The sequence below is a fragment of the Drosophila navojoa genome, chromosome X (genome assembly GCF_054131105.1).
Source record: "Drosophila navojoa isolate 15081-1374.11 chromosome X, UAZ_NAV_1.0, whole genome shotgun sequence".
Taxonomy (NCBI): domain Eukaryota; kingdom Metazoa; phylum Arthropoda; class Insecta; order Diptera; family Drosophilidae; genus Drosophila; species Drosophila navojoa.
Window position 1 is genome coordinate 27,741,636 of NC_142895.1, and position 133,311 is coordinate 27,874,946.

Below are 133,311 nucleotides of genomic sequence, written 5' to 3' on the forward strand. Positions count from 1 at the left end.
TTATCGACTAATTAATAAGATATTTGAATTCTCCTTATTAATAAGATATAGCGATATTTAAACCCTGAAGCTCAGCTCATCAACTAATTAGTAAGTCACAGATTGCGAATCCTAGAGCTTAGATCACTGACTAAATAGTAAGTCGAGGGATTTGAGGCATAAAATTTAGATCTCAGAGTAATTAGCAATTCGCTGGATTGAAATCCTCCCAGATGGCTCACCAATGAACTATAAGTAAGCCAATAAGTCAGCTAGTTAGTAAGTCATGGAAGTCGAGTGGCTCAGTTCATCCCACTGATTAGGGAGTAGGTAGCGGTATTCACTAGTTCACTAGTTAGGGAGTCGGGAAATTCGAGTGTAGACCAATTGATGAGTTGAGGAACTCACCGATTGGAAGCTGGGAATTCGAGATTGCGACCAGATAGAGTGAGTCGTGGGATAAAAGCTCAGCTCACTTGACCTTCCTCTATTTCCCAAAGGAATTTCAAAGTCTATTTTAAAATAAGACTATATAGATTATAACATCTAACAGTTTGGGGCATTTCTGTTTTCGTGCTGATATTAAGTTGCTCGAAGCTTTTTGGGCCTGCGTTGGCCATTGGCAATTATTTTGGCAACAAATTGACAATAAATGAAAAAGAACTTTTAGATTACTTTGGCTCTGGCTTTTAACTTGTAGTTGGACCTTCGAACGTCGCTGTCGCTGTCGCTGTCGCCGTCGCCATCGCCATCGGCATCGGCTTCGAGGCGTCATCTCATTTACATAGACAACAAAAAATAGAAGCCATTGTCCGGTCGGACTGTCCGGCGATTCGTTTAGCGCAGTTCAGCAACAGCTGCGTCATGACCGAGCATCCTGGCCACTGTGATTGGCTTTGTTCACATTGTGTCTGTGTCATTAGGAGGCAGCGGCGCAGTTTTTCAGCTGTGCAGCAGCAGCAGCAGCAGCAGCACTTTGTAACCTTTATTGGCCGGCCTGGGCGGGATCGGGATAATTAATTTGATTTACGCTTTATGGTTTTAAGTCGATTTGCAAAGTTTGCTCGCCAAATATATTCAGCCACGCATTCCCTCGCTCGACACTCCCGGCTAATCGCAGATCGCAGATCATCGTCCTGTGCAGCAGGAATCGAATTTGCAGCTAGTAAAAACTTGGTTAAATCTCCCGCTCCTACCCCTCTCACCCTCAGATAACACGCAACAGATGTAGATAGCCATTTGCTCGTAGCCGCCACCTGCCCTGTATGTTACGTGAGTGTAGGCGAGTGTGTGTGCGGGTGCGTCGAGAGTGCGTGTGTGTGCTGCTGCAATCGATTCGCTTATGCAGCAGCATCAGCAGACCCAGAGTCACGTTCGACCAGCTGCGCTATCAGTTCGAGCTGCCACAGGCACACATTTTCGTTCTGCGTTCGCTTTTGTTTTTTACTCTTATCGGTTATTCGAGAGTGCGAGTTGTCCATGTAACCATGCATAGCCTGGCCACACGGCGGCCGCTGGATGTTGTTGACCGCCGTTCGCCCACGCGTCTCATTGCCGTACTCCTAATGCCAAAACTTGAATATTGAGCTTTTAATACGAGCTGCATGGCAGGAGCGATGTGGGCGAGTTCAAGTGAAGTGCCCCGCATTGTCTTCTGACTGACGCGTAATACCCTTAAGAAGCACTTCCCGTCTGATGGAACAAAGGCATTGGGTAAATGGAGAAACAATGATGAGCACCTTTGATCTGGGGAAATCACAATACTTGCCTAGCTGCTATATCTTATCACTTGTCTATCAGCAAAAGCCTCAGCGGGAAATAAAACTCACCTTTAACATTGACTAAAGATGAAACTGAAGTCAGAAGCGCCCAAATTCTGAAGAGTTGCATTTAGCGTGGTATGTGCTAGTCGTTCATTACAGCTAGAGTTAAAAACCGTTTGCTGCTTTCAATGCTTATGTGAAAGAGTATATAGGTATCGCTCGATTTCCATCTTGATCCGACCAAACGGCCTACTATCCATGCGACTATCTCTGTGACCATACCTCCTCCTATCCATTCGTCTGTCCACTCATCCGCTCTGTCGGATGAAGCCGCATATTTTAAATATAGAGCTCAATGCATCCTCAAACCAGACTTCCTTACCTTGCCAAAAATAGACTCAATAGATTTTGGAGCTTGTATGAATAGGTATAATGCCGTCGATAGTACCCGACTGCAATATTCACATTCATTGTTGTTTGTATTCTTTTTTTTTCGAAACTTACAGGCGCAGCGTAAAAGTTCTTGAACAATGACTGCTCAAAGTTATACAAAAGTTGCTGCAGTTGATGCCTATGTGCATGTGTGTGTGTGTGTGAGTGTGTGGGCATTGCCATACGTCAATTTAGGTAATATTGTCGACGTTTATGATGAATTTATATGCTGCGGTTTTGTTTCAGCCAGCCAAAGGCAAACAAAGCCATTAAAAAGGCAGAAAAAAAGACAAAGTTACAGCGTTTTATGTTTACTAAAGCAACAGCAGTACAAACACCAACAACAACAACAACTAAAATAACAGCAGAGTCTGCTTAAACTCAATTTGTACTAAAGTACGCACACAGACACTGACAAAGGCAACTTTTGACAGCGCATTGGCACTTGAACTTGACAGAGAGAGAGAGCGAGAGAGAGAGAGAGAGAGAGAGAGAGAGAGTGAGAGAGCGAGAGAGAGAGAGATGCCAAACATTCAATTTATTTAATTTTTTTTGTCCAGTAGTTAGTTTTATAGAGCTGAGAAATGTCCTTTATAATAACGAAGAATAATATCAGCCTCTGGAACAAATTGTATGCGGAGCAAGAGATGGGAATATGGTCTGGCTGGGAATGGGACAAATTTAGTGATAAAGAAAATGTTTCCTTTAGGTTTGCCAACTTTAATTCAATTGTTCGATGTGCTAAATAGCTAGAGTAAGATTAAATAATATTCGTTGTATATACAATAATACTTTCAATATGTTTAAGATTTATTAAAAATCAAACTAACAATTGAATTAAATTAAAATTACAGTAATCTCTGCTGAAGAGACTATCCCTTCAGACTGTCCAAGGAGCGAAGCCTATTAATTGAATTTTCAGAAAATTGCCTTAATCTACTGCCTTGGGCAGAAAGATTCCTGAACTCAATGCTTTTGACGTTGGGGATGGTCGTTCATTTCACAATGCTCTATAGGATTCTTATTAAATCATTTAATCTGTTTGTTTTTTTAAAATTGCCCAATATGGAAAAATTATATAGCTAAATTGACATGGAATACATAAGATATAAATTATAATAAGAATACTAGCATGTATACAAATTTATATAACTTAAAAGAGTTCTGCTTCCAAAGCATACACGGATTGGAAGGTGTATTGAAGTACTATCACACTAAATTTAAGTATATACATATATACATAATCAATGCTTATTTCTTACAAATGACATTCTCAATATTGTAAATTGAAGTCAGAAAGAATTGTATTTCAGATATACATGTGTATATACATATATGTATATGTATATAAATTATATATTCATTAATACACATCTGTCGCTCGCTAGAAATGTCTACTAAATTGTGTAGAGAATTTAATTTTTTTTACTGTTCTTTGCATCTACCCTCACACAGGGAGAGGGAGAGAGGGCGAGCGAGAATATAAGACATTTTCAATGTAATATGTCAGATTTGTGTCTCATTTGTTTGTCTGCATTTTTGTCGTTTAATGTTGATTGTTGATGCCACAATGCGTTTGGTTTTTATTTGCTGATTGTTGGCTGTAATTATTGTTGTTGTTGTATCTTTAGGTATTTGTTTTTTATAGCCGCTGACGAAATGATAAGAGTATATTAGCATTGGTGTTCAATTGAAGCGAAATTACGATAGATTTACAATGCATTACTAAAGGCATGGGCGACAATAGCTTCATTATAATATCAAAGTCAAGTTCCTGCAGGCTCTCTCTTGAGATGTAGTCCACTAGTGATTTGACATTAATGGAATTAACAGTTTATCTCCTTTATATAAATTATAAATATTATATGATAATATATGTATATTACATTTCTGTCATATTTTATGCTCTTGCTGCTCTCTGAACGGGCATTTCCCAGCCAGTCACGCCCGATTGCACATTTGCACATGATTTTATTTGTATTTATATTTCTTCTTCTTTGTTCTTTGCCCCTTTGCACTGTGCCCCACTTGGCCCAGATATCCCCGAAGCATTATGCGCTTAAACGCTTTCACACCCACACAGACAAAACACAGCAATTAATATCCCATGTCAGCGATGTGAATTTTTTACTTATCTTGCTCCTTCATCTCCTTTTTATTGCAAATTTGTCTAATACCCTACTGCATTGGCGAACCATGATCAGGATGAAGTCCTATGGGTATACATATAAATTATGTTCATTTATCATTATAATTATAGTTAATCATATTATGAATATATAATTATATTATGAATATCATTATAATAATTATTTATTTATTTTAAATTTATTATATTAAAATTGTTAATTCAATAAAACATTTCAATTAATTCATGGCCAAGCCTCGATAAAAGGAGATAAGAGTATTCTGATTGCTCGGGTTCATTCAGCTCGTTTGCGCGTTGCTCTTTTTGCCAATGCGACAGTTAAATTGTGGCGTTGAAATGAAATTCGGTTCTATATATCACGGTAGGCGAGCGGGACCTATTTATTCACTCGGGCATATGGGTCGTATGAGCAATATAATTTCAGGCCCTCCTCGAGTTTGACTCCTGCCTGCATTGCTTAGTCATTTTCATTGGGTGAGAACGACTCCAGCTAGGAATTGTGAGTGCAGCTCCAGCTCCAGCTCGGGCTCGGGCTCGGGTACTCGTCTCATTAATGTGCGCCGTGCGCGATTCAAATTAGGCACACAAAGCGCTGTCATTAAAAACGGCGACAAAAAGGCGGCAAACAAAACAAAATAAAACAAAACCGAAGCGAACTGAAAGAGCGAGAGACAGGCTGAGCTGAGTAAAAGGTACAGGCTACAGTCAGTAGGCTACAGCCTAGAGGCTACCGGGTGCTGGGTGCTGGGAGCTGTTGACTGCGTACTGGGGAGGCGAGAATGGAACTGAAAACGAATCTGTCGCATAATTACAAAAAATGTGTCAGACACGGCCGTGTGAGCAGCTCGGCTTTTATGTGGAAAAGTCTAGACAAGCGCTTGCCGGCCAAAGCCAGGAGCAGCCAGCCGGCTTGCTTGCTTGCCGCCATCTCACCCAACAACCCAGCGTCCTGGCCATATGTCAATGCGAGGCGGACTCTCAGCTGACGCCGATGTCTGCCACCCACACACATGGGCATGTGTGTGCGTGCCTGTTTGGCGGCTTAAAAGCAATTGGTGTCTGCCTGCAATTGTTGATGCTCTGGTATAAAATCAATATTTATCATTGTTGTGCTGGGCCAGGACTAGCATGAGGCCTGAAGCATCAACTTTGGCCCCATCAATGCTCGAGAGCTGCAAGCAGACGTCGCTTTTCACATTTTTCTTCTTTTACATACATATACAGCCATACATACACTTACACATATACATACACACATACATGTGTGTGCCTTGGTATTGTTATACGCACAAGTGTCGTAATTGCCAGCGCTCCCAAGGCAAATCCTAAATTTTGGCAAGATCAAAGCAAATGTTTTTTTTTTTTTTCATACTTAGAGGCAGTTAAGCAAATGATATTGACATTAATATACCCTATAAAATTTAGATTATATATTAAGGATATAGTTTTTAAAATTATATTTAGTTTTCCTCTATCAGCTTCTTTTTAGCTGTTATTTAATCAAATACCATAAAGGCAATATGTTCGACTTATAAACGATTTCACATCTTAAACTAGTAATTTAAGTAATAAATGGATAGCATACAGAATATTAATGTAAAGGTAAATATAATAGCCCTGGCAGATTGACCAGCATCCGATGATTTCAACTCTTAATTCCTAATCATAGATCATTAATCATATGTATATGGATATACTACTTGCTAATATTATTTTACAAGTATGTATAGATTAATATGTTATATACATATGTATGGTAATATTTATTACATAATTATATACAGAATAATTAATTTGATGGGATTACCTCAATAGGATTTCCAGAATAAGTAAATAACATATAAGATATATCGCATTCTAATCTGAGCATTTTATAAGACGAGAGCACGAGTACAATCGAAACTAAAAGTCAAAACCAATATACTTCTTCGATTCGTGAATCAAGTATCCAACTTGAGGATTGATCAAATCAATATACTCTTTCATCCTCGTAGAGAGTATGAAAATGATATCGATGCTCAGGAACGATCGAACCGTAAAATTTAAAGATTTGTTATTCTCTGTCATAACTTTCATGAAGTGGATTTTCTGGCTAAAAATATTAAACAATATAAAATAAAATACATTCCATTTTCAATTTTTCCATCTACATTCATTTCGCTCTTTGTTACAGTACGGTTTTCTTGGTGAACAGTATTTTAAAATAATTTAAGAGTTTAGGCCAAGAAATATATAAAAAGAAAAATAAAATAAATAATAATATATTTAGATTTCCAGCAAAATCAAATCAAATTACATCCAAGTAATGAAATCTCAAAAATATTTGATAAATTTAGTGTTTCTCTGAATAAAACAGAAAACACACAAAGAAAACACAGAAAATTAAGTTAGGCAAATAGTCAGTTGGCCATTTAGTTTTTTGCTGTTTGGCAGGCGCATTGATTTAAATTGGCCATTTCATTGCTTCATTATTTGCTGGCGATGTTCAAGGCGGCCAAGTTGCTCAGATACCATCGCACTGAGGACACGAAGAAGCCCAGCTCCCGAGCTTCGAGCTGCCTAGCTGCCGAGCTGCTGAGCTGCTGAATTGCTGAGTTTCTGAGCGACTGAGATACTTAAGTTGATTGTTTGTTTGGCCCTCGCTATTTATTCGGGCTGTTGGCTGTTGGCTGTTAGCTGTTTTTTCATTTATTTATTTGCCTATTTCTGGCTTTGTCTGACTTTTACTAGTATATATCCCATTGTCAGCTATATTTGGTGCTTTGCTATCTTCTTCATTTCGCACTTTAATGTGCTCAAGTGGATTTGTCGCAGATTTAAAATATCCAATGCGGTCTCGTCCCTGCAGCTCTTGCACGCCAGATGATCTCTAGTTCAATTGAGCAGTTGATTGAAGGATTCACAAAATGAATGGCTCCAGGCTATTTTACTCGGACCAAGAGATAAACTTGGAATATTACATATCACGTGTATTCCATACATTGTAAAAGTGCATAATATATCTCGATAACGCCAATTTCTAACTATCGATAAAAATCGATATTTTGACCTTATTATAGGGCATCACTTGAAGATCTTTCATACGTTGTTTGGTCACGAAAACACAGTTTAAATTTAAGTTCAATAGAGATATGATATGATATGATACTAATAAACTCGGTGCATCAGGCTGGCATTTAGTAGTATGGCTGCAGGGGCTATATCACAGTCGAATACTCCCATAGTGTTCTGATTTGCTTTGTCTCTTTGGTTTCTGTTCTGGTTTCTGTTCTTGTCAGTCTGCTTTCGGGTCTAGATAAATTTAGTAATATGTTTTGAGCACTGGCATGAAAAGATGCAATAACATTGATGGGACTGCATGTCTATTGGCTGTCCGTTAGACAATTGAAGCTTTTCAATTTCATTTAATTAAACAGGCACACGACCACCGAGCATTGTAGATAAACCCAAACGCTTCTCATAGGCAGCCAACCGAATTGGTATAGATTAAAATAAAAGCCAAAGCTAATCGAACCGGCTTTTGCATGCCCTCTCCCACTGAGCATGCCGCATGTAGTAAGAGTATGACTTCAATGAAATATTAGTCGAATGCTTTAGCATTGCGGAATTCTTTTCCTTCATATGCATATGTTAACTAAAGGTAAATTATTTGCTAAGTGAAATGAGAATACTTGAGTTTCTGTTAGTTATGTAATCCAGCCCAGTTCAATTTGAATCGAATAGCTAGAATCGTTGCGCAATACTCTGCTCGTTTCTATTGTCTTAGGCCTGGACTTGTCTGCGATAAAGGCCAGTGAATCGAAATGAATTAAATACACCCACACATGTACATATACTTATATCAAAATATTTGTGTGTGTGTGTGTGTTTGAAGTCCTCTCCAATAGCGACTGTATGTGCATTGATAAGCATTAAAGCGAGAAACCCCCACTTAGCCAGCCCGCCCCACAGCGCCCCCACCACGCCCCATCATTTTTCGCACACTTGAGATGCTGGGCAAATCTGCGTGCCAGCCGACGACTAGCTAATGCCAAGTATGCCCTAATTGTTGCCCTATAAAAAATTTAACTAGCTGCTAATGGCAGCGCCAAGTGCAATAAATAGTCCACAAAAAAGTTCAGCTCACGCAGCAAACATATAGCCACGAGGGTAGACCGAAAAGTTGCATAGCACCTTGTTGGCCAATCTCAATTCGCAGTGAAGAATAGTATTGAAAATGTAAATAGTAGTGTATAAGAATTTAGTAACATTGGTAGTATTTAGAATACTAACAGTAGTGCTCATAAAAATAAATAGTACCATAGCAAAACGTTCAACAACTAAAGAGCAGTGCTCAGGAAAATAATAATGGGCATATTGATTTAAGCTTAAGAAAAGATCGTAAACCAATCGAAAGGGAACTTTTTCCATTGATTAATAATATATTATTCTATTTGAGAATATAATAAACCAAGTGAAAAATAAATGTTTTCGCTGCCTTCTTCTGCTTGTTAGAATACAACTACAAGGTATGTGATTGATATGATATTGCTGAACGAAGGCCAGACTCTGGAGACTCGCATGCTTCAAGAATAGACTTTGCTGGAGGAAAATATGTTTTTGTCGTGAATGCTCAAACGAATATACTCCAGAGCACTAAGATAGAATAGTAAACCGAACATTGAACGAAACGAATAAACTCTTTTTACTTGAACTATTTTATATATCGGTATTTCAGGTGCTCTATAAGTGTTTTCCAATATTAAATTAGCTGGCAAGAGGATATAGGCTTCTAGCCATTAATCGAATCTAAACTTATCTAGCCGCCCTCGTGCACACCTAAATGTCCCATTATGCCATAATTAGGTAGATCGGCATGGGCAGCTGCATTTGCAGTCGAATATCCAGAATTATCTCGATTTGTTGGCGCCAAAACGAATGTAATTAAAAACGCCGAAAAGGCAAACGCGCCCCGGCTGAGCTCCAATTACTTGAATGCCTACCCCGGACAAGCCGAATCGAGCGAAGCGGGTATGCCCATTTTCCATATGATAAATAAATAAATATAGATAAATATGCAGAATAAATAAATAAATATAAATGTGCCTACCGGGAAATCTAGAAATAAGCCCACTCAAAGTCACGTCAACTGAGGGAGTCATGCTGCTTTCTTTTGCATCTCCCTTACAGGGTATCTTGAGTGGGAGCTGAGTGATGGGTGACGCCGTTGGCGCCTCTACTGCATGCACATAATGTTAATGCCATCGCTTTCGTCCTGACCCAAGCCGTTTAGCGTGTGTGAAGGTCATGGTGAGACAGCCGGTCATCAGCTGGGGCGAGGACTCGCCCCAGACCTTGGCTGCGTGCTTAACTTGTCAATTAAAGCCAGAGAAAGTTTTTATTTTCAGGCGACGCACACTCACTCACTCACACTCACACACACGCACACTCACTTATTGATGCAATTAAAGCAAGCCAACGTCACGTCCGTCAATGTCGACTGCCAATGCTGGCAGTGAAGCCTCTCAGCTCTAAGCGCCTGTCGGCCCAGAATTTGAGCCAACAGATGTACATACAGATATATGCATGTACGCACCCATATTGGAGGCAGTGTTAGTGCACAAGTGATTTGCATAATTTGGAGCGCCGTCGATTTGGAGCTGACCCAATCAATCTGCTATGTTAGAATGGCTCTACGAATTTCAGGACCCTGCTCGGGCTTGTAGGTCACACGGCAACACTTGTTATTTATTTTAGAGCATGCTGCTTGGGAGACCTTGTTCCCGATCGAGAGGTAACGTGCGGGATCTTCTGGACCTTTAGCTCATTCGGGAGTGTACCAAAACCAAAAAAAAATGTGAATAGGCGAGGCCTTAGTTGAAGATTGGCACCCGCTTCTCCACCCTACCCTACCATGGTTATTATTAGAAATTTTGTAAAAAAAAACCCCCTATGAGAGAATTAATGGCTTTCTACCCCATTAAATTAACCAACTCCTTGAACTCTTCAATCAATGGTGAACAATTTCGAGTACATTTTTTCAATTTTTTTTTAGAGTGCACAGACTCCGCAAAATAACGTTCTTAGGTCTACTGTACAAAACTTATATAAAGTTTTGCAATGCTAACTTGACTTAATAACTGTTGTCTTCATTACAAAAATAATTTTTTTTTTCTGTATTTATAGATTTACGTTTTGAATTTTAAGTTTCTAGATCACAAACATTTTCTTTAGGCAAGCTTTTGACAATATACATAGGTGATCTTCGTGATGCAACCGGAAAAGAATGAATTTGTGCCATGAGGCTCTTTTTATAGGGCCCCATTCCAGACTTCTCTCTTTCTCTTTTTGGGTGCAATTTGCCAGTGTGTCCCAGAGCTTTTGGGGTTTCTTTCGAAAGCTCGATCGCGAAAGGTTAGCTTTCGAAGGCTCAGCTAGGCATTGCAGTGCAGGCGACAAATTTGTCGGAAATGGTATGCACTGCAATTACACACCCTATATACATATATGCAGCATATCATGGTGAATGAAGGTAGGTCGCTGAGACGTAAGGCGCCAGAGGCCGAGAGATGGAGCGGAGGCTTGGCAATAATGGATACCGACGCGATCTAAGCTATTGAGCACCTGCTGGCCGCCACTAGCTAATGGAGTACATAATTCAATTCGCAAACAATTACCATTCACACACATAAACACTCGCTAAATACATATGTACACAATGTGCATGTGTGTGTGCGTGTGCGTGTGCGTGTGCGATAAGAATTGCCTGCAAATTCGACTGACAAATACACGAATCCAAATTGAGACAGCAAATATGCACTGAAACAAATAGACAAACACCTGCTAGAAGAAAGCTCTTTGATTTTTAAAAACGCCTACAAGTATGGCTAATAATTGAAAACAATTTATTTGCAATAAATTAAAGTTTATAGAATTTAAAAGTCAATTTGAATGCCATGAATTCATTAAGAAAAAAATGAAGTTATCTCTGGTCTTTCATTTTCATCTAATCTGGTGAATATATGGATGCAGGGCCAAAGCCATATCAATTCATCTACAGACATTGGACGTTGGCAAACTGCTTCGAGTCCCTAGGTACACTTCCATATACTTACGTATACATTTACATATACACACATATAATACATATGTATGTACATATCTATTATGTGTGTGCCAGAATGTGAGGGTGTATGCGTACCAGCTTAATAATATTTAGTGTCAATCAGAAAAACTTGGTAAATCTTTTACACTTTGGCAGCCATCATACATATAACCACTAACCAGAGAACACATAGACCGGACACGTAGTGCAAAGCGTTTTGCACACTTATTTTCAAGCATTGGTTCCCAGACCGTTCGTATTTGCTCGGCTCCTCACTTTTTAGGCTTGTGCTACTAAAATATGGGAACACAAAATCATTTCTCTTCATGCGCTCGACCGAGATGGTCGATTGTTAAACAAAAGATCCCTCTATGCTAAATGTTTCCCTTGCTCTCTCTCTCTCTCTCGATGCTCTCTGCTCTCTCAAATGTGTATATGTGTGTATGCATGTGAGCACAAGCAGCAGCTCTGAGCTGCCAGCTCACGAAAATTGAAATTTCTTCGCAGCAAGAACCCATGCCTTCCCTTCTGTGTGAAGAGTATACCGAACTTATCAAACCGTTTGCCAAGCTCGTGCAAAATATGTATATGTGCTTTCGATTTTATTTGTGGAAAGGGTATGAAAGCGTTGGTGCTCATAGTGAAAATGCTTTCGCGACGAGCCTGCACGCACACACTCTCCCTTGCTACATGTACTATGAGCATTTGTATGCCTGTGTGCGAAGCTCTTGCTGCTAGTAGCAATTTTAAATCCCAGCATTTGCATTTGGTTGATCTTGTGAAGTGCTCACATACATATGTATGTATGTATGTATATACATTTGATTGTGTGTGTATGAATGGGATCTGAATCGAACAATTATGGGATATCACTTGTAGAAGCATTTGTATGCCTATGTGCTTTTACATGTGCGTGTGTGTATGTGCCTGTGTGTATGCATGGGACGAGAACATTGGCTGCCTACCTCAACTAAGAATTGTCTGAATGATTTTGGGTTCGAAATGAAGAGGCGTGCTTATACATACATACATATGTATGTATGTATTTATGTAAGTAGCTGATTAACTAAAGTGACAAGTGCATATGCCAATTCTTTGTGGCACTGTGACCGTCGAATAACTCATACTGTATGTGTATGTGTGTAGTATAGTTACTGGCGGGTAACTCGCGCTTATATTTAAGCACCTGGATTTAATTTTAATGATCCTGGGTTGGCTATCAGAAGGAAATAAAAAAAAAAAGTTTAGTACCTTTTTTGGCTCAGTATACAAATGGGATGCGATTTTCGATCCTTTGTACCTGTTCATATAGTTACATACATATACAGGTGCATGCCAATAAAAAAAAAAAAACTTCTAAAAAGAAATGGCATATGCACTTGTCACTTTAGTTATAACTGCGCCTCTTCAATTCGAGCCCAAAATCATTCAGACAATTCTTAGTTGAGGTAGGCAGCCAATGTTCTCGTCCCATGCATACACACAGGCACATACACACACGCACATGTAAAAGCACATAGGCATACAAATGCTTCTACAAGTGATATCCCATAATTGTTCGATTCAGATCCCATTCATACACACACAATCAAATGTATATACATACATACATACATATGTATGTGAGCACTTCACAAGATCAACCAAATGCAAATGCTGGGATTTAAAATTGCTACTAGCAGCAAGAGCTTCGCACACAGGCATACAAATGCTCATAGTACATGTAGCAAGGGAGAGTGTGTGCGTGCAGGCTCGTCGCGAAAGCATTTTCACTATGAGCACCAACGCTTTCATACCCTTTCCACAAATAAAATCGAAAGCACATATACATATTTTGCACGAGCTTGGCAAACGGTTTGATAAGTTCGGTATACTCTTCACACAGAAGGGAAGGCATGGGTTCTTGCTGCGAAGAAATTTCAATTTTCGTGAGCTGGCAGCTCAGAGCTGCTGCTTGTGCTCACATGCATACACACATATACACATTTGAGAGAGCAGAGAGCATCGAGAGAGAGAGAGAGAGCAAGGGAAACATTTAGCATAGAGGGATCTTTTGTTTAACAATCGACCATCTCGGTCGAGCGCATGAAGAGAAATGATTTTGTGTTCCCATATTTTAGTAGCACAAGCCTAAAAAGTGAGGAGCCGAGCAAATACGAACGGTCTGGGAACCAATGCTTGAAAATAAGTGTGCAAAACGCTTTGCACTACGTGTCCGGTCTATGTGTTCTCTGGTTAGTGATATAACGCATAACAATTCAATTTACGATGCCATCAGTATAATTTCAGCATACGTGAAAAGTACACACATATGTACATATATGCTTTATATGTATGTATGTATAGTTGTCAAGCTGCCCGCCAAATCAAGTATCTGTCTGTCCGTCTCAGTTGTTTCATCTGCCCCTCTCTCAGGCACACTCTGTTTATTTCTCAGAATATATCTTTGTCCCTCTCTATTCCGATATATTATAATTTCTCTCTCACCCAATATGTTTCTCTGTCTCTAACTCTATCTCTGTCTCTCTCTATCTCACTCTGTCCCTGCTTGCACCTTTATCTCTCTTCTTCCTCACTTTGAATGTTAATTTCATAGCTATTCTATTTGCCTGTCTTTCTTTCTCAATCTATTTGTCTCTCTCTCTCTCTATCTCTTTTTTTAACCATATTTTTCCTTTTCTTTTCATCATTTCGTTTCTCTCTATCTCTTTTTACCTCTGGATACAACTCCTACTCTCTCAGTCCCTCTCTGTATCCCTTTCTCTAGATTGAATTTTCTCCATCTCTTTCTCTGTCTATTCTCCTGTCTATACATACCTCTTTCTTCCTCTCTGCCTCATTCTTTCTCCAATTCTCTCTCTCTCCCTCTGTTGCAATTATACATGAACATAAAAGCTTAATTTACGAAAACAAAATTTAACTAGTCTATTGCAGAAAAGCTCTCAAAAAATGCCAAACTTAACGAAAAATTCTTAAAAAATTCACCAATGCCTTTTCAACACAGAGAGCTTTACGGATGATAAAGCTTAAATTAAGTTGAATGATGCACCTCTCAAACAGTGCACAGTTGAGTTTGTGTTTCAGTTGGAAAGCTCAAGCTCAACGGAATGCTCAGCTCCAAGCAGAAGCTTTAATTTCTTAGTTGGCTAACAGAAATACAGACAAGCCGAAGGCCCCAGTAGACAGTGACTCATTCTAAGTTGGTTTTAATTTTATATGAATTCTAACATATTATAAACAAATAATTGCCCAGCTTTAAATAGTTGTTGAAGTTCATCAACTATTGTGATGGCCATAGGATTAAAACACATTTATATCACCAATTATTTTTATTAAGCTCATAATATATAACATTTATCTAGCTGCGATATGATGAGTCACTGTCTACTGGGGACTTCGGCTTCATTATGGAGCAAGACAAATATTTTTACATAAGCGATGCGTAGAAGAGCTAAAAGCCTGTCCTAAAAACAGCTGTCTTTCAATTGAAATCTAAAAAAAGCAATAAAATATTTACCTAACTCGCAAAATAAAATTAATTATAGTAAAGCAGATATAGTAAATGAGTATGTATGTACATATATGACCGTCTAGAATTATACAATTTAAATGATTAAATATAAGAAGATTCGAAGGATTCGATATTTCTTATTCCCTCAATTTATAAGTGTCTCGGGCAACTCATCCTCAAACTAGGTTTTGCACAGTTTCGGCTTGAAAGATTGGGAAATGAAGACCCATTTAAATTGACAAACGAATTTTTGGTTTTTTTTTTAATATGTATTTGCTCACAAACATATAGAATTCATAAGTTTTTATTTGTTTTTATTTTGTTTTATTTTATTTTTGCTAATTGATTTACTTATTGATAATATTTTTCGTAAATACTGCAATTGCAATAGCCTTAAACAAAAAAGTTTTACTAAACTTAAAACAAGTACGGAAATATATGATGCAAAAGTTGAAATATATTTAAAATTAGGAAAGATAAAAGCGAATTATTCATATATCTAAGCCTATGTATATATAGTAGATACTCGGCGTTGTCGTGTTTGTAGTTCCGTTTCTCATATACATATACGCATTTATTGTGTCACACGTTATATATCTCTTAGGGATTTGTGTTTTTGGAAATAGCAGTTCGATATACAAGATACATTCACTATAACTAAGGAGAAACCTAGAGAAATAATAATAATAATATATATGTATGTATACATGCAGGTTTCCATAAATATGTGTGAAAAGCAACCCAAATCGACGCAATGGATGGGATGCTTTCGTATTTCTCTGCTTTTTGGTAAAATAAATCTATTTCAGCTGTTGCAACATCCGTATCGATTCATCTGCGTGCGAGTCTTACGCCGTCTTCTTCTTCTTGAACTTGTTCTTGAGCAGTCCCGGCAGCAGCGAAGCGCACGCGCACAACGTCAGCACGCCCATCGAGGTCCAGGAGAAGGCTTCACTTGAGCTGCTCATCTTCTGCAGCGTTTTGCCCGCTTGAATAGCGATGACGGACGGCGGAGCCACGCCGCAGAAGGTGCCCAGGGCGAAGATGTGGAGCGGCACGCCAATGACCGGCGAGGCCAAATTGATGAACCAGTTGGGCAGGATCGGTGTCATCCGCAGAAAGAGCATGTAGTTGAACAGGCTGTCACGGTACTCCTCGACGTGGCGGGACCATTCGCTCGTCTTCTTTGGCCAAAAGTGTCGGATGAGACGGCGTCCGACCAGATTGGAGAGGGTATAGCAAAGCGTGGCGCCCAGCGCCGAGCAAAAGCAAATGAGAAACAACGCAATGGGGAATTTGTACAAGAATCCAAGTAAGATCGACAGGAATAACGACCCCGGAATGGCAAATGTTTGTAGGCTAGAGAACGCATTCAGTTAAGGCAACCAATTCAAGTAAGATGTGTATGTATGTAGAATAAAGTGTGTGAATGGCATGTGTTCATATTGCCTAGGGTCTAGATAATCGAGTCTAAAAACAGATCATCAGATATATTGCCAACTGACTGGGCTGATGGCCAACTAACTATTAATAGCCAAGTAACACACGAGTTGACAATGGCAATCGCGATCGCACCGGTAATCGGCATTCGCCCGCCCATTCGCCTTTGTCCCAGAAGCTAAGACGTGCCCGAGCCAAGCAAATGAACGATAACATAAAATGGCAAATGAAACGTTTACATTTCGCTATGCGATAAAAAACCAAAAGCGTGCTGCGAGAATACAATAAATTTTGATCAAATGCTGCTGACTCAAATTTTGCACTGTCTGCTTAACGCCCATTTAGTACATTGGATTAGAGCTTAGATTTTAGATTAATTAAATAACCAAGGTAGTTTCATGCTATGTTTCAAAACCTGATAACTGATATACATATATGTAATTCAAATCTCATGTTCCCACATTTGTACATACATATGTGTATATATATACATATGCATATGTATTTAAGTACATACATACATATATCACCGAGTTTTATCCAATGGAATCTGACACGTGGAATAAATATTTTCGTATTGAATGCGCTATACAAAAACGTCTTTAACAGTCCGCGTGAAAGATTAGTCATAATAAAAATATAAATAAAAAATAAAAACTTTTGTCAGCTTGAATTTAAATATCACATATGTACATATGTATGTATGTAGGTAACTACACAAATATTGTAAATCAAGATTACAAGCCTTGGGCAAAATTTGTATCGTTCTGTAGCAAAATTGAGGGCAATATTTACATACATACATATATGCAAACATATGTATGTATGTATGTATGCACGTAGTGTACAGATGAATATACATGCGCACATTCACGATTACCAAATGCTTTACTAATACATTCGCGCGATCACAGCAACACACACACATATATACATAAGCATGTACATATGTATGTATATTAACAACAAAACCAGCTTACAATCATTCGATCGCTACGTAAAATCGCAATTGCGTCGCCAACTACTTTGACGAATTGTAAAAAATAAAAAATAAATATACAAACACACGTATGCCAACAGAAGCTGAGTGTTTGCATATATGTACATATGTATGTATACACATATACTTATATTTATATTTACGTGCAGATGTAGATCGTGCTTCTTAATGAGCAAAGACAATGCAAATTAAAGAGTGACCAGCTCTCAGCTGTTTTGATATATTAGACATAACACACATACCAACGCACAAGCGCGTGTGTGCGTTTGCTTATGTTTTGTTTTATACCCTTGATCAAAGTTGTTGAGAAATGTAAAATACGCAGCAATTTGGCATTTTGAAAATAATGAAAAATAATCTGTATGTTGCCGTTTTCTGTCTATTTCAAGTCGTTCTAATCTCGCAACTATTCGAACATTCCTTTATCTTAACTCTTATACACACACATGCATACATACATACAATCGGTATGTACATCACAAATAGAATTGTTTTCAGCATTCCAAGAGTATTTCGAATTCGCCATTCGTATTATCTTGCTTTATTTATAAACGTGCCTGAGAACGCAAATCAGAGTGCGATAGCAAGAGAGTTTCCAGGTATGCGTCATCATGCGATTCCTCTCTTGCTACTGCAGAGAGTGCAAAGTGCACTCGTTCTATACCAGCAGCGTCAAACAGCTGATCAATTTGAGACATGTCCGCTCTTTTCGTTCTTTACGTTTTTTCATTGAATTTTTTATATGTATGTACATATGTAGATACTTATGTATGTATGTGTGTGTTTGTAAATTTTACTTCCTACATGCATCCAAAGCAACGACTACGTCGTCGTCTTCAATGCTAATTATGCGTGCCCGTGCATAATATTATAGAAATTTACGCGGGTGTATCGACGCACGTGTTGTGCGATTGTTGACCATGAATATTATTGCTGTTGTCGCACACACTTTTTTGGTCTAAGCTGACCATTTGTAGAGTATTTAAAAAAAGGGGTCAAGGTTAAATATAAGTATGCGACGAACGTGAAACTTATTGCGCAAGTGCCGTTATCTAGACACACACACACATGCATATATGTATGTCCATGTATGTATGTGCGTGTGATAGTTAATCAGATTAGTTAAATATTTGTTTTGGAAAAGGATACAATACATAGGCGACAACAACGCCGAACATCACTTCAAAATAATACATGTCCTTGTAGCGATCCAGGACCTTTGCTAGCATCTTCGCATCTTGAATATCACGTGGTATTTTCAAATGTTCCTTCTCAGAGCTAAAACGAAACACATATAAAAAAATAAACAAAACAAAAAGCGTTACTTACGAATGTAATAAATGCACAAGCTTCGTCTGCTGCGTATATGTATGTGTATGCGTATGTATGTGTGTCTGTGCTTCTGTGCGAGTGTAAAGTGGCGTGACTTTTAGTGAGCGCAAGCTCCCGTGCAAAGCTCGATATAATGTCAGGGGGAATTGACACAAGCACAGGTGACAGCGACTGTTCGAGCCGTGAATGCCCGACTAGAGCGGTTAGCCCTATTTAATGCTTTATAATAAAAGCTGATGTGCTAATTGACCGACTTTGAGTAAACTAGGAAATCTACCTGTACATATATATACATATATACATATATGCTCAAGATTAGAATAAATAAATGATTATATAAAAAGTATATAAATCTTTTGTTAATTTAAAGTGCGGAAACATCTTTAATAAACTTGGCTCTCATATCTAGAATAATCTTCTTGTTGGCATTATATCTCGTCACTTTGGGGGAGCCCTCAGAGAGATTTCTATTAGAGATACATAAATCTATATACATACGTATGTATATAGATATAACGTATAGATCACATACCTTATATAGTATTTTTCCTGATGGCATTAGATGAACTCCGAAGAATTTAGAGGGCGATAGAGTTTTCTCTTACATCAAATTTACAATTTACAATTAATATGGATATATGGGTAACTAGTAGAACAAAGCTGTTAGCTTAACTAATTATAGTTTGCGTCTATTACTATTAGACACATAGCGTAATATGGAAATCTGCTCCACTTTTTATGCACGTTTTTTGCACATGTTAACAACTCATTAAACCTTAGTTAATCCCATTTGTACGCACAGACTTGCAGTTTTTGTATGCAATGGAAAAAGAAAATGTTTGATCAACACTCACGCATTCAATTCGGGAAATATTGCATATACGTAGAACATGGTCATCAAACTGGCCACAAATATTGCAACCACGATGACTAGAGATTTCTTGGTGGCTTTTCGCTCGTCCGCAGACATTGCCTGTTTTTGGGGCGTCACTGGTGGCGGCTGCTGCGGCTGTTGTAGTTGTTGTTGCTCCTGCTGTTGTTGTTCCTGCTGATGCTGCTGCTGTAGCTGTGGTTGGAGTTGATTCGGTGGTTTTGGCTTGCCATTTGCGGGAATCCGCGAACGCACATTTGACATCTTATCAGTAATATCTGTGTTAACGTGAAAACAAACAGGTCAGCAAAGAAACACGTCATGTGCAATAGAGTGCGACAGAGATAGAGCGAGTGCGAAATAGAATTCGCAGGCGTGGGGGTAGTTGGGAAGGAGGCGCAGTATAGCTAAATTGATTTACTACTTACCGCTGTTCCGACTGCTGTTACTGATAAGTGTTACGCCGCTGTCGCCGTAGCTGTTGCTATTGCTGTTGCTCTCCGTTTTGCAAGACATCTTTAAAATCGTTAAAAGCACTGGCGATGCGAGTGAATTCTCGATTTGGATTAACACAGCGCTTGAGAGCACTTTGCCAGTTTCCGCGTTTGGCTTTGCTTGCGAGCTTTTCAGGGTGCTCCGCTTCTAAATGTATCAACTGCTTTTTTTTTTTTTTTTTTTTTTTTTTTTTTTTTTTTTTTGTTATTGTTGGTGCTGTTGCTGCATGTGTATGAGTATGTGTGTTTGCGCGCCAGCACTAGTCGCAACTATCCATTCGTACATATACAATTTAATCGATAAAAACGACGCACGTAAAAACAGAAGCTGTCCGCGACGACAATCAATGACAATTTTATATATTAGTTTGTCTTAGATGTGGCCCATCTCTTATACCCATGATATCATGCAATCAGGTTGCATTATTTAAAAACTCATGTTTTCTTTCTTTATTAATTAGACGACGGAGCTCACCCCACTCTTCTGTTTCGCGTAACACTCTTTTCGGTGTGGCCAGAGATTACTAACAGCTAAAATACAGCATGCGTCATTGATTTCAGAGAAAAATACTACTGCTGTAAATTACAGCTGGAAATAATAATACTAGCAAATGTCGGTTTTGAAAAACTGAACCATATGTTAGCATCAGCATTAAAATTTGACAGATAATTTTCCGTTATGTGAATAGAAATATTTTAAACTTTTTATTTAAAATATATTAACCTTTTCATTATTCAAATAAACTTAGTTACATTTTTTCATTTCATTTCGCCCTTCTTTTGTAGATAAAAGGCATTATGTGCCTGAGCAAATGATACATGTTTAAATTTTTCATCGGATCTTACAAATCATAAGAGCTGTTGTTTGAGTCAGTCATATTTATAAAGAAATCGTTGTCAGCATATTCTGATTCGTTTGCAAAATTCAAAGGTGCGAAATTTATCATATTTACGTTATTGGAATTATTAGAAATATTATTCAAATTATTACTTGAATTCATAGTTTCTGTTTCGTTTTTATCCTCATCCATGTCCTCTTCGGGCATGGACTCATTGCATTGAAAAACATGATCATAATTTTTGTTATCACATCCAGGAATTTCGAGTGACAATGTCGGCAAAATTTCCACATGTTCGACTACAGCTTTATCAGGAAAATTTTTCGTATCGGGCGTATTTTCTACCTCTAGCTGCGATGACTCTGAGGTTACGTCAGATATGTCAACCATATCAGTAGGAAGATCAACGGTCTCGATGCCGCTGGCGTGAGATGGCGAGGGCGAAGGGGCAAAATGTACCTGCTTATTGGGATTTGCTGTAGCATCAAGCTCATTAGAACTGTCCATTGAGCGATTGAGAACTAATATGGAGCGCAACGGTGGATCCATTGATGTGTCCATGGCAATAGCTTTATCAACGACTTTGTTTACCTCAGCATACTTGTTGATGAAATCCAATGCCGGCTGCAGCACGAGCGGTTCAACTTTCTTGGGCAGAGCCATAGCCTTGGTCTCGCAAGCCTTGACCTTGATGCCGGGTGGAAATGGAATCTTCCGCTGTTGAAAGAGTCGGCAGTATGAGAGCGAAAATGTAAGGCAAGTGCATTTCCCTTATGTTTACCTCAGCGATTTGCTTCCTCAGCTGCACCAAGGAAACAATCTTTTTGTTTCGCTGCTGAGTGGCCCGAGCCAATTTCTCGTTCCAGTAGCGCTCCATTTCAGCTGATTCTAAGACAATCCTCGAATTTTCTTCCTGTGCCTCCTTCAATTGTAGCTGCCATTTACGAAAGTCCTGAACTACACGCACACATAATTTGTTGTGTTTTAAATTCTAGTATACATACATATGTATTTAAGAATTAAGGGTACAAACCAATTGAGCGCGCTTCCATAGCGACTTTTCCCTCCAGCTGGAGTTTCTGCTCCATTTCGATGGCCCTGATTTTCTGCTGCACCTCCCGTTCCTTCCGCATAACCTCGAAGCTCAGCATATTCTTGATTTTCTCATCGTCGAACAAGTTGGCCATTGCCAGTAGATATTCGTATGAGCTTTGTATAGTTTTGGTAACGGTCTCCATCTGTTTAATTTCTTCTTGACGCACATCGGTCGCTTCACGCGCCAACACCATGTCGATACGCAAATTCGGTGTTTCCTTATGAAGGTCTGAAAATTGCGTAAATTACCTGGTATGCACTTAAAACTTTTTTGTAATGGCGGCTAAACGTACTTTTCTTTATTTTCTTGAGCTCTTCTTTGTCCTTAAGCGCATTTTCAAGTCGAGTTAATACACTACGCAAATCTTCATTTGATGTTGCCAAATGCATAATACTTTGGAACACTTGGGGAAAATATTCATAAGCCATTTCGCTTAATTTTTCTAGCTGCATATAGGCGCGAAGTGACTCTGCAAGTCAAAGCGTTAACAGTTATAAATTGCATATATCGATGATTTCGAATCTTTGAACACGACCATTAATCGGAACTGGAACTCATTTGGGAATTTCCTTCTTACAACTTTAAGTATTTTTTTCTATTTGCTGTAGCCTTCTTTTTATTATAGGGTAGTTAAAACTACGTGTTTTTTCCTTGGTGTTTAATTTTTTTTTTCTTTGTCAAATTGGTGTTAGGTGGGAAATGATATATGTATGTAATTGCTTTCGATAAGAAAGCGCCGCTATTTAAGCAATGCACTCGATTGCTGCCAATTGTATGTATGCAAAGTCAAATATCGATGTTTCAATTTCATCTTACAGCACTATTATAAATGGTATCACTCATGCGCGAAATCTGGCAATATTTATCGTGACGCACACTAACACACACAGGCAATCAAGCTAAGCAATCACTTTCCGAAATTGTCTGCGCTACCCTGAAGATGATGTGAAGAAGTTAATAACACAATCGAAACGCGATATTCAACGCGACTCATTGCGCTTTGGCAGCAATCTTTAAAATTAATTAGTTTACGTGACGCTATTTGCATGCCAAGCTGGCTCTGGGAATTTTGTTCATATCTAGCTAACTAGTCCACCATCTCCCTTTTCGGGATGTCACATTTCGAGCGTGAACGGGGCTCAGGCCCGCTGCCGAACCGTTGGCTTTACTGTCCACGAAAAAGCGACTCAATCATAGCAGACCGGTTCCTGGCCTTCAAAACCCCGCTAAGCCAGTCCTTCCAGGACAAGATGCCCATCGAGTGCACTTTTCGTCCCGAGATGCTCTTTGACTACTGCAAGACGCTTAAGGTAAGAGTTGTTAGAGGTGGCAATTTGGCCTAAAAAGGTGTTAATGTCTGTCTTACCTAGCAGCTAAAACTGGGCCTTTGGATTGACCTGACGAACACAAAACGATTTTATGATCGCAGCGTTGTTGAGGAGCGGGGCGCCCAGTATATTAAGTTGCAGTGTCTAGGTCATGGCGAAACTCCATCGCCGGAGCAGACTCGCAGCTTCATTGAACTGGTTGACAACTTCATCAATGAGCACCCGTTGGACGTTATTGCTGTACACTGCACACACGGCTTTAATCGCACGGGCTTTCTTATCATCTCGTATATGGTGGAAAGGATGGATTGCTCTGTGGAGGGCGCACTTGCCGTGTTTGCTAAGTCTCGTCCGCCGGGCATATACAAACAGGATTATATCAATGAGCTGTTCCGCCGATATGACGACGAGGAGGACGCTCCTCAGGCCCCAGAGCAGCCCAGTTGGTGTCTGGAATATGATGATAGCAATGGCAACGACGATATCGGTAGCAACAATAGAAAGCGTCGCTATGATGATAACTGTTCTTCGACCTCCCAGCAGGCTGCAGCGGCTGCAGCGGGATCTGGCACTGGAGGGGCTGAGGATGACGATGAGGAGGACGACTCAAATGCAAATTGTGATGGTGATGGGCAACAAAAGAAGAAGCGACGTCGCGAGCTGGTCGTCAAGAATGCGGCATTCATGGCCGGTGTACCCGGCGTGCGGCAGGTGACAGATCAGCCGCGTGTCGGTGAATTGCAGCGTCGGGTGCAAGACTGGTGCCACTGGCAGAAGAATGGCTTTCCTGGAGCGCAACCCGTATCGATGGACCGGCGCAACATCAAGAGGCTCAGTGAGATACCGTATAGGGTTTCGTGGAAGGCAGATGGCACACGATACATGATGCTAATCGATGGACGCAAGGAGATATACTTCTTCGATCGCAATAACTCCTGTTTCCAGGTGGAGAACATGTCCTTTGTCAGTAGCAAAAATCTACATGACCATCTCGATGGCACACTGCTGGATGGCGTAAGTGATTTAGACAGCATCTAGATGACGTCTCAAAGCCATGCTAATATAATTTTATATTTGTTGTACATTTGCAGGAAATGGTGCTGGACAAGATTGGTGACACTGTGACGCCACGGTATCTTGTCTATGACATTGTTCGCCTGGCGGGCCGGGATGTGCGGGAGGAACCATTCTTTCCAAATCGGCTGGAGTATATTAAAAATGAAGTTATAGGTGTGCGGGAATGAACCGAATCATCAATATATTTTGTATTTATGTTTTACAAACTCTTTGCTCCAAGGTCCACGCATCCTTGCCATGAAGCACGGCATTATTAACCGTGCCCTGGAACCCTTTAGCGTACGAAATAAGGACTTTTGGGATATAAGCACCTCGGCCCGTCTATTGGGCGAGAAGTTTTCACGTGCACTAGCTCATGAGCCTGACGGGCTTATCTTCCAGCCTTCACAGCAGCCGTATACCGCTGGCATGTGCTACGACGTTTTTAAATGGAAACCGCATGAGCTCAACTCCGTCGACTTCCGACTAAAGATAAAGACAGAGCGCGGCGAGGGGTAAGGCCAATTCAATATATTCTTGTATCCTGTTGACTATGAACTATTTGCTAATGTTTTCTCTAGGCTGTTGACCAAGAAAGTTGGCTTTCTTTATGTTGGCGGCCACGATGCCCCCTTCGGCCGCTTGCAGAAGCTGACAAAGGAGGTTCGTGAGCTAGATAACAAGATTGTGGAATGCACCATGAATCAATATGGTAACTGGGATTTTATGCGTGAGCGAACTGACAAAAAGTTGCCCAACAGCTACAACACCGCCGTCTGTAAGTGTTTCACTCTATACGACATTGCCACAGATATTAATCGAACGTTTCATTGCAGCCGTCCTGGAGAGCATCAAGCATCCTATTACCAAGGATTATCTACTAAGTTTCATTCAAAATTTCGGCTTCCGTGATGATCATACAATGATGCCGCCTCCAGCCGCACAGCGACGTTAGCCATGCTAAGAGCAGCTATCTCGTCTCCTATGCAAGACCACAGCCATCCCATAGATACCCTTGACATACACTCACTAGGAAATTATTAAACCATAATAAAGATTGGAATTCTGTTTTTCCGCAATTGCATACAAATTGTAAAATGTTTAAATTTAACGTGGATCGGGGTAAAGGCGCTAATAGTATTTATTTTTAGATTGATTTTAAATTAATTGGATTCAAGATCATCTGATATCCAGAGAGAGCTCATAGAAATAATCATTTCTAATTAAAGAAGAAAAATTGTTTTTTTTTTTTTCTAAATTTGTGTTTTATTTGTAATCGTCTTAAAGCAAACTAGATGCAAATAGATTAGCAACTATAAATTAACAGGATGGTTTGTGAACTAAGCTCCTGCTGGTCTTAGTTTAGACGCACTGGTACTTTCCTTAATATTTGCTTTATAACTGTTATTTTTATTCACTTCAACTAATTAACTTTTTTTAAGGAAAGGAACTTTATTTCAAGTTTATTCTTAATTTTTGTACAAATTAAAAAAATAAAATAATTTTAATAATGAGTGCTGTCTCCTTTGTTCAAAATAACCTCAAAGATCCGGTCTTTCATGGAGTGATACAATGAGTTTATGAAGCTCAGCGAAATCTTGCTCCAAGTCAGTTTAATTGCAGCTAGTTAGTGATTTTTTGTTTTCGTATTGTTTACCCCCATTCATTGAAAGCCATTCCCAAACACAACTCGGGCATTATGGACCGGAATATTATCTTGTTGGAAAATCCATGGCGATGGTCCGAGCAGATCCTTGATCTTGGGGAACTCGGACTGCAACAAGGTTTTGAAGCGCGCACCGGTCATCTTCTAATCTATGAAAACTAAATCTATTGCTCCATAAAATGTGATGGCACCCCACACCATTACTCCGCCTCCACGGCTGTGATCATATGTTCGTAAATCATCAGGGCCATCCCAAATAAAAACGTTTTTCATCAGTAAAAACAACCGAACGCCAATCATTGAGTCGAGTGTCGGATTGAACTGTCCATGTCATGTGTTCTCTCGCATATTGCAGCCGGTTTTCCTTACGTATAGCATTTAGAGGTGGTTTTTCCTTAACCTTCAGGAGCTTAAGATGTTTGCCTTTCTAATTGTACGCTGAACAGTTGAAAGGCTGGCGTTTACACCGGCTGACTCATTAATTTTAGCTGCAGACTTGGTTGAATCGCAGGCAAGTTGCGCAATTTTGCGCTCATCTCGGGAATTAAGTGCTCGTTTTCGCCCTTTAAATGCTTTCCATATGCCTCTGGATCTTTCAAATCTATCAATCAATCAGTTCTTGAGCTGCGTTTCATCTCTGGAAATATTTCTGTTAGTGGAACAAGTCTACTTTTTGACGTTCCAATAAGCTTAATATAGTAGCTTATCCCATTTTTGCTTAATTTAATTCTTAGTTTTTATTTAATGAACATAAAACCTAGAAAATCGATGTGCGCGTAATTCTATGACCATGTGACTGCAAATTTCGCATGTCTTCTAATGCACAGTTATCGTTTCGAATATCAATAAACTATGAACAGATGTTTTTCGAACTACACTCAACCTATGATAAAAAAAAAAACGGTTTTGGCAATAAATAATAAATAAATACCGTTTTTTATTTTATCAAAAAAAATATATAAAAAGGGTGCGTCTAACCGTTAGCCATAGTGGTTTATGGTCTAACCCAAGGCCAGAAGTCTGAGATCGTCATATACGAAACACTTTCCCATTTTGTCTCAATTCAATTTATTAATTTGAATGATATAACTTATAACAAAATAGATTCAACATAAGAATTAAAACGACATTAGTCAATAGCACTTTACCAACTACATAATTACACCTTAACACAAACTGATCATTTCATAAGTGGCTTCAAGGGATAAAATGAGTTTCCTAGATACCTAGATACAAGGCACAAGGCAAACACATAATAGTGATTAAAGAAAACGATTTCTTTTTACTCTAATCAGGTTCTAGCTGATTAGACTGCCGTTCTCGAGGAGGGTCTTCTCATTCAGGTGTCCGAGTTGCAAGAGCGCCACCAATGCGGCGCCCTGCTCGGCTTGCTTCTTGTTCTTTTCCCAGAAGCTGCTGCTAAAGCGCTGTCCATCATAGCTGCAGATGGATCGGAAGAGCTTGTCACACTGATGCGTCTCGTAGCTAGGCGCCTGCTTGCCCAGTTTGCCCGCCAGCACATAGAGCACCATCTTTGGCAGCTGGGTGTCTGCAAGGGGACAGAGAGATAGACTCGGATGTTCCGTTGAAATGGTAGTGGGAATACTCACCACTTGGGTAGGTGGAACGGAGGAACGCCATGTTGCGGCAAATGACGCCCTCGTACTCGTCCGCTAAATCCTCGGACCGCTCTAGTTTTTGCCTCTTAGCCAGACATTCTGTTAGTATCACATTGGCTCTTCCGCCATTGCCGTGCTCCTTAAGCTCCTGCTGCTTGCGCCTGCAGTAATCACCCAGGCCCCATATCTCGCATATCTGTTGCAGCGTCTGGCATTGCAGGAATCTCTTGCCGCGCGGCGTTTCCTGCAGCTCTTTGAGGATGCTTTGCACGCAATACTTTGAATTGTGCGGTGCATTATCATAATCAACGCATAACTTCAGATATTTACAGATCACCTCATCAATTGGCAAAATGCCCTGCTTCCGAAATATGGACACATTGAGCTGGGCAGCGCGGGCTACCATGACGCTATCGGCGCCGCACTCCTCCTGGAATTTTAGCAGATCCTCGTACGTGTGCATACTCCGGGACCCACCATTGGCTATAATAGGAATGTCTACGGCACTTGCAACAGCTCGCAAAACATCGGGATGCGGATGATGCTGCGGTCGCTCGTCTCGCGTTCGTGCATGGATGCCGATAGCGGCTATGCCCGTCGCTGCCAGCTCTTGCACCAGTTTGATGGTCTCCAAGGTATCCGGCAGTATCCGAATTTTGCAGGTGATGGGTATGTCCAAGTGCGTTGTGAGCGTTCGCAGAATATGAGCAGCTTTCTCTGGATCAGAAAGCAGTGCTGCTCCCATGCCTCCCTTAATGGAAAACTCCTTGGGGCAGCCCATATTAATGTCGAGGCCAGCAATATCATTCTGTACCAGTTTGCCTACGGCGAGGGCTCGTGCTGCATCGCTAGTGCCTAACTGAAGCACTACTCTAGATGTTTCTCGGGAACACGTGCGAAACACGATTGTGCCGTCAGAGGGATCCACGAAATCAATCGTATTTAAGGCGGCTAAGAGATTGGGCAATTTCTGTTATTATTTATATTCTGTTTAATAAATAAAGCAACTTACGATTTGGGCGACGTAAACTTTTGATCAACTTCAGATCGACGAGCTCCTCCGTGTAAACGATGTCGGCGCCCATTTCGAGGGCTAGTAGCCGCATGGGTAGCGTGCCCACTCGCACCATTGGTGCCATAATTATTTTGTTTCTGTAGTCGAGGCGCGGCTGTTTCCTCATTTTAGGTCTTGGAAAATTGCTGAGAAACGATAACCATTTAAAGCGAGACATCCAGACGGCACAGAAACGCAATATGCAATCGATACGTGCTAGACCCCCATATGTTTTCAGAGTTGCATTGGCAGCTATAAAAGTAAAGAAGTGACAAAACAAAACAAAGCAATCGATATTGAGACCTTTGCCTATTTGCAGCCCTGTTACTGTTTTTGTTGTATCAGTTGTATATATAGGATCCAAACCGTGTCTCGGTATTGTTGTCAAAATTCAATAGTAAATTAACAGATTAAACGCGTAAAGGAAATTTCTTATATTGATCAGAAATCTTACCAAATTTAATGCCAGCACGCTTAAAATATTCATCAACTAATTGGCGCTACGGCAGCACGAAAACCACCTCGTCCAGCAGATACCAAAGAGGAATCAGCGTTAGCCTTTAATTGAATTAGCGCCGTTCAGTGGTGCGCCTTTTAATTTTCCCACACACAGGTCAGTACCAACTTTAGCCCTGAAAACGTGATCAACTTGACCATCTTATTTGTATATATTAATTTCCACTCAACAGGACTAGTTAAAGAACGACTTACGGCGCAATAGCGGTCAAGGCAACATCTGCTTGGCTCCAGCTACTCCAGCACTCGAGTACTGAAGCCAATATAGGGTGTGTGATCCATTTGCATTGTCTGCTGAGCAAGGCCCAAGTTGTCTTTTAGCGCCAGCGCGCGCTATGCCAAAGATTCGTCTGGATACGATAAAGCGCTTCCACGGTGACTTAGACGAACCAACGATACGGTGAGAGATTAAAGTACAGCACCACACGATTGAGGAACATCATGTCCCTGCTGGCCCTCGGCGGCGGAGGCGGCGGCACCGAAGACGGCAGCTCCAGCGATACCGAACCCGATGCACTCATTGATTTTACGACTATGCTAATGGAGCGGAAACATGAGTGCACTGGGGGTTGGTTTAGCTGCGGAAGCAAGCTGCAGTCCCAGGCCCACGAGGACCACGGCTACTACCTTGGACAGTATGTGCTGGGCGTACTCGATTTTAGCTCGCAATATGGTATTGATTACAGCATATCCTACACGGCGTCTAATGTGATTGGCAGGCCAGCCAAATTTCCTGCCTACGGTGACTACCCAGAGACCTTTACAATGGTGAGCTGAGATTGTTGATTGGCATGTTAATTCTTCTGTTTCGCATTCGTTTTTACGAATCAAAATTGACATGAAAACATTTCCTGGGCAGGCTACAAATATTAGTTAAAATGCTTAAATATGTTTGAAAGAATAGAAAATATCTTCAAAAGCAATTTTATATGTAATTATGATGCGATATGTAAGTATGATATAAGTACAGGTTTCTGTCCGTATTAAGAAAATTCTTTCGTAAGATCTTTAGTATATTCCACTCAATGTGTAGCCTATATTCGTTCAACAGAAATAAATAGATTAGCGCCTATTCAGTTGATGGGAAATAAAATTACGAGAAGGAAGAAAATGCATTCTATAGTAGCTCCGGTATTGTTCGAGAAGTCTACATATATCGACTTTAATTTCCATTAATTCATTGTACTTGCTCTTTGTCTTACTTCCGTGTGCAGCGTACCTACGGTGATTGGTGGCAGCAAGCGCCATCGGCCACCCAAGAGATTCAGGCACAGAATTTGCCAGCTCTGCCCACACATGATTTTATTGGTAAGTATAGCACTTGCAGTTAACCTGACGAGCTGACGAGTTTGATCGAGTGGTTGCACGGCTTGCCATGCAGTTGTTTATTTTGAAAAGTTTGTGGTGCCAACGGAGGTCGCCATCTTCGAGACATTCAATCCGGGCGGCGTCGTGCGAATCTGGGCCTACAGCATCACCAAGCGTTGGAGCTGTCTGTGGGAGGCCACAGGGAGCGATTTGAATCATGTACCACGCGATTCGCGCCGCTTTGCACCGCCTCTAAGAAAAACTAATATAATTACCAAGTAAGCTTGCGTCAGTCACAGCTGTGTATATGCTCTGCTAACAATCATTTGCTTCTTTCAATGCAGAACGTTGCGCATTGAGTTTAATCACAGTCGACTAAATTACTACACCGAGATAGATGCCATTATGCTGTGCGGTAGAACGGTTCCAATGCGCTGCATGCACCAGCTGCTTTCGCCCGCTGGCAAGCGGCTCGCTAACACTAGAGAGGAGAGTGGAAATGGGCCCATCAGTTGCAAGTTGCGCACGCTGAAGTTCCAGCCCAGCTGCCAGGGGAACGATGCTGTCAAGCTTCACGAGTTTATTAACAACGACCTGAGCAAGTTCTTGATGGACAGCCGCGTGGAGTCTGAGCAACAAAAGAACAACAGCACGACACGAATCTGTCTAACGGATCTGCCGGTTGGCCAACCAATTTGTTTTACCAGCTCCGCACTTCATCTCATGTGTAAAGTCTTTCTCGTAGTGTGAAATCCTGTTGAAAATACTCAGCTACCTGGACCTAAAGTCGCTCTTTCGCATGGGTCAAGTGTCGCGCTTGTTCTACGATATTTCCACCCAACCGCTGCTCTATTGTGACCTCAGCCTAAAGGCCTATTGGCAACTGGCTGACTCCGAGCTGCTGTGTACGCTGGCGCGACGGGCGACGATGTTACGAAAACTGGACTTGTCATGGTGCGGCGGGTTCGGAGAAATTTCGCCCACAGAGTTCAAAAAGTGATTAGGCTTCAACACCTAAATGACTTGCCAATGATTACTTACAAAGCACTTTCCCTTGCATTTCCTCAACAGATTTCTAACCCAACGTGGTGACAATCTCACCCATTTGCGCCTTAACTCGTGCAAGTTTCTCAATGCCACCTGCATTGAGACAGTTGGTATAGTCTGTGATAATCTGATAGGCAAGTCAGCTGCATTTGCTCTTCTTCTTGCTCTACTAAACATTTATTTTGGTCCCTCTTATTCACAGAATTGAGCCTACGAAACTGCACGACGAACCCGCCGCTACTCAATTTTTCCTGCTTGGCCAATCTGAAGAATCTGGAGCGGCTCGATCTCTTTCAAACTGCCTTTGAGTCGGAGCTATTATTAAGCATGCTAGAAAGCAATCGAAAATTAAAGCATTTGAATCTTGGTGGGCTTTCATTCATCGCATTGTCATGAAAAGACTGTAGTTGTACTCAAACCTGTTCCTTTCGACAGCCTTCTGTGGTGTTTCGGTAAACATGGACAATGTCGCAACCCATCTGGGCACATACAACACCCAACTCGTGTCACTGGACATGTGGAAAGCACACTTTTTGTCCGCGCGGGGACTGCAATCGCTGTCTCGCTGCCAACAGCTAGAGGAATTGGATCTGGGCTGGTGGTAAGTAGTCACAAAGTCTCACTGATGCTGTCGGTATTCATAATCGAATTCCGTCTGTTGCAGCATGCGAGAAGCCACTTTGGGCGATAGCCTATACCAGCTGCTCTATAACTGCCCCAAACTGAAGAAACTCTTTCTGTCGGCAATGCGAGGCATCACAGAGCGTGATCTCATGCATATCGCAACACTGGGCAAAAATCTAGAGCAGTTGGATTTGATGGGCATACTTAACATAACCCACGAGCGCGTTTATGAGTAAGTCTCCCAGAATCTGCTGTAGAACTGTAGAACTTTGTTAGTTGTCTCTGCTAACAATTAATAATTCGGCTTTCAGCATTCTGGTGCATTGTTCCAAGCTAAAACTGTTGGATTTGTGCTTTTGTGACAACTTCATGGATAGTGATGTAGGTCAGCGTTTGATACTTCATTGAGCTCATCTAATCATTTTGGCTCTATTGCAGTTCGATTTAATTGCGGATTGGTCAAGACTCTTTAATGTGGATATTAAAAATAGCCGCATCTACAACTCCAGCTAGTTTTAATTGAATGGCATACCGCATGCTATATAGAGTAAGCGACAGTGTAGCTAATTTATATTATCTATGTGTAAAGCGTTTGCGCCAGCCTGTTTATAGTAACAGATGACGATTGTTGTTGTTGGGACGTAGTAATAAATTTGATAAAAAAAGACATTTCAGCTGATTGTCAATACGATCCATCTGGGCTTGTCTCAAGTTGTATTCCATCTGATCTAGCTAGATACAACAGGGATCCTGGTAGTCATCGGCACGGAATGCAGCTGCTTCGGTTGTCATCGGATCTGCATGGCACAAGGAAGAAGCAACGCATGTTGCACGTGTACTACGTTAAATTTGAATTTTATTCAAGTTGCCAATTAGCCCTGCCAACGCCGGGTAATGTCTTCCACTTATATTATTATAAATAACAATATATACAAAAAAATATATTTTCATTCTTAACAAAATCTGAGTTAGCGAGTTTACAATTAGGCCTTTGATGGATCCTCAGCTCTGCTGGCTATGGGCTCAACTTCTGGCACTTGCTCAACCCCATTCGTTGCTGGAGCTATGTCGGCGGATTGTTCGATGATGGGGGCCGTCTTCTCGCTTTCGACGGCGGCTGGCTTCTTGGGCGCCGGCTTGGCGTCGCCGCGTCCGAATATGGCCTTCTCAATGCCCAGAATGGGGGCCTCGAAGGCGAGCGTCGCAAAGATGGAGAGTGTGAGTGTGATGCCGAAGTCGTGCCACCAACGCAAAATCTGCAAGCATACGGACATTAGACATCAAGAGACCAAAATGCAATGTGAGCTTACCGCATCGTAGTCCGAGAAGTGGGTATCCGTTTGGAGCCGGGCGGCGTTCACGAGCTGCACGATTCTGTGTATCACGTACATGCAGTAGCAGAGCCGACTGAAGCCCGTGAAGAAGCCCCACGAGAGGAAGTCGTTGATGAGCCCGCCATGACCATTGTAGCAGGCCCACACGATCCAGCCGATGGCCAAGGCCCAGGAGCTGCGGCTGAGCGGCTCGAACAGGGCGCCCTCAATGAGCGGGGAGTCGGGCGTGTCGGGCAGGATTCGCCAGAAGGGACCCCACATATCCGCCAGCATCGTGCCAAAGGCCAGCACCCAGCCAGTGATCACCCAGTGCCTGGCCAGCGGGATCTGTCGTCCGCGATTGCGCGTGAACAGGAAGTAGCCGAAGATGACGCCGATCAGCCAAGTCGGAATGCGCGTATGCGTCGGATAGTAGGTCAAGCGCTGCCGCAGATCCACATGATCGTCCTGCACGCGGAACAGCGTGAAGTCGTTGTGCAGGAATGTCGCCACCGTGCAGCCCAGACAGAGTATGCCGAATATTCCAATGGGTATCAGCGCCTTCTTGCCCCACTTATAGAGCGGTATAAGGAACAGCGGCGAGAGGAAGTACAACTGGGTGTCTACAGCCAGGTACCACGACTGCGAGACGCACTGTAGTCAAAAAGTGGAAAGTTTTACCTCTAAATACTAATTCGAACAAGTAAGCTTGCTCTAGTCGAGACTGCCCAACTAGGAGGAGGTAATCTAAACCTACAATGTAACACTATATATTTATATAGACTCTCATAATCAAACTTCTAAATTGTGATAACTACATTTCCAGCTGTATATTTGCAAAGAACAGGCCTCGAATATTAGAATTCCTATTTCTGGGAATTCTCGGAAAGGCAAGGTGTTTTTAAAAATTACGAAGTCTTTGAAATTTTTACACGGACCCATGTACATAGTAGATTTGAAATCCTTAGCTCTTATGGCATACCAATCCCGCTTAAAAAACCTACTGAAATTGTAGATTTTTACGATAGTAAGCAAATGGGAGCAGCTATCAAGTAAATGAAGTGGACTCGCATTGCGTAAGGCATAGGCGAGTATACGTGTACAATTTGACGTCTCTGTCTAGTGGGGTTTACGAGATATTTGCGTTTATGCCGCAGGACAGGCAGACATGGATAGATAGATTCGGCTTGTCTATATATAGAATCTGCCACGCCTCCTCCTGCCTGTTACATGCACTTTCATACGCACAATATTTTCAATGGGTATAAAAAGAAAATGCTTGCACTTACGATGCTGTACGGGAAGGCATAGTTCTGCACGTAGAGCAGTGTGGCCCACCAGGTATCCGCACAGCGCTGATCCTGGGTACCCAGCTTGAACCACATGGGTCCGGCGCCGGAGTAGCGATATAGCGACATGATATAGAGGACGACCACAGCGACGACCGGCGTCAGGCGGATGTAGCGATGGAAGTACATCATCGGAATATTCAGCTTGCCCTTGGTGCGCTCCATCTCCCGGAAGGCGCCCCAGCACATCAGCAGGCCGGACATGAAGAAGAACGTGTCCACGCAGAGCGAGCCGTTCTGCACGAGCATCGAGTAGGGCGTCTGAACCCACGTGTAGAACTTGTTGCGGTTGATGTGCGGCAGGTCGTAGAACGTCATGTAGCCGTGGCCGAACACCACCCACATCATGCTGAAGCAGCGCAGTCCGTTCAGGCAGTGGATCACATTCGGATTGTTCACCTTCTTGACCGTGAAAATCTTTGGGGCATTGTGCAGCACCGAGAAAGCCAAGAAGAGCGGTCTCTTGGGCGCTGCAAACATGAAAGGAATTCGTTTCTTTTAGACTCTACAGCATTTCGGATCGGATGCCAGACCTACCGCCCTTTCGGGTCTGCACAAAGTCGTAAACGCTGCTGGCCAGCAGGAAGAATATGATCAGCGAGAAGAAAACGCTGCGCAAACAGAAATAACAAATTATTTGTAAAGTTTGAGATCTGGATCCCTAAGCCATTGGCCTCACTCACATGGCAAATATGTCCACCCCGCGGAGCTCGACGGGCGCATTGTATTTGCACCACTTCTGCTGGACCATCGGAAAGCTAAGATCGATGACATCGTTGCCATAGAGGTGTGCAATCGCGTACTTCAGCAGGGCGTCGGTTTTCTCCGCGCTGCAGGTGCTCGGCACACAGACGCCCAGCTCAAAAATCTCCGGATCCGTTTGCTTGTAGTTGATGCGGGAGAACTCCTCATGCCGGCGCTTCACCTTGCTGTAGAACTGGGTGATGTTCAGCCGTGCCAGGCAGTACTGCCCATTGAGCTCACTGCCGTAGGTGGCTGTGGCTGCGACGCACTCCTCGTACTGGCCCATGCTGATCAGATGGCCCCAGAAGAAGCCCATGGGCAGGCGACCCCAAGTGTCCGGAACTGCAAGTGTCGCAAAGGCAAATAATATAATCAGCTAAAGTGCCAAAGGGTTCGCTTATTATAAATTAATATTCATTTACTATTGCATTGCAAAGGCCATTGAATGAGAATTACTTTGAAGCTGATAAAATAGATAATACTCATAACTGGATAATTTTAGAAAAAACAAGAAAGCTCCACTCGAGATTGATCCCATTGACCCTTTGAGGAGCTGATATTACAATAACCCTGATTCCATTTGCCAAAGCAGAAGTCTCTACCTAAAGACCTAAATATCTTTTAATAAATATCTTTTAATAATTTAGTATGAGGGGGTGGATTATATAAAAAATCAAAATTTTTAAAATACATATGGAATTCATATTTGAAATTTGTAGAATCTACCTTAAAAGATGTAGGGAATATAATTTTATTACCGATTTTTGATAAGGCGATAATGGATAATCAAATAACAGGAGCAGTTACCGATCTTAGGATATCCGTATGTGTGCGTGTATACACAAGCCTACTGAAAATATCAATCTCTAGCTCTCATATCTTCTGAGATCTACGCGTTAATACATACAGACCGACGGACAATGCTAAATCGCTATCTGCCACGCCTCCTTCTGCCTGTTATACGCTGATTTCCTATTTTCTATGTGTCCAAGGTATAAAAAAAAAAAAAAATCGCGTTCCACAAATATAAATGGAAAGGTATTTAATCTACGGCGGGGCAAAAGATAACATTTTTCCCCACTTTCTTGCTAGATCTACACCAGTAATTAATGGCACTTCTGATAGGCTTCTGTATGTGGCGCATTGGTGAAAGGGCATGTTATTTTTAGATCAGGCTATTCTCGAAGTGTGGGGGGGGCGCAAAAAACTCCGACGTTACTGGAGAAGCGCTTATCAGATGCGATTGGCTGTGTACAGGGTGTCCACTTAAATAGCGCTCTGATATCTATCGATCGTTGATCATCAATTGACGAACTGCTCGCCCTGAGCATTGCCATTCACATTACTGCTCGCTTAATCATGATTTATGATTGTTTGTCGCTTTGTAGTGGCAGCTGAAATCTTGCATCATAATAGAATTACCGCAATCTAATCGTCTATCAGAATGTACACGAGTGCATATGGCCAATCAATTTAGATTCCAAATTTGATTTACGATAGAGCATAAATCGTTTGCACTGACTTATGAATGGAAAAATATATTACAAAATACAAAATACTTGCGAAAAGCCAAGCAGGAAGTTATTCTCAATCGATCTCTCGATTGCTCCAGTAATTATTTGCATTGACAACTGAGTGGATAATGGGACTGAATGAATAATGTGTATACCTATATAACTAATTAAGTAGCGCCCTGAATGTGTACTATCCACTTTATTGAAAGTTCAAGAAAGAACAGATTATAAATAAAGAAAATGAGAAAAAAATATGTGTTTAAAAAAAATTTTAAAATTTCATTTACATACAACATCTTGAATTATTGACAATATTACTGCCCCAGTTTCAGCTAGCCTAGTCTTAAACTCAACCTACGGATATTAAATAATACTATTTATATATTTAGGAACATCATGTTAAATATTATATTTATCATCATGCATACTACATAGGGAATTTGAACTTAATATTACGGGAACATTCACTTTTGTTTCATTTTTTCACTTTAGATCTCTCATTATACCCTGTCTATACCTTGAACCTATCAGAATGGAAATCGGACAGCAAAGGTGCGCCCCTAGCTAGAAGGGCTAAATAGGTTTCTTTTAGTGGCGTGCTGTATGAATGAGGATTGCAAGCCTTTAATGGGCAACACTTAAACAAAAAAATTCGTTTACAACACACAATAAAATACATATAAAGTGTATGTATATACATCTAAATAAACTTGTTGAATAAGTCATAAATCACTCTTAGTTCCACTTTATTCAAGTTTTAAAAACTTTAAACATTTCGAGTCGTAATATTTCACGAGGAGCGCGACTTGATAAACACATTCGAAGATCGTAAATTTGTTTCTTTTTGAATGTATAGGAAATCGATATTCATACATACATGTATAACTCATCACATTTTTAAGCTTGAAATCACTTCACAAAAATTTAATGCAAAATAAAAAATAAAAAACTAAATAAATGAATGTTTCATTCAAATCATGAGCAGACTCAAGATCTGTCCTTCGATTGTATCCATTGCGTGGCACTAGAGTAGAGTAAATTTGTGTATCGCTTACATTCGAGTGCCCACTCCTCCATGTTGTGGATGGCGTCCCGTATGCGCGCCACATCCCTGTCGCACAGGGCGTCGTCGTAGGTGCCCCGCGGCTCGCTACTCCGGGCGAGCTGAATGCCCGTGCTATTGGCTACGGCCGCCTGTTGCGAGGCCAAGTCGAAGAACTGAAAGGCCAGGCTGCTCTCCATGGGCGTCGAGTGTCCGGTCAGCAAGTTTTTCTCACTGTTCGCGTAAGCTGCGTTCGCATTGGCCAGCAGCAGCAACGCCGCCGCCAGCAGACCCAGCTTATGGGGCTGCGCCATAATTCATGTGCCTGCGGCTCCTTCTTTTGTTAATCCTGATGCGCGTAAGACCGAGCTGCTCGCCAGCTAATTAAGGATGCGTACGATTTTGAGCGTGCGGCTAACTAATTCTATTGCCAATCGATAGAATCGCTTTTATAGCCCAAAGTGTCCACTTCAGGCGACGTGAACGTCGTCGTCGTCGTCGTCGTCGTCTTCACCGTCGTCGGGGGTAGTAGGAGTTGGCGCGATGACTAAACGCTTTCGCCCCTGAAATTTATAAATACTTTTTCAAATATGTACACAGATACAGTTGCTGGCTAAAACGAAAGCTGATAAGCAACTCTATAATCAATTGCTTATCTCTCCGGCAAGCTGAGCGCTCGCTTGGTAGCCAGAGCAGCGCGGATTTGGCTGGGATTTGTCGCTTGTGCTCGCCCTCGCACTCGCACGCTCCACAGGTGTAAATTATGTCAAAGCAGCCTTTAAAACTGTACAGATAACCCGTTTAGGATTTATAGCCGAACATGGCTAACTTGCTGGAAAGCCCGAAAAAAAGAAACAAAAACAGACTAAGCCAAACAATTGAACTTTGATTGCCGTGTGAGGTGGGCAAGGCGTGAGTAAACCTCTCTTAGCTCCTGCCTCTAGTGCCAGTTACCCTTTGATCACAGCATTATCAATATTGTCCGCGAAATGCGTGGGCAATTCAGTAATCTCCTCACATTGAGGGCCAAATACTACACACATGACATTACTAAATCAAACACTTCACATATGAAATGTGGGCCTGGCCATAACTATGTACATAACTCTCGACACCTACCCTGAGCTGAACTAGTATTTCGAAGTTCAGAAACCAAATCAGTATGGAAGTGAACTCAGCTCGGACTACAAAGCATACTTAGTATGTATCTAAAGTAATAATCGGGATTTTATCTAAAATACGGTTAGCGCGATTTTAATTCTATGCCCCTCAAATATAAAATGCTTGGGTATATCGGTTTCCTCTATAGTATATGGCAAACCACATAAAGTACATAAATACATATGTTCTTAATCAGGGCAACGAGTCCTAGTCCCAGCCGTATGCATCCGTCTGTCCAAGGATGCAGAGAATGTATCAATTCTTAATATGTATGTATGTATGTAGTTATTTCAGTATGTATTTTATAAATATATCTTTTAGAGAGAAATATATTTAATTTCTATATATGTAAAAATAAATATAAATAAAATAAATTTATACTTATAACAAATATTTAGATTTAATATATTTCAGATTGTACGTAAATACATTATTATATTAAGTCTTGACCTAAGCTACGCTTTGCATGAAAATGGAGAAATTGAAATACAATACTGCATAGCGGGTGGGAAGCTTCCTAAAATCTGACAAACGTTTTGGTATATAAACTCTCTTTAACACATATAATAATTTATTATCATATCTATAAAGTGACTCAGATGAAGCGAGCAAAATCTAGAAACGCGTAAATGAGCTAAGCAGCGCGGACGGGCGGAAACTGTATTAAAAGCGATTTTATGTTGATATCCATCAGAAGTATAAATACTTTATAGATTGTTTATTATTTACCTTTATAGTTATATTACTATTTGCCCTGACAACTGCAATTGGGTCAAAGTATAATCAAAACGCATTCATATCTTGGATTAATTCTAAATTCCTTAGATATGTAACATAATAATCGGGAGCAGACTCTGACTTTATATGTAGATCTTTTGAAATAACTAAGCTAAGAATTAACTAGTTCAACCATATGCATAGCGACTGTTGACCTTATCACTAATAGGGTTTTACGATCCACAAACGGAAACTTTTGTCGAAGAGAAATACGCTTTATTGTTTCGCTGGCGTAATAAATTAATAAAACGAAAATAACAGATTAAATATAGTGCGGCCATATGACATATGACATACAAATGAATCTATAGCAGAGCTTTTTCAACAAGATTATTGTAAATTCGAACGGCTTGAAAATGTCTATGTACATATACATATTCGATTTGGCAGATATGAGAATATAAATTTATTTTTGAGCAGATTCGTGAGCTGCTCTGATGTAACCGCAGCAAATTGTTTCAGAAATACGGACCTATCTCAAACTTTGTGATCCGCCGGCATAGAAACAGCGAAAGTGAGGGCCGACTGCCATGTGGATAGACTCAGAGATACCACGCAAATGGCAATCAATTGAGAAGGGGTAGAGTTATTAACGTATTTCTTGTACTTTAAGCGTTGTAGATAGCGAACCGTCTAGACTGGAATGTTTTTTTTTAGAAGAGAAATATTAGACCCGTTCCAAATAATTAGAGGGTATGATAACTTATCAATAATTCGCTTGCATCATTTCATCGTAGACGAACAGTCGTCTTTTAAAATTTATGATGACAAGAACTATAAAAGAGTATGATAGCCAAAATGGGTTATTAAAAAAATAAACATCATTCTCTCAGCTGAGCTTTACAATCCGATTATCTAGCTAATATAATATATTGAAATAGAAATTCAGGTTATACCTATACAAGAGCTATAGCTTTCACCTATAATTTTATCCTAGTTCCGTCTTGGGCTTGAATCATTAATATAAGACTACATGCTCGATCCGCTGCGAATTTTTACTATTTAGATGTTTGCAATGTTCAGGCCAATCCCTAGTCGGGCACTACGTCGTTTTGAATTATTAGTGTTTACAAGATTTCCTCATAGGGTTGGACTATGCATAGTAATACCAAGGTGGGGTATACACTTCAGGCTGACGGCTTATTGCCAATTTACTTCAGATTTAGGGGCACGTCCGCAATCGATTGCCATAAATAGTCAATACATGGCGTGGGAACGATGAAAGCCTATTTCTGGCCTACAGAGGGTTTCGTGTGCTTTAATCTTTAGCCCTAATCTTATCAATGCCATTGCTCCCGCACGAGTCTAACAGTCGATCCCGAAGTTTAGAGAGTATATTGGTTACTGGCATGTCCGTAGATCTCCCACATGAAGTTCTTAGGATTCCGATGACTTCCCGGTTCCGGAAACTCCACATTCTGTCACTTCAATGTGTCAGCGTAACTGCAACTGTGTTGGAATAGCTGGTGAGGCGGGGGTACGGGTGCGGGTGCGGGTGATTGTAATAGCTGGCTGCATACACCATATGACGCTCCATCTGCAGACTAGCTAACCAATCTCTAGAAGTATATTATGTGTGTGTGTATGCGTATATGTATGCGTGTGTGAGTACCTAGGCCACACTGATCTGGCCAGCTCTGCTCTGTATTGCTCCGTGCTGCTCTGCTCTGGCTCTCTGCAAATCTGCACTGCGCTGCTGCACTCTACTCTCTGCTCTCTGCTCTGCTCTGCTCTCTACTGTTATGTTCTTTCTCTACTGCTCTGCTCTAAAGCTGAAACAGATTTAGCTTTTCCCAATTCTATTTACCATGTCCTGAGTAAGTAGGGATACATATGTTTTTTTTTTTTTTTTTTGGTCAATCCTCTAAAAGGATCCTAATTTAAGAGCTTAGCCCCAGAGACTAACTGTGGAATTTTCTACTTCAATTTTCAATCATATGCATGTGCATGCATTTACATGTATTTAGACGCTTTCTTATCAAAAACTGTATTTATCCAACAGCTACTGGCGTCAATATATATTGAATATATGTATGTAGATTGAGAATGAGTAAGAATTCTATTTTATATACATACATACATATGTACATATGTATATGTAATAAATTAAAACGCATTTTCTGGACAAATTAAATTTTATAATTTTTATTTAAATTAAATTATTTTACACTTTTTAGCAAAGGATTTTGTTAATTACAATGTGTGTGTGAGTGTGTGGGTGTTGCTTTTGTTTTTGTTGTTGGTGTGATTTATGTTTACTTTTGTTACAGTTTAATTATGTTTAATATATTTATATTAAGGTATAAAGTACAAAACATTAATCAATATATATATATATATATATATATATATATATATATATATATATATATATATATATATATATATATATATGCATATATATATATATATTTGAAAAAAAAAACATGTTTGGTAAAACAATGAAGAAAAATAAATTGTAATTTATAAAATTAATTGATAAGTGACAAAATCGCAATGGTTTTGTTTTTGTTTTTGTTGTTTTTTTTTTGTTTTTTTTTTTTTTTTTTTTTGTCTTATATGCAGAAATACATTTCGAGCTATTTTACAAGTAAATATTATAATATATTGTAACCATTGTATAGATTATAAGTTATAGTATTTCTTTGCAGTTTGTTGTTGTTGTTGTTGTTGTAATTATAACTAGTTTTACTAAGGCTTGGCTTACACTTGACTTAACTATGTTTTCGTGGTTTTCTTGTTGTTGTTGTTGTTGTTGTTTTTTACTTCACTTTTCTTTACGCTATTCGCAGCAGTTTAAGAACTTGCATTTTGTATGCATAATAATAATAATAATAATGATAATCATAATCAATAATAATAATATTAAACGTTGTTAGCAATGCGGATATACCGTCTTCATTTGTCATTCGATTAAATTATGATTTCCTTTTTGTTTTTCACTTTAAATTTACATTCGTACTTAACTAGTCCGCTGCTTGTGTATGCATACATACATATGTATATACATAAGTAATTATATTAATTAGAGATGTCGCTTGTTTTTAAGCTAAGACTTAGATACTATATTATTACTCTCATTTCGCGATATACACAGTTAATGTATGTGTTTTGTGTTTTCCTTCCTCTCTTCATTTATAATTGTAATCACAAATAGTTTTGGAATATGCTCTCCCTTTCTCTCTGTCCCACTCTCGCCTCCATCTTGCGCTCTTACATAGGTGCTGCTGTCTTTAGAAATTAGAGTTGTTCTTATTCTTAAACTTATCCCATGCACAAATCAACACACGCAAACACACATACACATACATGGACACACGCACACGCACAACTCATTAAAACTTTGTTCATTGCTGCCGACGGCATGCCATATAACAAAACAGTTAGATAGCCAACACATCGGATCTAACATTTCCATTTTATATTTTTGCTTCTCCACTCTTATGATTTTTTTTTTTTTTTTGGTTATTCAATTATTATTATTTTTTTTATTTAATTTTTTTGTTATTATTATTAAATTAATTGTTGACTGTGCCTGCGCGCGTGCCGCCTAGCGCGCCACATGGCGACCGCTGTTTAAAGGCAGCGTCATGTTTCCGTTTCTTTTTACTTGTATCAATATATTTTTACAAGGGCCCAAGGAGCTGGGCGGCAACTCCTCCTTAAGCCACTAATTGTGTTTATTTTCATTATTATTAGTATTCTTTTCATTTGTTTTTGTTTTTGTTTTTCTTTTTCTTTTTGTTTTGATTGTGCGGCGCATATGGACGCTTGGCGGCAGTGGCACAGGCACGGGCACTACTTTCTTTTGGCTAAATTTGTTTTGCTTGTTGCTTTTGCTTTCGATCGGTTTCAATTATTATTTAGTTAACAAACTATGGGGCTTAAAAACACAAACTTTGTATGTACATACATGTATGTCTATAGATTTATATATATGTATGAATGCTTTTATGGTTATACATATGGTATGGTAGATATATGCGATACTAAGAACTAGGCCATTGAATGTGACTTACAATTGTTTTATACGTACCATATAGCAATGTACATACGAGGCTTAAGCGCCAGTATGCTTATTTACAATAAATGTTCAATTTGTTTTGTTAACGCATTTATGAAGGCATTTGTTATGCGCCGTTACATTTCGACTTAAACGAATGTTATAATATACTCTGTATCTATTATTATACATATACATAGATGTATGCACGTAAGTATGTATGTATATATATTTGTGTGTATATTATGAATACATGTTTGCCTATGTATATATGTATGTATGTATGTAATTTACAAAATGTTTAACGCTCTATCTCCCTTACACACTCCATTTTCCATTAGAATTTACATAATTTTTTATTTATTATTATTATTATTTTATTTTATTTTATTTATTTTTTTTTTTTTTTTGCTTTGTTATTCTCTGTCTATACACGATTCTTGGGCGGCGGCAACTCTTGTAAAAAATATGGGCGTATTCCAAAGCTTATAAAAAATGTCGTAGACTACAATCTAAATGCTAATCACCTAGTAAATAGTGTACGCCTTACGACTAGCTCCTAAGTCTAAAATATATATGCCTAGCGTTAATAAATAGCAATTATTAAAATTTCAATATTTCATTAAATTAACATGGTATATTCTGCCTTGGTTGTATCTTCTTCTTATGTTTTTGAGACAAATATTTTCAAAGGAAAATAAATACAGGAATACAGGAAACAAACAAACAAAATTATATTTATAACATTAAGACCAATGTTTTCAATTCTATTATTGGGTTTTGTTTTGTTTTCTACTTCTCCTTTTGTTTTTTGTTTTTTGTTTTCAGCTATCACAAAATGAAATACTAAATAAATTACGTTAGGTATTTACACATGGTGGCAAAACGTGTGTTGTTGTTGTTATCATCTTCCCTATATAGCAAAACAGCAAAAGAAATCAAATGGTGTCAACGAACTCATGTTGTCATCTATACATATATATATATATATATATATATAGTATATGTATGTAAGGCTTTACTATTTCGAATAAGTTGTACAATTCTAATTGGTTAATGAAAGCATTTGACTATTGCTTTAATTGCTTCAAGTGAGTGTTATTTGGTCGTTGGTGTTATCGGGTTGCAAGTTGCACTTCTACTAATCTTATTGTTGTATGTCAATTGGAAGTTGATATAAAATGGAGCGTTTGTCGATTTTGGTGTATTTCTCAACACACATTCGGACATGTGAATGCACATACGTATATACGTGCATATAATCAGATGTGTATACATGTATATATATATACAGTCATATATTTACATATAATCGTGCATATCTTGCATGCATACACATGTACTCATATGCACATATATGCATGCACACATGTTCATGCATATGCTGGTATCTAAATAAAAATATCTCTAAGCGTGTTCCCAATTCAAGCTCCTATAAGGAGCAGTTCATAAACTGACGATCGCCAACAACTAAGCTTTAGAATTGATAGCCATAAAACACTATTACGCATGCGTTTTATATATAGTCTATATTCTTTCGATAGGTTTGATAGTCCTAACACATGGTTTCTTCTTATTTTTGTTTTAATTAATAATTAATAACTATATTAGTTTTGTTTTGTTTTGTTTTGTTGCGTGTCTCTTGATTTAGAATGATATTTTGTTGTTTGCGCTTAAAGTTAGGTAAAAAAATTAATCATTTAAAATAAGAATAAATTAGCTTCAAAACTATTTGCATCGTTGAAATGTTCGATTTAAGACATATAGATAAAATCGCATTTACGTAGAATAGACGACTTAAATAAATAAAGTGTATAATAAAATTGTGTATGTACTACTCTTCATACATGTATAAGAATATATGTTATTATAATATGATGTACTATTTTTCAATATTTATTCTTTTACATTTTGTTTTGCTTTTTTCTTGCTTATTTGCTTATTTACTTTCAGCATCTCCAGAGATATATAAACATATATATATATACATATATATATATATCTGCATTGTGTTGTATATATTTTGCATACTAAAGAGAAAACACAACTTAACGTTTTACGTTTACAAAATATATATTACCCATTTGCCAAGTTTGCGAGCGTCTCCTAATCGATTGCACTAAACATTGATAGAAAAGATTTTGAATACGTAGATTTTACGAAAAAAAAAAAGTATTTTATAAGTAAATATAACTATGTATATATATACATATATGTATATATATATGGGTTACGCTCCTGCGATAATAAGCATATGGTACATAAAAATTAGAATCGTACTGAAAATTATTGCATTCGCAGTTGCAGATGCTGTCTGTGCTTTTTGCGAAAACTATATTTATAATTAAGGGTGTGTATATTGGTATATAAACGCGTGACTGCAATCCTCCTGCCGATGCATATTAATGTGCCAATAGCACCACCTGAGGCGCACATCCGAAAATAAACTAAATTACTTAATAGTTGACAGCCGATTGCTGATAGTAAACATATTTCTACATAAGAAAGTACATAACGATTATAACACACAATTTTTTTCTTTTTTTTTTTCTTTTTCTTTTTTCCCTTTTTTTCAAGCATTTTTTGTATAGCCTACAGCAGAATCAACATAGGAGAAACGCAAACGCCAAGGGCAAACATCAAAAATAGAGGGATGACTGCGGCGGCTGTTGCTGCTGTTGCTTCTGTTCATTGCATATATATATGTTGTTGTTGTTGTTCTTGTTGTTGTTTTTGTTGTTACTGCTACTGTTGTTGCTACCGTTGTTATTATGGTTGGTAGTTATTTGGATGTTGTTATTATGGTTGTTGCTAGTTATTTGGATGTTGTTGTTGCTGTTGAGGTCGTTGCCGATGACATTGGCATTGTTGCTGCACTAGAGCCTCTCCACAAACTTGCTCAGCTGGTCAGAGGCATCGGGCAGAGAGCCACCAGCACTGCCCACATTGCCCACATTGCCCACATTGCCGGCGTTGACGCCAACGCCGACCCCAACACCGACACCCACTCCACTCACGCCCACATCCTGGGGCACACCCGGCAGCGGCGACTGATGGTGCATGCCATGGTTGTGCAGGCCGTCGTGTGGTCCTTGGGGCGCCGGGGAATGACTGCTCATGACATGGTGCGGCGAGGGCTGCGCTCTGGGCGACGCTGAGGGCCCGCGCGGCGATGGGGCCGAACGCGGCGAGGGCGTTGGCTGTGGCGAGCGTATGGGTGGAGAGGAGCGTGCCGATTGCATAAGCTGTTGCTGCAGCGTGTGCGGCGTAGGCGGACCCATCACGTTAGCGCCGGGTCCACTGGGCAACGTGTTCTGCGGATTTGTGCTGCTCATGCCGCCACCTCCAGCGGCGACCACCTGCATCATTTGCTGCTGTTGTTGCTGCTGCTGCATGGGCTGCTGCTGCTGCATGCCCGGCGGCATGACGCCCATCTGCTGTTGCTGCTGCTGCTGTTGCTGCTGCGGGCCGGGCTTGACACCCGCGCCGCCGCCGCCTTGCTGCTGCTGCAGCATGTTGGACGCAGCTGCATTCGCCATGGAGTATTGGTCAGAGCCGGGCCCGGACGCTCCGCTGCCCACAGCTGCACCCGCTACTGGTATTCCGGTGACATTTCCTCCGCCTCCGGCGTTAAAGTTCCCAGCTGTGCCGCCCGGAAACGGCGGCTGCCCTGCAACGCCCATGTGTGGGCCGCGCTGGCGTTGTGGATACGGCGGCGGATATTGGTTCATTTGTATATAGCGCATTTTGTAGCAGTTCTGATTGGGCACCTGTGCGAAAGAAGCGGGCATTTAATCAGAAAACCAAATATCGGATGAGGCGGGAGCACCTTGAACTGCGCCAAGGACAAGTAACTTATATACGCACATATAAATTTTGACTAACGGAATTAAGTATAAACTCATAGAAATGCTTGACATGTGTCTGCGTCATTGGAGCTTGCATTTACTGCCATTAGCGCCATCTAGCGACTAAACTAGTCCCAATTGTGAGGCATAGAATATGACAGAACGCAAGCACTTGAATGTACATATAGGACGAGTCTTGGCCAAATGTTTTCTCTAGTAACTTCTGTCTGACTCAACGGATTTTAATGAAACGTTCAGCACTTAATCTAGATGTACTGCTGCACATTTGCTGATTTTAGAAAATGTGCCACCTAATTGACTACACTTGTGACAAACGCTCAATCGAAAGAAATTCGCAAATATGTTGAGCCGGTATTCAGCATATAACAAAAATTAAAGTTAAGAGATGTAGATTGCATATCGCACATAATTTGAAAAATACATTTCAACTAAGTATTTAACATATAGTATTAAGACGAGAGAAGTTAGATTTGTTTTTAAACAAACTCGAGCTGCACATGCTATGATAATTTCAAGTCTCTAGATCTCGTAAGTTCTGATATCGACTCTATGGACTCTGCCCCGCCTTCATCTACCTGTTACAGACATTTTAAGGAAACCAATTCCCAGCTTTAGCCGGTGCATCACTTACCATGCCTCCTTGTGAGCCTGGGGGCAAATTCGGCAACATCATGGCCGTGTTCTGCATGTTGGCCATGCGCTGATGCGGAGGTCCCTGCTGCTGCTGCTGCTGTGCGGCCTGCATTAGGCTCACTTGCTGCTGCTGGCCGGGGCCCATCTGCTGCGGCCCGGGACCGGGCCCCTGCTGCTGTTGGTTCATCATATGCTGCATCTGCTGCTGCTGCATCACCTGTTGCTGTTGTTGCTGCTGCTGCGGGGTCTGCGGTCCGTTGCCCGCCTGCAGGGCGCCGCCTGGGCCACCAGCTCCGCCGGCGGCAGCGTTTATTTGGCTCTGCTGGCGCTGTTTTATGATGGCCGCCATAATCTGCGGATTCTGCTTCAGTATGCTGAGTATGTGCTGGTTGCTCTCGTTGGTCGGGTTGTTCTTAATCTTCTGCATGATTTGAGCCAGAGTTTGCGTGTTGAGTGGCGGCCCATTGCCCATGTTGGGTCCCGCACCGCCAGCTCCACCTCCGCCCACGCCTTGAGCTCCGGGCGGTCGTACTCCGCCGCCAGAGGCCGTGGCGCCAATTTGCGCTCCCAGCCCAATGCTATGGGGCGCTCCACCGCCGCCCATGTTCACACCACTGCCCACCACGGGCATCTGTCCGGCTCCAACTCCAACTCCTACTCCGACGCCCAGCTGATTGGGCGGCATGCCCATCATCTGCTGCTGTTGCTGCATGTTCTGCTGCATCAGCTGGTTGGGCTGGCGCATGCCGGGCTGGTTGGGCGCGTTGTTCGCGTAGCGCTGCTGGCCGGGACCGCCGCTGCCGCCCCACTGATCCAGGGGCAGCAGATTGTTGGCGTTCAGAATATTGTTGCAGTTCGCGCCGCTGGGCAGTTGTCCACCACCTGGCACCACGCCGACATTACCAGCAAGCTGATTGCCGCCCACATTGCTCACCATGCCGCCCATGCCGCCTTGGTTCGACACGCCCACGCCCATTGGCCGTTGCATGACGGGCGGCGCCATGGGCACACCCTTGCCAAAGCTTCCGCCGTGCGGCACCTGCTGACGGGCTGCCTCCTCCTGCACCTGCTTCACCACTTGCAGCACATTCGGCGACGGCGAGTGCCCACCGGGCTTCATGCCAATGCCCGGCTGGTGCGGATGTGGCGAGGTCATGCCGGCCATTACGGCCCCCGACACTGGCGACGGCACCGTCACCGTGGACGGACTCATGCCGCCGCCACCGGCTGGCATGATGGCTGCTTGCCCCGACATCACCTGCTGGCTGACTGCCACGCCGGACATGCCCACGACCGGGCCACCGACACCAACGGCGCCACTCGCCACCACTGGCCCGCTAACCGCTGGACCGGGCAGCGCGGCGGGCGCTGCGGTTCTCGACATAAGAGCGACGCGGCGACGCAGCAACTGTTGCTGTTGCAACCTGGAAAGAACAAGGAGTACACGAATTATTTAATGCAAAGTCTCAAATCAATTAAAAGTTACATAATATACATATATGTATGTATGCATCTTTCTTTCTTTCTTTCTTTCTTTCTTTCTTTCTTTCTTCTTTCTCTCTCTCTCTCTCTCTCTTTCTTTCTTTCTTTCTTCTTACTTTTGCTGGAGCTGCTGCTGTTTGAGCTTGTGCTTGATGTTGGGACAGAAAGGCACTGGACACTTCTGCTCCTGACAGTGCTTGGCGTGGTAGCAGCAGAGGGCGATGAGCTGCTTGCATATGGGACAGCCACCGTTGGTCTTTCGCTTGCAGTTCTTGGTGTGCTGGACGACGCGCTTCATCTTCTGGCAGGAAGGCAAACGGCAGTTGGCATCGCGACACTGGCACGCGTGCACCAGGGATTGGATGCATCGCTGAATGGACTGCTTGCGCGCTTCCTGCGGATTTGCCTGCTTGAGATCGGCCGGCGCCGAGCCATCGTCCAAATCGAAGCCCAGTTTCTCCATCTTGTGCGGATGTCCGACCTTCTCCTTGCACACCGTGCAGAGATCAAAGTCCTGCAAATCGGAAAACAAACAGAATCGAAATGAGTAAGCGCGTTGACTTCACTCAAAGTGGAAACCGGAGACTGGAAAATAACCAATTGCAAATTGAACTTACATCACAGACGGTGCAGTGGTAGCGCGTCTCGACCGCCGTCTTGCAGTTGTTGCACGTGTAAACGAACTTGTCCTGGCCCTGATTGTGCAGCTCGTACAACATGGATAGCGTGGAGAACTGTGCGCGTCGCAGCGATGAGAACTCGTAGTGCTTGTCGCGGGCAAGTGTAAGGAATGCATCGCGTCCGTCCATCAGATCACAGGTCAGCAACGGATCCGGATCTTGAATTGGCTGCAACACAAAGGCGACGAATGAAGGAGTGAATGAATGAATGAATGAATGAGGCAGTGAATCATCGAGTATTAGATAATATGACTTACCGCCAGACTTGCTGCTGATTGGGCAGAGTGTAAGCGTATGACAAAGAAGACCTCTTTGTGCTTCTCCATGGTCGCATAGATCTTGGCGGACAAATCGTTGCCCGACTGATGCTCGTTCGACTTTTTGCTATTCTTACGCTGCGCTGCTTTGGACTTGTTTGACTTTTTGGCCTTCTTTTGGCCTTTCTTTTTGCCGTCGCCACTAACCTCGTTATCCTCAATAGAAAAGAGCTGCAGATCATTTGAAAAAAGCTGTTAAGTTACACAAATTATTTTGTTAAGAACTATGTTGAAAAAAAAAACGAAACGTACGTTAGCTGCGGCAGCTGCTTCGGCTGCCTCCGCCTGTTTGCGCTTCTCCTCCTCCTCTTGGTCGAGCTCCTTGATGCTCTCCTCCAGCACGTTGGGCCAAAAGTCGCCCTCAAAGTAGGGCAGCTCCGCGGCCGAGCCGAGCTTATCTTCCATGGCCTGCTTAAGTATGTCCTTATAGTCCTGTATGATGCGCTCAATCATGCCCTTGTCCAGCATCTTCTTGTACCACTCCTGCAGGCGCTTCGGCTTGGGAATTTTCTGATCCGTCGGGTGACAGTGAAATATGTAGTCATCGCCCTCAGACGGCGGGCACGCCCAAATGTGCGCCATCGTGTAGCCCAGCTGCTTCACATAGTCCATATAGCCCAGCAGGATCTCGTGGTAGACTGCCGTGCGATACTGGCGTGGCCGAAAGAAGTGCACCGAATCGAGGTAGGCGATGTAGACGCGCCGCGTGTTTGGCGCCGGGCACTCGGACCCATACTCCTGGACGTGCATGCCGAAGAAGCAGACGTCGATGCCATCCACTTCTTCAAAGGCAAACAAGGCTTTCGCGCGATATGGGAACTCCTGCATCATCTCGCCGCCCTCCACAAACCGCCGTCGCATGCCCGGCTTCACCTCGACGCACTTGTCCGAGGAGGACACCACGCGTATGTGCACCTCGCCGGCGCTGGCTTCCTTCTTCTTGAGGAAGTTGTTCACGCGCGTCTCGATGTAGACGCCCAGCTTGGTGGTGGGCAGGCGCTTGGCATTGAACTTGTTCTCCTTCCGCTTGGAATTCTTCTTCTTCAGACAGTTATCACATACAAAGCCGCCCGGCCATATCGAATCGAGCCAAAGCACGCAGATCTGATGCTGTTTGCGTCCGCACTCCTGGCAGTCCACGAATGGCTCCAGCTCCAAGTGGTCGTTCTTCATCTCCTTGAATTGGTCCTTTTTGATTTGGCTGGATGTGGATAAGAAAGTGCGATGTTAGCAGAAGTTGTACTTGACCTTGATCTCGATCACGATCGCGATCTCGATCTTGATTTTGACTTACGTTTGCGACTGCTGCGGATCCTCGCCCAGAGTAACAGTATCTCCTTGTATGTCATTAAAGCACTTTTGGCAGAACGTGTATCTATTTGAGGCGACACCGTATTCCTTTAGACTGTGGTGATTGATTGATTTGCATGGCAACAATTTACGAATTGATGGCGATGAGCAATGGCGATAGGCGATGAGCAATTGGACAATTGGACAATTGATATAACACGTACGATATACGAAATGATTGCCAAAGGCAGCATAGGTAAAACAAAAAATGTCACACGAACAGCAACAACAAATACATAGGTGTACATAATATCCATGTATTTCATGTAGATGCATATGAGCAATTTCATTTTGAATATTATAATATTTTTGTTGTACGTTATTGTTGTTGTTGTTGTTGTTGTTGAGGCCAAACACGTAAATGCATTAACAATTTGGTTATGTTTTGTTTTTAATAATTGCAGTGTGAGATTCGTCAAAGTCGTGTCGATTGATTGATTACATGTGGAATTAATACGGGAATGGAAATAAACGAAAAAATAAAAATAAAGAAAATATTTCAAATTAGAACTATATAATACACAATCATTAAACTATTTTCAATAAATATATTAAGATATTGAAAAGAAGAAGAAGAAAAAAAACAAATGATGTGAAGGGGAATAAACTAACAATATTCACTCCGCATGAGATGGGTTTTCATTGTGCCAATGAGCATTGTTAACTGATTTCTGCAGAATTGTACACATCGATACACATTTATACATATATAACAAATGATTTATCAAGTATAGAATAGATATTAACACAGATGTATAGAAAGCGGGCCAAATCGAAAGCAAATGATGAGAAAGCTAGGGTGTTACACACATAGAAAATGGATTCAGATAGCTCTCAAATCCCAATCATAATAAGAAGCTTGCGCTCTAAAGGCAGTCACTCAACTGTTCCTTTGTTTCTATTCACTTTTAATTTTAATTTATTTTTTTGTCGGCGCTTCTCTTAACCAATCAAAATACTGAATCAGAAAGTAGTGTCTCATTCATTGAAATAAAGCAAGTCACATCTAGATGCATATTATGTAGGTGTTGTACACATTATTTTTGATTTATTCAGACAACAACATGCACCAGGCAGACTCGCAGGACAACAAATTTGCGTGTGTGTGTATGTGTGTGTGTGTATGTGTGTGTGGTTTCTTGAATAATTGTATTTATTTATTTTATTTTATTTTTTTTTTTTGCTTGTGTGTGAGCTGGCGAATTGTTGTGGATTGTATATAGAGACATATACAACTGAGACGATGCAACACAAATAAGAAGAAAAGCACACGCACACACACACTCACTCTCGCGCACACACACACACACACAGATAGAGAGAGAGTGAGACACACACATATGCATCATCGCATCGAAGTTAATTTCAGCTAATTTTCTTACTTAATCATAGTGTGCCGAAGAAGCAACTTAATGGAGAATGAGGGCCGTGTTATGTGCTGTTGTCATCGCTCGATGTGGAAAGCCGTTTTCAGAGCTCAGAGCAGCGTGTCGGTATATGAAACATATTTCCATGTTTTAACTACTACATTCGGTTGTTGTTGTTGTATATTCAATAAATGTATGTTATGTGTGCTCGATATGCAATCGAAATGCATGTTTAGCTTTACTAGATGCCTATATATCGATCGCCGTTGTTTCAGTGCACAACTTTGACAATATATGCATATATAAAAGATGTACTCATTTGGCTTAGACATCGCTTGTTATATATGGATACTTGTGTATCTGAGTCTATCTGTACCTGTAGTTGCTTACAGCTCTTGGCAACTTGGCTAAGAGACAAATGCTCATCATGGCTGTGATTTTGTTAGTTATTCAATATCTAAGGATCACCAAATGTGCCAACAAATCAGAATATATGCATATTGAACATATACAGCAATGAAATTGCATATCAAAGACCAGTTTGCCTCGAAACTCTTTCAAATCGAAATCAAAGTTGTCTTTGTATCAATCAAATTGAATATATTTCTCAGAGAGTTGTATATATGTACATATTTCAGTTTATTGGCACACTTCCGGAGTGGACGACTAAGGATAGTAACAACAGCTGTATGTGAAAGCGTTTGGGTGTGTGTTTTTATTATTTATGTATGCATTTACAGTTAGACATTGCACGGCTGGCTATTGCACTTGGGGAACGCACCTGTTTTGGTAGCTGTAGTATTTGGCGTCGCGCGGAATCGTGCACAACTGCTTGCCGTAGCAGCAGAGCACCTGCGGATTGAACGTGTACTTGCGGCCGCAGCAGTAGCCCAGCGCCTGCATCACGGGATCTATCTCCTGCTCGAACACCTCCGACAGCTGCGGGCAGGGCAGAGGGCACACCAAGAAGAAAAGAGAGCAATTCGTTAAAGATACCGCAATGGAATGGCTTTGATTAGTGCGAGGTTTAATGCGAGTTTGGCTACGATTAATGGGCAATACATGAATCACACTTTGTCTTACTCTTAATCGGAAACAAATTAACATTGGAGCACTTGAAAGTCATTTATCTGCGAGTGAGTGATGACTCCCGATTCGTTCGCTTTGTTGCTTGATTCTCGTTCATCATTTCTCACTTCAGATTTTGAGTTAGTTGTGAATTTACCTTGGTGCAGTAGCGATAGACGCGCGACGTCTTGCGGTTGTAGAGCCACGCGTTGTCGAACATCAGCCAGACGTCGTCCACATACTCCCATGGATCACTGTATTTGCCGTTCAGTATGTTGCTGCGAATGGTGCCCAGGTCCATTGGCTTCTTGACGATCTCGAAGTAGTCGGGTATGGCCAGCGCCTGCGGATCGACGGGATAACGAAATGGCACCGACTCCGGCTCCTGCCGGTACAGCTTGTCCAGGGTGGGCATCAGGGCAGTGCGCAGCTCTTCCGGGTTGAATTCTACAATGGATAAAGGACAACAGGTATTTCCTCCTCTAGTTAACTATTTGTCTCTCACATCGCAAACCGTAATTCGTAAATCATAAATTCATAAACAACGACCCCACTATTGCCATCTCTTTCGTATTAATGTAGTTCGAGAACATATTGCCCTACCACTCTCTCTCTCCCAAAACCCCAAGCCAACAATTATTGCTCGACACTTACGGCATTTCTTCTTCTTGTCACCAGCATTGGGTGCCAGAGGCTCAGGCACATGCGGCTTCGTTTCGGACTTGATCTTAATGTCCGCTGCGAGTCCCGAGGAAACGCCATCGATAGCACCATTGATGTCGTCCTTGCTATCGACGCCGCTGCCACCTATCGTCCCATCGCCATTGGCGCCCCCGGCAATGCCACTGGAGACGGCCGATTCGTCCACGTCCATTGGCTCCGACTTGATAGGCTTCACATCTGCGCCGACTTCCGTCTTAATGTCGATCTTCAGCATGCTGGTGCCGTCGTTGTTCACGTTTTTGCCCTTGCCGCCTGTGGAGCAGTCCATTTGTGAGCTGTCGCCGTTGCCGCCGCAGCTATCGTCCATGAACTTCTTCTTGATGTCGTCCTCCTGCTTGATGGAATCCAGCTTGCCCTTGGACGCCATTCCGCCGCCGCTGCCGCCATTACTTCCGTTCGTATCGTTCGCTCCAGCCGGCGACGGCGTCTCATCGTCATTATCACGCGCCGCCGCCTCCAGTGCCGCCATCTGGGAGGACAGGCTGCTCGAGCTGCTCATCACCCGGCCCGGCGCACTGTTCTCGCTGTTGCTGCGCGCCATCTGCAGCAGGGTGCTGCTCACCGGCGTCGCACTGCCGTTGCCGCTCGTCGAGGTTGTCGTCGATGTGGGCGTCGCGCCCGACGACGAGGTACAGCTCAGCGGCGTCGTCACCGTTGTCGTTGTGACGACGACCGAGCTGCTGGTGCTGCTGCCACTGCCGCCGCTGGAGCATGTTGCTGCTGCCGATGCGGGCGTACTGCTGGCCGTCAGGCCCGACGCACTCGTCGCCGGCACCGGCGAGGTAGGTATATATGGCGGAGTTGCTGCTCGATTGCTCAGAGGCTGCATCAGACTGCTGACGGAGGGCGGATTGTTCGACGGCGTGCCAATGGGACCATTGGACATGAAGCTAGGCGAGGGGCTTGGCGCAGCCACGGTACCGCCGCCAATGCTGCCAGCACCAGCGCTTGCTGCGCCCGCATTCAGTGCATCCAAGCTGGTGGGCGTGGGTGGCATATTGTTGAGCACACTGCCAGGAGGCTGTGTCTTCTGCTGCATGGGTGAACTGAAGGCATTCGTTTGCTGCTGTTGCTGTTGTTGCTGCTGCTGCTGCTGCTGCTGTTGCTGTTGCTGCTGTGGCTGTTGAATGGACGTGGCATTGCTGAACGGAGACTGAGGCAATAGCATGGCCGCTGCGTTCGTCTGCTGCTGATGTTGCAGCAAGCGCTGCTTCATAATCTCGCTGATCTGAGAATTCTGCGCGCCGGAACTGCCATTCGCATTTATGAACTGCTGCTGCTGTTGTTGCTGCTGCTGCTGCTGTTGCTGCTGCTGCTGCTGCTGCTGCTGCTGCTGCTGCTGTTGACCGGGCACCGGACTGGTTAAGATGCCCGGACCGCCACCGACCGCCGTCGCTGACTGCATCGTTTGCTGCGTGTTGAACGGCGACAGGACCGGATTCGCCACCATTCCGCCTGGACTGGGGCCCGGTGGTCCGACCAACATGTTGCCCTGGCCGGGCTGCTGCTGTTGCGGGAATTGCATGCGCTGTTGCTGCTGAATGGCGAGCATGTTGCCGCCGGGCGAGTGACTCCGCATGCTCGCCGCCACAGCAACCATGTTCGGCTGCCCAGCCGCTGTCTGCTGCTGCTGGCCGACGCCTACGCCAACGCCGACGGCGACGCCCATGCCAGGTGCCTGGGGACGCATCTGCTGTTGCATCATGCCACTCGGGCCACCCCCACCGCCACCGCCCATCGGACTAATAATGGGACGCACCACCTGGCCTGGCTGCTGCTGCTGCTGCTGCAGCGCGTTGTTGGGCACGGAAGCCGGATTTACGACGCCGCTGTTGGGACCGCCTTGCTGCATCTGGAGCAGCTGCTGCTGCTGGTGCTGCTCTTTGCGCTTGAGCCGCTTCTCCTCCAGCTCCTTCTGTATCTTGTAGATCTTCTCGGCCAGCAGGTGATAGTACTCAGAACGGTTCTTGGCCATCTCATACATATCCTTCTCCACCTTCTCAGCGTACGTGACCAGATTGTGCATGCGCTTGTCCTGCATCGTTGTCGGATCTGAGGTCGGAAAGATCGCCTGCACCAGCTTGTGCACGAGATGGTTGCGCAGGTCCGCAGTGACCGACTCACGCCAGTCCTTCTCGCTGTCGCTGCCGTTGCCAGGCGCACCGCCGCCCGGAGCACCGCCCGCTGCAGTGCCCACCGCATTGGACCCAGCCGACGCGCTGTTGGCGCCGCATGTCGTGTCCGCCGGCATCAGGACGCTCGCGCCGCCAGACGCACTGTTGCCGCTGCCTGGCGCACCGCCAGACGAGACGACATTGACGTGCGCCTGCAACTGAGCCTGCGCCTGGCCCTGCATCTTCAGCTTGGCCATCTGGTCGGACTGGCCAACCAGCTGTTGCTGCTGTTGTTGCTGTTGCTGTTGCTGCTGCTGCTTGTCGCCGACGCCAACGAAGTTGGCATTGTTGAAGCCAACGTTGACGGAAAGCGGCGCTGGAATGTTGCCCAATTGCTGCTGCTGCTGCTGCACGCTCTGCTGCTGCGCGTTGGGCTGCTGCTGCTGGTCCACCATGTTTTGGAGCGCGCGTCTGCGTCCACCGGTACCCGTGTTGCACCCCTGCAGCATCAGCTGCCCACTCTGCTGAGCAGCTTGCGCCGCCTGCTGCTGCTGCTGCTGCAAACTGCCGACGTCGTTGGCGCCGGGCAGGACGTTCTGGCCGGGCACAGGCACTGGTACGGGCACGCCGCCAGACGCCATTGTACCGCCTGGCTGGCCGGGCTGCACGCCGAGCACTCGCACCGACGGAGCGCCCTGCATTCGTATTCCAGGTGCCATGCCTTGCCCGGGCGCGCCAAGCATGCCGCCTGGTACTGGCCCTACTTGGCCTATGCTGCCGACTCCTTCGAATCGCCGCAGCTCCTGCTGTTGCACCTGCTGGTGCTGCTGCTGCTGTTGTTGCTGTCCCATGTCTGTGTTGCTCTTGGGCACGTTGGACGCGCCGGCCGTTTGTTGCTGCGGCAGGACAATCGCCGTATTTGGAGCGCCGCAAGATCCAGCGCTCTGCGCCACTTGTTTGCTGTCCACACCGACTCCGACTCCGACTCCGACACCACCTCCGACTCCGACTCCAACGCCAGACGGATTCTGCGGCACCTGCTGCTGGCCCTGCGGAAGCTGCTGCTGCTGTTGTTGCTGCTGCTGCTGTTGCTGCTGCTGCTGCTGTTGCTGCTGTTGCTGTTGCTGCAGCGGTGACGCATTTGGCGCACCAGCCGCACCACCTCCGCCTCCACCGCCGCTGGCATTCTGAAAAAGCGAATTGTTCTGCCGAAAGGGAGAGCAAATGATGCAATCGGAACGCTGGCAGGTCTTGTAGTGGAGCAGTATCTGGCGCGACGAGGTGCAGTGCTGCATTGGACAGTCCTTGCTCTGCTTGCACGTGGCCATATGCGCTAGCACGGCCTTCATGGCCTTGCAGTAGTTGACGCTGCAGACCTCGCGGTTTGGATTCATGTTCTCGCGCTTGTTGCACTTGTGCGCGTGCAGCAGAAGCATCAGCTGCTGCTGGATTTGCTTCTTGCGCTCATCCGACATGTTGGTTGCCGCTGGCGCTGGCGCTGCCACGCTAACGGACGACGCCACGCCCGACGCTATTGCTTGCTGTTGTTGAGATGTTCCGGGCTGCTGCTGCTGCTGCTGTTGCTGCTGCTGCTGTTGCTGGGAGTGCCCTAGGAGTTGGTTAGGCTGAGGCGCGCGTGGCCCCATGGCGCCCTGTTGCACGCCTGGTGGCTGTTGCTGCTGCTGCTGCTGGGAATTCATTTGCGCATTCGCCGCGGCCAGCTGCTGTTGCTGTTGCTGCGTGTTGCCAACGAGTCCACCGGCGCCTGGAGGCGCACCATCGCTGCCCAGATTGGACATGGGCACGACGGTGCCAATAGGTCGATTTCCCTGGGGCATGCCGGCGCTCATGTTAGGCGCGACGACGCCACCGACGCCACCAGCGCCCCGCTGCGCCATCTGCTGCGCGAGCAGCTGCGTGTTGTTGCTGCCGGGTGCACCATAGTTGCCGACTCCATAGGGCATGTTGTTGATTTGGCCTGCACGAAAGGACAATAATGAAGCTGCCCATTTGGCTAATCTATGTGACTGTGTGGGTATGGTTGGTTGTTTACTTACCCAGCTGCATGTTTGGGTTTTGCATGCGGGGGCCGCCGCCGGCTCCGACCACGCCGCCCGGTCCATTGCCACCGCCAGCTCCGCCGCCCATCAAGTGCGGGCCTCGCAGCAAATGCTGCTGCCCAACCATGCGCCCCATCATCGGTCCATTCTGCATATGCATGCCCTGGCTGGGCGCTGCGCCGGTCACCGAGCTCACGCCCACCGAGCCGGGCACGGTGCTCATCATGGATGCCCCGCCTGGCTGCTTCAGTGTGTTGACTAGGCCACCAATGGTGCCCATGCCGCCGCTATTCGTCAGCACCATGTTGCCTAGATTGCCCTGCGCTATGCTATTCATGCCTGCCGAGCAGAAGAATTGATTAAGTGCGATGCATTCCACCTCATCCACGCATCTAGCTTACCTGGTATGGAATTCATGCCGTTGTTGCCATTATTCGATATGGACATGGGCATTGAGTTGACCATGCCCATCTGTGTCGCCACCTGCATGCCAGCCGTGTTGGGCGATTGCAGGTTGGGCGACTTGCTGCCCAGCTGATTCATGCCCGGCACCACCATGCCGCCGCCAGCGCCTTTGTTGCCCTGTTGCTGGTGCTGCAGCAACTGTTGCAGATGCTGGTGGTGCTGTAGCTGACGCAATTGACTGCCGGCAGCGCCACTGCCGCCATTACCACTGCCATCGTCACCGCCGCCACCGGCTCCGTTCATCTGTGGTGGCACGACGCCTGGACCAGGTCCCTGAGTAGGTGGTTTGTTTGGTCCCCCAGCGCCAACGACGCCGCTGGCTGTGGACACAACGCCGCCACCGCCTGTGTTCAGCTGATCCGACCAGCCGCTGTTGGAGGACACCAGTTCATCGGGCAGATTGTCCTCCAGAAAGTACAGATCCGCTACGAAAAACAAGATTCGATTAATACGTATATCATGGTATGGTATGGTCGAGGATGCCTAACGCATGTCAAATCTACTTGATCAAAATGCTCTGAATGAATATGGAACTGATGGATCCCAAAGTACTGCCAAGCAATATATCTAAATAATACATGATATGTGAAATGCAGCTTGTGGGAATCTCCTGACTGTTTCTTATTACTACTCCCGCCCTCACAATACTCACTTTGATCCATTTTGACCCGCTTCTGTGGCGGTTCGTCCAAATGATCGGCCATCATATATATAATTATTTGCTAGCCCTTGAGAGGCAGCAGAACGCGTCCTTGTGAGAATAAATATGTGTACGTGTTTGCTTGTTGTGTGGTGTTGGTTGTTGGTTGTTGGTTATGGTTACGTTATCTTGTCTGCAACGGTTGCACGACTAGCAGTACAAGATGGTCCATAGGGGGGAAAAAAAAATTAAAAAAAAAAAATCTATCTGTGCAACTCTGAATGACGACGGGTTGTGGAGAGTTGACAGTGTCGGGCTATGGACAACAATTTTTGATTGCTTGCGTTTCTTGTGTTTCGACAGTTTTCGCACGGATGTTTGAATTTGTTTCTTTAGATGTTCGCTTTGCTTTGCTTGGTATTTTCTTTCTTGCTTATCTTCTCTCCTTCGGCTTCTTTTATAAACTTGCGATCTTGGTGGCAGTCAACAATGACGACACTTGCTCAGTAAATTGTTTTAATAAAATTTTGCATAAACTAGCGGGAGTTGTAAATAAATGTTGCAACTCCTTTGTTATTATATGCGCTGTTGGGGCTGTTGCTGCTGCTGCAACTTCTTCTTTGTCGTCGTCTTGTTCTTCCTCTTCTCCTGACCTTGCTATCGTCTGCCGCTGCGACGAAGACGTCGACGACGTCGTCCGCGCTATCGTCACCGCGACCGTGCCAGCTGAGCACGTCGCTGACTCCGTTGGCTCGCCGTTGAGATCGTTGTTGTAGCTGCTCCTGCTACTACTGGCGTACCATGCGCCGCCAGTAGACGTCGTTCCTAATGTGCGCCTTCGCTCCAGACGCAACGCTTCCGCTACTGCTTCTGCTACAGCTGACCTCCAAAGCCTTAGATACGTCTGCTGCTCCTCCTCCTGCTTCTGCTGCTGTTGCTGCTGTTGTTTTTGCTTTTGCTGCTGTTCCTCCTCCGGATTGTTATCCTGCTGTTGCTGCTGCTGCTGCTGGTTGTTGTTGATTCTGGTTATGTTGTTTGTCATACAGCAGCATGCGCACGAGTGCATTTTGTGGGTAGGCGCCAAATCCACCAAATTGGCCTGATTCGAACTCGAATATATCGGCCTTGGCTAGGATTCGAAATGCTTCCAGTCCTCTGCAACAGATGCTGCAAGTGAAACTTGAAGTAAAAGAAGACGGCGTGTAAGAAGAGAGAACACTTAAACCCAGCTAGCAAATGCGTTTGATGTTGCATTTGCCGCTGCCATTGCTGCTACTGCTGCTACTATTGCTGCTGCTGTTCCTATCTATTTGTTGTGATTTTGTTTGATTTTTAATTGTTGTTGTATTGGTGGTAGTGCTATTGTTGTTTACCGTTGCTTCTATTTCTGTACTGTAACATTTTATCGTTGCGAATAGATGTTTTGTTTGATTTGCAACTTGTTTTGGTTTGTTAAAATGTTCAGAGCATTTTATTATTGTTGTTGATCTGTAGAAATGCATTCACATTTCTGCACTTTACTTTTTTCTTTTTTCTTTGAGTGACTGATTCTGTTGTTGGTGTTGTTGTTGGTGGCGGTGTGTTTACATACGCGGTATTCCACATTGCACATAACTGTAAAAATCTAACAAATTATGCTCTCCGATTTGAGTAAAAGTTAGTTACAAACGGACGCAGCACACACACGCACATACGAACACTGGCGAACATACAACATAGACACACACATATTAATTAAATGACCTATAAGATTCACATTTGATACACAATGTCTCCTCCACACTACGCACATCGACAAACAATGTATTATAACAGCATATTGCAAATGAGTTTTTATTTAATTTTTTTTTTTTTTCGTTCCGTTTCGAATGCGGCTGCCGTTGCTGTTGCCGCTACCGCCTGCTCAACCAAAAACAACTCGCTGTTTTCTGTTTTTAGGTCTTGTTGTTAGTCGTAGTATTCGCCATCTCGCTGATATTTCTCCTCTATCTCCATCTCGCATACGTCTACGTGTTTCATTCGCGCGCTCTCCCTCTCTCTCACACACTCTCACTAACAGACACACACGCGGACACACGCAAACACACAAATGTGTCATAATTAAGTATGCAAGCGTGTGTGCGTGTGTATGTATGCGCACTATTACTTGGCCAACACGCACGCACGAAATGGGCCAGCAGCGTGCACAAGTGCGGAGGCAACCGCTTCAAAATTGCGCGCAAAAATTATTGAGCATTTAATTCGAAATCGCCAACCAATAGAAGCTTCTAAATTGAAAATATTAATAATCATAGGGCACTGAGTTGCCTGCAATTTAACATGAAGTCATGGATCGCGCATTTCTTAAAAAATCATAGTTTGTATTTTGAATTTTACTTCCGCATGTTAGCGCTGGCTCATCGTGCATGTGAACATCAGTTGCTTTCTGCGCCAAAGATGAGTGGCGAGTAAATAGTCGGAATATACCAGAGGCTCGAAGCACCAGCTGAAGCTTTAAAGCTTTTTCGCGTACGAGCGATTGCCGCTACGATTTCTGTTAGCTGATTTTTTTTTTAGCGAGTACATCGCAACACAGACCGTTCGCTCGCACGCACATGTACATGTAGATATATTATATATGTATAAGTGTACTAATTTGTATGTGTATCGGTATAAATATACATACATGCATACGTCTATACGTATGTATGTATAAACGATTATTTTGAGTCTCGCCCGAGACGCGCGACGTTTTCACTGCACACATGTAAAAAATTCAGCGAGACAATAATATTAACGAGTAGAGAGCGAGAGCACACATTAAACGCTTGCGTTGGTATTGGTATTTTTCACACTGGTGTGCATACACACAGCACAGGCACTGCCAACGAGTGCGAGCAGCATTGGAAAAAGAAAGAAAAACAGACGACAGAAAATATATTCCTTTTTTTTTTGTCGTTGCTCGTCCGTTTTCTTCTTCATGTCGTATCAAAGTTTTCTATTGCAGAAATTTTGTGTTGTAGGCGTATTTTTGATTTATAGCGTCGTGGAAAAAAATTATTAAATTTTTTGCACTAAATACGAAATTTTTAAAAATTGCAAAGAAAAATATAAAAAAAATTGCAGCCAATTTTAAAACTTCGGTTAATAATTTTTAAATAATTTTTTTACTGCACTTTTATTTTTTAAATATTTTTTAGATTTTTATTTAATTTCGTATTTTTACCTAAAAATTTTCACATTTTTCGTTGATTTAAGAAAATTTTAACAAATTTTTTCGCAACACTAAAACAAAAATTTTCAGTCCGCTTGTGTTGCAGCAGAAAGTCAACTGATTTCGCGAACGAGTAGCAACAGAACTAGAAAGAAAGACCGAAGCTGAAACGACTGTGACTCTGTGTTGTGTGTTAGTGTCAGACGACGACTACATCAACCATTAACGCCAGCTAGTGGCTACAGCGAGTAAGCGTACTCAACAAAGAGCAAGAGCGCACGCTTGCTCACGGAAAGAGATACCCGTAGCCTGAGTGCGGTGCCCAAGCAAGTGTTTAAGCAATTGGCTGCTTTAGGCGGCACGCGTTAGTATGTGTGCGTGAGAGAGAGCGTCGCTAAATAACAATCTAACGAGAGACCGCAGTGTTGCATAGTGAGGAATGTGATTGTTCATGTTTTTACCCGTGGCGGCAACACTCGGCGCAGTCTGTATTTCGAAAAACAATTTTGGTGTCGTCGTATTAGGAAGCGTCATTAGTTCTATCCTTGTCTGGCAGCTAAGCAGTCACTAGAAACTCGAGAGACAAACAAATCAAATATGTAATATGATAAAATTTAATGTCAGTAGATAAACTATTTAATCAACCCTAAACTTATAACCTATTTTAAAAAACACAAATAAAAATTGCGGGCATATTATAATTAATAATTTTACAATATTTTTTATTATGTTAAATGGTTTCGCGCTGTTGCACACTCGTTCTTATTTACGTATTTCAACACGAACGACATTTATACGACAACACAGATGTGAATAGGTTAGACAGAGTATACACACTACGGAGAATAGCAAAGTGAAAGCGGGACAACCGGTGATGGACGCACTCAACGAGCAGTGTTGCCATTCTGGCTATTTTGTAGCAAATCGCGCTATTCTTCAAAGCGATGTGCAATACAAATTTTTAAGATGCTATTAGCTATATTTTCAACTATATTATAAGAGATGAGTTTAAATTTAATGGAATAAGTTTATAAACAACAGTTTCGCGAAGAATGGACAAAGTCCTCTCAATTTAAAGACTGGATTCGAAGAGTCGAATCGGACAATATGAGAGCAATTTTCTTTAGTGTAAATGCAGTATTTTTGCAAAATTGCATGACTTGGAAATGCATGTTGATACAAAAACACACAAAAGTGCGTTTGGCGTCTTTGTATAAAACCCCAAAATTGTTTTTGAGCTACAATACTACAAGAAATAAAGCAGTGAATGAGCAGACGGCATTGTGCTTGTATCATTGTTAAAAGACACAGTAGGTTGCGCGACGAGCAGCTCCGTTAGTTTTGATGTTGACTAACAGCTCTGTTGTGACGTCAAATTTTCAGATTGTGCTCTGTTATACTGGTTGAAGCTTGGCGGGAAGCAATGATATAGCCAATATGCCAGCAGGAATGGTTGATGAACAACATAATTAACTGAGCTATCAACATCAGTAATGTTTATTTATGCCAGTTTACCTACTTATAGTACTCTGACATGTCAGAAACTTCCGGTGGAACGACATAAATTTGGTGTATTAATTAAAATATCGAAAACTGAGCATGATATGAGTATTGAAGCCTAAGGAAACATATAATCGGCCTTAATCACTATCAAAAACCTTGGTGGAAGCTAACAATGCTGCGTATCATCTATGGCCATGAGATTCGTAATAAAATGAATGAAATTAGTACATATAGTCATGAAGATTGATGGGAAATGCATAATACTTAGTAGTAATTCTTTAGTTTTACATAGCTGCCTGGAAAACGACTTACAGTATAGAAATCTAAATATTGTCTGATGCGTGAATCTATATAGAACTTGTGCCCAGCCCGTTTGATTTACTCTACTAGACTTAAAAGAAATAACAGTGTCGAAATCGCTAGAATTTCATACAAGTTGAACGCGCGCGCACCACTTTCTGAAATAGTGACGTCACGCTGTGAAATCAGCTGTTCGTTTTGCATAACCTACTATCACTCAATCATGATGTTCAATGTGTAGTGGCATCAAATTCATTTGCATTGGAACATACAAAGCGACATCTACTATTTGTAAATAATATTGCCCACGCTCATCGTCCATAGACAGACGGAGTGCTACAATCAAGTATAATGTATCTATTCAATGAATCGTCGGCTGGGTCCAATATGACGGCCACTGGAGCGGGCGGCGGTGCGCCTGGCAACGGAAGCGTCAGTGACGACTGGCGTGAGTGCGGGCCTGCGCAACCAACTCGTGGTGCAGGCGATCTTTCCCTCAGATCCGACCACGATGCAGGACAAGCGCATGCACAATCTGGTCACGTACGCTGAGAAGGTGGAGAAGTACATGTACGAGATGGCCAAGAACCGTTCTGAGTACTACCACCTGATGGCCGAGAAGATCGACGACATACAAAAGAAGCTGAAGAAGATGCGGCTCAAGCGCAAGGCGCAGCACCAGCAGCAGCTGCTGTTCTAGATGCAGCAAGGCGGCCCCAATAGCGGCGTCGTCAATCCGAAATCTGTGACCAACGAGCAGTGCAAATCGTAAAAATTCCTAAGCGGCTACAATACTTTTTATACTCATTCACGAAAGTGAAATGAGTATATTGGTTTTGTGCAATGCCCGTCCGTCTGTCCGTATGAACACAGTTTATTTCGGCGCTATTGAAGCTAGAGGCTTGAAATTTGGAACATATACTCGTGTATACCTCCGATTTATAGAGTTAAAATTTTTGCCGAAAAATGTATTTTCCGATATACCAGAAATCTTATTAGTTGATGAGCTAGATAGCTGAAATTGGGAATGTAGATCCGCGTCGACCATCCAAGATCACGAGCTAGGCGAATATATCTACGCCCATTGGGGGCGTGGCAAATCGGATACAACTGTATCTCATGCTAGAATGTTAAAATTTTACACGTGAGCTAATGATTATGATTATGTTATGATATGATAAAAATTGATAAAAGTTATATGTATACGCCTTTTGCGGGCGTGGCAAATCGGCCCTGAAGACAGTGATTCTTCAAATTCAGCTATATTTTGGAACTCAAGTTTGGTATATATACTCGGGCTGACCAAGACGAAAGAACTTTGGTGGATATACGTCCGCCCACAGGCGGCTTGGCAAACCGCAAAAACTTATATCTCTTAAGCTCTAAGAGCTAGAAGCTTCAAATTTGGGTAGTTAAGTTACTGTAACCTCCTCTATCGATTCCCCAAAAAATATTGTTACGCCTCTTTAGGATTATGACATATCGAAAAATACCCCGTATTTGTTTGAGCGTTAGCATCAAAATCTTAAAGTATATATATTCTTGATCAGGGCGATGAGCTGAGTCTATATAGCCCTGTCCGTTCGAAATTTGGCATGCATACTCGGGTATACCATAAGCAGTACAAGTTATAATTTTTTTTTTCGATAAATCCGATTACTTTTTATCGAGAATAATCGAAAAATAGATTTTTTTTTTAAGCCCTATTTGAACACTTTAAGACCTGGATGGAGACTTCAGATTTACTGTATATAAATATGATGAATGAAAACATTTTATAATCAACAGATTTTGGATACCACGCCCCCTTTGCCCCCAATTCGCAAAAGACGTATCTCAAGTAGTAGAGACTTCTGCTTTGGAATATACACACATTTAATTATTTTAATTACTTTCTGAAAGTTTCATTAGGATTGTATGTCTACAAAAATAAATCGTTCAACTAATAAATTATTGTGTATGTAGATTGGTGGGTTCAGGGTATCTCCTAGTCGAGCAGTCTCGACTAGAGCACTCTTGCTTAAACATCAATAAGCCTAATATAACAAGAGACAGATTGACTCTGATTTGTCCAAATACGATATACAATACAACATTATATCCATATGGATTCAAACTAAGGTATACATAAGGCATACATACCTCAAGATCGAGATTTTGAGCTATGTATGTATGTACACACAGTGAGTAACATTAATATTCGGTTTTTTTATTTTTCAACTTCAAACGTCAAAAATGAAATATTCATTTAAATTAAAAAGTTTAAATGCCAAAATTGAAATATTACCTTTCCGATGAGATAGAAATTAATATAGTAATATAATATAATATATTAATATTCGGTTTTTATACCCTGAACCCATTGAAAATAGGAAATCAGGGTATAATGTTTTTGTTTAAAAGTATGTAACAGGCAGAAGGAATCACCGCAGACCCCACAAAGTATATATATTCTTGATCAGCACGACGAGCTGAGTCGATATAGCCCTGTCCGTCTGTCCGTCCGTCCGTCCGTCCGTATGAACGCCGAGATTTCAGAAGATATAAGAGCTAGAGAGCTGAAATTTTGTGTGCATACTCGTGTATACCATAGGCAGTACGAGTTTGCTTAATTTTTTCGATAACTCATCCGATAACTTTTTTATCGAGAATAATCGAAAAATTGATTTTGTTTTTTGAGCCTCATCGGAGTACTATTAGACGTGGAGACTTCAGATTTACTGTGTATATACATATGATGAATACAAACATTTTGTAATCAACAGATTTTGGATACCACGCCCCCTTCGCCCCCAATTTGTAAAAATAAAACGTCCGTCCGTATGTATGAACGCGTCGATCTCAAAAGATATAAGAGCTAGAGACTTGAAATTTTTTTCCTAGGTCCGTGTGTATCACGCGCATATCGAGCTTATCACTAAAAATCGATAACAACTCCCGATATTTTATTATCGATTAAAAACCTTATCGAAAGTTAGTTTTTTTTTATATCTTCTACACCTTTAGACCTAGAGCTTCCAAATTTTAAATGTAGACTTATGTGTATTTTATAGAATTTCGATTTTTTTTTAATTTACCCCCCACCCCTAAATTCACCCCATTACCCTCACTTTTGTAAAAGGCGTATTTCAAGTACTAGAGACTTCTGCTTTGGACTGTACATACATCTGAACAATATAATTAAGTTCTGAAAGTTTCATTAAGATCGTATTCGTATTATATTGCCCGCACTGCAGCGCAGCCCAAGTGCAGTCGCTGCTTACTGCGCAGTTAGCAGAGCGCGTTCTAATACGTGCGTGTGTATGCATAAACGAAGTGTAGAGTGAGTAGATATCAGATTGGAGGGTTCAAGGTATCTCCTAGTCGAGCAGTCTTGACTAGAGTTTTCTTACTTGTTCTTTTTATACCCTGAACCCATTGAAAATGGGAAATCAGGGTATAATATTTTTGTTTAAAAGTATGTAACAGGCAGAAGGAATCATCGCAGAACCCATAAAGTATATATATTCTTGATCAGCACGACGAGCTGAGTCGATATAGCCCTGTCCGTCTGTCCGCCCGTCCGTCGGTCCGTCTGTCCGTATGAACGCCGAGATCTCAGAAGATATAAGAGCTAGAGAGCTGAAATTTTGTGTGTATACTCGTGTATACCATACGCAGTGCGAGTTTGCTTTATTTTTCGATAACTCATCCGATAACTTTTTTTATCGAGAATAATCGAAAAATTGATTTTGTTTTTTGAGCCTCATTGGAATACTATTAGACGTGGAGACTTCAGATATACTGTGTATATACATATGATGAATACAAACATTTTGTTATCAACAGACCACGCCCCCTTCGCCCCCAATTCGTAAAAAACGTATTTCAAGTACTAGAGACTTGTGCTTTAGAATGTACACACGTTTTGACTATATGATTACGCCCTAAAAATTTTATTAAGATTGTATGTTTACAAAAGAACTTATTCACCAAGTAAATTCTCATACTATTACCCATACTGCAGCGCAGCCTAAGCGCAGTCGCTGCTTACTGCGCAGTTAGCAGAGCGCGGGCGCGTGAGGGTGGATGCATGTGTATGTATGTGTGCGTTCATAAAAGAAGTGTAGAATGATAAGCATATCAGTTTGGAGGGTTCAGGGTATCTCCTAGTCGATGCAGGACAAGCGCATGCACAATCTGGTCACGTACGCTGAGAAGGTGGAGAAGTACATGTACGAGATGGCCAAGAACCGTTCTGAGTACTACCACCTGATGGCCGAGAAGATCGACGACATACAAAAGAAGCTGAAGAAGATGCGGCTCAAGCGCAAGGCGCAGCACCAGCAGCAGCTGCTGTTCTAGATGCAGCAAGGCGGCCCCAATAGCGGCGTCGTCAATCCGAAATCTGTGACCAACGAGCAGTGCAAATCGTAAAAATTCCTAAGCGGCTACAATACTTTTTATACTCATTCACGAAAGTGAAATGAGTATATTGGTTTTGTGCAATGCCCGTCCGTCTGTCCGTATGAACACAGTTTATTTCGGCGCTATTGAAGCTAGAGGCTTGAAATTTGGAACATATACTCGTGTATACCTCCGATTTATAGAGTTAAAATTTTTGCCGAAAAATGTATTTTCCGATATACCAGAAATCTTATTAGTTGATGAGCTAGATAGCTGAAATTGGGAATGTAGATCCGCGTCGACCATCCAAGATCACGAGCTAGGCGAATATATCTACGCCCATTGGGGGCGTGGCAAATCGGATACAACTGTATCTCATGCTAGAATGTTAAAATTTTACACGTGAGCTAATGATTATGATTATGTTATGATATGATAAAAATTGATAAAAGTTATATGTATACGCCTTTTGCGGGCGTGGCAAATCGGCCCTGAAGACAGTGATTCTTCAAATTCAGCTATATTTTGGAACTCAAGTTTGGTATATATACTCGGGCTGACCAAGACGAAAGAACTTTGGTGGATATACGTCCGCCCACAGGCGGCTTGGCAAACCGCAAAAACTTATATCTCTTAAGCTCTAAGAGCTAGAAGCTTCAAATTTGGGTAGTTAAGTTACTGTAACCTCCTCTATCGATTCCCCAAAAAATATTGTTACGCCTCTTTAGGATTATGACATATCGAAAAATACCCCGTATTTGTTTGAGCGTTAGCATCAAAATCTTAAAGTATATATATTCTTGATCAGGGCGATGAGCTGAGTCTATATAGCCCTGTCCGTTCGAAATTTGGCATGCATACTCGGGTATACCATAAGCAGTACAAGTTATAATTTTTTTTTTCGATAAATCCGATTACTTTTTATCGAGAATAATCGAAAAATAGATTTTTTTTTTAAGCCCTATTTGAACACTTTAAGACCTGGATGGAGACTTCAGATTTACTGTATATAAATATGATGAATGAAAACATTTTATAATCAACAGATTTTGGATACCACGCCCCCTTTGCCCCCAATTCGCAAAAGACGTATCTCAAGTAGTAGAGACTTCTGCTTTGGAATATACACACATTTAATTATTTTAATTACTTTCTGAAAGTTTCATTAGGATTGTATGTCTACAAAAATAAATCGTTCAACTAATAAATTATTGTGTATGTAGATTGGTGGGTTCAGGGTATCTCCTAGTCGAGCAGTCTCGACTAGAGCACTCTTGCTTAAACATCAATAAGCCTAATATAACAAGAGACAGATTGACTCTGATTTGTCCAAATACGATATACAATACAACATTATATCCATATGGATTCAAACTAAGGTATACATAAGGCATACATACCTCAAGATCGAGATTTTGAGCTATGTATGTATGTACACACAGTGAGTAACATTAATATTCGGTTTTTTTATTTTTCAACTTCAAACGTCAAAAATGAAATATTCATTTAAATTAAAAAGTTTAAATGCCAAAATTGAAATATTACCTTTCCGATGAGATAGAAATTAATATAGTAATATAATATAATATATTAATATTCGGTTTTTATACCCTGAACCCATTGAAAATAGGAAATCAGGGTATAATGTTTTTGTTTAAAAGTATGTAACAGGCAGAAGGAATCACCGCAGACCCCACAAAGTATATATATTCTTGATCAGCACGACGAGCTGAGTCGATATAGCCCTGTCCGTCTGTCCGTCCGTCCGTCCGTCCGTATGAACGCCGAGATTTCAGAAGATATAAGAGCTAGAGAGCTGAAATTTTGTGTGCATACTCGTGTATACCATAGGCAGTACGAGTTTGCTTAATTTTTTCGATAACTCATCCGATAACTTTTTTATCGAGAATAATCGAAAAATTGATTTTGTTTTTTGAGCCTCATCGGAGTACTATTAGACGTGGAGACTTCAGATTTACTGTGTATATACATATGATGAATACAAACATTTTGTAATCAACAGATTTTGGATACCACGCCCCCTTCGCCCCCAATTTGTAAAAATAAAACGTCCGTCCGTATGTATGAACGCGTCGATCTCAAAAGATATAAGAGCTAGAGACTTGAAATTTTTTTCCTAGGTCCGTGTGTATCACGCGCATATCGAGCTTATCACTAAAAATCGATAACAACTCCCGATATTTTATTATCGATTAAAAACCTTATCGAAAGTTAGTTTTTTTTTATATCTTCTACACCTTTAGACCTAGAGCTTCCAAATTTTAAATGTAGACTTATGTGTATTTTATAGAATTTCGATTTTTTTTTAATTTACCCCCCACCCCTAAATTCACCCCATTACCCTCACTTTTGTAAAAGGCGTATTTCAAGTACTAGAGACTTCTGCTTTGGACTGTACATACATCTGAACAATATAATTAAGTTCTGAAAGTTTCATTAAGATCGTATTCGTATTATATTGCCCGCACTGCAGCGCAGCCCAAGTGCAGTCGCTGCTTACTGCGCAGTTAGCAGAGCGCGTTCTAATACGTGCGTGTGTATGCATAAACGAAGTGTAGAGTGAGTAGATATCAGATTGGAGGGTTCAAGGTATCTCCTAGTCGAGCAGTCTTGACTAGAGTTTTCTTACTTGTTCTTTTTATACCCTGAACCCATTGAAAATGGGAAATCAGGGTATAATATTTTTGTTTAAAAGTATGTAACAGGCAGAAGGAATCATCGCAGAACCCATAAAGTATATATATTCTTGATCAGCACGACGAGCTGAGTCGATATAGCCCTGTCCGTCTGTCCGCCCGTCCGTCGGTCCGTCTGTCCGTATGAACGCCGAGATCTCAGAAGATATAAGAGCTAGAGAGCTGAAATTTTGTGTGTATACTCGTGTATACCATACGCAGTGCGAGTTTGCTTTATTTTTCGATAACTCATCCGATAACTTTTTTTATCGAGAATAATCGAAAAATTGATTTTGTTTTTTGAGCCTCATTGGAATACTATTAGACGTGGAGACTTCAGATATACTGTGTATATACATATGATGAATACAAACATTTTGTTATCAACAGACCACGCCCCCTTCGCCCCCAATTCGTAAAAAACGTATTTCAAGTACTAGAGACTTGTGCTTTAGAATGTACACACGTTTTGACTATATGATTACGCCCTAAAAATTTTATTAAGATTGTATGTTTACAAAAGAAGTTATTCGCCAAGTAATTTCTCATACTATTGCCCACACTGCAGCGCAGCCCAAGCGCAGTCGCTGCTTACTGCGCAGTTAGCAGAGCGCGGGTGCGTGAGGGTGGATGCATGTGTATGTATGTGTGCGTTCATAAAAGAAGTGTAGAATGATAAGCATATCAGTTTGGAGGGTTCAGGGTATCTCCTAGTCGAGCAGTCTCGACTAGAGTCTTCTTACTTGTTTTTTTTTTTTTGGTTTTTTGTGTAATTTCGGATAATTATGTTAAATATACTATATTAATTTCTGTCATCGGAAAGGTAATATTTCAACCTACAATTTGGCATTTAAACTTTTTAATTTAAATGAATATTTCATATTTTTAAATTTGCATCGCTTTGTTGGTCTCAAAGGTTGGCAGCACTGTCAATGCATTAATCACTTGCACTAGTACTGCAATATTTTCATTAATAACGTTTGTTCTACATGTCGCATATATGTAAGTGTTATGTGGGCAGTGGCATTAGTCATTTGAAAATTCAAAGCGACATCTACTATTTGTAAATAATATTGCCCACGCTCATCGACCATAGACAGACGGAGTGCTACAATCAAGTATAATGTATCCATTCAATGCATCGTCGGCTGGGTCCAATATGACGGCCACTGGAGCGGGCGGCGGTGCGCCTGGCAACGGAAACGACAGTGAGAAGGACTGGCGTGAGTTGGTCACTGCGGACCTGCGCAACCTACTCGTGCACAAGCTGATGTATGCGATCTTTCCGACCTCAGATCCGACCACGATGCAGGACAAGCGCATGCAAAACCTGGTCATGTACGCTGAGAAGGTGGAGAAGGACATGTACGAGATGGCCAAGAGCCGTTCTGAGTACTACCACCTGATGGCCGAGAAGATCGACGACATACAAAAGAAGCTGAAGAAGATGCGGCTCAAGCGCAAGGCGCAGCACCAGCAGCAGCTGCTGTTCTAGATGCAGCAAGGCGGCCCCAATAGCGGCGTCGTCAATCTGAGAAGATCCTTGAGATACAGGAAGAACAGGAGAACCGCTAAAAGCCTTAGGAGATACCCTGAACCCTGCAAGCGAAAATTCTGCACATCATGTATGCACACATATATGTATATACATATGTTACAAATAAATATGGTTGATTTATGTGTTGTTTGGCGAACTCTAGCCCCCTTTTCTGGTTCCCCTCCGAAATAAAAGGCTTGTGCCTAGGAACACGACCATGGTACACGGCATGATACGGGTATTTCGAACAGTCTCTGGGGTGAAATTACTGTCAAAAGATTCCTGTAGGCTCTCGCATAATTTCACATCCGAAGTATGTGGATTTTGGGCAACTGTGGAGACCGTGTTTTGTTAATATTTTAGGCCGGCCTGATCTGCTTTCTGGAGTTATTTGTGCGTAATTCATAATAATATTTCTCACACTAGACCCTGATCTGTCTACAATTATACCATAAACTCGTACTGCGTATGGTATACCCGAGTACGCATACAAAGTTTCAGCTTTCTAGATCGACGCACTTATACGAGCGAATGGACACATAGACAGACAGAGTTATATCGACTCAGCTCATCGCCCTGATCAAGAATACATATATGTATGTACATATGTATGTACATATGTAATGAAGAAAATTGTAGCCGGATCCGGTTAGCTAGGCTGGTTCCAAAGTTTGAGGTTATGTAAACTATTCTTTTGGTTGTTACATTGCATTTTCAAGGCCCCTAGATAAAAAACGCTTATCTTGAATGCTGTGGTGGCATCCGGTGAACGTGTGATTTTGGTTTGTGATGAGTATTCTGCAGAAAGAGAGTAAAATGAATTATGGATACTATAGCTTATGCTAAAATACCAATATTCCTTTTCTCTGTCGCATGTCTTTGAAATTTAATTTTATTTATGAATTAGGTCTGCAAGGATTAGTTGTATCGATAGTTGTTATCGATGGAAGCAAACATCGCTAAGAACAGTGTTCCTCAGCTCGCCAACTTATAAATTAGTTCTTATTTTTATATTTTTATTACGAATTTAATTTCAATAAGCATAATTTTGGAATCAAGACATGGGGTTATATATATTGTAGTATATTATATTATATATATATCATTAGGGGTAAAGATATTATTATAAGTTGGAAGCCTTACAAATAGTTATCACATTTAACGCCCTCTGGCGGTTTAAAGCTAAATTACTACACAAATAAATTTTGTAACTAATTTATACTCCAATAATTTGTTAATTTTTATAACTTCACTTCACATAGCATGGATTAATTATAAATGGGTTACATAGTGAAAGGCAACGCAAAAATGTCATATTCATTTTAGTAAAGCGCCACCTGTTGGCGATATACCTAATTCGAAAAATCCACACTTACTTTATCACTTTCGCAGCAGTCAGCTTTTGTATGCTGAAGCGGGGCATGAACGAATGAAATGAATTGAAACTTTGAAATTTGTCTTTCTGGTCTTATAAGAATCTTGTATTCAGTTTGCTTACCTCTACAGTCGAAGATTTCTATTGTTAAGTATATATTTCGAATAGAGTTGAGTTTTTGTTAATGAAAATTAAGTAGCCTAATTTGATTGAATTTGCAAATTGGAAAATATAAAACACGATTATAATGCCTTTAATATGATTTATGAATACCCTAAACTGTAGTAAAAGGGGTTTAAGGGAGTCAAGCTAGTTTTTCTGATAAAAAAAATGAATTGGGGTATGTTAGTTTTATGGTTAAGTATTCGACACACTGTAAAATTATAAAAGCAATGTCAGATCTAGTCATATATGTATGTAATAATTAGTTATAATTATAATTATAATGGTTTTGTTGAAATATAAGTAACAGGCATACCCCACAAAGTATATATGTATATTCTTGATCAGGGGGACGAGCTGAGTCGTTATAGCCCTGTCCATCCGTCCGTCCGTAAGTATGTATGAACGTTTCGATCTCAGAAGATATAAGAATATAACTTTTCCATAAATATTCATGAAGTGAAGACAATAAGAGTTATTGAAGTGGGTTTTATATTATATAATGAGTGAATACATAACTCTTCGATAAATATGTACCTTCTGTGTTCGGTCAGGAACGTAATATCTATATAGCAATTGCATGATGATGCATGGGTAAGGCTAAAACAAAATTAACCGATTTCACAGTTGCGGCAAACAATCCACTAATATTACTTGGTTAATGTCGCCTCTGGGGGACAGCTGGGCCGACAAAGGGCCGAGTGCAACGAAACCTCTGTGCGGCAGGTTCTAACGTCGGGGAAAACAAATAAGACGAACAAAAAAAAAATGAACAAAAAATCGTCACAATTTGTAGTTCGAGCAATTAATGCCATTGTCTTCGTGCTACCTTTTTGATTTGTCGTCCGTCGTTCGTCGTCCGTCGTCCGGCCACTTGCAGCAGCATTTCGCAAAAAAGAACAGAGGACCGAAAAGGAAAAACGATTTAAATTTACAATTTTCACATAGCCTGCGGCAGCAGCAGAGAGGTTCTCTGCCACGGCCTCTGCCACGGCCACTGCCACCGTTTCGATGCGGCCCAAACAGCGGCAACGGCACAGCGGGGCGTGCGGTGCCAGATGAGAGAAGCCGCCCACTGCGGGGCGCCTAGCTGATTATCATTTCGACACCCAATTCTCTGTGCAGTGGCGTCGGCATTTCGTTCTCTGTTCTCTCTCTCCCTGTCTCTCTCACTCTCATTCTCTCTGACTTACCCACTCTCTCTGTCCAATGTCCAACGTCTCGTGATCTATTTCGTCCAGTGTTCCAGGCGATCAAGTGCACGAGCGAGCCCTTCTCCATCTCCTCTTTTTTCTAATATTTTTGTCAAGTGATTTCCAGGAATGTGTTAGAAAACTTCTTGTTTTCGGCACTCGCAGCAGCAGCAGGCATATGGCTGTAAATTAATGCTGTTGACATTTTTAGTGTAAAATACGCATGCTTCGAATCTGAGAAGGAGAGTATAACCGCGGCCAGCGCAAGAGCTAGAGCCTGAGCTAGACCAACTGTTGTCTAATCATTTGCTCGCGGTTTCTGTTACATCGTTGCGCACTTGTGTCCTTTGCCCATAACCGCAAAAGCAAGAGACAACGAGAAGTTACGACTGTGTGTGTGAAAGGGAGAGATGAGAAAGGGACACCCAGATGTTTAATTTAGTGAATGCTGTAATTAGAATCCATTGTCTATTGATTTGATCAGCAAATATTTTGCATCGTAGATTTTCTAGAAAATTTCGCACATGCATTTGCCTGAAGCCCCCGAAAAAGAATGATTCTCTTACAATTCGAAAATCGAAAAAAGAAACGGACGTGAATAGAGGCCCCCACATTGATTATTGCATGGGGTCCCTTTAAGGGTTAATCCGGCCCTGGAATGGAATGCATATGAAAAGCACTCGAATTATATATAAATTCCATTTATCAACACAAATTACTCAACTCTGAATCAATTTATATCCGAAGAACGACCGACAGATACCCTGTACAAGACGAATGCGAGGAATAGGGCGTTATTCTATGCGTACCAAGCAAGTGTGATACAATTTTCAATAAGTATGGCTAAAAAGTTCTCAGAGCTATATACAAAACTGAAATACTAAAATACTCAATGAGAATACTGGAAGAAATCAGTTAAGGCGGGTATTTATGCGTATATTAATAATTATCACATTCATCCCAAATGATTTTTCTGTTATTTCAACTTCATAATCTCAAGCTCTCATTGGGCAAATCTGTGCTTCTTCTTCTAACCAAACACAAATATGTTGCAAAATATCCTGGCTTCTGGATTAACTATGGATTTGAAAATTACTTTAACTTAATCTTCAACTATAATATAAAATAATATCTGTCGAGAAAGTAGCTCTGAATATAGTATATGTATTCTACAGTTTTATGTAATTTGATATTGATTCAATCTGTATTTGATTTATTATTATATTGTTAGGCTATAGGGCACTACCATGTTGTAGAAACTGAAGATCCAACCTCTAAATGATTATGATAATCAAATATATGTATATATTACATATATGTATTTATGTAATGTAATTTAGAGTAATAATTAATTTCAAATAATATAGTATCACTGAGTATTCGAATTCTTTACGGCATAAATTAATTTTCCTTTAATAACTTCGATTATACTCAGAGGATTTCAATAAAATTTGTAATTGAATGTATAGATTCTATTACATATATTTAATATCCGAAATAGGACAAACTCTTTTAGATATTGACTAAAATTTCTAGTGACCTTAAAGAATCCTTTTAGATTCCAAAAGTGTAAAAATTTGACAGCTTAGAGATCTACAATGATCTAAGCGAATTCAATGTTATCGTAATATAGAAAGATCTAAATAAAATAAGTAAGACTCTAGTCGAGACTGCTCGACTAGGAGATACCCTGAACCCTCCAAGCTGATATTCTTATCATTCTGCACTTCTTTTATGCACGCATACATACATACATATGCATCCACCCTCACGCGCCCGCGCTCTGCTAACTGCGCAGTAAGCAGCGACTGCGCTTAGGCTGCGCTGCAGTATGGGTAATAGTATGAGAATTTACTTGGTGAATAAGTTCTTTTGTAAACACACGATCTTAATGTAATTTTCAGGGCGTAATTATATGGTCAAAATGTGTATACATTCCAAAGCGCTACGCAATACGTTTTTTACAAATTGGGGGAGAAAGGGGCGTGGTATCAAAAATCTGTTGATTACGAAATGTTTGTATTCATCATATGTATATATACAGTAAAAGTCTCCACGTCTGATAGTACTCCGATGAGGCTCAAAAAACAAAATCAATTTTTCGATTATTCTCGATAAAAAAGTTATCGGATGAGTTATCGAAAAAAAATGAGTTATAAAAAAAATAAAGTTAAAAAAAAAATAAAAAAAATAAACTCGTACTGCGTATGGTATACACGAGTATACACACAAAATTTCAGCTCTCTAGCTCTTATATCTTCTGAGATCTCGGCGTTCATACGGACGGACGGACGGACGGACAGACGGACAGGGCTATATCGACTCAGCTCGTCGTGCTGATCAAGAATATATATTCTTTATGGTCTGCGATGATTCCTTCTGCCTGTTACATACTTTTTCACAAAAACATTATACCCTGATTTCCCATTTTCAATGGGTTCAGGGTATAACAAGTAAGAAAGCTCTAGTCGAGACTGCTCGACTACGAGATCGCCTGAACCCTCCAAGCAACTGATATTTCAATAATAATTCGTACACACACACGCTTACAAACACACGCACACACACACACACGCATATACAGGTGATTGCGCTTGGGTTGCGCTGCAGTGTTGGCAATTTTATGAGAATTTATTTGTTAAATAATTTAATTTCTATACGTACGATCGTAATGAAACTTTCAGAACGTAATCATAATGTTTAAATGTATGTTTATACCGAAGCACAAGTCTGTAGTATTTGATTACGACGTCTACAAAGATGAGGGTGAGGGTGTGGATATAGGGGCGGAGGGTAAATTTTAACAAAAACGACTTAATATATATTTAAAATTTGGACACTATAGCTTTAAAGATGTGGGAGATATTATTTTTTTAACTGATTTTCGATAAAAAATATCGGATTGAGTTATCGTTTTTTAGTGATAAGCTCGATATGCGCGCGCTATATACGGACATTTCTTATATCTTCTGAGATTGACGCGTTCATACATACGGACAGACGGACGGACAGACAGACGGACAGGGCCAAATCGACTCAGTTTATCGCCCTGATCAAGAATATATGTACTTTATGGGGTCTGCCACGCCTCCTTCTGCCTGTTACATCTTAACAAAACCATTATACCCTGGTTTCCCATTTGCAATGGGTTCAGAGTATAAAAAGTTAAGTTGAGAGGTGTTACAGATTGGTGCATACGAACGGACGGAACTACAAACAGATGGACAGGTTAATATCGACTCGGCTGTTATTCCTGGTCAAGAGTATATGTATATGTACATATATAATATATATGGTATCCGCCTACTCCAGCCTGTTGCACACATTTAAACAAAGGTTTGACGTACCGAATGGGATTCTGAAAATAAAATAGCCTTATCTGATCAGGCTTACCAGATGCGAAATGAGGCTTTGTCGGACACTTGAGTATAATTCCGATATCGGAAAGTACTTGAGAGAGGATTACTACTCAAAGTAAAAGTGTATTTTAAAAAAATGTATCTATCTTCTATGTCAGAGTTGAAAAAGAACAAAGGTCTTGGAACAGAGATATTTCATCAACTAATCAATACGTGTTTTTATTTATGTTTGATATGAAGTCGAGAGCTAATATCCTATGTCATCTATGGCAAAGCTGTACTTGCATGGCTATGTTGGTGGACCTGGTGACTTAGGGACTGGTGCGATTTGGATCTGTGTATTCTGACTTTAGGGCTCAAAGGCAATTGCTGTAGAAAAAACCACTAGATTTACGCTGTAATCTTGGAAAGTCTACAGCAGAGCGGGCAAAATATTTGCAGACAGTGAAAGGATTTAAACGTGAAATCCCATAAATCCAATTTACAGAAAGCTGCATATCGGCCAATGCATGGGAATGGTTAAAGGGTAGAGGCTATAGGGTAGCGGGTAAAGGTAACGGGTTAGGGTTTCCAGGAGACTAGCCCATGAGCGTGCAATGCAAATTTAATGAAATCTCAATTGAAGGCGAACTAAGTTGCTCCTGTGCTACCTGAGATACTGTTGTCATGGTAGCTGCTGCCTCTGCTGATAGTCATCGAAGAGGAGTGACGGCTAGAGATGCACAACCTTGCTTGCGGATTACCGCAGATCCTCTAAGCCTTTGACTTTTCCTGCTAAGCGATCGTAAAACGTGGGTTATGTATTTATGGCCCCCGCATCCACCCATCCATGGCTGCTGCCCGGTCACAGTCCGGTCAGAGTCCGAACAACTTTACCAACCTGGCTGGGTGCGGTTTAATCCGAGACCACCAAAGAGATCATGGCGCACTTATTTAATCTGCTCAGTTGGGTGCAAATTGTTTCCTAAGCGGGTAGCTGACCTTAGCATACCTTTGGGAAGCGGATAATCCTTGCCATCGCTGCTTGGCGGGATTAGCATATCATTTTGAGTGAAAATCCAAGTAGACCAGCCAGAAGCTTTGTTCGTTTGTTTGGCTGTTGTTGGTAATCGTGGAAAAGTCAAAGGCAAAAGCCAAATGAAACAAAAATGACTAAAAATCAAAATCAAAATCTAAATGAGAGAAATTTACAAAACTTGCACTACCTGTTTACCGACTACCTGGCTTTCGAGTTCGACTTCCAGTCAGTCCGGGACCCCGTCTCGGAAACCGGCTCAAGTTCTTCTACCTTGTGCCAAGGGATTAAGGTGCGCTGTTTGGTGGGCATGTTGTGCTAATCAATTGATTAGCAGTGCTTTGGGGATCGTTGTGGGAGTGATCGATAATGCTGTAGAAAATATACATACATATATAGAGTGAGTTATTATATATATATATATGTATAGAAAATATGCATAGGTATGTCCTTGAAGAGGGTAGAGATGATGTTTTGTAGGCAATTCGGATGGCGTTAAGGAAGACAAATTTAAAAGGGGTAAACAGAGAGAGGGAGGAGGGAGACGTTAGAGGAAAAGATTACTGAGGCGAGATAGAGGAGGAGGAGGAGGGGGGGGGGGGGATATAAACATGGAGAGAGATCGGGATCGGGAGAGAGATTCATAGATGGCAGAGAAATGAAATGTAATGAATGGAAAGATAGAGACTTGGGGAGTGAGAAAGAGAAAGATAACGAGGCATAGAGAGAGAAGAGGATCCGGAGATAGAGATAGGGGAGATAGAGGGATAACATGGTGTTAAAGAAGAGAACAGAGAGAGATAAGAGATAAAAACCACTTTAAAATTGTTATATATATACATATGTATGTACATACATATATTACAAGATTAAATATGAATGATTTGAAGGTATTGTTATATCATTAAGATATTGTCAACGATAGAGATTTAACTATGACTACTACTAGTTCATATTTCAAATTAAAAACATATCTTCATGTTATAAAGGAAAACGTAGTAAAATTTTAAATAGTGTAATTATGTTATGTATACATATGTATGTACATACATATATCACAAGATTGAATATGAATGATTTGAAGGTATTGTTATACCATTAAGATATTGTCAACGATAGAGATTTAACTATGACTACTACTAGTTTATATTTCAAATTTAAAACATATCTTCATGTTATAAAGGAAAACGTAGTAAAATTTTAAATAGCATTTATATGTTAATTAAAATGAAAATAAATATAGTATATAAATGTACATTAAATAACAAATTTGTAAATTAACTTACCTTTTCAGCCCACACTAACATTACACTCCAGTATTCATGAGTAAAATTCTTTATATATAGTTTTTCAAAGAAATTTTCGATGTTTTGAATTGATTTTCCCGCAATATTTTCTGTAAAAATAGAAGAATGGCTTATATAAATTATAGTATACACTTCTTGTCAATATTTGATCAAGCTTATTTAAGCAAATAGAATTATAGCTTTGTAGAAAACACAATGCATAAGTACTCACAAGAAATTATATGACTTTAAAGCAATTTTGTATGGTAACCGAAGTGCAGCAATTATGGATCAGATGAAATATCAAATCTCATATATGCTTCGTTTGGAACATCGCGTAAGACGGCAGCAATAGATAAATCACATCAACAGCATGGCGTACGAATAATAATTTAAAGTTTGCGAGGGAGATAAATAAAAAAGGATGTATTAGCTATACTTGCACACATATATACATACATATATACATATGTAAATATAAGTTTGCTGTTCAAAAGCTCGTCTTTTTGCCATCTTTGAATTATCTTTGGATCGTCTAGAAAACGAATTTGCCATATCAAATTATTACCTACTTATATCTCCAATTATCTTGATTCACTTTATAATATTTAGTATTAATTAATTACGACTTGCCTGACAATGCAAAATGCTTAAAAAGTAAAGATGACAATTCTAACTATCTATTGATGGAAAAATCTGTGATTATATAATTTAATCGATTATGTATATCGATTAGCAACGTAAGTAAGTAGTGCCAGATCTCCACAACTTTTATGCAAAAAACTATTTAATTGTTTATTATCTTCGCAGCAAATGAGTTGATCTATTTTCAAGAAAAAAAATGTATATAAATATATGTATGTATGTACATATATTAATCAAAATAATAATTTTTGCTGGCACAGTTCGTAGTTGCTCGCTCACACAAATACATACATACATACACAGGGCAGCCTGCTGCGACTTCAAAGAAGCCAATGCACACGCATACGCACATACACACGCACGCATACACACATAGCAGACGAGCGTGTGTTAAGGGCAGTTAGAGCAAGAGCGCGAAAGCAGCTCAGCCGACTTCGTCGTCGTTGTTCTTGTCGCTGTGGTGCTCCGTGGTGGTGTTTGGGCAACGCCCCTTTAAATACAGTTATTTCATTGGGCCGCGACCACAAATTTATTAGTTTTTATTGTTATTGTATTGATATTTGAATTATGCGCGCCGCATTGAGACTTTTCCCCTGGGCTTTTACACGACGACTTGTGTATGTATGAATACATGTGTTTATTATTTATTTTTATTAAAGATTTGTGCCTAAAAGCCTTTTTTTTTTTAATTCTATGTAGCATGAACGAGATTAATTGTGTTGTAATTGCTAAAATTATGAATTTTAGATGGTTAAAATTGAAATAGTAATTTCGAAATTTGAATACAAATTAGTTAGGTGACTTTAATTGATATAATACAAGAACAATTTGAGTACTTTATAAACATTTGGTGTACATAGTATGTACATACATACATACGTATGTATGTTTCTCAAGTTCATCGATGGCTTAGACATACATACAAACATACATATGTATGTACATATGTACATACAAACATACAAAATAAAAATGCAAAATATAATCAACAAACTTTAAGAATGTAGGAGCATTGATATGTTCCCTTTACCTACATACTGATATGTAGCATCATGCCTAAGAATCAGGGTAAAGCCGTAGCCGTAGCCGTAGCCGCAGCCATATGCGCGTTTCAAGCAAAAATACTTATGAGTAAGGCTCGCCCAATTGCTTTGACACACAAACCCACACATAGAAATTAAAACAAAACGCCTATACGGGCGCTGGTAAAGCTAACAACAACAACAAGAATAACAACGCATTGCATTGCACATGAACACATACAAATGTGCGCGCGCACACACGCATACACATACACACATGCACATACGCGCACACACTGGAGAAGAGTATGCGCACGAATGGGAGCGAGCTAATGAGCGCGCGTGAGAGCGAGCGAGACAAAGAGCCGAACGAACGTTTTGTCGATGCATACAGCGGGCAAGCGCGGAGGAAACAACCACCAAGCATGCTGAAGGCGCATGTTGCTGCTGCTAAAAGAGCACAGCACGATTCGCTGCCGGCGTCGCCGTCGCTGCCTGCTGCCGTCATCACTGATTCGTTTTGTACGTTGTTAGACTCTCTCGCTGCGTTTTGAATTCAGTCGACAACGATAATTACCGGTGGTTGTATCTCGAGCGCTGCGACTGAGACCGAACTGACCAAAACAAGCATACGAAGCCCGCGCTCGCGTTTCTCGCCTATCAACCAAAAATACGAACGCTGCAGCAATAGCAACAGCAGCAACAACAACAGTTTCACCAATTTTGAGAAGTGAGTGAGTGTACGAGAAATATAACGAAGCCAAATTCGAATTTGTTGTGCCCGGTTACTTGTGGGTTGCCTCTGAACGCAAATTATTATTGACTATAGCGGCGACTTCGATGTCAGCGCACTGTGCAATTATTAAAGAGAAAACAACAACAGCAACAAGCAGTAGCAATAGCACCAGCAGTATTAGCAGTAACAGCAACAGCAACAGCAACAGCAGCAGCCGCAACAGCAGCAACAGCAGCAACAGCAGCAGCAGTAGCTGCGTAAGCTACACAGACAAGAACACAAACAGCAAACAAATTAATGCAGAGTTGGCGATCGACGCATTAAGGCTATAATTATTTGAACGCATACACGTATTGCGTTTGTGCACCCTATAAAACAATACAAGTGAAAAGCGTGCCATAATTATAACAACAGCAGCAACAGCAACAACAGTAGCAACAGCCGCGGCAGCATCAGAAGCAAAACGAGGGCAGTCTAATAACAATAATCAAAACCGCAAACAAAATCAATAAACGGCAATGTGCGAAAATTGCTAAAAACAACAGCAAAAGGAAAACAAAAGAAAGGAAAAGCAAAGCAAAATACGTCAGCAGTCAGCTAAATCAGCCGCACCAATAACGACAGCAGCCATTAAAATTGCCAACATGATTGACGCCACCTGCAATTATTTGAATCCCTATGCGCTGCCCCAGCCAACAGCCATGCATCAGCAGCAGCAGCTCCAACAGCAGCAGCAACTGCAAATACAACAACAACAGCACCAGCAGCAGCAGCAGCAGCAACATCAACAGCAACATCAACAGCAGCAACAGCAACAGCAGGAGCAACAGCAACCAAGTCATGATTTCATTAGCGCCACATTGCTGTCCGCCTCGACGTCCACCTCCGCCTCCAACTGCGACTCGACTGCTTCCTCTCCGTTAGCATTTTACGGCAAGCAGGGAAATGCATCGCCGACAGTTTCTGCATCGACCGCATCATCGCATCAGGCGGTGCCGCCAATGAAGCTGGAAATGCAATATCCGCCGCAGGCATCATCCACGGGCAGTGCATCGCCCAACTCCAGTTTGTCACAATCGGCCGCTTCCTCTGCATCGGTGTCTCCCAGCATTTTCCCATCGCCTGCGCAGTCCTTTGCCTCGATATCCACTAGTCCGCCAGCCGCAGCCGCCGGGGGCTCCTCCTCTGCCGCCGCAGCAGCTGTAGCCGCAGCCGCTGCCGCCGACCTGGGCGCCGCGGCTGTGGCTAGCGCCTACAGCTGGAATACGGCTGCCTACACAGCGCTGCCAACAAGGTAGGTTCATCCATCCATCCACCCACCTGATTCATCGATACACCTATCATTCCCTTTTGCACTCTCCTCTTTGGGCCACGTTTAACACGCTCTAATTTGTTGCCTCCGTTTTGTTTTTCTCTTTTTGCCGTAGAACTCAATTTCCGTATGCTCAATATGCAACGTACGGAAACGTGGCATCAGTTGGCGTTGCAGCATCGGCGTCGGCCGCGTGGTTCTCGCACCAGGAGCGCCTCTACCAGCCGTGGTCCTCGCAGAGCTATCCGAGCTTCAACTTCGACGACATCGCCTTCCAGACACAGCTTCAGCGTCGCTCCGTGCGCTGCACCTGCCCCAACTGCACCAACGAGATGAGCGGCTTGCCGCCCATCGTCGGGCCGGATGAGCGCGGCCGCAAGCAGCACATCTGCCATATTCCCGGCTGTGAGCGGCTCTACGGCAAGGCCTCACACCTGAAGACCCATCTGCGCTGGCACACGGGGGAGCGTCCGTTCCTCTGCCTGACGTGCGGCAAGCGCTTCTCGCGCTCCGACGAGCTGCAGCGCCACGGACGCACCCACACCAACTACCGGCCCTACGCCTGCCCCATCTGCTCCAAGAAGTTCTCGCGCAGCGATCACCTCAGCAAGCACAAGAAGACCCACTTCAAGGACAAGAAAACGAAAAAGGCCCTGACAGCCGAGGCCAAGGAGCACGCGGCGGCGGCGGCCATCAAGCAGGAGAAGTCCGAGAAGGCGCTCAACGGCAGCAAAAAGGCGCTGAAAAGCACCGCGGCTGCCGTCACGGCGCCAATGCTCGGCGGCAGCAGCAGCAGCAACAGCAGCAGCAGCATGCAATTCAAGCAGGAGCAGCCGGACAGCCTGGGCTACGCACCCTACGCGACAGCAGCAGCAGCGGCAGCCGTTGCAGCCAGCAGTCTGCCACCCCCTCTACCGCCCCTATTCCAGCAGAGTGATCCCAATAGCAGCAGCGGCGCCAGCAGCTACGAGCCCTGGTGCACGGCCAGCACCAGCACCAGCACCAGCGCCAGCGCCAGCAACAACAGCAATAGCAATAATCGTGCCATGGAACATAACCAAACTACCTCAGCGAACGCCAGACCCACATCGGGTAGTGCACCAACTCTATCCAGCAGCAGCAACAGCAGCAGCACCAGCAACACCAACAACAACACCAACAACAGCAACAGCAGCAGCAGCAGCAGCAGCGGCAGCGGCAGCCACAGCCACAGCCACAGCCACAGCCATACGCAGCACTATGCGGCGCTGGCCATGCAGAGCGAGTCGCAGCTGGCCTCAGAATACGGCCTGACCATGTCCGGTTTGGCGAGCGGTGCCAGCGATAGTAGCAGCAGCAGTTGCAATAATCTGAACGGCGGATATTCCGGACTTGTGGGGCCCATGAAGTCCGATTACGTCGGCAACTATCCGGCCGAGTTTGCCAGCGGCTCCGGCTACGGCTATGCGCATCATCATGTCGCCCATGCTCATGCCCACGCTCACGCCCACGCGCACGCCCACAACCATCATCATCATCATTATCACAATGCGTGGACCGCCGCCTATCATCCGCATGCAACCGCCTAGACGGAAGAGGAGATCGTTGCGGCCGGGTACCTTAACTAAATCCTTGTTGTTGTGTTGGTTCAATTGTCAAAAATTAAAATCGAACTAATATTTTAGAATATATATACATACACACATATATATATCTATATGTATATACATATATATATATATATATATATATATACATATTTTCGATTTTTTTTTTTTTTTTTTTTTTTTTTAATAGTGCGAAGTATTAAAAACAGCCATAATTCTGCATATATGCAGACCTAATTAATAGACACATACATATATACATAGGAATAAATATTGTGTATGGTCACCCTAAGAACTCATTCTAATCAATCCCGAAGTGTACGAACCTCGACGATATATCCCTAAGTTTTTGTCTCGCTAGTGACCTAAATTGTTGTTGTTAAGCCCATAAAAACTAATATATTTATGTATATATACATATACAGAAACATACATACAAACGTACACGCAAACATACATACGCGTCTGCGTGGGTGTGCATAAAGCATTCAATTCAATAATACACCTAAGAAACATTTTTTTTTGCCTAGGCTAAGTGATTTTTTTTTGCATGTATGTAAATAATCAACCTTAATCCAAAACGTCAAAAACTATATTTGAATTATTTGTTAATTGTCTTTAAGATAAAGAAAAGCCCGTATATATTTAAATATATATGTATATATACATACATATATATATATAAAAGATACAAAACGGAATACCGTAATAAAAAAAATTTGTTTGAAAGTTGAATTGTTTTTTCTTTTTTTTTGTATTGGGACATAGGTTTTATGTATATAGGTGGGAAAGGAATGAATCCCAAAAGGATATCTTAGTGGCTTCAAGATTCATTTAATTTGGTCTATATAGAAATGAAACGAAAGAATAGCTAGACATTTCTTAGCTTACATTCGGATACTAATTTTGATTGGCGTTAATCAAATCTATTTATCTAAGATTATAGTTAGAATTATATTTAACGATCCAACTATGTTGAAGAAACGAGAAAGCATTTCTGGGGCTAACTGGAATTCGTATGCGATGGTAAATTTAGTTTATTTATTTATTTTTTTTTTTTTAAATTCTAATTCATGGAAATTATACCGGGCTACTATATATGTCACGCTTTAATGGGTGAGAATTTGAGCCCTTTTGTACGAGAATATGTTTTAAATTTCAAGTCCTCAGCTTCAGTAGTTCCGAAATGGTATGTTCGAATATGTACAAGGATGATATTACAGATAACGAATATATATTTATATATTTAGTTAATTTCACTTTATAGATTAGAATTGCCAAGATTAGCAATATCATTGTCTTGATTGTCTGAACTCAAACTTAAATATTTGATTTGTGAACGGTTCGAGTGGGTGTGTAGTCCTATATTATCATAGAATCATCTATAAAAATCTTCTATTTAAAGCTAGCAGCTCACATATGCACAGTGCTCTACTTGAACTTCTTAGGCACATGTTGATGGATTTGAAATTTGAAATATCTATACTCGTAAATCACACACAGAATGAGTTAACCCTTTTCTCCGACTACTATTTCTGTGGTCTTTAGGTACTCGGACAATTTACACAATTGAAAAACATTGAAAAATGAATTTCTTGTGTAACTGAATGGCTTTTCAAAGGCTTTACGATCGGGCTATAAATAATGAAAGTTATTCATTAAGTGAATTTGCCGTAAACGTGGCTAAAACGCAGTGCAAAAAGTCTGTATGCAAGTGTGTGTGTTTGGTTTTTTAGTGGCTATGAACACGTCTAAGAGAAAGTGCGAATATATGTTTAGTATATCTACTGACTAAGCAGAGATTTTTGTCTATTTGAAATTACCTCAAAACACATATTCAAAAAATCATTGCGGCTTAAAATTTATGTGCGTTTTTTTATGGACAGTACTTTGACTTCTCACAGCTTAAGCCAAAGGGTTAGAAGAAGTCTCACATATTTCACCATATCTCATAAATTTTGCCTAGGGAATCTTGAGGAAAATTTGAAAAATATTTTGATTTTCCTAACAGAAAACTATAATTTTGTATAAATAAATTGATAATAATATATATCTCTATTATGTATATAAAGCCTAAATTAGATAACAAAGAGTTAGAAAGTGTAAAAGAGTTAAAACCAGGTAAGACCCACATTGTGAATGACTAAATCATGTTTATGCATATGTTGAATTAGTGCTTCGTGTAAGATAGCTTATACGAAAAAAAATTCATACAGACAGTGTGAATAAGCGGTAAACGAGCTGCCACGCCTGTCAGCCCCATAATTAATCATTTACCAAATTGAAATTTGTTGAGCCATTAACTAAACTCAACAAAACCCAACAAAACAGAAAGTCAGAGCTGAAATCTTTACAACTGGCAAAGAAATGTTTAAATATATACAATATGATAATATTGAAGCACTAAAACAAAAATGGGGAGGAAACCAAGTTTTATAAATGTGTTATATAAATTTATACATATCATAGATAATACTAAAACTTGGATTGATTTTTGCATACATGAATGTTTATCTAAATAATCATCTACTCTAACTTTATTTATAGATCTCTATTTTTGAATGAATAGACGTGTGCGGATTATATAGGGTTCTATAAAAAATTTCAAGACTCCAGCTCTTATAAATGCTGAGATCGACGCTTTCATATACTGATAGACGCGCATAGCTATATGGATTTATTCACGAAACAAATATTCTCCCATATCCCAACGTCCCCATTTTGATTCAGTGTATAAACAGTCATGTCCTATCAAATCCAGATCCTTCATCGCATACTTCATCCTGCTGAGCTTTGCCTTCTGATTCCTCAACTGAGCAGAACGATTCTACTGACTGTAACAATACTAAATCAAGTACAATTCTTGCTATCTTCTTTGGGTAATTATACCCTGAACCCATTGAAAATGGGAAATCAGGGTATAATGTTTTTGTGTAAAAGTATGTAACAGGCAGAAGGAATCATCGCAGACCCCACAAAGTATATATATTCTTGATCAGCACGATGAGCTGAGTCGATATAGCCCTGTCCGTCTGTCCGTCCGTCCGTCCGTCCGTCCGTCCGTCCGTCCGTCCGTCCGTCCGTCCGTCCGTCCGTCCGTATGAACGCCGAGATCTCAGAAGATATAAAAGCTAGAGAGCTGAAATTTTGTGTGCATACTCGTGTATACCATACGCAGTACGAGTTTGCTTTATTTTTTCGATAACTCATCCGATAACTTTTTTATCGAGAATAATCGAAAAATTGATTTTGTTTTTTGAGCCTCATCGGAGTACTATTAGATGTAGAGACTTCAGATTTACTGTGTATATATATATGTAGAATACAAACATTTTGTAATCAACAGACTTTGGATACCACGCCCCCTTCGCCCCCAATTTGTAAAAAACGTATTTCAAGTACTAGAGACTTGTGCTTTGGAATGTACACACATTTTGACCATATAATTACGCCCTGAAAATTTCATTAAGATCGTATGTTTACAAACGAAGTTATTCACCAAGTAAATTCTCATACTGTTGTCCACACTGCAGCGCAGCCCAAGCGCAGTCGCTGCTTACTGCGCAGTTAGCAGAGCGCGGGCGCGTGAGGGAGGATGCATGTAAATGTATGTGTGCGTGCATAAAAGAAGTGCAGAATGATAAGAATATCAGCTTGGAGGGTTCAGGGTATCTCCTAGTCGAGCAGTCTCGACTAGAGTCTTCTTACTTGTTTTAGTCATGCAGGCGTGGCATAAAGAGCACATCTGTAACACTAATATACCCTAGTAGCTAGCTAGTAATATTCATATTTAAGGGCAATCTATCATACTTTCTTTTCGGGCTGCGCATCAAGTGCCACTCGCATACGACTCGAGAAAACCTTCTCAGAATTTGGCGCTAGCTGACACCCCACACTTACAATTGACACATTTAGAGGCTGTCAAGGTGCCCTTGAAGACCGTGTCACACGTACTTAGCAAACGGGAGCCGCTCAATATGCATATAGTTGCTGCATGGGCCTAGCTAAACTCAACTGCTCCTTGGGCCAGTGCACGAGTGATTCGAACGAGCTGCATCGGCTGACCGTGACACGTTTGCTCAAGTGCACTTGAGGGACACTGTGCGATCGCTCTAATTTTAATCAAAATTATAAATAATATAAATGTTATACAACCACTTGACAGTTGCCCGGCCGTTCTTTGTGTTTCATCTTTCACAAAACCGTACCGCCCTTTTCCACAGAATCGGGTTTGAAGTTACAGAGAGCATCGTCCAGAGGCCGTGATCCTTGCGGACGATCCTAAACCACTTCAACCTGCAGCATCAGGACTCTGCACACTTAGTTCGGGTTATCGCTGCTTAGGCCACAGATCACTTCTAACCGAATACCCTTTAAAAATACTCTGATGCTGGGATGTCATGAATCGTAAAATAAAATAAAATAATAAATATTAAACCATCCTGTTATTTATAGTTATAGTTTAAAGATTTGCTTATTGTTTTGTACAAGACAGATTGCAAATAAAAAAAAAAAAAAAAAAAAAAAAATATATATATATATATATATAATATAAAATATATATATATATATATATATATAGGAATATCCACATCATATTTATGCGTATAGGAATATAAGAATATAATCTTACATTCTTCCATTATTTCCATTTTTATATTCATACATTCGTCTATTCTATTCTTTAGTTTCTGTACCTTTATGTTCCTATCATATATGTATCCATTCCCACATTCATATTTTATTATTCTCTTGTCATATTCTTTTATTCTTATATCATACAAGGGAGCATTTTTCTGACTCTATGACTCTTTACAGGGTATTGGCGGATCGGGCCGTCTGGATTAGAGCACGCTTGCTTGTTCCTAGTTGGAGGTTTTTTAAGGTGGGCGTGTATGACATGGTCATCGGTAATTATTTATTTTTTTGTACGCTTTGTTTCTGGTGCTGTTGTTGTTTGTTGTTGTTGTTGTTGTTGGGTGCTCTTTTGGCTCTTTTGCTGTTGACGTTGTTTGGTTATTTGTTCATTAAAAAAAAAAAAAAAAAAATGGTTGCAGCATATTGCTCAGTGTGCTTAAGGTTTACATTCCGACCTTCCTATGTCGAATATCAACTCTCGCTTGGGCAAACGCTTTGCCAAAGACTTAGGGCTCGGCACTTTCACATTAATATTAATGTACCCATAAGAGTTGGCCATGTAATTCGCAGTTGTGGGCTCGTTTATTAAGTTTAAAGAGTATATTAGTTATTTGTGAAGTAACTTATAGACTTTCCGTATACTTGAGGCTAGACACAGGCCATGATCCACATATGAGGCAAAGATATCTAAGTAAAGTTAGACTATTTGATCTCTTGTTAAATTTGTACTCTTTCTCAATACACAATATAATAATATAAATTTTATTGTTTAACCAACAAATGACATCAAGAACATGCACCGTCTCTTTCTTACAAGAGGACCGCTCGATGGCTTTATATAATATCTAGCTCGGGCCTATTTAGTGTGTATGGGAAAGTGGATTTCTCGGCACCTCAATCAATCCACCTTCGCTTAGCGGTTATTCCCGTCTCGAGTACGTGACTCAATCAATGCCTTGCACATTTAAGCGTAACAGTCACACTTCAATTGGAAGGATGTCTGCGCGTCGGGGAGGGGGCGATCCGGCTGCCTAAGTGGCCAATTGACCAGCAACAACAATAACAACATCTCAATCGGGCAGACAGTAAGTAAATGCTGCATTGTTGACATCTGTGGCATACAAATTCAAATACATTTTGTGCCGCTGGCTATTATGGAATTACATTGTTCGACGGGCCCGGCCAACGGCTCAAGAAACTGTGACATATGTGCAGTCAATAAATTTTTCCGCTTCTTCATGCTGACGGCACACAATGCGGGGCACAGGACCAAAAAGGACGAGCCGCAGCTATGCGCCGCTAATGGCCCCACAATGACTTGGCACCTTTCAGCCAGCTATGTATTTCGCTTCGTTACGCGAGTTAAGTGCGCGTATGTGTATATTCGTAGCACGGGTCTACGCACGGAGATCTTGAACTCCACTCTTTGTTGCACTAAATTTGATTGAATTGTTTTGCGCTTAGCGCATTTGCTTACCCCCGAAACTTGTCGATTTGCATTATTAATAGGCTACGCCCATGTCCCAGCCTTCTGTTCGTCGCCAACAGAGCTAAATGTCCAAAGCTAACGCTTATACTGTGCTACAAAATTGGTAAATACCATTTGATTTAGCGCTGTCATGCTTGTGGTTTTCCTCAATAGATACAATAGATCAGGTATAATACCTGAGCGTCACGAAAGAGCCAATGACTCATAGCCATAAGTTCCAATTGATTTCGATTGAAAATATTTATTATCTTTTAAATATACATATGATATATATACATGTGTACATATGTACATACATGTAAATGTATGCTTTTTTTTAAGATTCAATCAACCATTATGCGATTTTTTGATTATCTTCGCTAAGTAATTAATTAAGAATAAAATTGCTTTAAAAAGTTCTTTTTTTTCAGTTGAAGCTTATATTTCATATAGCGTAAACTTCTTAAATATAGCACTTAGAAAGTCAGCCCATGGAAGAGAGATCATTTTAAAATAATTTTAAATAACTTTGAAACCGATTCAACGTTCTAGATCATATATTTGGTCACACATGTATATGTTACTACAAAAACCAATATTTTCTAAATACATATATCAATCCATTGAGTTAAGAAATAATTGGTAAATACAGTCGGTAATTAGTGTCTTGATAGCATAATATGATTCTAGCTATTAGTCTACGAGAATGTAGTATCTCTGATATGACACTTTAACAATGGTAGATCTATATACATATATGTACATATGTGCGAAGCTCTGATAGACTTGACTGTAATTGCAATTGATGTATCCAAAATACCTCGAGCACTTCATACATTCCACATTTCAAATGTCCACCTTCAATATTTAATGGAAAGGACGATGACACAATATACACTCTCGCTTTTGTGAGGGCGTGTACTAAGCTTTAAGACCATTGAGAAAAACAGTTAAAAGAGGTTAATTAGTTCAGAAAAGTCTTTCAATGTCAAGCTACAGCTTTACAATCGGCTTAGATATATAAACTATATCTTTATGAGCCTAGGGTGTCAAATCGTATATATATATTCCAAATTTCAAGTCTCGCGCTCTTTAAATAATATCATTTCTATTATATCAGAAGTATTACCTATTCAATTCGATACAACGAGAACTTGTTTGAAAGTATGTTCCAATAGTTGTAGCAAGGATTTTACGCTTGGATCATCTATATTTAGTTAAGTCATTGATGTTTCCTGGAACCAGGCAAACATGGTTTCTTTTCAATCCCTCCCTTCCTCTCTCTTCTCTTCCCTCTCTTTCTATTATGCATTGTTTTTTCTGTAGTCGTAAATCGATTTGTTGCGCCTGCTTTTCACGTATTCTTATCCTGTATTTATTTGTTCCCCTTTGGCGCCACAAATTCATTTGGCTCTTTGTTTTGCTTAGTTGTGATTCGTTTGTTTGATTGTTGTTGCCTCCATAGTCTAAAATAAGTCTGGCCCTGACGTGTGCACCGATAATTACGCGAATGGCTTTCAGGATCGCAGTACTCCTATACACTTGCCATAGCTGCAAGACCTTTCGCACCCGAGTCCAAATGTTTTATTTTTGCTGTTGTATTTCTTGCGACTCGGTTGACATGTGGCCGACAATTCAAAGCATTCTGTGACTCGGTTCTCACTCCGCCTGTGTGTGTGTATGTGTTTTTTTGCAATTATTATAAATCAACATTTTGATTTATGCATGTAACAAAAGTTGAGCCACGGCCACGACAGCAACATTGAAGTAGTATATGGTTAAATTTATGGCCAAAACACTTACGAATACAAAGTGTGTGCGAGATGGTAATGGGCCATAGGTGTCAATAGTGTGGGCTGCGCCGTCTTAGTTTTATACACTTCGCAGACCATAGCGAGGTTTCTAGTTTTCGCAGACCATAGCGAGGTTTCTAGTTTTCCTGAAAGAGCGGCTTAAAGAGCGGAGATTTGTTAGCTACATAACTTCAACTTCAAATATTGATATATGCATAATACCTTAGAGTCCATTGAATGGTCTTGCTGAGAATGTGTGTAATGGGCAGAGGGAGGCGTGACAGATCCCACAAAGTGTCTATATTCCTGATTAGGAAGTGCAAAGACGTTAGTGTAGAGGCGTTTATGTTTGACCGTCTAACATTTTGTAAGTCTGTAGTTTAAGTAAATCTGCCTGTATAACACACTGCAGTATGAGATCTTCAGTTGTTAGATAGCTCATTCCATTCCTGCATTACTGATAATTAAATTATCCAATCATAGATATTAGTTTAAAAAACCTTTGAAAAGAGGGTAAAATTATTATTGTATATATCTCTATGTATGTATATATCTACATTTATTTAGTTTTAGTTTCGAGTTTTAGTAGAAGAAGAAGCACTTCCGTTGCATAAGGTTTGCGAAGTTCTTTGAGTGCCTGTGTGTGTTTATGTGTGTGTGCTAGAACTTCTAGCCTAAAAGTTCTACCTTACATGGTTAGCTTTGCTGAAATTATGTATGTATGTATTTAGCAGGCAAAATTGTTCGATTTATGCGATTTTAGTCATCAATGTATGTGTGTGCACACAAATATAAAAAAGGTTCATATGTATATTGTGTCGATCTGGCACCACTCTGATGTTCCCAATCGATATATTCGATAGTATATAATCTCACACTTTCTCATCAATAGGTAATAAGAATTGTCATCTTCATTTTAAGCTATTTTATTAATTAACTTTGAAAGTTGAATAGTTCTTGGCTTCTCAGGCTTTCACTTCAGGCTCAAACTTCGCACTCGGCACGGCCGTAAAAAATGTGGTTCGTTCATTTTGTTTTGTGTTTTTTTTTTTTTTTTAGGTTTCATGTTTGCTTTTGCCTCTTGTTACCAGGCACTCGAACACAACACTTCAGCACTCGAATAAAAACAAACTACTTGTATGTTGACATACAAAACAATCGTCAATTCATTGAAAAAATGGCCTCGCCTCGCAGCAAAAATTTGCATAAACTTTTTTATATGCACAACAACCAGACAACAACAACAACTACAACAACAACGAGAACGGCAAAAAACTGTGGAGGAAAAAAGGTAGCGGAAACGGAAATGGATGCCGCCCGGTCAGCGGCGTGCGCGATAACCAGCAATGACCAGAACTTGGCGCCAATATGCAAACATAACAGCAGCAACAACAACAACAACAACAACCACAAACAAGAACAACAATGGCAACAAAAAGAAGTGCTCGCTGCATGGCATAAATCACTGCCAATCGAGAGGGTGCTCAATGGGCAGCTATTCAGGGGGAGGGGGCTGACCGGGGCTGAATACAAACGTTTTATTTGAAGAAGCGCGTTTGCATTTTTTATGAACTTGTCGTACATCGTTACAATAAATTCATCTACTCGATATACATAAAAAATGCATAAAAAATGTCAGCGCCCTCATGAGCGGCACAGGCAAAGAACTAAAACTCCATCCGAAAATTACAGAACATCTCGAATATCGGATGTGATTGAGTAAGGCGCACTTACATAGGCCATATTCGACTAAAATACCATTGCACTAGTATGTCATAGAGAATTGGCTTGTAAAATCCTTGAAATCGTATTTTTGTTAATTTCGACTTATTTTAGGTTCTCTGAACTGGAACAGAAAGTCAAGTTACGAATTCTGCTAGCTCGAGGATTGAGTAAGCTCACGCATTATTATTATCAACACGGACAGCGCGATTCCAATGCTGACCCCACTTTCAAGAGCATATGAACGTCGTCAAGTCGTTTTGGCATTTTCTCAACGGACAATGCGCAGGACCCTCATGCAAGGAACAGGACGTTTTATGTGTCAAGCTTGGGCTTCCTGCAGCACCACCAAGCGAAGCTGACGGCCGAAAGGCATTTATCATTGTGGGTAGCGGAAAAATTAAACACGCTCATACGCGCCAATACTCGATACGTTTTGCGCAGCGGATATCCCTGACATATCCTGCGATGCCAGGGGGAGGGGCAGTAGCACTCAAGTGAACACATTGTATCGCGCGACAATTGTGTCAAGGAGACACTTTGCTCCGCTTCTATTAGCCAACTCAGCGTGCGACTGAGCGATGAGCGGATACACTCCCTGTGATCCCGCTATCGCTGGCAATCTCCAATCGCATTGATTAGCGTCTGGGCAGCTCTCGAATTTCACGACGAATCGAACACCGCTGCCACACCTGCCGGAAAGCGGTGTATCCGCCAAGAGATGCATGTCTCGAATGCCTTGTGCAGGAGCATTTCATATGCACTCATTCACATGACTGCTCAATCGTAATTGTAGCCGTGATTGAAATCGATTGACATATGTGCTGCAATTGTATGATGCGTGGATGGATAGCTGCCAGAGCAGCTGCAAAAATATACTTTGTCATTTGTTACATCTATAATATTATATAAAAATGAGTGCAAAGTAGATTTGCAAATTTGAATATCGTCTTTGTATGTTTCATCTTTACGTTTCAGAAGCTCTTCTGCTGTAACTTCCACTTGAGGAACGTGGTTTGAACAATCTTGTAATGACTTCCTGGTTGGACGAGCTTTAGTTGTATTAAAAAATAGTGAATGATCAACTCAGCTGTTCGCCGTTCTTAAGTATCCTGCTTTCGAATATGCATACATATATCATATCTCTGACTTCATAGAGACACTAACATGCGATGATCTTCGATGCTCTTTCCTAGTTCTTACTCATTTATTTAAAGGCCAACACGTGCCATAGCATAAGAAACTAATCATGTCATAGATTTCGTTAAGTGATATGCATAGCCTCGAACTCATTCTTAAGCCAGTTTCAAGACTCGACCGGGTCAGGCGCAAAGGAAATGACTTTCTCAAATGCAACTTCACCCCTGTTTCCAATTGTATTACGACGCGATCACTTAAGCGAGATCGATATCAGCGCAACAAAGCAAAACAGCTGGAAACTCATCAAAACTCTAAAGGAGGTGGATCTACATAGCAGTTGATCGCAGTGCAGAGTCCAAGGCCAAGGCACCTTTGCCACGTGTGAGACGCAGTAGTGGAAAAGTAATTCCATATGAGTTTTGTCTCTCCCAAACATCGATTAATTATATAAAATTGCATTCAATTTTCTCAATCTCTAGATTTGTATACAACCATTCAAATTATATGTGTAAAGGGACACTCACTGCGCACAGTGATGAGGTATCATATTTCAGTGCGTATTATCACAGCAATTCGCTTGAATTACTTGCACTAATACGTGGTCCTTTATATAAAAAACAGGGTGAATACTTTTGGCTTACAGTATAGCAAGGGTATTTCAATTATGTTAGTTTTAATCAATGATTATCAAAATTATAAATACGTTCCCAAAAGAGCGAGTCTAATATTTTATGTACAGTGGCTCACACCTAATTTCGTGTAGCAGCATAGTAAAACTTTGAAACCGTATTCCCGCTAAACCAGTAGAGATATCCAAAAAATTTAAATGAGGTCTTATTTATTGGTTATTCATTATGTAATAACGCTTTCAGTTATTTTTCTATTATAATTAATAAGAATTAAAACTAAAGAAAACTAAAAAAAACAGCCCTTTTCCATGTCACAGCTTATTTCGTGCACTTCACTTTCAATGACTTTATTGTCAAAAAATTCTTAAATTAGGATAATTTTTTAACTCATCTTTGTTTAATCACCTCTTTGAATCGTGATTCCATCGAGTTTACTCATTTTCGGGTGATTCTGCTGGAGATTTTTGGCCAATCCTCCAACAGGGCCGTTTTGAGGTCAATTTTATTGAATGTTGACCATTTCCGAATGGCCACGCCCAATTTTGCCCACAAATTTTCTAAAACATGCAAAAGGGCTGTTTTTTTAGCTTTCTTTAGTTAGCGGGAATCCGATTTCAAAGTTTTACTATGCTGCTGCACGAAATAAGGTGTGAGCCACTGTATGTATGAAAATATTCATATGGGTCTATAAGATCCCTGCGCGCAACCAACACCAACACTATCCACCCACCTCCTACCCTCCCGAAGCCCACGATAGTAAGCAGTAACCCCTTTAAACTAACGGACTTTCGAATGGGTTTGCATTTCTTGTCATCCGTAAGATCCAAGTGCAGCATAGCATAGCTGGAAAAGGCTGAGATTTGCTGTAAGTAATTCGTCATGCTCATTGTGAACAATGCTCGATAGATATACAGCACTTACAGCTTTTGGGACTGCCAACTCGATCCCCACATTTAGCTGCCACGTACGGCAGACAAATCGAATTGACCATCGACTTGAAGGATAATGAAGAAATGAAAAATTAATAATGCGAGCTTTTTTCGCTAATAATTAATAAGCGGTAAAATGTTGGCCTTTTCCAAACTGATGCAAACTATGAGATCGATAGATATTAAATTTGGTTTCTTTATTAAACATCTTAATTAATGTTCGATTAACTTGCTCCATAATCATAAAATACCTGTTCGACAGCAACTGTACGCGAATATCCTAAAATAATATACAGCTGGAGGTCAAGAATTATCGGCTCTGTTTGGCCTAAACAAACTGGGATAAGTATCTACAGGACACACAGCTGACAGAGCTGGAATATAAATTCAAGATATGATCAGGGGATTCGGTCAACCACAATTTCTTGTGCATATGGTCAGGTATTTTTCAAGGTATTTCTAGTTAAACAAAACTAAATGTAAAAATAGAAAAAAATTAAATAAAAGGTTATTTTTATATGAAAGAAAACAAAAATTTAATTATTTTCACAAATTCATGTATAATTTATTATATGCAGGCGGACGGGCAGACAGACGGACGGATATGACTACCCTGAACATTACAGATTTAGTAAATTGTTTTACAACACTCATACCATGCCAACCCGGCTAGAAGCTTTCCATCAAGTTGAGCGAAGCTGTCAGTAGGCTGGTTTCTATACGGTTCATTAAAATTTCTGTGGCAATTGAAAACCTTTGAAAATTCGTAAAAATAAGTATTTCCGTTAACTAAACCAATTTGATCCATTTATACATTTGTGGATGACTACCACTGCTGTCTGGCATTCAGTGAAACATTAAAAGTTCTTTAGCTTTTCCACATTTTCGGCAACTGTTTGCATTTGGCAAATACCACAGTCACAGCTCAATCGGAAATTTCGAGAGCTCTGCAGCAAGTGCGAACGTCAAATCGGCTCAGGCTGAAGAAAAAATTCAAAAGGCAAAAGGCGCAAATTCAACTGCAATCATTTTGAAGCACACGAGAAAAATGTTTCTGGGCGCACTGTTGGAGAAAATAAACCCTTTTGGGAAGCAGTCGATCAAGCTAACCAACATGGGCAATGTGGGTAGGAACCATATTGTTAAAGAAAAATTGGCCCTATTGAAGGCAGAGCAGTCCTGTGCCGAGCGGAAGCAAGAGGAATTCCTAGAGAAGCTTCGGTTGTGCTGCACTTTGTTCGACTTTAAGGATGCATCATCGAATCTGATGGGCAAGGAAATCAAGTTGAAAACACTTAATGAAGTACTGAAGTGCGTAGATGAGGGGCAAGAAATGCTAACGGATTTAATCTATGTAGAAATTGTTAAAATGGTTGCATGCAACATCATTCGCACCTTTCCGCCCAACACACCTACACCACTCAATCCAGATGTGGATGAACAACTGCTGGACGCAGCCTGGGTCCATCTGGAGGTGGTCTACAACGTCTTTCTCGGTATCCTGGACTCCCGAGAGTTCAAGCCTAGCGTTGCCAAGGGCACCATTGATCGAAAGTTTGTTTTGCAACTGTTGATGCTACTCAATTCGTCCGATCCTCGGGAGCGTGGCTTTCTCAAGTGGATCATTTTGCGCATTTACAGTAAAATCTATGGCCTTCGTACCTACATACGAAACCAGATTTACAACATATTCTATCAGTTTATCTACATTGTGGAAGACTTTAACGGCATCGCTGAGTTGCTGTGGGTCCAAACCACCATTTTCGAAAGCGGTTTTACTGCAGCCTCGAAGGCCGAATATGAAGAGTGCTTGGAGAGGATTCTGATGCCGCTGCACAAGGTGAAGAGCCTGTCAACCTTCCACAGCCAGCTGGAACAAAGCCTCATTCACTATTTGGCAAAGGATAGCAAATACATTGAAATCATTGTGCATGGCCTCATCAAGTTCTGGCCCAAGACTTCTACTCAGAAGGAGATACTGTTTCTGGGCGAAATCGATAGTTACGCCAATGGAATTGCGCCTGAGCAGTTCCTTGCCATACAAAAGCCACTGTTAGCCCAACTGGCCACGTGCGTGAGCAGTCCCCACACAGAGGTGGCTGACCACGCCCTCAATATTTTGAGCAACAAACACATGATATCGCTTTTTAAGCCAAACTCTGCTGTAGTTAAGCCGATCGTCTGCCCGGCATTAATTAGCATCTCGAAGGGGCACTGGAATCAGGCAATTCGGAAGCGCGGCAATGCCACACTGCAGCTGTTAGTGGAGATGAATCCTGACTTGTTTAACGAACTGTTGGACAACTGTTCTGTCGAAAAGGAGAGACTCAAGCAGCGCCAGCGCGTGCGCGAGTGGGCTTGGGAAAAAGTCACTGAGATAGTGGCAAAACGTCGTAAACTAGATACCGAAAGTCTGCCATCAACAAAGTCATCAAGCGAGGGCACCACAAAATCGGAATAAACTACAAAATGGATTCACAGGAACGGAAAGGAGCCCAGATAGCCCCATTCGAGTAAAATACTAAATTTATTGATATATCTGATGAAAACAAAAATATTCTTCGACCCATCAGCGTATAGCTCGCAATGAGCTCAGCACAGACACAGACATAACACACATACTCAGGGGTACAAATTTACTTTAGCTACCTCGCAGACTCTGTATCGATGTTCGTCTTTTAAGTATTTTGTGTAATTTCCAATCTAAATCCAAATGTGAACTACCTCCTATATTGTAATGGAAGCACTAATCATTTTTATAAGTCTCTATATTTTAAGATACTGCAATTTATGTACGTTGACAAAAAAACACAAAAGCAAAAAAAAAAAAAAAAAAGGAACAATAATAATAATAAACGTTCTTTGGTAAACGTCTTCCGATGAATTTGTGGTTCTTGACACACTCACACACACTCACACACGCTCACATACTCTAACACACTCTCAAACACTCCCACGCACAAACAGACAGATATACACTTACAGCTGTTCTCATAAATTGATCATCCTGATACGAATTTCAGAACATCACAATAAAGCCCAAATGTCTGGTATTTGAAATACGCTACGGAAATACGAACGGACGGACAGGACTAAATTGACTCAGCTCATCGCCCCGATCATATTCGAAGGATCCATCTGGAAGCCCTATATCTTTTGACAGAGAGGGGCACAATAAGCCGTACTCTCTCAAGGCGGCTGTTTGAGAGAGGCACACTCAATAAGTGATGCCAACAAATCTACTTGAGCCAATGAATGCGATTATTATCGTCTGCATCAACAAAATTGTGTGTATGTATGTGTGTGTATGGGTTTCTTATTTTTCATTAAAATCGCATGGGTACGTCGAATATTTGCAAGCTTTTAGGCCTGTCAGATGGGAGTCCTGTATTTTATGTTACATACATTTTTCAATGGGCTCAGAATATACAAAGCGAATATTAAGTGTGTTTTTATATCATTCATACATATGACATATTTATATAGAGTACGCCTGGCTCTGCATGCAACTTGGCTTTACCAATTGTCCAAAACTTTTCTTAAAGAAATTCTGCATTATTAAACGGATTTCAATGAAACTTGCAGAATATTATTTGTATTACATGTTCCGAGTATCAGATAATTTAGTAAGTAATACTTTTTCATATATTGGCTAAACGAACAATTAAATCTAAATTTAGAGAATGAGAGGAAAGTTGGAGTCAATATCTAAAATATAATATAAAACAAGTAAGAAGACTCTAGTCGAGACTGCTCGACTAGGAGATACCCTGAACCCTCCAAGCTGATATTCTTATCATTCTGCACTTCTTTTATGCACATACACATACATGCATCCACCCTCAAGCGCCCGCGCTCTGCTAACTGCGCAGTAAGCAGCGACTGCGCTTGGGCTGCGCTGCAGTGTGGACAATTGTATGAGAATTTACTTGGTGAATAACTTCTTTTGTAAACATACGATCTTAATGAAACTTTCAGGGCGTACGTATATGGTCAAATGGTGTGTACATTCCAAAGCACAAGTCTCTAGTACTTGAAATACGTTTTTTACGAATTTGGGGCGAAGGGGGCGTGGTATCAAAAATCTGTTGATTACAAAATGTTTGTATTCATCATATATATATACACAGTAAATCTGAAGTCTCTACATCTAATAGTACTCCGATGAGGCTCAAAAAACAAAATCAATTTTTCGATTATTCTCGATAAAAAAGTTATCGGATGAGTTATCGAAAAAATAAAGCAAACTCGTACTGCGTATGGTATACACGAGTATGCACACAAAATTTCAGCTCTCTAGCTTTTATATCTTCTGAGATCTCGGCGTTCATACGGACGGACGGACGGACGGACGGACGGACGGACAGACGGACAGGGCTATATCGACTCAGCTCATCGTGCTGATCAAGAATATATATACTTTGTGGGGTCTGCGATGATTCCTTCTGCCTGTTACATACTTTTACACAAAAACATTATACCCTGATTTCCCATTTTCAATGGGTTCAGGGTATAAATATGTTTTAAAAATTATTTAAAATCCAAGCTGTATAGAATCTTAAGAGGCGGATGGACTGACGAATATGCGGACAGATGGCTTGAATGTAAGAACAAGGTTAGGTCGATTCAACTTGATCAACTAGATGCATAATTTGCATCTGATTCTGCCTGATCGCTGTAATTGCCATTTGGAAAGGGTTTTTTAAACAGATTCAAACTAGCTATTCTGATCCCTTCTGATTCCTGTACAGATTCCGTTACTGAGCATAGTATATCGCCCAAGCATGTGCTGCCATTATATCTATCTGCCCCTTTTACCAATTTTTAATGATTTCTTAATACAACTCACATGATTCCCAAAGATAGCTCCAAAAGTCTACAAGGATACATAAAGATACAACCCTGAATTGGCATAAGGAAAGTGAACTTGGCCCAGTCAGTTACTCATTAATTAGACTACATTATGGTCAGCTTGATAGAGAATAAATCGACCTTAAATAGGGCGGATGAGTGGAAAAAGACCAACAAGACCCCATCCGACAAGCGCTCGACTCACTGGTTGGCTGACTATGGCAATATGCCTTTAATCAAGCCAAAAAACACAAAGTAATTCAAATTTTCAAATTATTTCCACTAAAATGGTTGACAGTGATGATGCGATGATGTTGATGATGATGGTGTTGATAATATTGGGGTATGCGATACTAATGAAATGGGTGGTTGAAGGACTACTGGCTGGCACACACACACACACACACACACACACACAGAGAGACATTCAGGCAATAAACTGTTGAGCAGAGTAGCTGTACTAAAATTTACTTCCAAGTATATGTAGATATATACATATTTAAATGAAGCGCACATAAAGCCAATGAGGGATTTAGTTGAATTGCCAACAATTGAATAAATTTTCCAATTGCCTGCGTTTTCGTATTAGCATTAGAAGGATGCCTCTGCTTATACAACACACGCACGTCCCCTCTGCCTCTCTCTCTCTATCTCTGTGTGTGGGTTGGTTAAAGGAAGTGACGGCAACGCGAATACTCATACAAATCGCAAAATCAGTCAGTGGCGTCTATGCTGATGTTATCCTCGTCCTCGTCGTCGCTCCCCATGCTCCTTTGGCCGCTGCTCGTCGTCGCCATTCATTCAAATGAGGTTGACGACGTCGACCAACAATTTGAACCCTTTCGTGCAGCACAATTGACTGCCGGCCGAGCAAATGAGACAGTGGTAGTGGCATGGCACCCAAACAGCGCTGGCAGTCGTCGCCCTCCGTTGGTGGATTCAGCTTTTGGCAAGCCTTTGAAGTTCTGTTCTGGCTTCTCGTTTCTGGTTTCTCGTGTCTCGTTTCAGCTTTCTGGTTTTTAACGGCCGTTTGCCGCCACACCGCAAAATGAATGTTTGTTTCATCATATGTTGACACCCATTTTTCAGCCAACTTTTAATATATATTATATAGAGCAATACACAGCAATTCGAATCAATCGAAAGAGCACCTTTATTAGCTAAGAGTTTGCCTATTAAATTGTGAATACCGAGGCATCGTTTTGCTTTGTGTATGTATTACTACGGTGTGAACTATTAAAATTAGATTGCTTAATTCTAGTACTAGTCCTAGTAGCCTTTCTTAAATAATCTCTATTCACATATTTGCGATCAGCCTCCATAGTCCGTCCGTCTCGACTATTGCCTGTCTGTCTCCTTGGATACTAATCAATCGCCCTTAAAGCTATCATCACGACGGGCTCCTGGTCTTTTATTGCGTGCCAGCGAACGGTTCAACTTAGCATACATAACTGTTATAGCAATTATAAAAAAAAAAAAAAATTCAGATATTTTTTATGATTTATATTCTTGGAGTTTTTATTATTTATTTTTTATTCTAGATTGTGGTCAAAGTGAATTTCGTTCTTCGTGGCCTTTACCAACACTGGCTAATGAGTGCCAATCTGTTTGCAAACGAAATACTTCTCATTCGAAGACGATGTATCGATTCACCGGACAAATGCCATATCGGTCTGGCGTATCCACAAATGGAGCTTTAGGCTAGTCCCGAATCTCAACATTAATACAGTGTGTAGGCTTTCACTTCTTTATACTCGCTTGCGTTTTGGCCACTCGACTCCTCACATTTGGTATGAAATGAAAGCGCGTGGACCAAAAAGGGAGTTGTCTGTCTGACTGACTGGCTCCACCACCTTTTTACCCTTTCTATGTGTGGCATTGAGTGAGCAGACATGAAGCGAATACAAAAGGGTTGCGCTTTTTTATAAGTTCCCAGTTCTTATATCTCGATTCACTTGGCTGCATTCTTGCCATGGATTTGTGGCAAAATGTGTTGAGGCAAACAATGTTAGAAAAGTGGGTGTTTTATTTAGAGTCGAGCGCATGAGTGCGAAAAGGCCACTGAGCCTGATTGAGCCTGGGACTGAGGCTGAGGCTGAGGCCGACACTGGAGCAGGGACCGCGACTTTGACTGAGTCTGGCACTGGGACCAGGACCGTCAGTGGGTTGCTTCGCAAGCCTATCAAAGCGAACTCCGCTGGGCTAACCCAGTGTCGGTTTCGGATTGCGCCGGGGCGCGCTGGGCGGTTAAGGCGGAGGAGACACGCCCAAATGGTTTTTATTTCTTAGAAATAAGTGGCATCGATGTTGCCTTCCTCTTTGATTTTGGTTTGCCAATTTATGTGTGTTGTTTTCTTTATTTCTTTTTTGTTCGCAATTGTTGCTGTTTATTGTTGCATTGATTAGCTTAATTTTAATTTGGCTCTTAGTGTTTTTCCAGCGAATCATGAACAAAGTCTTTAAATATTACAGCTATCTATACTCTAGCCGCATATAATCATTCTCTAAATACATCGTTAATTTATAATAATATTTTTTTTCTCTTTCTACTTTGCTCTTTTCCCCACTTCCACCTGCTAGTGAAGTTTCACTATTTTTCACCTTCCTATTTCTCTTAATTTCCTAATAGCTTGTATATTTATTTGTTGTTAGCAAAATACTAGTCAAAGTTACCTTTCTACTTTGCTGCAACTGATGTCAGGGGCTATAAATAGACTTTTAGCTATCCCAACATCTAAAATACTTCCAACTAGATTTACTTGAAGTTTCCCCAATATTATATAAATTTATTATTATTAATATACTATATTATATATGCGCTCTGTTAATGTTAAATTTTTTTTTAAGTGGTCCTAAACTAGAAATATAGATATTTAATTTTAATAAAATAATAATTTTTATTTCGTTTAAAAAAACTATTTTGTTTGTGTTTCGTATGATTTTTATTAAAAAAAAAAACATTTGTTTTCTTTCATAATAAAATTTAAAGTTTTTTTTTTTTTAGCATTTATTTAAATGATGTGCTGAAACTATTTTATAATTTACTATAATTATAGTTGTCAAATTACGTGATTCATTATGCTTTCGAGTTAATTTTTCGTTCCTCGCTGGAAACATTCAAGTTTTCAATTTGATAATTAAAGCTTCTTTTGATGCGCTTATCTGCGCTGCTCTAAAATTGTTCCGTAATGTAAAGCCAATTCATAAAATCTTCTTGATTGACCTTGGCTTAAGCTGAGCTTATACCCATTTCCATACATTCGGTCTTAATGATTATGACGGCACTGGCAGCGGCGTCGGCATCGGCATCGGTTGATCTTACAGCGATAAGCCGTAAAAGGCTAAGCCGCAACTTGTGTTACTTTAACTTGACATCAATCACGTGAGATGCGAAAAGAGCTGAGGTTCCAGGCTGCTTTGTAGTAGATATAGACGCTGGCTTCTGTTGAAGACGCACTTAAAATGCTTTTAGCTTTTGCTAAGTATTTATAAGAGCACCCTGGGAAATCGGGACGCCACTGAGGGGGTATATAAACTGTGTTGACAAATGTAGTATAGGTAAGCAAATAAGTTATAAAATTATTTGAGCTACTCACGATTCAGCTATCCCTCTTTATATCCATATATATGTAATCGATATCTGAGATTTGCTCTCATATAGTTATATACAGAGTATCCTTCCATCGGGTTGCCAAGCGAGAGCTGAGCTGTTTTTGTTCAGTGGTAGTTGCAGGCGCTGTTACAAGCGCAAAAATAAGTTGCTGATGTAAAGATGACCGAACAATAATTTTTGTGGGATTTCTGAAGAGCATGATTGTATGTGTGTCTGCCTCGTACTGCATTGTGAATGGTAATTTAATATCAAAGAGGACCCGCATGAATAGGGAATTATGCACAGGTGCATGCCGGCCGCGTTTGCCACTGCATATGCAACACCTACCATTGAGGCCGACGATCAACGACTTAAATGCCCCCAAATGAATAGACTGCTGAAAATTGTAGCGCCGCGGCACTTTCTTTATATCCGTGTATCGTCTGGCTTAATTAAATGTCAGCCGGCTCTGGCTTCTCTCTCAATTGAATGCTCAATTGATCGCGTGAACGATCAACGATCAACAATCGTTCGATCTCAATCGATTACGCATTCAGTGATTAAGGGTCGATGCTATAATCGATGGCTATCGATTGGGGCACCAGGAAGTGTGAAAGACAGAGGGAAAGTTAGAAAGAGAGGGTAAGAGAGAGAGAGAGAGAGAGAGAGAGAGAGAGAGAGAGAGAGAAGAGAGATAAGAGAAGGGAAAAATAGTCAATTAATCTATCCCTCTCTCCTATGAGAGGCAGAACTAGAGAGCCAGACCGAGAGAGCGAGTCGCCTAGCTATACCTCTTCCATCAACGCCGTCCTGCGCGCTTTCTCTCTCATCGCGCTTCCTATTCCTCTAGAGGCACACCCTAAATAGACGATCTCAGCCAACGCTGGTGAAGGCATAGTGAGGATAGCTGATCCGGATATGTATACTGATATAGTGGATGGATAAACAGAGAACAAACCAATTCATGAGCGGGACAGGGTCAGGACGAGAAGAAAGAGTCACGAAATGAGCACATTGGAAGAGACACATACATATATAGTGAGATGAAGGTAGAGCCAGGGTGAAGGGCAAAAAGACAAATTGATAAAAAACGATTGAAATATTGATTCTATCCATTGATTCTATATATCAGAAGGAGAGGGAGAGAGAGAGAGAGAGATGAGGGAGGATGATATGCAGAGTGCATATAGACAAAGATTGAGAGGAAGGAAAAGAGAGTAGAGAGAGAGAGAAATACAGCGACATAGATAGATAAAGAAAGAAGGAAAAAGAAAGTGACAAAGAGAACGATTGATTTAAATTAGATTAAGAATAATTGAATCTATATATCAGACTCTTTGACTATACTAAATTCAAATACGAATCTTGGGTAAACTTTGGCAATTAATAATGGACTAGGATGCTACATAGAGTATCATCATGAAATTACAAAGATATGTAATTCTCAGGTATTTAGCTTTGCTCATTATTTTTATGTATCGAATGTGATGTATATGTATATAAATAATATTCAGTTAAACTAAATAATATTTAGTTTAATAATATTTATAGTAAGCCAAAGTTTAGTGAGCTCAAGCATGTGTCTCCATATGGAAATCTATGAAGATCGTGATTCTATTCAACCGTAAGACTCTTGATGGCTAGGCCAAGAAGTCTCTAGAATATGAATACATTTTTTAATTAATTTCCCATAGAGTGGGCTTAAGGAAAATGTAATCAGGCCGCTTCACTCAGGTGCTGAGCAGGTGGCGTCGTGTGCAGGATACCTTTTCAATCGAGCACTGTCAAGCAAGGCAGTTTTTCTCGTTTGCTGCCATCGAGGTTTTCCATGCACTTGCGATGCATTAACTCAGCAAAGGCATCTCATAACTTTGGTGGAACATCTCGTAGTTCGTAGCGATGTTGCTAGCTGTGCGCTTTGTATGCAGACAGGCCACATACTTATAAGCAAGACCTCAAGTCTTTTTAAACATAACCAGATAAAAATCTAATAAAGTGCAGACCGCCAACAAAATGCATGGAGCAGAGCCGCAGCTCGAGCCAAGCCAAGTCAACTGCATTGCCGCCATGCAATGTGCTTGAGCTTGGCTTGTTTTTCCTTTTCCTTTTTTTTTCTTTGTTATGAACTTTGTTTGGCGTTACGCTGTGTTTTGTTGTTGCATTGAAGCAATTTCTTGAAATTATTTTTCAATAATTTTTTTTCCGTTTTATTATTATTTTTTGTAAGTTTTTAGTTTGCCCGGTCGCTGCGCTGTTGCAGCATGTTTGCGGCACACTTTACACTATCGAATCATGCGGATCTGTCGACAATGTCGATTCCACGGGCTGGCGACGTGGCTGCCTCGTCTCGGCTCGTCTCCGGCTGTTGCAGCCATGACACTTGCAGGTGTGTCTCCCCCCAGCCAATCGGGCGGCCGTTGAAGTGCGGTGCGGGGCAATGGGGGCGTGTCAGTGGTGTGGTGCTGCGGTTCTGCTTGCAGATGTGCTGAGCAAAACACGTCGCAAAATTAATTTCATTTTACATACTGCCTGGGAAGAAAAAAGAAGAAGGAATTTTTAATTAACTTACATGGCGTATAAGTAATATTAAATTATTGCAAAGGCGCAAGTAAAAGTGATCCAATCGGGTGTGCTCAGCGTGCAGACACCGCGTAAGTAGCTGTGCGAATGGGAAAATTCTAGCGAATGCCCACAGTCAGTGAGCGTCAAGGTAAGCCGCTTAATAGCGACTGTGATTGATTTCGACCAAAAAAATTTACTGACATGGCATATGCATAGCATTCAATTATTGGGAAACGCTCAAGGAAAGTAGTTAAGAGAAAAGCTAATGGAATAAAAGCCGTGAGTTGGAGTTCTCTAAGAGCTCTGTGTGATTATGGCCCTCAGCATGTCCATTAACTGGATGTCCATGATAATAGAGATTTACGGAGTGAGCTGCTTAATTACATTAGATCAATTAATATTTGCAGTCTAAATCGGGTATGCTCAACAAGCAGATACCCTTCAAGAAGTTATTATATGAGCTTAAGAACTGTTGGAAGTCGTCTTGCCTTTCTCTTCTGATCGTCCAGAATGCAGCAGTTTTCTTCCATTATATAAACTAGTTGAAAGGCAAACTGATTAACCAAGACCTTATTTAAGTAAAGGAATGATCAGTATATAGATAAACTGCCAAGTTGCTTATATCCAGCTTCAAGTTCGGACAGGGTATTCAAATGCGTTGTAAAAGTGGCGCAACCACCGAAAAGCTATTTCGCATTGAACACGTTGCGTTGGCGCATCTCTGCCAAATTGTGTCCTTCCTGTGCTCATAAAGCAGCAGGCAGCAGTCAGCAGTAAGCAGTTAGCAGTTAGCAGTCAGCAGTCAGTAGCCTGCAGCTAGATGGCAGAAGTCGGGCGGCGCGGGGCTCTGCTGGAAGCATTAATACAATTTGCGCTCGTTACGCGGTTCGCAACCCTCGCCGTTTTCGAATCTCAGCTTTGAATCACCCCCGCCTGGCTCCACTGCCAGCTGCCCCGCCCCCTCATTGTGTGTTGGTTGTGTTTTGTCATTAGTTTCATTTTATAATTTATTAACGTCAACATTGTAGCACAATTTAAACAAGAAGGCAAGTGAAGTGAAGATTTCTCAACTGTTTTTGAAAAGCGTACATGATGTGCGGCCCGATCACGTGCTGGCGCTTGCCTGTGTATGTGTCGGTGTGTCTGTGTGTCGGTGTGTTGGTGTGTGTGTGCGTACGCTCTAGTTAGGGTGTTGAAGTTATTGCCAACATTTTTGGCTTTAAATGACCAACGAAGCGGATGCACTTTAATTTGACAACAATTGCGTAAATTGCCTCGTCATGCTGTTTGTCCTTTGACTTGCCACAGCTTCGTGTGCTGCATGTGTGTGCGTGTGTGTGTATGCGTGTATGCGTGTCTGCGTGTACGCGTGTGTGTGAACTGCTCGACTTTCGATTTTAATGGATGCATCTCCCAGACAACAACTGACACAAATGTCGCAAAGGTCACGTGTCATTCGTTTGCGGCGATTCTGGATTTATCTAGCAGCTTAAAACTTGAAAGTGTCTGTGGGCGTTTGTCCCCTGTCTCTCACTCACTAGCCCTGTCTCCCTCTCTCTCTATCTCCCCCTCTCTCTTTGCGTGTGTGTGCACGTCGCTAATTGTCATTGCTTGATAAATTTGTTGAATGCGTTGAAATAATTACAGATAATCTATTAGTGCATATAAAACGGTTTAGCTTGACAGACTGCCGGACAGATTGACTGATTGATTGTCTAACTGACTGACGTGAACAATACACAGTTCGCGCCATGCGCGCTTCTCTTCTAACTCTTTCATCATTATCATTATTAAGTAATTCTCCATTGAATAGGGAAAATTTTGCTTCTTTTTCTTTGGTTAGCCACCAAAGTCCATCCGACCCAAGATAATTAGAATCCTTTACAAATTTAAGCTGGATTTCAGTTAGTTCAGCTCAGGCTTTTGTGAAACACTTTGAATTGCACCCCAATTGATTAGTCTTTTATAAAGACTAAAACTCATGATTGTTTTCTCATTTAGTTCATCTTGAGGCCTGTCTGTCCGTTCGTATTTTAAGGAGTTATATATTGCAATATGCCAAATACCATATTACTGAGTAGAAATGAAGGATATTGAAATATAAAATGTAACGTACCGCGAAATGATCGTATGTCGAAAAATTTAACTTTACAGAAGAAGCATTTTTATACCCTGAACCCATTGAAAATGGGAAATCAGGGTATAATGTTTTTGTGTAAAAGTATGTAACAGGCAGAAGGAATCATCGCAGACCCCATAAAGTATATATATTCTTGATCAGCACGACGAGCTGAGTCGATATAGCCCTGTCCGTCTGTCCGTCCGTCCGTCCGTCCGTCCGTCCGTCCGTCCGTCCGTCCGTCCGTCCGTCCGTCCGTCCGTCCGTCCGTCCGTATGAACGCCGAGATCTCAGAAGATATAAGAGCTAGACAGCTGAAATTTTTTGTGCATACTCGTGTATACCATACGCAGTACGAGTTTGCTTTATTTTTTCGATAACTCATCCGATAACTTTTATATCGAGAATAATCGAAAAATTGATTTTGTTTTTTGAGCCTCATTGGAGCACTATTAGACATAGAGACTTCAGATTTACTGTGTACATATATATGATGAATACAAACATTTTATCATCAACAGATTTTGGATACCACGCCCCCTTCGCCCCCAATTTGTAAAAAACGTATTTCAAGTACTAGAGACTTGTGCTTTGGAATGTACACACATTTTGACCATATAATTACGTCCTGAAAGTTTCATTAAGATCGTGTGTTTACAAAAGAAGTTATTCACCAAGAAAATTCTCATACTATTGCCCACACTGCAGCGCAGCCCAAGCGCAGTCGCTGCTTACTGCGCAGTTAGCAGAGCGCTGGCAGAATGGAGGGTTCAGGGTATCTCCTAGTCGAGCAGTCTCGACTAGAGTCTTCTTACTTGTTATAATTTTGTTATTGCATGTCAGTATAAAAACGTTTATATTAAAATTGATTTATTTCCGAAGCTGTGACGTTTTCTAACCGTTCTCCATTAAAATCTCAATATCGTAACAAAATCAATATACGATAATTTCGTGAGAATGCGGCGATTCGCATTCACAGCTCAAGATCAAAGAGATACGGCCGATACACCATATAGGTGCTCACAGCTATGGATCAAAGGTCGCAAGACTTTGTAGTTCCGTTACTCCAGACAACTTCTAAGGAGTGCGTGGCGGTCATATATCTATGCCCAGTGGATAAATTTCTGCATATATTTAACTCTCTCTAACTTTCTTCTTGTAGGCTCAAAAAACAATCATACTTGGGTTGCCTCCGAATCTGGAGTCAACTGCTAGCCCGCATTAACCTTTATGCCGGAGTCCTCTTATATCTCAGCACTGTCAAGATCGAATACATGACTCTCAAGCTGTAATGTGAAATTGATGACTGTCAAACCTCCAGGGTGCGGTCTGGCAATAAGTTGTACTAATAATTTATAAAATGAATAACTTACATTTTACATTTTGTGAACTAAAATACGCTTTACACCTTTTAAAAGTTATATGTTTATCTATAGATGGGATATTTAGTCAAAGGCTCAAGGTCGTAGGACAATAAGATGTACATATCACAACTTAAGTGAGGGGTTTTCGGGTTAACTACCAAGTTTAATTTTAAGTAATCCCAAGGCTAACGGCTTGAAAACATTCATTCAAAATGATTAATCAATGCATAGAGAAGCAGAGAAGACAGCTGACCGCAAAAGTCATAAGTCTTCTATTGTATTTGGTTAGGGCAACGTGCGAGAGACAGAGAAAAGGAGAGAGTAAGACGAGAGTAACAGAGTGAGATAGAGAGTGACTTCTTAATATCAAAGTTGAGCACATGTCAGGCCGGTAGTATGTCAATGAATAAGTAGTGCTCCGTGCGGATGAATACATTGAGTACATTCGAAGTAAATGAAAGATAATTTACTATCCACACCTTGTTTATATGAAATTAATGACTGCATTAGATAAATTACATTCGGAGGCGCCGAGGCTGCCTTTCATTAGCTGCGACATATTGCAGTCACTGCGTGAGTGTGTGTGCGTGTGTATTATTACAGTCGCGATACTATATAGTTAATAACAAGTGCCGGCGTGGACTGGAACAACTTAGCCATTGACAGGGACAAGAGCTGTCCGCAAACTGACATGGCACAAAGGGACAAAAACTGTCTACAAACAGGCACTAAATAATCAGAGACCATCGATGTCAGTCGGGAGGGCTAATGTCTAGAAGCTTGGAGCCAACCAGGACACTCGAATGGAGTAAGAAACAGACGTCTTGCTAATGACACTTCGTGGCTACTGCCTGCTCTCCATATCTCTCTCTCGCTCTCGCTTTGCTTTGTTATTGTAATTAGCTTGGGCCCCTTTGGAACGCCTGGCAGCAAACTTCTATTCAGCCAGGGTGGTACATTAAAATATGATTAACTTTCTGGGTTATACCGTTGTCGTGTCTATTTAATTAAAAGGGAATTTCGCGCTCAAACTTTCTCCATATACCCTAGCAAAGGATACATGGGCAATGAGCACGAGAAAGTTCAGCCCAAGGAGCGCTGTTGTGCTGTTTTTATTTTTCTTATGTTAACATTCGATGTTACGTAACATATTGAGGTAACATTGTTTAGCTGACACTCTTCACTCTTCTTTTGCACTTAGGTCACCAAGAAATATATTGGCTTTAAAAATAGCTAAAAATCTGCACTCTTCTGACCTATAATTTTTAGCTCTGACATAAGTAGAGAAACAGTATCTACTTATGGTTATGTTATTATGCTAAGTAACATTTTAAAAGAAATATTTGCAGTTAATATTCATCTCATTTCATATTTTTAAATTATTTATTAAATTCGTTTCTATAAGTTCTAATTTCTAGGCTACGACTTGGGTAGATAAAAAGTACTTTACTATGGTTTACTCATGGTTATGCTATCATGTTAACATGTTCATATATAAATCGTCCTTAGTTCGGGACTAGGTAGAGTATAAAGACTTTGGTTTACTGAATCGTATCGACTCATGGAATCGCCACCCTCGTTTTTTATTTCGGGAGCCGTATAGCACACACCGTATATCCAGCGCTAACTAATGACACTTAGACGAGTTTCGTTTTGGGGCTGACAAAAGGCGCTAATCTATATTTTACGTGTTTAGCGTTTACGCTTTCTTTGCGGCCCCCAAGTAGCTGGCCGATCTAATCATAATTATGTGATTTCAATTGTTGTACAATAATTGTATTAAAATGGCGGTCCTTAAGCCATTCCAACCTGCCACACATACACACACACACACATACACTGTCTTCGACCGCGTCTGTTGTTGCTCGGCATTTTGTTAAAAGGTGACAATTAATTTGTCAATAATGAAAATTGTCAACGGAGTAGGGCCGCACCGGCTAGGTAAGGCTAATTGGAATGCCAGTCTATACCCTCAATGTTGTTATCTATCTCTGTCTCCCTTTCTCTCTCTCTCTCTCTCTCATTCTTTCTTTCTCGCGCTGTCTCTGTCTCTGTCACCGAGTTCGTGCTCGTGCCACATTTTTGCCATTATGCTTTTGGCCGTGCTTCGTTTTTGGTCGTACTTCTTGCGCAGCGGCGTCATATCGTTATACTAATGATATATAGTCTAGCTGACGGGTCGGTACACTTGGTAATTTTAATTATTTAGTCATTTGTATAAATTAAAATATGTTTGTTGCTGGCGCATTTTTATTGTCGCTAGCCACAAAAAGGGTTAAACGCTGTCACTGTCTCTCTGCTGTCTCTGCTTGAAACTGGCGCCTGGCGCCCAATGCTCACATCATGTATCACGTATTGATTAATGATTATTTGGCCGTTGGCTTTAATAGGCGCTGTGACAACTCAATTTAGTTACATGTGCGAACAAATAACTTCGGGCTGAGCTTCAAACATATTCAAATTGAAATTTAAATGTCAAATCAATTGCAAGAAGAAGTAGATATAGATATAGATATAGATATAGATATAGATATAGATATAGATATAGATATAGATATAGATATAGATATAGATATAGATATAGATATAGATATAGATATAGATATAGATATAGATAGATATCGATATAGATATAGATATAGATATAGATATAGATATAGATATAGATAGCTATAGCTATAGCTATAGATATAGATATAGATATAGATATAGATATAGATATAGATATAGATATAGATAGATATAGATATAGCTATAGATATAGATATAGATCTCGCTATAGCTATAGCTATAGATCTAGATATAGATATAGATATAGATATAGATATAGATATAGATATAGATATAGCTATAGATATAGCTATAGATCTAGCTATAGATCTAGATATAGATCTAGCTCTAGCTCTAGCTATAGATATAGATATAGATATAGATAGATAGATATAGATATAGATATAGATATAGATATAGATATAGATATAGATATAGATATAGATATCGCTCTAGATATAGATATAGATCTATAGATATAGATATAGATATCGCTATAGCTATAGCTATAGATATAGATATCGCTCTAGATATAGATATAGATATAGATATAGATATAGCGATATAGATATAGATATAGATATAGATATAGATATAGATATAGATATAGATATAGATCTAGATATAGATATAGATATAGATATAGATATAGCTAGATATAGATATAGATATAGATATAGATATAGATATAGATATAGATATAGATATAGATATAGCTCTAGATATAGATATAGATATAGATATAGATATAGATATAGATATAGATATAGATATAGATATAGATATAGATATAGATATAGATATAGATATAGATATAGATATAGATATAGATATAGATATAGATATAGATATAGATATAGATATAGATATAGATCTAGATATAGATATAGATATAGATATAGATATAGATATAGATATAGATATAGATATAGATATAGATAGATATAGATATAGATATAGATATAGATATAGATATAGATATAGCTATAGATATAGATATAGATATAGATATAGATCTATAGATATAGATATAGATATAGATATAGATATAGATCTCCTGCTCTCGCTCTCGCTCTCGCTCTCGCTCTCGCTCTCGCTCTCGCTCTCGCTCTCGCTCTCGCTCTCGCTCTGCTCTCGCTCTCGCTCTCTCGCTCTCGCTCTACGCTCTCGCTCTCGCTCTCGCTCTCGCTCTCGCTCTCCTCTCGCTCTCGCTCTCGCTCTCTCGCTCTACGCTCGCTCTCGCTCTCGCTCTCGCTCTCGCTCTCGCTCTCGCTCTCGCTCTCGCTCTCGCTCTCGCTCTCGCTCTCGCTCTCGCTCTCGCTCTCGCTCGCTCTCGCTCTCGCTCTCCTCTCGCTCTCGCTCTCGCTCTCGCTCTCGCTCTCGCTCTAGCTCTCGCTCTCGCTCTCGCTCTCGCTCTCGCTCTCGCTCTCGCTCTCGCTCTCGCTCTCGCTCTCGCTCTCGCTCTAGCTCTCGCTCTCTCTCGCTCGCTCTCGCTCTCGCTCTCGCTCTCGCTCTCGCTCTCGCTCTCGCTCTCGCTCTCGCTCTCGCTCTCGCTCTCGCTCTCGCTCCTCTCGCTCTCTGCTCTCGCTCTCGCTCTCGCTCGCTACTCTGCTCTCGCTCTCGCTCCTCTCGCTCTCGCTTCTAGCCTCTCGCTCTCGCTCTCGCTCCTCGCGCATCAGCTTTTCCTCGCTCTCGCTTCTCGCTCTTCGCTATCCGCTCGCGCCTCGCGCTCTCGCTCTCGCTCTGCGCTCGCTCTCTCGATCTCGCTCTAGCTCTCCTTCTCGCTAGAGCTCTAGCTATCGCTTCTCGCTCTCCGCTCGTCGCATCTCGCTTCTGCTCTGCGCTTAGCTCTCGCTCTCGCCTCTCGCTCTCGCTTCTGCAGCTCATCGCTCTCGCTCTCGCTCTCGCTCTCGCTCTCGCGATCGCTCTCGCTCTCATCGCCCTACGCTCTCGCCTTCCTACTCCCTTTCCTCCTCCTACCTCTCATTTTCCTGTCTCCTGAAGTGCGACGGAATTCGCTGGTAAAAGAAATTGTAAAGAAAAATGGCCGAAAAGAACGCAAATGCAAAAAAGAGGAAAATTAAAATATAAAGTAAAGTTGCATAAGTGAGCAGTGATGGACTAACAGATATCCTGTATTAACTTAGTTGGCTTCCACCTTTCAGTCCATATTTAGTTTCTCTTTGTTATTCGCCCTATAAAATAAATATATGACTGATTTCGTCGACCGTTATTTGTTGAATAAATTCATCTCTTGATAAATATAGGGTATACCAAGCACAAACTTACACTACAACAAAAAAGAAACTACATTTTGGCTGATGGTGAGTTGGCAGGTCGCGCGGTCGAGCCGCAACGTCAAAATTGCTATAGCAAAATGACCATGGACTTGAATTTGAGTTGGATTTGGAAATTTAGGAATTTGCGCCAGCAGCTGAAGACTCCAACACACACACACACACAAATCAAAAAGATACGAACAGTCCATGGACATGGACGGGGACCCAGAGTCAGACTCAAAGTCAGACAAGTTGGCAATGGCAACGGCAGCAGCAGCAGCGTCTGTGGCTAATTACAGGGCTGCCAGTAACAGAAACAGAAGCAGAAGCAACAACATCAGAAACAGCACCAGCAAAGGCAACAGCAACAGCAATGATATATATAAGAGTGTCTGCTTCTTTTATTTGCAAATCCGCATTCGGACTTTGCCATGCTGCAGAAATGGAGCCATAAGAGCTGCATAAGGAGATGGGTTAGCTCTCCTTCTATCATCTTTATTATCATTATATAGATTCAAAAACAAGTATTAAAAGGGTTATGTCTGTGTATATCCAAAACATACATTGGTGTTGGCGTATACCAAAAACATTTAATGCTTAAACAATATTGAGATATGTATGTATTATGATTTGACATTCTAATTAGGCGCTATAGAAAGACTTCATCTCTATTTGCGCTTGATTAGCAATACTAGAGCTCGGATGAGAATATAATATAACTATATTCATGTGAACATATATTAAGTGATATCAAAAGCTTTCTTTGCCTGAATCAATTAGTTGGTTCTTCTTATATTCAATCGATCTATAATCAAGTAAAACTGTTATTTGTATGACAAACATTATTTTGCATGTCCAAATTGAATCTCATAACTTGGGAAAAATATTTTACGGATTTAAGCTTAGATTATTCAAAATTGTATTTATAATTTTGAATATGTTAAGTATGGGAATTAGAAGTAAATATACCTTTTGAATTATGAGAAGTTATATTCAATTAACGCGAGCTTTGCGTTGTGCAAATTAATTATATTATTTAACTGTGCCATGAAAAAGTCAAAGATTATATCGTTTCATGCGCGCAGATATATCTATCATATCTGTATGAGCTTGATTTCCCAACGTGAGTAAACATGTTGATTATCCACTCTCTATCTCAATCATTTCAACTAGCCCAATTTCTGAGATACCCCTAAAGGGCGAATCGGGAAAGTCTTGACTTTTATCAGCCGTAGGTATACGATCAAAATTTATCTGGTTTCAATGCGAGATGTTTTGCATTCATAAGGATAGTCTGTCTATGGATCAATGTGGGCATTGTACAAAATCAATATACACATTACGCTTTCAATGAGTACGAAGAGTGATAAATCTTTTTGGCTTTATGGATATAATTAATTTTATATATACTTAATCTGTGGAAATCGATCATCTTAAGACGTATCGAATCAGATCCCATTCTAAGCTTTCATTCTTTAGTCGATCTTCTAAATTTGTTTACTCCAGCTCCAAACGGATTAAAGATAATTTCTTTTCGTTTTTCCTCTAAAATTCCTATTCTCAAACATAAGCTTTAATAATACCGACAAAAATCGATTCACACAAAGAACCAAATTGAACTGACCCCTATGAAAGAGATATATGAAATATGTGTTGGTATATATTTATATATGTTATGTATGTATATAAATATCGATTAATGTACTCGCCGTCTGTCTGATAAGACTTTGGTGGATTCGCTGTTCATTTAAAGGAAAACAATTTATCTTTTCGCACATTTTAATCATGCTCAATCATTTGGCTGATATTCTATTCTCAGTCTGGTTGCCGAGCGCCTTTCCATCGAGTCAGTCTGATGGCTTCTAGAGACGAGCCCTTTAGTGTGAGACTTGTGGAGCTCAACAGGTCCCACACCAAAAAGGCTCGACTTTTGAGGTCGGCTACGCAGGTTGCAGCGCATCAATGCAAAAACCTACACAGACCCACACACACACAAAACGGCCGACACACACACACACAAATACACTCTATTTCGTTACAGTTTCCAATGTTACCTCCTTTGTCTGGGGTGCTTTGTAGTTTGCCGCATTTTTGATTTAGTTTTTGACTTCATAAATGGTTATTTTTTCGTTGCTTTGAAAACAGATTTCGACCTGGCTTCGAGCTGGTGTTCGACACTTTACGGGCCCATGCAGTTCTTTGTTTGCTTAATCATGGGTCAGCCTTGTGGCGCCAGTTCTAAATGGTTGTTTTTCTCATTCTCATATGTTTTTTGTTGTTTTCTGGTTACTTTCTAGGCCGAAGATCTAGCAGCTCGTTCACAAATTTATTAAGTCTGCCGTGTTTAATTTTCATCGTTTATTAATCGATTTTCACTTTTGAGGCAGCAGCGAATATCAATTATGGTTATTACTATTTTAATAAGTTACTAATAAACTTTGAATAGTTTTACAATAAAATTAATTTTCACACGCCACATTAGAAAGTACTCGACGCCAGAAAGAAGCCTGGGTAAACTTCATGCGTTGCAGCTTCAAGTTAATGGATCGTGATCAATAATTATATTTTTTAGTCTCAAACGTGCCAGCGATGTGTTGAGAAAATACTCTAGACAGATACAGATACAGATACAGATACAGATACAGATACAGATACAGATACAGATACAGATACAGATACAGATACAGATACAGATACAGATACAGATACAGATACAGATACAGATACAGATACAGATACAGATACAGATACAGATACAGATACAGATACAGATACAGATACAGATACAGATACAGACAGATACAGATACAGATACAGATACAGATACAGATACAGATACAGATACAGATACAGATACAGATACAGATACAGATACAGATACAGATACAGATACAGATACAGATACAGATACAGATACAGATACAGATACAGATACAGATACAGATACAGATACAGATACAGATACAGATACAGATACAGATACAGATACAGATACAGATACAGATACAGATACAGATACAGATACAGATACAGATACAGATACAGATACAGATACAGATACAGATACAGATACAGATACAGATACAGATACAGATACAGATCACAGATACAGATACAGATACAGATACAGATTACAGATACAGATACAGATACAGATACAGATACAGATACAGATACAGCTACAGATACAGCTACAGATACAGATTACAGATACAGATACAGATACAGATACAGATACAGATACAGATACAGATACAGATACAGATACAGATACAGATACAGATACAGATACAGATACAGATACAGATACAGATACAGATACAGATACAGATACAGATACAGATACAGATACAGATACAGATACAGATACAGATACAGATACAGATACAGATACAGATACAGATACAGATACAGATACAGATACAGATACAGATACAGATACAGATACAGATACAGATACAGATACAGATACAGATACAGATACAGATACAGATACAGATACAGATACAGATACAGATACAGATACAGATACAGATACAGATACAGATACAGATACAGATACAGATACAGATACAGATACAGATACAGATACAGATACAGATACAGATACAGATACAGATACAGATACAGATACAGATACAGATACAGATACAGATACAGATACAGATACAGATACAGATACAGATACAGATACAGATACAGATACAGATACAGATACAGATACAGATACAGATACAGATACAGATACACTGTTTAATTTGTACAGGGAATCTTTTAGTCGCACACTCTCGGTTATCGCACTTTTACTTGTTTCAATTTTTAGAAGATTTTAGCAAGGTTACGCCTAGTTCCAGTCTCAGTCTCAGTTCAAGTCCCAGTCCAAGTCTCAGTCTCAGTCGCAGTCCGAGTCAGACGTTGTGTCAAAGACGCATAATTATGGGTTACCGGGCAGTTCGGAAAAAAATAAACCGAACGAATGTAGAACGAAGAAGCGAGCAACAGAGAGAAAAAAGATAATTTATATGAAAGATGAGCACAGACAAGTTGTTGTTTGTTTGTTAGGGGCCCACGGTTGTGAAAGAGGTCGAGAGCATTTTGGAGCTGATGTTAATGTTGCTTGAGGTCAGACATTGCGCAATGATGAATTATTTGTAGACTGTAACGGGTAACGAAGTCGGGTCTGAGGCATCCAGGAGTCTGGCGCGGCGACTGCCTCGCCAACCGCATGACAAACAGGTGTCAAAAGGTTGCTGGAGGCTGCCCGTGTTTGCCTCTCCTTACCTAAGCCTGTGCCTGCAACATTCGCACGCAGTTTCTCTATTCCGTTGCTGGGCTGCGTTTTTCTAATCAAGCCGGACGGCTGTTCGGCTGGCCGGCCTAATTGCCGGCAGGACCGGTATCAGACTTCGCTCCTGACAAGGACCATCTCTACAAACATTTATTAAATTTGAATGCCCAATCATGGGCGTTGTCCAAACTGGAGCAAGTTGAATTTAATTCATTACAAAAATTATTTCTTGCTGGCAGCCCAACAATTTATCATAGGCCGATTGAAGACGGCTTCAGTGCATTCTTCTACAGTTGCACGTCCCGTTGCTACCTCCTGGACGTCGGACTAGCCTAATTAAACGAGACAGCAGCAAGAGCAGCCCGAACAGCAGTAGCAGTCAGTGCCAACTGGGAATGAATGGTTCCTAGTCTCCTTTTGAGCCGCAAAGCTGAAAGCCGAAAGCCGAAATTTGGGTTTGCGACCTGCACTTGCATGTAATTAGTGCAATTGCTGAATGAATTACCCGTGCAGTTTCTGGAATTTCGTCCTGATGCGATATGTTCGCCTCCTTTGAAGGTGCATTGTAGTGGTGCACCTACACACAGAAGGAAAAAAACTATTTGTAACTCTGGTGCCTTGATAAATGACAAGTTCTAAACAGCTGTAAGTAATTGGTGCACTAGAGCTACCTAATGAATCGTCGGTCTAACCAAAGAGCACAATTCATTTGCGACTCCTGCATTGTTGTTGTTGCTGCTGTCTTGGTGCAATTAAATACATAAAGTGCGATGAGTCTAGTCTTGGATACTTAAAAATCTTCTATTCATGAAAAGAGTGCTCTTGTTGGAACTGTCCGTACAACAGATATCGTGGAGGCTGCAAAGGATCCTATTATTTCAATCATTCTCAGCTTCTCGATCTGTGAAATATACAAAACTTTTGTATTGAATATAGAAAAAATGGGATGTTTCCATATATTGTGCTGTACCTAAAAATAAAACAAGTTACAATATCGATTTTTATCGATAATAAGCCAAACGCGATTAGCTATAGAACAAAAGTGTTACTGAATATACAGATTATAATTCCTTACTTCCTGTGAGATACAAGATCGCTGCTTATATATATATATATATACAGATATTCACAAAACCTATATACCCCGAATTCCCATTTTCAATAAAGGGGTGTAAAATGTAAAGTTGTTAACAACAGTCAAAGCGCTTTGACGAATGGATCTATGCACACACGTTTTATATGTATATACTATGAATAATCACAGCTCAGGTCACACTTTTACCTGCGCAAATTGAATATATATTTTGTAGCGCATCTAATCGCTAATTGTTAACTCGTAACGCCATCTACATATACATAGATATTTATATAGCTTTTGTCAAATAACTTAGTGGCAAACGCTTTAGAGTGAAATATGGCAACTCGTGCTTTCTGTTAGCGGCAATTTATGTGTGGGCAGTCGGTGGGCGTGGCTGTTGTTGGCTTGTGAGAACATTTTTCCAGTTGATCAAATAGAGGTCAGCTAAACAATTGAGATGCGCTGGACGCTTCGGCTATGGCTGCGGCTGTAAATCTTGAAATGGCCGCCATAATCCGAAGGCGATGCGTGACAGGCCGAGCCGAAGTTGGTTAGAAATTTGGAACAGCGTTTGGCGGCGTCGGCTGCGGTTGCGGCTGTGGCTAAGCAGACACAGGGGAAAAAAATAATTCACAAATTATGCGAATTAAATTTTTAATAATTCTCATGGCAGCGCTAAATAAATGAGCGCGAAAGGTAAATGCAAGCAAAAATGCCTCAACTCCGGACTCGACAAAAGCCCCAAACGGCTGCATCGTCGGCTCTCGCGCCTGACCATCCGTCCTTCCGTGCGACCGCCCGCTCCTCTTTAGTTTGTCGTTTGTCTGGCCCAATGTGGCCAAAGAGTGGGATGATACAAAATATTTAACGCGTCAGGCATATCTGGCCATGAAGCTGCGGCAGCTAGTCAGCCGAGCTGAGCCGAGGCAGTCGTTCCGTCAGTCCGTCCGTCTGCCCGTGGGCCACAGTAACTTGCGCAGAACTCAAGTCAAAATCATCAAAGTCAAATCATCAAGTCGCAGTCATCGTGCCTCAGAGCACTGACTGCTTTCCATCGCGCTCAAATTCAGGCAGGTGGTGTGTTGGCAGGCACTGATAAATGTCGACTTAGCCATATTGATATTGCAGACGAGGTGCCAAGTAACCAGCGGAAAAGACTTTGGCTTTTGAGCTTTTGAGCTTTGGCATTTGGCTGTTCCGAGAGTTCTGAAAGGCATTACGAAGCATTTTAAAGTAAAATTAAAATACTACGAGTTATAGTAACCATATGTACATACATATATATTTATATATACTATATATGTAGTATAGAATCACCCATTGCTGATACTAGTTGCTGTATATAAGTCCATTCTACGTTTGTATACCTAGTCTGTCTTCCTGATCTTAAGACTACAACCATATGGTAGTAGTCTTTTCTGAGTCGAGACTATCTTTTCCAGAGCGTAATGCATTTAAAATTTTACATTTAAGTTAGGTAGACGGCATAGAGAATCGATAAAAATCGATATTTATCAATAAATAAAAAGTCATAGATGAATTGAATATTTATTTATAGTCTACATAACCGATTCTAAAGTACAAGAAATTTCTCAAACAGCGTTTCAAAATTGTGTTTCTTAAGTAGTGAGAGAGATGAAAGAGTTTAAAGTGAATTCTGCACAAAAAATAAATAAATAAATAAAACATTTACATAGGACTCTCATATAGCTTGGAGCCAGCTAATGAAATGCTTACAAGCCATTTAGGCTATCCGGAAGACTGAATGCAATCACAAACGGATCGCTCGCCGGTTAACCGTTAAGGGGGAAGGAACTACAAAGTGTATTTTGTTAACAAAGTGTAATTAAGCTTGACGCTAATTAAAAGTCCAACAAAATAGAAATGATTTCAGTTAGGCTGCCATTCCGTTCGTACTCGCACTGGCACTTTCCTTTGCTCTCTTCTCTCTCTCTCTCTCTCTCTCTCTCTCTCTAACTCGCCCTCTCACTCACTCTGACACGTGCTCTAATTTCAGACTGCGGCTGGGAACTTGTCAAAGAGCTGTCACAACAAGTCAGATTGTTTGGTGGGCTCGATGCTGTGCCTGGTATTGCTCTTTTTACTCGGCTGCTGTGACATTTTTATTAGCTGCCAAAGGGGTTGGCGCTGCCGCTCGGCATTTTGATAGGCGGCCCGACAACTCGAGCTCGTCTCCGCAATACTGCTGACAGTGTAATAAAAATTAATTGAGTAGCTGCAGCTTAGCGAAGCATCACATCTAGCTGCTCCTTGCAGCAGTTGTTGTTTGACTGTGCCCCAACTCCGTCCACCCACGCGGCAGCCCCAGCCAGAGCGAGCTACCCCCCGGTAAGGGCCCGTTTAATCCGCAAAGTCTGGCTGATGTTTGTTGTTAGACCCGCTTGTTTGTTTATTGCACGATGGTGGTTGAGTTGTCACCCCCGCTCCCCGTCCGCCGCCCACACCTCTGGTTAGCTGGCAGCCCACAACAATCAACATTGCCGTCCTCCTTCTTGTACGGCTCCCCCTTTAATGCGTGCATTTCTCTGAGTGTTGTTGTTGTCAACGGCAAAGGCCACGCCTTTTTTGCGTTAATTTCAATGGGGAAAATTGCTGCACTATTCCCACAACAGGCACCAAGCCCAGCCAAACGTAAGCCCAACCTAAAGCAGCCCAACCCAACTAAAACCAGGCCAATCCAAAACCCAATCCATGCACATCCAGAGCTTTTCCCCTCGCTCTCTCTCTCTCATCTTTACTCTCACTCTCACTCTCACTCTCGCTCCGGCTCCGCTTTTGCTCCCTCCACCCCCTCTCAACTTTTTGTAGCGTTTTATTTGTTACGCTTTTTCTTTTCTTCTTCTTTTCCCTTGTCTTTTTTGTCATTTTCATCGCTGTCGTCTGTTTATTTCATTACTTGATTTTTATATGCTGCATACATATACATATTTGATTTTACACTTGGAGCTCTAACGATCCTATAAAGTATATCTAGTTATTGCATCCTAAGTACAGTAGACGATTCAGTCAATCGAGCTCACTTGGATAAATATTTGTACGTAGGTCCATGGTGTATATAGAAATCTTGTTCTTGAAAGCGTCTTCTTCCATGCTGCGCATACATTGGGTCAAAATGTTTAGAGATGGAACCAGTGTAAAATTCGCTGTATTAATAAAGACCATCTTTTATTATAACATATGTCTCAGGATAATAGGTACACTTACCTACATATATTTTTTACTATACTTTATATATACATATAAATGCTGAGCTATAGAGAGTTAGATAAACTTTAATATATTTATATATACATATTTTGATTAGAAAAGGAATTTATAAATAAAATAAATAGAAATAACGAGTTCTCGGAAATAGATATACTTATGTGAAGAAATGGATATATATCTAGTGTGAAACATTTTCAGTGTATCGAAAATTTTATTTTCGATAACAAAAGCTCCCTGGAAGCTTGCAGGTACACTCAGTGCAAATGCAAAACTTAAAGAAATGTTGAGAATGACAAACTGAAAGAGTGCTGAATATAGAACGGATGTCTTTGGAATTCTTAAATAGTTGGGGTCTTTCGTAGTGTCCAGTCCAATTTGAACGCCACCCAGGACCGATTTTTCTTTCCTTTCTTTTTCTTATTCTTTTTCTGTTGCTGTTTCGTTTTTGTTTTTGTTTAAGTTAATTTGTCCGCATACGTTGGTATTAAATTTATCATCTGTATAACAATTTTTGTGCTGCCTGATTACATGACAAGATAATGCCTAAGATATATGCGCCTTGTCAGACAACAAATGCAAGCTGCAAAGCAACATGCAACAACAAAAGCAACAAACAAGATTACAAAACACAATGCAAAAAGAGAAATACATAAAATACTAATAAAAATAATTTCAGCACTAAAAATTGTTGGTGCAGCAGGAAAAAGAAACAACAGAAGTCTCATTGCACTCTTCAAAGGTGCTCGACTAACAGATACTCTCTTATAGATTATCTTATAACAGATTATCTTATATAGATTCATGTGCATTTTCATACTATTTATTGAATTTCGTTATATTTTTTATATCGGTGCCAAATCTAAGCACTACCCTCTAAGCCGTTCTTCAAATACTGAAGACCTTTGCAATGGCAAAAATATACATGTTACCATATCGTAATCGAGCAGTTTCGGCTAAACTTGTCTTACTTGTATTATACATACATCTGCTTAACATAAGCCCACCATTAGCGTTAAATGTCGCGTGAAATATTGAAAAATCAAATAATTATATATCCAATATATGTAAGAGATAGGTAAAATTACATTACCTGTCCTCCAAAATAGAAATATTTTTGCTTAAGTGGTCCGGTAGCCACTGTATATACATAGGCTACATCCGTTGGCAGAGCATCAGTATACCACTTTCCTGGGTACAGGGTACAAAAATGTATGCGGCTGGACGGACGGTGCCGCGTTCCGCCGAAGCTGACCAAGTTGGTAACGGCGGCGAAAAAAAAAAAAAACAACCACAAAAAAATTTATTAATTCACAATAATAAATTTTAGTGTCTTTCGTTTTCGATTTGTATCGAATGATAATTACAGGTTGCGCTGTAAGAAGAAAAATGCTTCAGTTGCCGTTCCCAAGCCGAGTTAGGTGCTCGCGCCTGCCTTCGGAACTCCAGCTCTGCGCCTCTGCAGCTCGCCGGATCTGCAGCGCCACGCTCTAGTCCTGGTTTCGGCTTTGCCGACTTTTTGGCGCTGCTGAGCACAATAATTAATTGTGCGGATGAGGCCATATGAAACAGCTGTGTGTAAGTTCGAGAGCGTTCCGCTGCTGTCTTGAATGGAATCACTTCAAGTTATGTCGCCCTAGAAGAGCGACTCCCAATGAGTGCATGAAGCATACTGAAGTATAGTATTCAGAATCAGAATCAGAATCAAAATCAGAGTAAGAGTCAGAGTCAAAGTTGGGCATGTTTCTAGCAGAGCTTAAAGATCTATAAAGCGCTAATTTAATTCGTTGATTGCGTTTCTGCTAATTGAATCACTTTTCATACACATAAATATTAAACTGCTCCGAGCAGTCACCTGAATGAATATTCGCATTTCTTGCTCGATTTGATTTATATTGATTTATTGTCGTCACACTCAATTGCATTCATTTAGCTTTGTCAACTGGCACGCTATAATTATGGTTTATTATGCAATTAAAATGCGACGCCGAGGCCGAATAAGCACAAATTCTGGTCGTGGCTGTAAGGGGCGTTAGGCTCGAAAGCTAGGAGCCATCAAATCGATGGCGCTTCGAAAATATAGAGACAGAGGCAGAGAGAGAGAGTAAAGCAAAAATCAGAGCCGAGCCAAGAGAAAGACGCGTGGAAGTGGAGAGAGGGGAGAATGAAAGAGTTGATATAAAGTCAGTAGCGACCAGGCTGATTGACTGGTTAAGCATTAAGTCTAATTATGATAATTTTGCTAAGCGCCTCGAGCTGCAATCGATCAATTATAAGGCACAGAGGTGAGAGGTGCATCTCTCTCGCTTGGGTATCCTGTCTGCGGTCTTCCTGTGGCCGCCCAGCCGACGCGCAGTTGATTTAAACAATTTACACATTCGACATTTCGTCAACATGTTGCTCAACATCTCATCAAAACAATATAAAAATAATAAATAACAATAATTAAGTGCAATGAAGCCGCAACGGCAGAGGCAGACGTAGTGGTAGAGGCAGAGGTAGAGGCAGAGGCAGAGACAGGGGCAGAAGCAGAGGCAAAGGCAACGGCAAAGGTGGCTCACGTAGCTGCAAGCACATGGAGTGCCAAGTGATGGGCAGGAGCAGCGCTGCGAGTAGTTCCTTGGGGTGTGCGTCAGCCAAAGTACTGCAAGTATGTATATGTATGTATACATTGCCGGCCCCTGCAAGTTGGCACCCTTTTCAGCGTAAACACAGGTTTTGGACCATGGCAGCAGAAGCAGCAGCAACCGCAGCCAGCCGGCAGTAACACCCTCAACTTGCCACAGTCGGCGTCAGAGTCAGAGTCAGAGTCAGAGCCAGAGTCAAGCACCAGCGAGAGTGTGTAATCAAGGTAGGTAGTCATTATATAGTAAACTCCACGGTCTTAGCCCGGGATTAATGTAGAGCTTTATACGATTTGCTGGCACTGATGCGCTGATTTAAATAGCTCAATTAGTTAAATAATATTTCAACTAACTGCAAGCTCAGATTAATTGTACTTAACAGTTAAAGAGTTATTATAATACGATGCGGGACACGCCATATTTAATACAATTTCTAAATATCGACATGAAATGATGGAAGGATTTTGCTATTAATATTATATTATATAGGCTTTATATTATAACTTAATTATCATGTTTTTTTTTAGCTTTGAAACTTTGGACGATATAGATTTATGGATGTATTTACGATATACTTTTGATTTTCATCTGATCATGTGATTGACAATGGAAATAGTAAAGTTTCCCACCCCAAGAAAGTGTAGAGAAACTCTTTTTATTTTATTAGACGACTCACCCACGAGAGAATATGGACCGTCGGGCGAACATTGTACTTCGTATAAGGGCAGATCCTCTACTTTCGGCTCTACAGTAGTTAGAGATAAGTAAATAGGCAAAACCCTCTAATAAACTGTCTTGATTATAGATAGAGCAACAGTAGCGTCGAATATCAACAAAGTGAGTGGATAGATCAATTAAAGTTTATATCAAATTGCGATCGTTTATTAGGCAGCTGCAGCATCCTTACTTGTCTCTCGGTGCGATTCAGAGTTACGAGAGGGTCTTTAACGATTGGCAATATGGTGATGAACGTCATGGCGTTATGATGATTCACAATTTTTGAGGCTTAAGGCCGATGCTCAAAATTTGATTGATTCGCGTTTACGATCGATTTAAAGCGTATTGTTGTTGTTGTTGTTATTGTTGTTGGTGCTTAGACACATTATCGCTACTGTGTGTCAGGACAAGCAGCGCCTAGCGTGATTTTTCCTGTCGCTGCGGGGCATCGAGGGGTCGTCCAACCGAAGCTTCAACTGGCCCTGGCCCTGGACGTGAATGGTAGATGCTGGTCGATGGCCTAGTGTTTGTTACTCTTCGTCTTGTTGTTGTTCTTGTTGTTGTTGCTGTTGCCATTTGTTGTATTAGCGTAAGTTTCGAACGCCGCTTGAACGTCTACGACCCACTTCAAAGTGATTTACGATTTTGTGACACGCCCTCGCCTAGCAATTTGGAGAGCGAGTCCCCTTTCGGAAAAAGAATACCCGTATAACCAAACCACATATACACACGCGCACACATTTATTCATACATATGTATATTTAGACATATTCTATCACATGTGCATATACATATGCATATATACATATATATATATACATATATATGTGTGTGTGTGTGTTTGTGTCTGTGTACTTACAGACGGCTGCGTACGGACTGCGGTTGGCTGGTGGCTTTTGGCTACTGCTGTGTTATTCATTTTACTCAACTAGAACTTTTACCTATATAGGTGCCCACAAATAAACATAACATGTTTATATATATATACATATATACTATATTTTTTTTTGCATTTCTTTAAGGTCCTGCACCTTTGTTTCTATTTATGAACCAGTTTACATTATTATATAATAGCTGTGTCTTTTGCAAATTAATTGATGACGTTTTCACAAAGTCTAAATCAAAATTTTGACTCGGCCGCCGCGGCGGCTAGCTTGTTGGCAATAGGCATTTGAAGTCGCCAATACAAATGAGAATATTCTCCGAAACACTAGTACATGAGGCTATATACGTATATGTAGTAAAGCTAGAGCTTAAGCTAGGGAAATATTTTCAAATTCAATTCATATAACGAGCTCAGTCTTATAATAAACAATAAGTTCGATGCGACTTAACATGGGCTAAGATTTCGTTAATTTAAAACGTTTGTTCTAATTCTAGGTGTTAGCCGTCATCTGCTCAGGACTCTTTAATTATTTGGTGATTTCTTAGACAGAATATGATAATACACGTTTTAAAGTGAGTTTCTTTTCTTTAGCATAGTTTATACAGTCCCAATAAACATCACAAAAATTGTATTCAGCATTATAATTTTATTATATTAAGTTTCCATTTACCC

General features: G+C 41.0%; 9 protein-coding genes and 1 pseudogene across 17 annotated transcripts; 5 read left to right on the forward strand and 5 right to left on the reverse strand.

Annotated features, from left to right (window-relative positions):
- Positions 1–15,355: 15,355 nt before the first annotated feature.
- On the reverse strand, positions 15,356–20,587 carry stas (Transmembrane protein stas). The gene is made up of 4 exons (XM_018109151.3): positions 19,990–20,587; positions 19,545–19,839; positions 18,508–18,636; positions 15,356–16,277 (listed from the first exon to the last, which is right to left on the reverse strand). The coding sequence occupies exons 1-4, from the start codon at positions 20,075–20,077 to the stop codon at positions 15,767–15,769; spliced, it is 1,023 nt and encodes a 340-aa protein (XP_017964640.1). The 5' UTR covers positions 20,078–20,587; the 3' UTR covers positions 15,356–15,766.
- A 223-nt stretch (positions 20,588–20,810) lies between these two features.
- corolla (synaptonemal complex component corolla) lies at positions 20,811–22,579 on the reverse strand. Its single transcript, XM_089264714.1, has 4 exons — positions 22,283–22,579; positions 21,928–22,218; positions 21,676–21,851; positions 20,811–21,611 (listed from the first exon to the last, which is right to left on the reverse strand). Exons 1-4 carry the CDS (start codon positions 22,440–22,442, stop codon positions 20,898–20,900), a joined length of 1,341 nt encoding a protein of 446 aa, XP_089120840.1. The 5' UTR covers positions 22,443–22,579; the 3' UTR covers positions 20,811–20,897.
- Positions 22,580–22,811: 232 nt separating this feature from the next.
- On the forward strand, positions 22,812–25,623 carry mRNA-cap (RNA guanylyltransferase and 5'-phosphatase mRNA capping enzyme). Its single transcript, XM_018109149.3, has 6 exons — positions 22,812–23,300; positions 23,364–24,332; positions 24,410–24,548; positions 24,616–24,889; positions 24,956–25,152; positions 25,211–25,623. Exons 1-6 carry the CDS (start codon positions 23,103–23,105, stop codon positions 25,327–25,329), a joined length of 1,896 nt encoding a protein of 631 aa, XP_017964638.1. The 5' UTR covers positions 22,812–23,102; the 3' UTR covers positions 25,330–25,623.
- Positions 25,624–27,091: 1,468 nt separating this feature from the next.
- Dus2 (Dihydrouridine synthase 2) lies at positions 27,092–28,960 on the reverse strand. The gene is made up of 3 exons (XM_018109150.3): positions 28,672–28,960; positions 27,651–28,610; positions 27,092–27,589 (listed from the first exon to the last, which is right to left on the reverse strand). The coding sequence occupies exons 1-3, from the start codon at positions 28,889–28,891 to the stop codon at positions 27,339–27,341; spliced, it is 1,431 nt and encodes a 476-aa protein (XP_017964639.1). The 5' UTR covers positions 28,892–28,960; the 3' UTR covers positions 27,092–27,338.
- A 41-nt stretch (positions 28,961–29,001) lies between these two features.
- On the forward strand, positions 29,002–32,776 carry Fbxl4 (F box and leucine-rich-repeat gene 4). Its single transcript, XM_018109146.3, has 12 exons — positions 29,002–29,326; positions 29,403–29,997; positions 30,444–30,537; positions 30,611–30,815; positions 30,882–31,218; positions 31,283–31,533; positions 31,609–31,718; positions 31,787–31,951; positions 32,020–32,185; positions 32,249–32,440; positions 32,520–32,589; positions 32,647–32,776. Exons 2-12 carry the CDS (start codon positions 29,671–29,673, stop codon positions 32,719–32,721), a joined length of 1,992 nt encoding a protein of 663 aa, XP_017964635.1. The 5' UTR covers positions 29,002–29,326; positions 29,403–29,670; the 3' UTR covers positions 32,722–32,776.
- A 268-nt stretch (positions 32,777–33,044) lies between these two features.
- Positions 33,045–38,719, reverse strand: LOC108656838 (nose resistant to fluoxetine protein 6). Its single transcript, XM_018109145.3, has 6 exons — positions 38,184–38,719; positions 35,554–35,956; positions 35,408–35,481; positions 34,811–35,340; positions 33,519–34,175; positions 33,045–33,464 (listed from the first exon to the last, which is right to left on the reverse strand). Exons 1-6 carry the CDS (start codon positions 38,482–38,484, stop codon positions 33,192–33,194), a joined length of 2,238 nt encoding a protein of 745 aa, XP_017964634.1. The 5' UTR covers positions 38,485–38,719; the 3' UTR covers positions 33,045–33,191.
- A 5,090-nt stretch (positions 38,720–43,809) lies between these two features.
- LOC108656837 (CREB binding protein nejire) lies at positions 43,810–64,340 on the reverse strand. 7 transcript variants are annotated; one of them, XM_089264451.1, is made up of 15 exons: positions 64,085–64,338; positions 60,892–62,503; positions 60,176–60,664; positions 59,772–60,113; positions 56,955–59,692; positions 55,532–56,915; positions 55,035–55,324; positions 54,591–54,748; positions 52,387–52,497; positions 51,345–52,293; positions 51,033–51,284; positions 50,713–50,943; positions 50,212–50,609; positions 48,612–50,037; positions 43,810–47,881 (listed from the first exon to the last, which is right to left on the reverse strand). In XM_089264451.1, exons 2-15 carry the CDS (start codon positions 60,944–60,946, stop codon positions 46,988–46,990), a joined length of 9,717 nt encoding a protein of 3,238 aa, XP_089120577.1. In that variant the 5' UTR covers positions 60,947–62,503; positions 64,085–64,338; the 3' UTR covers positions 43,810–46,987. The 7 variants fall into 7 exon arrangements, with proteins under 7 accessions (XP_089120577.1, XP_089120576.1, XP_089120574.1 ...); XM_089264450.1 differs by having other exon boundaries at positions 52,387–52,467; positions 55,532–59,692; positions 64,085–64,340; XM_089264448.1 differs by having other exon boundaries at positions 55,532–59,692; positions 60,892–62,058.
- A 1,782-nt stretch (positions 64,341–66,122) lies between these two features.
- LOC149090763 (histone lysine acetyltransferase CREBBP-like) lies at positions 66,123–74,635 on the forward strand. 3 transcript variants are annotated; one of them, XM_089264690.1, is made up of 2 exons: positions 66,123–66,307; positions 74,174–74,635. In XM_089264690.1, the coding sequence occupies exons 1-2, from the start codon at positions 66,227–66,229 to the stop codon at positions 74,450–74,452; spliced, it is 360 nt and encodes a 119-aa protein (XP_089120816.1). In that variant the 5' UTR covers positions 66,123–66,226; the 3' UTR covers positions 74,453–74,635. The 3 variants fall into 3 exon arrangements, with proteins under 3 accessions (XP_089120816.1, XP_089120817.1, XP_089120815.1); XM_089264691.1 differs by lacking the exon at positions 66,123–66,307 and having other exon boundaries at positions 73,885–74,180; positions 74,253–74,635; XM_089264689.1 differs by lacking the exon at positions 66,123–66,307 and adding an exon at positions 73,897–73,959 and having other exon boundaries at positions 74,054–74,635.
- A 9,864-nt stretch (positions 74,636–84,499) lies between these two features.
- Positions 84,500–88,914, forward strand: btd (buttonhead). Its single transcript, XM_089264071.1, has 2 exons — positions 84,500–86,581; positions 86,715–88,914. The coding sequence occupies exons 1-2, from the start codon at positions 85,932–85,934 to the stop codon at positions 88,165–88,167; spliced, it is 2,103 nt and encodes a 700-aa protein (XP_089120197.1). The 5' UTR covers positions 84,500–85,931; the 3' UTR covers positions 88,168–88,914.
- Positions 88,915–101,552: 12,638 nt separating this feature from the next.
- Positions 101,553–102,965, forward strand: LOC115564859 (serine/threonine-protein phosphatase 2A 56 kDa regulatory subunit epsilon isoform pseudogene; annotated as a pseudogene).
- The last annotated feature ends 30,346 nt before the right edge of the window (positions 102,966–133,311 follow it).

Bases quoted from the DNA above. Each gene is read 5' to 3' on its own strand.
- stas (XM_018109151.3), bottom strand. From the start codon at position 20,077: ATGTCTTGCAAAACGGAGAGCAACAGCAATAGCAACAGCTACGGCGAC. The intron at 19,840-19,989 runs GTAAGTAGTAAA...ACGTTAACACAG, and splicing joins TAACAGCAGTCGGAACAGCG to ATATTACTGATAAGATGTCA. The intron at 16,278-18,507 runs GTATCCTTTTCC...TGCGTTCTCTAG, and splicing joins GTTGTTGTCGCCTATGTATT to CCTACAAACATTTGCCATTC.
- corolla (XM_089264714.1), bottom strand. From the start codon at position 22,442: ATGCAGCTAGAAAAATTAAGCGAAATGGCTTATGAATATTTTCCCCAA. The intron at 22,219-22,282 runs GTACGTTTAGCC...CGCAATTTTCAG, and splicing joins GCTCAAGAAAATAAAGAAAA to ACCTTCATAAGGAAACACCG. The intron at 21,852-21,927 runs GTTTGTACCCTT...GTGTGCGTGTAG, and splicing joins TATGGAAGCGCGCTCAATTG to TTCAGGACTTTCGTAAATGG.
- mRNA-cap (XM_018109149.3), top strand. From the start codon at position 23,103: ATGTCACATTTCGAGCGTGAACGGGGCTCAGGCCCGCTGCCGAACCGT. The intron at 24,549-24,615 runs GTGTGCGGGAAT...CTTTGCTCCAAG, and splicing joins TATTAAAAATGAAGTTATAG to GTCCACGCATCCTTGCCATG. The intron at 25,153-25,210 runs GTAAGTGTTTCA...GTTTCATTGCAG, and splicing joins CAGCTACAACACCGCCGTCT to CCGTCCTGGAGAGCATCAAG.
- Dus2 (XM_018109150.3), bottom strand. From the start codon at position 28,891: ATGTCTCGCTTTAAATGGTTATCGTTTCTCAGCAATTTTCCAAGACCT. The intron at 28,611-28,671 runs GTAAGTTGCTTT...CCAATCTCTTAG, and splicing joins AAGTTTACGTCGCCCAAATC to CCGCCTTAAATACGATTGAT. The intron at 27,590-27,650 runs GTGAGTATTCCC...GTCCCCTTGCAG, and splicing joins CCGTTCCACCTACCCAAGTG to ACACCCAGCTGCCAAAGATG.
- Fbxl4 (XM_018109146.3), top strand. From the start codon at position 29,671: ATGTCCCTGCTGGCCCTCGGCGGCGGAGGCGGCGGCACCGAAGACGGC. The intron at 32,441-32,519 runs GTAAGTCTCCCA...TTCGGCTTTCAG, and splicing joins ACCCACGAGCGCGTTTATGA to CATTCTGGTGCATTGTTCCA. The intron at 32,590-32,646 runs GTAGGTCAGCGT...GCTCTATTGCAG, and splicing joins ACAACTTCATGGATAGTGAT to TTCGATTTAATTGCGGATTG.
- LOC108656838 (XM_018109145.3), bottom strand. From the start codon at position 38,484: ATGGCGCAGCCCCATAAGCTGGGTCTGCTGGCGGCGGCGTTGCTGCTG. The intron at 35,482-35,553 runs GTGAGTGAGGCC...CTGTTTGCGCAG, and splicing joins GGGGTGGACATATTTGCCAT to CGTTTTCTTCTCGCTGATCA. The intron at 34,176-34,810 runs GTAAGTGCAAGC...TTTTGACTACAG, and splicing joins ATGCCTTCCCGTACAGCATC to TGCGTCTCGCAGTCGTGGTA.
- LOC108656837 (XM_089264448.1), bottom strand. From the start codon at position 60,946: ATGATGGCCGATCATTTGGACGAACCGCCACAGAAGCGGGTCAAAATG. The intron at 55,325-55,531 runs GTAAGTGTCGAG...TATCCATTGTAG, and splicing joins TGACAAGAAGAAGAAATGCC to AATTCAACCCGGAAGAGCTG. The intron at 50,038-50,211 runs GTAAGAAGAAAG...TGTTCTTTCCAG, and splicing joins CAGCAGCAGCTCCAGCAAAA to GTTGCAACAGCAACAGTTGC.
- LOC149090763 (XM_089264689.1), top strand. From the start codon at position 74,081: ATGTATCCATTCAATGCATCGTCGGCTGGGTCCAATATGACGGCCACT.
- btd (XM_089264071.1), top strand. From the start codon at position 85,932: ATGATTGACGCCACCTGCAATTATTTGAATCCCTATGCGCTGCCCCAG. The intron at 86,582-86,714 runs GTAGGTTCATCC...TTTTTGCCGTAG, and splicing joins TACACAGCGCTGCCAACAAG to AACTCAATTTCCGTATGCTC.